General features: G+C 51.8%; 5 protein-coding genes across 8 annotated transcripts; all 5 read left to right on the top strand.

Moving 5' to 3' along the window:
* Positions 1 to 14920: 14920 nt before the first annotated feature.
* Positions 14921 to 26354, top strand: DISP2 (dispatched RND transporter family member 2). The gene is made up of 8 exons (XM_061182252.1): positions 14921 to 15033; positions 19821 to 20150; positions 20436 to 20465; positions 20615 to 20738; positions 21012 to 21127; positions 21241 to 21368; positions 21738 to 21835; positions 23088 to 26354. Exons 1-8 carry the CDS (start codon positions 14921 to 14923, stop codon positions 26352 to 26354), a joined length of 4206 nt encoding a protein of 1401 aa, XP_061038235.1.
* Positions 26355 to 34216: 7862 nt separating this feature from the next.
* Positions 34217 to 44808, top strand: KNSTRN (kinetochore localized astrin (SPAG5) binding protein). The gene is given in 10 exon segments (XM_061182251.1): positions 34217 to 34289; positions 34292 to 34424; positions 34587 to 34678; positions 37754 to 37883; positions 38765 to 38812; positions 41096 to 41201; positions 41368 to 41461; positions 42489 to 42544; positions 43319 to 43393; positions 44123 to 44808. Coding segments are annotated over 10 exon segments (939 nt in total). The 3' UTR covers positions 44255 to 44808.
* An 8067-nt stretch (positions 44809 to 52875) lies between these two features.
* On the top strand, positions 52876 to 66447 carry IVD (isovaleryl-CoA dehydrogenase). 2 transcript variants are annotated; one of them, XM_061180510.1, is made up of 13 exons: positions 52876 to 53077; positions 54891 to 54980; positions 55218 to 55269; positions 57331 to 57500; positions 58452 to 58545; positions 58750 to 58886; positions 60611 to 60707; positions 62028 to 62121; positions 62603 to 62684; positions 63376 to 63480; positions 63592 to 63664; positions 64074 to 64153; positions 64675 to 64756. In XM_061180510.1, the coding sequence occupies exons 1-12, from the start codon at positions 52925 to 52927 to the stop codon at positions 64112 to 64114; spliced, it is 1188 nt and encodes a 395-aa protein (XP_061036493.1). In that variant the 5' UTR covers positions 52876 to 52924; the 3' UTR covers positions 64115 to 64153; positions 64675 to 64756. The 2 variants fall into 2 exon arrangements, with proteins under 2 accessions (XP_061036493.1, XP_061036492.1); XM_061180509.1 differs by lacking the exon at positions 64074 to 64153 and having other exon boundaries at positions 64675 to 66447.
* A 17503-nt stretch (positions 66448 to 83950) lies between these two features.
* BAHD1 (bromo adjacent homology domain containing 1) lies at positions 83951 to 105258 on the top strand. 3 transcript variants are annotated; one of them, XM_061180507.1, is made up of 7 exons: positions 83951 to 84118; positions 98405 to 99847; positions 101611 to 101990; positions 102967 to 103126; positions 103530 to 103606; positions 104349 to 104449; positions 104929 to 105258. In XM_061180507.1, exons 2-7 carry the CDS (start codon positions 98419 to 98421, stop codon positions 105116 to 105118), a joined length of 2337 nt encoding a protein of 778 aa, XP_061036490.1. In that variant the 5' UTR covers positions 83951 to 84118; positions 98405 to 98418; the 3' UTR covers positions 105119 to 105258. The 3 variants fall into 3 exon arrangements, with proteins under 3 accessions (XP_061036490.1, XP_061036491.1, XP_061036488.1); XM_061180508.1 differs by having other exon boundaries at positions 101608 to 101990; positions 104358 to 104449; XM_061180505.1 differs by having other exon boundaries at positions 101608 to 101990.
* Positions 105259 to 109621: 4363 nt separating this feature from the next.
* Positions 109622 to 111716, top strand: CHST14 (carbohydrate sulfotransferase 14). The gene has a single exon (XM_061182248.1). It carries the CDS (start codon positions 109810 to 109812, stop codon positions 110938 to 110940), a length of 1131 nt encoding a protein of 376 aa, XP_061038231.1. The 5' UTR covers positions 109622 to 109809; the 3' UTR covers positions 110941 to 111716.
* Positions 111717 to 126473: the final 14757 nt, after the last annotated feature.

Raw genomic sequence — 126473 nt, 5'->3', positions numbered from 1 at the left:
TCCCCATCTTGAAGCTCATCACAGGGGCCTCTCATGGGGATGAGGTGTGGGTGGGGTCACACCCTCCAGGGATAGGGAAAAGGTCTGGCACAGTTTTCAGGGGCGGAGAGAAGGACAGAAGCCCAACAGAAGGCCGAGGGATTGCTGAGAGCTGGCCTTTGGAATGGCAGGGGGTGGATGCCCCCTCTCTTGAGGTGATATCACCCAGCCTAGAGGCTTCAAGGCAGAAGAGGGCAACCAGGGTGAGAGAGAGCACGCTGAAATGCCTGGGACACCACAGTCATCACAGGGAAGAGGAAGCAGCCTGGGGGTGGAAGGGAAGTAGGGTGACCAATTGTCCAGGTTTGCCTGAACCTGAGCCCATCTTAGCACTGAAAGTCCTGTGTCCAGAAGTCCCCCCATTCCTAGGCACACCTGAATGTCTGGTCACTTTATGGGGAAGGAGGCTGGGGCAGGGAGGGAAACTTCACCTGTGAGTGAAATACTCTGAGTGATGCCAGAGGCCAAAGATGCAGATGTGTCCCTCAGGAAGATCCCACTGTGAGCAAGGGGATGAACGATGAGGCCAGGAAGACAAATAGGTCATCAGTGCTAATACTGATAATCATAATAACACCTTGCACTTACATCTAACACTGCCAAAGCCCTCACACATGTGATGTCATTTGATCTCATCAAGCTTTGAAATCTGTGGATTAGCCAGGGCTAGTGTTATTCGATTCTCTTTAGCGATCAGGGTCAGTGACCTGCCCCGGAGTCTCGTGGTCGGGTGGGGGCCTCCCGCTGCACCGGCCGCATCCCTGCAGCACCCTGTCCAGCCCAGGTCAAGGCCGGCCACCTCTGCCCTCCTGTCAGGAGAAACCTGTCCCCTCAAACCCTGCAAAGGTGCCTGGCTGTCCCGCCTCCCTCCCCACCCCACCCCCCAGGACAGCCCAGGAGCAAGGGCCTTGCTGGCTCTGCTGACAGGGATTGGGGGTCACAGAGAGGGCCGACATCCTGCCTTTTGGCCTTCACCATCAGTCCACACGCTCCCTGAGGCCCCCCCACCCAGGGCCTCTACCGCTTCTGGAGATGCCCTCAGCCTCTCCTCTCCCTGAGCCCAGAAATGTCTCTCCTTCCTCCTAGAGTGCCTGTCTTCTCCACTTGATTGCCTTTCTGGTAGGGAAGGGCCACCTCTCTCTGCCAGGCAATAAACCCAAGCACTTGGTAAGCACTTACTATCTGTAAGGCACAGTGCCAGAGGGTAGAGGGGACCCACACGAGGTCGAGGTTCTGCTCACCCCCAACATCTTAGGATTGGGTAGAGGGATCCCACGGAACATCGTGCTCTGCTATAAATTGATTCCAGGACTTCCCTGGTGGCGCAGTGGTTACGAATCCTCCTGCCAACGCAGGGGACACGGGTTCGAGCCCTGGTCAGGGAGGATCCCACATGCCGCGGAGTAACTAAGCCAGTGCGCCACAACTACCGAGCCTGCGCTCTAGAGTCCATGTTCCGCAACAAGAGAAGCCACCGCAGTGAGAAGCCCGCGCGCCCAACAAAGAGTAGCCCCTGCTCGCCGCAATTAGAGAAAGCCAGCGCACAGCAACTAAGACCCAACGCAGCCAATAAATAAATAAATAAATAAGACATTATTAAGCAAGACTAATCCATTAAAAAAAAAAGAAAATTGACTCCAATGTGCCCACCCACTGCTGTGGACATCCTCCTCACCTCCCGAAGGCCTGCACCCCACCCAGACCACTCAGACTCTCCTCGCTTCTCTGTCCACCCCATCAAGATGGGTCTACCTCTAAATTGGGAGATTGGGATTGACATATACACACTACTATATATAAAATAGATAACTAATAAGGACCTACTGTATAGCACAGGGAACTCTACTCAATACTCTATAATGACCTATATGGGAAAAGAATCTTATAAAGAGTGGATATATGTATACGTATAACTGATTCACTTTGCTGTACACCTGAAACTAACACAACATTGTAGATCAACTTACTCCAATAAAAATTAAAAAAAAAAAATGATGGGTCTACCTCCTCGGCCCAAGGCCTCTGTACCTCCTACTGCCTGCCTGCAGTGATGCAGACCCGGAGCCCAGACCCTAACTCCAGAGATGCAGAGAACCAGGGTACTGAACCTTGAGCCCAGAGCATGAGGCCCCACTACCCTCCTCAGCCCTGCAGTCCCCTCTCCCCCTGGGGGGTCCATGAAGCCATAGGCCTCTCCTTTTAGCTTTCTGCCAAAGGCTGGGGCTGGGGGTGAACAGGTCATGACATCAGGGTCCCGGAAGGGGAAAAGGAGGATTCTTGGAAGAGGGGGGCTGGGAGGGCTGGGGAGGGCAGGGCGTGGTGGCCACAGGTAGTACCATTCAGGCAGCGTGGGCTGGAAGGTGTGAGCTCTGCAGACACCACGCCTTTGTAAACCTCCACCCGTCCTCCGTGCACTAGCTCCCCTAAGGCTCACAGCAAATATGTACATGACGGATTAATAACTCCCCATCTAGTCATAAACCAAAGTCCTTTGCCCACAGGGTTACCAAAGCAGGCTGTAATTTTTCAGAAATGCATTCCTGAAAAGAGAGACAACGTAATGTGGAGAAGGGGCCCAGGCTCTAGACTCAGATGGTCCTCGATTGGGACTAACTACACGCTGGCTGGGTGACCTCAGGCGAGTGTCTTAACTTCTCTGAATCCTGGCTTTTCCTAATCTATAAAAGAGAGGAAGATAATAACACCTATCCCCAAGAGCTGATGTGAGATAATTGGTATTTTAAAAGAAACTGACACACAACTACTTTCCTTTCCTGCCCACCATGGAAATAAAGGAGAGTCACTATTTTCCTCCTCTCCATTTTCCAGACTGTTTTCTGATGTGGTTATGTTGCTTCTGTTTTTACAGCTCTGATTGAGGCCAAAATGATATACCAGAAATGGCACAAAATGTACAATTTGATAAGTTTTGCCATGTGTTTACCCCATGAAATCATCCTCACGATCAAGGTAATGAACATATCCATGATACCCAAAACTTTCCTCATGTCCCTTTCTAATGTCTCCCTCCAGCCCCTCCCCCTCCCACCACGCTTTCCCCGGGCAACCACTGATCTGCTGTCGTTATCAACTGGTTCACATTTTCTAGAATTTTACACCATTCTAGAATTTTATAGACACTTATGTAGTATGGATTCTTTATGTCTTGCTTCCTTCACCAGCAGTTATTTTGAGGTTCACTTATGTTTTTGTGCGTATCAATAGTTCATTCCTTTTTACTGTCGTATCCCATGGAGTGCATGCACCATGATCCGTTTATTCATTCACATATTGATGGACATTTGAGAAGTTCCCCAGTTTTTAGCTATCCAAACAAAGTTACTACATTCAAGTATAAACCTTAGTGAGGCCCAGGTTTTCCCTTCTCTCCAGCAGGTCACTGTTTAAAAATGAATTTAAAGCAGTTCAGGTGCATCCAGTTCAACCAGGCTTTTTATAGGAGAACTTAGAGAGAGCAGCTGCTTTAACTTCTCTGCCTCCTCCTGCATGTTCTCGATTTCACATGGTCCTTATTCTCCTTGATCGAAACAGGGCCCCTCTGAGCCCCTTCGCCTAGTTGAGGGTGGGAGTGTCAGCTGGCCTCGGTTTCACCCATCACGGTGAGCCCAGGGGTGGGCAGCATGAGCTCAGGTCAGCCAGGGGACTGCCATCATGGGAGAGATCCTCCTCCTTCTCCTTTTTCCAGAAAATAAAAATTTTTTTTAATATGTAAAAAAGAGAGAAAAATAAACAAAATATAAACCACAGAAATGGAGACCAGTTACTACCCAACAGTAACTACACTCCAACCTTGCATTCATTCACCAGATTTTTATTGGGCACCTGCTGAGGGTCAGGAGAGCTGCTAAGGGCCAGTCCCTGGGGATACAAAGGTGAGCAGATAGTCCCACGGAGCAGGATACAGGAGAAGAAAGATGCAGGGAGAGAGGGGGTGCCTTGTAACAGGGGCATCTGGTCTGTCTGCAGGGGCCTAAGGGAAGCCAAGGGGTGTGGCACAAGCAAGAGGCCAGACGATTCAGCTAGGCCGGGCCACAGGGGCTTGCAGAGCATAGAGCAAGCTGGTGGTCTGGACTGCAAAACCCTAGGCTTGCTTCCCGCTTGTCGACATTCCAACCCCAAAGTCCCCTCTTCTTCTTTTCTTTTTTCTCTTTTTTCAGTGTCCTGGAAATTTATTAATCTTATCCCCAGTTCTATTTAAAAAACTTTTTTTTATTGAAGTATAGTTGATTTACAATATTGTGTTAGTTTCAGGTGTACAGCATAGTGCTTCAGTATTTTTGCAGATTATATTCCATTATAGGTTATTACAAGATAGAGTATAATTCCCGTGCTATACAGTATAGCCTTTTTCCTTATCTATTTTATATATAGTCGTTTTTAATCTGTTAATCCCATACCCCTAATTTGTCCCTCCCCACTTTAGTAACCACAAGTTTGTTTTTTTTCTGACTCACTCAATTTCCACTCCCAGGTGAGCCCCCTGAGCTGGGGCAGCACATGTAAGAACTCAGGCCTGGGGCTTGGTTCCCAGGGCACAGATTCCAGAGGCCCCTCCACTAGGCTCACTGTTTCCTCCTCCCCCCATGGAAGCAGGTGATAATCTCACTGTTTTGTATGGGTCAGTGGGTTAACCAAGTGTGTGAAGCACCTCGGGGCCTGGCATTTACTAGGAGCTCCATAAGTGTTTAGAGACGGCCATCTGAGTGCTAAACAGCCTCACCAGGGTATGGGCCCCCTGCCTTGGTTCTGTGGCATCTTGTTACCAGGCTGATGGGGTAACGGGTTCTTCCCTGCTCCTTCCCACCCACTCCACCCTTACACACACACCCCCCCCACACACACACCCTGTTTCCAGCTGCTCTTTGCCCAGTTAAAGATTAGCCCAGCCCCCCTCATTCCTCCACACCTTCAGCCCAGGAACCTCCCAGCACACCTGGCCCACCCCAGCCCCTCCCTATCCTTTACAAATATACCTGAGGACAAACAGAGCCTCAGACTGCCTCCTGCCCTCTGCTCTGCACTCCCAGGTAAGGGTCTGGCTCCGCTGGCTATGGGCTCTGTGAGTGCTGTGGGCCTGTGTGGTCATGGTCTCCCTGGGTATGTGTGTGTGTGTACTGAATTGGTACCTGTGCCTCTGTGTCTCTTTGTGTGGGTGTCATTCATGCACACGCACGCGCGCGCGTGTGTGTCTCTCATAAACGCAATGTGGGTCTGTGAGCTATGTGTCTAGGTGCCTGACCCCACTCCTGGGTCTGCGCTCTCTTCTTGAGTTAGAATTGCATTTACAGCCTCTGATGCGCCAGGCACAGGGGTTTAGCTGAGGGTCCAGGAGATTGTGTTAGTTCCCTTCCAGAGCCACCAACTCCTACCCCTCAAGCACCTTGGCCTGAACTGGAGAGAGACAGTCCAAGGCCTGTCTTTTTTTTTTTAATTGAGGTATAATTAACAATAAGGTTAGATTAGTGTCAGGTGTACAGCAGCTTGTACCTTTCGACCCCCTCCACCCATTTCACCCAGGCCCCACCCCCTGCCTCTGGCAACCACCCATCTGTTCTCAGTATCTGTGAGCTTGAGGGGTTTTTTTGTTTGTTTGGGGAATTTTTTTAGGTTCCACATGTAAGTGAGATTATATGATACTTGTCTTTCTCTGTCTGACTTATTTCACTCAACATAATGCCCTCAAGGTCCACCCATGTTGTCACAAACAGCAAGATTTCATTCTTTCTTATGGCTGAATAATATTCATTGTTTATAATATACATTTTATTTATCCATTCATCTGTTGATGGACACTTAAGCTGTTTTCATGTCTTGACTATTGTAAATAATGCTGCAATGAACATGGGGGTGCATATATCTTTTCAAATTAGTGTTTTCGTTTTCTTTGGATAAATATCCAGAAGTGGAATTACTGGATCATATGGCAGTCCTATTTTTAATTTTTTGAGGAACCAACATACTGTTTTTCATAGTGACTGCACCAATTTACATTCCCTTTTCTCCACATCCTCGCCAACACTTATTTTTTGTCTTTTGGATGATAGCCATTCTAACAGGTGTGAGGTGATATCTCGTTGTGGTTTTGGTTTTCATTTCCATGATGATTACTGATGTTGAGCACCTTTTCATGTACCTGCTGGCCATCTGTATGTCTTCTTTGGTAAAATGTCAGGTTCTCTGCCCATTTTTTTAAAATTAATTAATTTATTTCTTTATTTTTGGCTGCGTTGGGTCTTCATTGCTGCGCGCAGGCTTTCTCTACTTGTGGCGAGCAGGGGGTACTGTTCGTTGCCGTGCTTGGACTTCTCATTGCAGCGTCTTCTCTTGTCGTGGAGCACGGGCTCTAGGTGCGTGGGCTTCAGTAGTTGTGGTGCGTGGGCTCAGTAGTTGTGGCTCGCAGGCTCTAGAGCGCAGGCTCAGTAGTTGTGGTGAACGGGCTTAGTTGCTCCGCGGCATGTGGGATCTTCCCGGACCACGGCTCAAATCCGTGTCCCCTGCATTGGCAGGGAGATTCTTAACCACTGTGCCACCAGGGAAGCCCCTCTGCCCATTTTTTAATGGGATTGTTTTTTTTCCAAGGCCTGTCTTTTCTCTTTCTTCCAAGCCAGATCCTGGCTGGCCCTAAGGTTTTCTTTACCACTCCCTCCCCAAGCCTAGTCCCATGGATCTCTTCCATACTTATTACTCACTAAGGGGAAGAAGGAGGCGACAGGAAGGACAATGGCATAGCTCAGAGGCTGACCTCAGCTGAACATTTCTTGCATAAGTAAAAGCCAGCAAAAATGGGTGGCTCAAATCTTGAGAACGAAAAATGGAGCTGGAGGAATCAGGCTCCCTGACTTCGGACTATATTACAAAGCTACAGTAATCAAGACAGTTTGGTACTGGCACAAAAACAGAAATATAGATCAATGGAACAGGATAGAAAGCCCAGAGATAAGCCCACGCACATATGGTCACCTTATCTTTGATAAAGCATATACAGTGGAGAAAAGACAGCCTCTTCAGTAAGTGGTGCTGGGAAAATTGGACAGGTACATGTAAAAGTATGAAATTAGAACACTCCCTGACACCATACACAAAAATAAACTCAAAATGGATTAAAGACCTAAGTGTAAGGCCAGACACTATCAAACTCTTAGAGGAAAACATAGGCAGAACACTCTATGACATAAATCACAGCAAGATCCTTTTTGACCCAGGTCCTAGAGAAATGGAAATAAAAACACAAATAAACAAATGGGACCTAATGAAACTTAAAAGCTTTTGCACAGCAAAGGAAACCATAAACAAGACCAAAAGACAACCCTCAGAATGGGAGAAAATATTTGCAAATGAAGCAACTGACAAAGGATTAATCTCCAAGATTTACAAGCAGCTCATGCAGCTCAATAACAAAAAAACAAACAACCCAATCCAAAAATGGGCAGAAGACCTAAATAGACATTTCTCCAAAGAAGATATACAGATTGCCAACAGACACATGAAAGAATGCTCAACATCATTAATCATTACAGAAATGCAAATCAAAACTACAATGAGGTATCATCTCACACCGGTCAGAATGGCCATCATCAAAAAATCTAGAAACAATAAATGCTGGAGAGGGTGTGGAGAAAAGGGAACACTCTTGCACTGTTGGTGGGAATGTAAATTGATACAGCCACTATGGAGAACAGTATGGAGGTTCCTTAAAAAAAACTAAAAATAGAACTACCATACGACCCAGCAATCCCACTACTGGGCATATACCCTGAGAAAACCATAATTCAGAAAGAGTCATGTACCAAAATATTCATTGCAGCTCTGTTTACAATAGCCAGGACATGGAAGCAACCTAGGTGTCCATCATCGGATGAATGGATAAAGAAGATGTGGCACATATATACAATGGAATATTACTCAGCCATAAAAAGAAATGAAATGGAGGTGTTTGTAATGAGGTGGATGGAGTTAGAGTCTGTCATACAGAGTGAAGTAAGTCAGAAAGAGAAAAAGAAATACAGTATGCTAACACATATATATGGAATCTAAGGAAAAAAAAAAAAAGGTCATGAAGAACCTAGTGGCAAGATGGGAATAAAGACACAGACCTACTAGAGAATGGACTTGAGGATATGGGGAGGGGGAGGGGTGAGATGTGACAGGGTGAGAGAGTGTCATGGACATATATACACTACCAAATGTAAAACAGATAGCTAGTGGGAAGCAGCCGCATAGCACAGGGAGATCAGCTCGGTGCTTTGTGACCACCTAGAGGGGTGGGATAGGGAGGGTGGGAGGGAGGGAGATGCAAGAGGGAAGAGATATGGGAACATATGTATATGTATAACTGATTCACTTTGTTATAAAGCAGAAGCTAACACACCATTGTAAAGCAATTATACTTCAATAAAGATGTTTAAAAAAAAAAAAAAAATGGGTGGCTCAAAAGGTGCCAGGGGGACTTCCCTGGTGGTCCAGTGGTTAAGGCTCCGTGCTCCCAATGCAGGGGGCCTGGGTTCTATCCCTGGTCAGGGAACTAGATCCCACATGCTGCAACGAAGATCCAAATAAATAAATTAAAAAAAAAAAAAAAAGGTGCCAGGGGCCTGTCTTGCAAGGGGCTGGGGCTGTTGTAGTACAGAAGTGTGTGCGTGTCTGTGTGTGTGAACATTTGTGCCTCTATGTTCGGCAACCATATGATTACCAGAGTGCCCTCATGTCAAGTAGTTGGTCTGTATGTCACATATTATAATCTGATTTGTGGGTCAGAAAAAAAAATTAATTAATATACCACATTTGCACTGGGTCCATTCTGGAGTTGTCCATCATGACCTATGCGCCAGCCCCAAGCAAGACAAGACCAGCCTTGGCACCAGGGCACCTCAGAAGCTCCATCCTATGAGAGCACACTTATTGGCAAATGACAGATTGGCTCAGTCCCCAAGTCCCCTTCCAGTCCTGGTGGGAGGAGACAGGAACAAGCAGCTTGGATCAAGGAAGGTTTTCCATTCACTTGTGCCACGGGGGTAAAGGTCTTAGGATCCCCTGGATCCCCCAGAGGCCCCTACCCACCAACCCCATCCTCCCTGCTCTGAGTGCACTGATCTCTCCAAGCCTCCCTCCCCACCTTTATGCCAGGCGTCTACACAGGGACAAGAGTCCCTAGGGACTGAGTACTGTGACCTGACACATGGTAGGCATGCTACATGAATAAGTAACATGATTGAAATTGACCCAAGTAGAAATGAATTAATAGGGGACTTCCCTGGTGGCACAGTGGTTAAGAATCCGTCTGCCAATGCAGGGGACATGGGTTCGAGCCCTGGTCCGGGAAGTTCCCACATGACGCGGAGCAACTAAGCCCACGCGCCACAACTACTGAGCCCGCATACCACAACTACTGAAGCCCGCGCTCCTAGAGCCCGTGTTCTGCAACAAGAGAAGCCACCGCAATGAGAAGCCCACGCACTGCAACGAAGAGTAGCCCCTGCTCACCGCAACTAGAGAAAGCCCGCGCACAGCAACGAAGGCCCAATGCTGCCAAAAATAAATTTATTTTTTAAAAAATGAATTAATACAGGATTGTGAGTCTCGGGGTGGATCTGGTGGGTCACGTGTGAGGGTGTAGGGTTCAGGGGTGCATAATGCTTTCATGTCTCCGTCTACCTACCATATGAATGAACCCAGTGCATCCGCTCAACACCCTTGCCTGGCGCCTACTCAGTGTCCAGCTCCATAGTGAGTCCCAAGCTAAGCCACAGGGAGCAGTTTTATCCCTTTCATCCCTTGAAGGGTCTACGTGTGTACATCCCTGGGAGGAAGATGGAGAGACAGATTTAGATTACAGTAAACTAAACTTTACCTGTTGACTCACAGGTGTTCTTTTTGTCACTCCCTGTGCTTGCCCCATAAAGATGGAGCCAGGTAAGTACTGCAGCGGGAGGCTGTAGGGTGGAAGAAGGAAGAGAGAAGGAAGGGGAGGGTGGCGAAGGCAGGGGCAGTCAGTCAGTCACATCTACCACAAGCCAAGAGTGTGTATGTGTGTATGTATGTGTGTGTGTGGGGGTGGTGGGGGTGGTGGTAGGGTTCCAAAATGAAAACAAGCCCTTAAATTTTGTAGTACACTCTACAGTTTAAGAAGCATGCCCACACATCCTTCATTTCACTAGATCTTCAACCTCAGGAGTAAAACAGGCAGGGGCTCCCCCTGCGTACACATGAGCTCTGGGGAAGTTAGGGGTCACGCTCAGGGTGAGGCCCTGGAGGTGTGGCTGGGTCTGGAGCCCTGAACACAGCTCTTGGCAACTGTGACATTGGCTCCCCTCACAAGGAACAAAAGACCATGCTGGCCCTCAAGAAATATAAATCTCAGACTTCCCTGGTGGTCCGGTGGTTAAGATTTCGCACTACCCCTGCAGGCGGTGCGGGTTTCATCCCTGGTCAGGGAAGTTCCACATGCTGTGTGATGCGGCCAAAAGAAAAAGAAAAATGAAATATACATCTCATCAAGGAGGCGATTCTCACCAATGGAGCACTTCAGAACACCCAGGACCACACAAATTAGTTACTGCAAGAATGAGCCCTCTGGGCCAGCAGCTGGGCAGTGAGGGCAGGCAGGACGGCCCAATCTAAGTAGACTTCCTGCAGGAATGCAACACAGAGTCAAGCAAGAGAGAGTTCCAAGTGGCAGGAGACATGAGCAAAGGCTAAGAGCTGGGACCAGAAGGTCATAAGCAGGAGCCAAGAAACAGCTGAGGATCTGAGTAGAGATTGGGCTGAGAAAAGTGGGATCGGGGGGAGGAGGCAGAGGGGGAGACTGGGTGGGGCCCACCTGAAGGTGGAAGTAGAAGAAACAGGGTTTTCACTGCAGACGCCTCCCTTAGTGTTAGGGAGTTTGGCCGAGGTTGGGAGGGCAGACAGCTGACAGAGTGAGGACAAGAACCCACACTTCCTAACTAGCCCCATCCCACCCTGGAGAACTCACCTGGCTCTTGAGGCTTGTTGGAGGAGGTGGGTGGGAGGTGGGCACAAAATCAGCACCAGGAGGAAGACAGGATTCTCACTGCAGAACCAAATAACCAAAGCTATTTCTTTTTTTCCCTTCCTTTCCCACAGGTCCAAAGGATAGAAAATTCCCCAGCCGTCTCCCCTTTTTCCTCCCCGCTGCCACGTCCCCCAGACCTCCAGCCCCTTCCTAGACCCTCAGGGAGCAGCCACAATGTCCCCCAAATGCAGAATAGGGAGGCCTCAGCCCCAGCAGGGCATCACAGCGCAAGTTCACCCACTCCGGCGGCAGCCTTCTCCTCTGCTCCTCTCCTGTTTTCCCATCTGTCTCTCTCCTTTTCTCACGTCCCCTCCCTGCCCCAGCAGCCCATCCTCTCTCCTGCTGCTTCCCCTCCTGTTCCATGCTTCTCTGCATTCCTGGCTACTCACAGCCTCCCTGGATAGCTGGCTTGCTCCCAAATCCCAACCACACTGCAGGGCCCCAGTGACCTGCCTCTGCCAGAGAAGGGAGGCTGCCTGCCCTCCTCCCTGCTTCCCCCTCCCCCAGCCCCCACTGACTACCACCAGCAGACCCAGCTCCTAGGCCCGGAACTGGCCCCACCACAAAAACAGTCATAGAAGAGGCAAGCAGGGTGGCAAGTGGCAGTTTCCAGGCATCACTGAGCCTGGATGGGGCAGCGGCAGCCCTAACTTGGTCACAGGAAAGTCCCCTAACCATGGAGCCTGCCTCTTCCCCACTGGTTATAAGCCCTTTTCAGGCCCTAGGCGGCAGGAGCAGACTGGGGAGTTATCCACCCCCCAGAGTAGGGCCATAGCCCCAGCCCTGCTCCCCCAGGGCCCCAGGTCCCCTGTGCCCAGCACGAGAAGCAAGGTAGCGTCTCTACTCTTCCCTAGGCCTGTGGCAAGAGGCAAAGAGACTTCTCTGGCCTTGGGGCCTCAGGAGTGGTTCCAGCCAAGACAGAAGGTTAAACCACTTTTCCCAGGACTCTTCTGGCTCAGGCAATAAAGCCTTGATTTTACTTTCTATTCTTCCTGGTTTCTTGAGTCTGGCACCTTCTCAGGGACAGGCATGGGCTCACATGTACTCCCACAGTCACATACACACGACCAGGCACATGCACCCATACACATGTATCTGTGCACACAGCAGGCATGTATAGGCGCCCACCCATGCACATGTATACAGACATAGCTATCTGTATGTAAATGCAGCACATAGCCTTGTACCTGCATACACTACCTGCATAGAGAACAAACACATCCTTACCTTGTCACCTCCTACCTTTGTCTCCTCCCACCCTCCAGCTGCCTCTCCTTCTCCTTGGCTCCCGCAACTCCCCTCACCCTGCCTCCTGTCTTCTCCTTGCCCCTGGCCCTCACTGTGCTCCTCTGTAGCCTCCCCCAGCCCCACGTTCACTTCTAAGTAGTCAGCATAGCAAAACCTCTAATCACTCTGCATGGGTTCCTGGGTGAGGGAAGAGAGAAGATGAGATAATTCTGCTTCTTAGTTGCAGATAAAATGAACTGAGGTCCAGAGAGTGGGAGTCATATCTCAGCTCAAGGAATGGAACCCAATGAATCTAGATTCCTCCCCTTGTGTCTGCTCTGTGCTCTGGCTTCATCAAGGCAAAAGGCCCAGGGCTAGGAGCAGTCACTTGCTATCCCTGTCTCCCGACCTCCACAACGAGCCCCTGCTAGTGCCCAGGAATCCTGAGTTCCCTAGAGTAGGGGCTGGAGAGGGGGAAGGGGAAGGGAGAGGGAGAGTTGACTGCAGGTAAGATTGGCACTGACCTCTGACTCTAATATTGTTCATCCGGCTTTCCACAGGGGCCCTGCCATGGTGGCGGGCATGGTCACGGCCCTGGCTCTGGGCACTGCCATGGTGGTGGGCACCCCCCTGGCACGGCAACCATCCTCCAGGTTCCCACCCTGAACCAGGGCACTGTCCTATGGGGGGCCACCCCCCAGGGCCCTGTGGGCAACCCCCTGGTCCACATCACTGAGGAAGCAGAAGAAACAGGACATAAGAATGGAGAGCATGCCCTGGCATGGGGCCTGAACCAGAATCTTCTGTATCTAATAAACAGCCTCCTGGAGGCCATGTTCTACTCTTAAAAGAGCCTATCTTCCTTCACATCCAAACTGGCACTCAGGGGGCCCAGTGGTCTCTGAGTTCCCTAGTTGTGAAAATCGGCACCCAGTCAGGCATTCTCAGTAGTGTCCATAGCATATGGTTGAATAAGGTCACCCCTCCTTTTGTTTTCACTTCTGCCCCACCCCCCATCAAAGGGTCTCAAGTATGGTCTCATCACATCTATCCCATCATATATACCCAGACCTGGTGGGCCTTCCAAGGTTCCATCTTACATGCCTCACCCTACAGATCAGAAGCCTTCAATGGATCCCTAACTCTCCAGATGTTATTTCTCACTATCCCCTGAAAACACATAGAAATTTCCAGCCTCTTAAACTTTGCACAGTTTCCCCACCACCACCACCTCCACCTCACCCCCAGGTCAGGAATGCCTTCCTTCCAAGCCAGCTGAAGCTCCACCATCAACGTGAAGTCTTCCCTAAAGCCCATTAGGATGAGTGAGGTCCTCTCTGTCTTTGCACACTGCCCCCTCCTCTGCAGCTCCTATCGACCATCACATGGGCTCAACCACACCCTACCCAGTTGGCATCAATTAATCGGCTGGCTTTTTATCTCTCTAACCAAACTAAGCTACTCAGGGCAGGGCCACCACTTCTACAACTCTAGACTCTCCCACCCTCATGCCTACTGGTCTATGCCTCGCACACGGTTTGCACACAGTTTAGGGATACCCATAGTCCAAACACTCCTGGGTTCTGACTCTCTCCCCAGCCCCATGCTTCAGCCAAGGCACCTACCACACACACAGAGAGCCTGCTTACTGTAAAACCCCTTCTGCCCATCCAAATTCCACTTCTGGGATCCTCTCCGCTCCCCAACTCCCAGGCTTCTCACAGGGCCCATATCTGTTCTAGACCTGTGGTAACAGCCCTCTAGCCAGGCCTCTCCACTGCCCATCACACCTCCCCTCTCTCACAGCCATTCCCTGACAGGGGAAGCAGCAAGCGCCCTGGAATGAGTGACTATTGGGTACCTTCCAGGCTGAAGTGGGGTGGTTATAAGAGAGTTGGGGCTTCTCTGAGTGTCTCTCTTGTCCCTCTCCCCAGCCATACTCTGCACTTGAATAACAGAATCCAGGCTCCACAAATGAGGGGCGCAGACCCAGGTCCAGACCAACGTGAAGACCCAACTTGAGCAGGTGCCTAGCCTTACTGGGAAGGAAAGAGGGGACGCTGAGCGGAGCCGAGAGAAATGTGAGTCTAAAAGTAGCCCAACCTCTCAACCCCTCAGCGTCCGGAGCAGTGAAGTGCCGGCTTGGAGCTGCTCCCTCTTTGGGGCTGGAAGAGTCTGCGTTACAAGTTATGAGGCTCTTTACACGGTGCCTGGGGTCGCGTTTCCTGGTCCCTCACGGGAAGACGGATGCCCCCCAGGAAAGGCCGGTGTGCGAACTACTGCACAAACTCCTAACAGCAGCTCTCAGACCTGGCCTTAGTAGAAGGGCCCACAACTCCCGCCCGGGGGTCTTAAAGACAGCGAGCCTTCCGGCAGCGGCGCGGCGGGAAGCCTCTGTCCCCGCCCCCCGGTGCCGCGCCCATTGGCTGGGCTCCTCGTCGGCCCCGCCCAGCGATCGACCCGCTTGGCGTCGACGCGTGCGCAGAAGCCCGCCGCCGCCGCCGCCGCCGCCGCCGCCGCCGCCGCCGCCGCCGCCGCCGCCGCCGCCGCCGCCGCCGCCGCCGCTTCAGCACCAGCGCCCGGACAGCGGCGCCGCCCACGGGCATGGACGGCGGTAGCGGCAGCTGCAGCAACGATCCGGCTCCCGGCCCGGGTCCGGAAGGGGAGCAGCGGCCTGAGGGGGAGCCTTTGGCTCCAGACGGCAGCTCCCCGGACAGGTAGGGGCGGACTGCTCCGCAGACCCAGCTCGCAGACCTTCCCAGAATCCCCGCCCCAGGTATCCCCAGTAGCCGCCATATGTCGTCCCATGCAGTCTCCAGCCCCTTCCAGAGCCCCTTCTGGGGCCTCCAGACTCCCTGCCCCCTGGCCACGCCCTCATCCTGCCGGGTCAATTTTCTCTCTCCCGATACCCCCTACTGTCAGCCCCCTTAGCCCTCACCGCCCCCAGGACCTGCCCCACCCACTGTTCCTACCTTTCCTCTAAGGCCCCGGTATCCCCAGCCCCTCCGGCCTCCAGAGCCCCTCCCTCTAGGCCCTGCCCCTGCGTCTTCTCTGTAAGCCCCAAGCCTGCAGCAACCTCAGTCCGGGTTCCAGCGAGTCAATGTGGTCGAGGGTGCGCGTGTACTGTAGACGGGAGACTCGCTAAGGTGTGTCCTGGGGGGAGGGCAGACACTCGGCCTCCAAGCTAGGGTCTGTCTTTGTCCATCACCGTCTGTCTCCAGTCTGCCCCACATGGCCAGCTGCGCACGTGTAGGCTCGAGTCCCCACGTGTGGCAGCCACCTGCACTCTTTGGAGGCGCTGCGTGGGCAGGCTCTGAGGCTCAGGCTGCGGTCAGTACCGTCCCTGAAGGAGCACCAGGCTGGCGGGACAGAAGGAACATCTTCCCGCTGAGGGCCCAGATCTTGGTGCCTCTCCTCTCCCTTCCACCACCATATGTGTGAGGGAACAGCCCAGCCAGGTAGCAATATGGCGCAATTTCTGTGCCCTGCCTGGTCTGCCGCCCCCAGAATCCCTCACCTGACATGACACCGCCTCTCTCTCCTGCCTGGACTGAAATAGGAAGCGTTCTTTGGGGGCAAAAGCAGAGGTGGACACATTGTCTCCAGACTGCCCCAGTTAAAATGTGCATTCTGTACCTGAGTGAAGAGGAGACCCCACCGTGGAGGGAAATGTTTTCTTCCCTCTATGTTGACACATCAGCCTAGGTAGATTTAGCCACCTTTCAGTCTGAAAGCCACAGAACTTTCTTCAACGGGATGGTACACAGGATTAATGTGTTCCCCGGACCAGGGGGCTGCCTGGGACTATGGCTTGGCCAAAAAGCCAAGTATGGACAAGGCAGAGACAGTGACAGGACAGGCCAGGGGCCAGGAGCATCCCTAGAAGGGGCTGGAGAGTCATTTGCTGCCTTGCATATTTTGCCAAGGATCAGCCCTGTCTGGTCTGCTCACTTCCCTTGCATGTGGGGGTCATACTTGGGCACAGGAATCACTTGCTGTCTTCTAGCAACTCCCTGAGACCTCTGGTCCCTCTCTGCACTTCCCCAGAGACCCTGGACAAATCAGGCAAAGGGATTCATTTCAATCCAAGAAACAAAAATACATTCCTGCTGAACTAAGTAGCACTCTGGGGAGTGAATAAGATAGCGCGCGCGTGCACGCACACACACACACACACACATTTACTAATGCATTGACAACAGGGCAATTTGAAATAGTTCATTCTTTGTGTTTTTAAAATTTCCTTTTTATTTTCCTAGTGGCGTGAACTGCTCCCTTATCTGTCCTGGCCACTCCGCAGGATCACATGGATGTCCATATGGCTACGTGTCTGTGGACTTGGGGGCATGGTTAATACACATGTACATTTTCTGCTCACGGGGCTCCCAAGAGAGGTGTCTGGGGCACTATTAGCCAGGTCCTGACTGCTGTGACTTTGGCCATGAGTGAGGCCTGTGTCATCACTTTCCATTAACCTACCTGCCTGCCCCAATCACTTAGCTTACAGACCAGTGGGCCCAGGCAGGTGGCCCAGGAAATTGCTCATCCCAGTCAGAGCCATGGAACTGAGAGGGTGAGAATGAAAGCCCCCTGGGGAGGCAAGGCATGGGGTGCTTAACTCATACTATCACTAGGTCTCCTGAAAATAGAGGGCAGCAGGGGCTGGCAGGAGAAAGCTTTTATTCTGAGAACAGTTTGGCTCTTCTCCTTGGGAGGGTCAAGACAAACTCCCGGTTCTACAGCAGTCAGAATGTGGAAAGTTTCAAATTGTGCCACATTCACAATGATGGGCACAGTCATGAAGGGTGAGATTTGGGAGCAGCTGATTCTAGGTCCCTGGAGAGGAATAGAAGGGATTGAGAGGAAGGGGCTGGGGCCAGGGAAACCCCAGTAGAAGCAAACCAATGGTGGATGCTGGAATCCCCCTTGAACAGGAGCCTGCTAAGGAAGGGGGTGGCTTATGAGATTTGGTAGACTGGTTAAGGACAACTGGAGTTCCTGTTCTCTGCCAGCACGCCCTGGAGTGCTGGCTTCCCTTAATGAAAAAGAAACTGACACTCCAAGTGGGGGCCTGGCTCCTAGGATAAGCCCAAAGCTCAGTGAGTGCTCTAAGACCATGCGCAGCTGAAATAGGCACCCTGGCTGCCCCACCCTCCTGACTGCGGAAAGCAGGCCCTGCTCTAAAGAGGGAGACCAAGACTGATGGGTCACCTTCATGCCTTCAGGATCCAACCCAGACCAAGCACAGTGCCCAGCATGTGGCAGGTGCTCAAAAAAGACCTGCAGAATAAAAATCTTAAAGAAGTAGATGTCCATACTTATACACATGAACCCGGGTCATTTTTCCAGCTTCCCTTTGGCCCATGGTGATGGGCCCATAAGCTATTTTATCTGCAAGGACACTGGTTGCTGTGTCATTAACTTTATGGGGTCATCTGAGGTCTTGCTTGAGAACAAGTTTAGTCAAATTCCTATTTTTCTAAGTGTTGAGTTAGTAAGAAAAAAAAAATCAATGGTTTAAATCATGAAACAAATTCTGATGCTGCTTCTGAATAACAAAAAGAAAAGTACTTATAATTATATATGTAGTGAGATTCTCAAGGTGTGAGAAGTTCTCAAATGGAGATATATTATCTGAGGTGCCTAAAGAGGTCAAATTGTAAATATAAATATACTTCTTAAACTACACACTCCCTGCAGCACTGAGTGTGGGAAGAGGCAGGAAAGTAAATGTCTTCCACATGCCAGGCTCCACGCCAGGCACCTCACATGTGTTACCTCAGTTAATTCCCATACTAAACCTGAGAGGGAGGCGTTATCATCGTACCCTCACTCAGCAGACAAGGATGCCAATGCTCCAAGAATTGTGTGTCTTTCCCAAGACCCCAGAGTTAAAGGATGATGGAGCCAGGATCCCACCTCCACTGCTCCCCTATTTTAGTCCAAGCATGAGAATTATACCCCACCCCCCGACTGTCTGCCATCCAGCCTTCTGGGAGAAAGAGGAGGAGCTTGCCTATTCTTTCCAGTTCCTCTACTTGGTCTCTGGGCAGAACCCAGCCTCTGTGGGCAATGTCCACTTGCCACCACAGCCAGGACTCTGGCCCACAGCCCCTTCAGCAGTGCAGCAGGCAAGACTGGAAGCCAGGGTTTGCTCGGCGTAGACCTGGCTCTCCCATGGGAGAGCAGGTTGTAGCAGGCGGATGGAAGAAAGGAGACTCGCTGGAGGGCCCAGAACCCCTTGGGAACCCGCCATGGCCCTCAGGCAGTCTGTTCTGTGGCCATCTTCTCCTGTCCCAGGCCTGGCAATCCTGCCCCTGGGGTGGGACTCCACCTCTGCCTGCACCCAAGGAGTGGGGCTGGGTCCATGCACAGAGTGCTGCCCTCATGCGTAATTTGGAAAGAGGAATCTATTGCTGACTCCTCCCTGGCAAGTTCCTTGGGGGTCCCAACTCCCTCTCCCAACTGTGCACACCGTTGCAGAGCAAACCTCCTGCCCCAAGGCCCAGGGTTGGTGAAAAGGCAGTGGTTGCCTCTGCAAAGCTTTCCCTGACCACCCCCCCCCCACCCCTGTCAAAGTTGGGTCCTCCTCTGGGAGCCTTCAGCCCTGTGTGACTTCCCCTCTCACAGCACTCAACACGGTGGCCCCTGCATATCGCCCACCTACCATGAGTGCCTGGAGGACAAGGACCGGGCTTTATTCATCCTGGCACCACTATTAGCAGCCCGTCCAGCACTCAGCCTTCACTCAGCAAACATCCCTGGGGCACCTTCGGTGTGCAAGGTGCTGCTCAAGGCACTGGGGACACACAGATGAACAAATGCACCAGGCCCTGCTCTCCCGGAGCTCACGTTCCATAGGAGAGACAGGCAGTAAACATGGCAATATATAATACAATGTCCAGTTGTGGAAAATGCTAGGAAGAAATATAGAGTAGGTAGGGGGATAGGAGTTGGTGGATGATTATTTAGAGAGGGTAGTCAGGGAGGGCTTCTCTAAGAAGGTAATGGTGTGAGCCGTGCAATTATCTGGGGAGGAACATCCCAAGCAGAGGGCAAAGAAAGCTCAAAGGCTCTAAGGTGGGAACAAAAGTGCAGCAGGTGCTCAATAAACGTCTGACAAGAGGATGAAGAGACAACTACAGCAGAAAGAGCACACGGCTGCAAGTCAGAACTGCGTTCAAGGCCCAGCTCTTCAGGGCTCACTGAACCTCAGTTTTCAAATCTATAAAAGAAGGAAAGTACTTCCCCTGTATGGTTTTTAAAGGAGTAGATAAGATCATATGTGTTTTGAGGTGCATGGGCAGATGAGTGAATGAGACAGTGGACCCCAAGAAGTAGGCTGGGGGTGTAGACCCAGAGCCTCCACCCTCCTTGCCTCTCCCCAGGCCTAGGAATAGAACAGCCTGAGCCCCGTCGGTCTCAGCTCACTGAGCAAGGCTGCTGCACGGTGTGGACCACCGCTGTCTCCCACCCCCTTTTTCCCTGCCTCCTCTCTCCCCAGGTCCCAGAGCAAGGCTGTGGCCCCTGAGGCAAGCCCAGAGAGAAGCTGCGCCCTCCACAGCTGCCCCCTTGAGGACCCTTCCAGTTCTTCGGGACCCCCACCAGCAACTTCCATCCTCCATCCTGTGGGCCCATCCAGCCCCTTGGCCCCTGCCCACTTTACCTATCCCCGGGCACCACAGGAATACCGGGGGGGCAGCTCCCTTCCAGGGCTTGGGGACCGGGCAGCGCTGTGCTCCCATGGCTCCAGCCTCAGCCCTTCCCCAGCCCCCTCACAGCATGATGGGGCCTGGAAGCCAGCATCTGTGCAGCACCACGTGGTCAGCGTCAGGTAAGGAGGGGTCCAGCAGCCTGCCAGCTGCCCTGGAAGGTGGGGCAGGGCTTAAAAGTGGGGTCGACCGCCCCCGGGCTCTGGACTCCTTCACTAGGAGGCAGCCCAGGATGTCCCCTGCGTCTGATGGAGGAGGCAGCCTGGATGGAAGAGGAAGGAAGCGTTGGAGCTTGGGAGTGGGAAAGCCTAAAAGGGTTGATGCCATCTTCCTCTATCCTCCACCCCCACCCCAACCTCCCACCCTACAAGAGGACTCTAGCAAGCGTCTTTTCTTCTCTTCCACAGGCAGGTACGGGCCTTCCAGATGCCAAAGAGGTAGGCCTGGGCCTTCTCTGGAGCCCTAGGGGTGACCAGGCCAGTGCCCAGTTTAGCCCCACCATCCCTTGTTGGTGGCTTCTAAGCTCACGCACTCCCTGCCATCACACCCAACGCTAATTCATGTGGGATCTCTTCCTCTTTCCCAGCTATTCCCAGCTGATTGCTGAGTGGCCAGTGGCCGTGCTGCTGCTGTGTCTGGCTGTCATCCTCCTCTGCACCCTGGCTGGACTGCTGGGGGGCCAGCTACCCGATTTCTCCAAGCCCTTACTGGTGAGGGACCAAGGGGAGGGATGGGCCCCCAGGCCTGGCCACCTCAGCTCAGTCTGGGGCAGAAAATTGGAGTGGCCCAGCTGGGAGTGGGGTGGCAGCAGTGGGCTCTACAGAGAGAGCTGGGAGATGGTATAGAGGTGATCCTCGTGTCCAACAATCCAGGCAGGCAGGCCAGCCTTCCCTGCTCCAGGGACCCAAAGGGGCAGAGCCGAGAAGGGAGAAGGAGAACTCCCCCTCCTGCCGGCCTGATCTTCTCCGCCCTCCTCCCTGCAGGGCTTTGAGCCTCGGGACACGGATATTGGGCGCAAGCTAGTGGTCTGGAGAGCACTGCAGTCCGTCACAGGCCCCAAGAAGCTGCTTTCCCTTTCTCCAGACCTTGAGCTGAACAGGTAATGGGTTCCCATCTTTCCATTGTTGGGGGGAACCGGGGAAAGAACGAGGTCTCCAGAGAGCAGCCGAAGGCAGGTCAGAGGGCCTGGCACAGATTTTCTCTCTACCTCAGCTCAAACCCCCATACCACTCCGAGCCCCACACCCTGGAGCAGTGCCCAGGATGGCATGGTCCGGCCTCGGAGGATGGTGGAGCCCCTGGAGGCCAGAGGGCAGGAGAGCTTCTTCTGTGGCCCCCCTGGTAAGCTGCAGCCTGGCCAGTTCCTGGCTTTAATGGTGGTTACCCCCCTCCCCACCTACTAGAACAGGAGGGCCCAGGAGAACAAATTTGGGCAGACAGAAGGGGAAGGAGCCTGGCCAGTCACATTCAAGCCAAGGAAGTTGAGTTACAGCTGGGAGGATGAGGCAGGTCTCAGGTGCTCCAGACAGGTAGGGGCAAGCTGGATGGGGGTGTGCCACAGGGGAGGGATGCAGGCCCAGGATCAGGCAGCCAGGCACAGGTTTCAGGCTCCTGAGAATCTAAACCTCATATGGCCCTGGGTAAGCGTCTTCCCTTTGGTAGGCCCAGGACCTGGGGCCAAAGGGGTCAGCTCTGGGTGGTGTGTTGCAGAGAAGAGCTATGCACAGCTGGTGTTCATGTCCACCTCAGCGGGCAGCCTGTGGAACCTGCACGCCATCCATTCCATGTGTCGCATGGAACAGGATCAGGTGAGCTGGCTAGGGAGGTGCCAGGGGCTGGGGGGGAACCAGGGACACCAGGGACCTGAGCATAAGGAAATACAGCTGAGCCAGGACTCCCAGCCTGGACTAGGAGAGAGCATTCCCTGCTTAGAAAATTACTGCAACCCTGCTGAGAGGTTCTGGGTTGGCGGGGAGAGAAGAGTCAGCTGTTTCCAGAAGAGCCAAGACACAGGTGCTGGAAGACAGACTCTGCAAGAGCCTGGGGATTTTCGAAAGGTCCTGAAAAGGAGCCTCAAGAGCTGTTGAGGAGGCCCCAGCCCAAGGCCCCCAGCCCCCACCAACCCAAGCACTGCAGATCCAGTCATGCTAACTGGAGAACCATGTGCTATAACATCTGAAGAAAGTTTCACTACTAAAAACAGTGTGAACACCACTAGGCTTAAAGAACGTGTGCTCTGGAGTCAGATGCCTGAATTCAAGGCCAGCTCTAATACTCCTTGGCTGTGTGACCTCAGACATTTCTCAACCTCTCGGTGCCTCGGTCTTTGTATATATAAAATGGGAATAATGGTAGTTTCCTCATAGGGGTGTTGTGACAATGAAACAAGGTAGAATTTGTAAAAATTATAGCATAATGACTGACAATAGTGATCTCTCAATAAATGTTACTATTGTCACCATGATCTCAGGCCCAACGCCATACATCCAGTTGACGGCAGTACAGGGCCTCTGATTCCCAGGCTGGCATTCTCTGTAACTACACCAGCTATTGTAATGTCAGCATCAGGGTGGGAGAGAAAAACAGGCATGAGGTCAGAAAAAGAAACAGCCCTGTCCCTCACAAGGTTTAAGCAGACCAGTGGACAGAGATGGGGGGCTAGGGTTTGGCAGTGACCCTGATCCTGGAATGTTTTGGCCTCCACTTTTCCCACCTGTCCAGTTCCCTGGACACTTGGCCCCGTTCCATCTGCGGCTGCCACTTCCACTCCTACTCCTGTCTCAGGCAGTGCAGAGTTGGGGTGTGTGACCTACTGGGGACCTTAGGGCAAGACCTCTCAGGCTGAGGCCTGGGGCAGCATTCCTGAGGCTCCTCTTTGACGGAGTCAAGATGTAGCTGCTGGAACCTGGGCCTGACCAGTCAGGTTTTGCTGGGCAGTCAAGATACCTCTCTGCCTCTGCCCTGCAGCCTGAAAGGAAGTGAGAGGGCCTCGGACAGCGCTGGGGAAACCTGGGCCCCTGCACTGCCCCTGAGCTCTCTCCTGCTGTGTGTGTCCTATAGGTCCGCTCCCATACCAGCTTTGGGGCTCTGTGCCAGCGTACAGCAGCCAACGAGTGCTGCCCCAGTTGGTCCCTGGGCAACTATGTGGCCGTGCTCTCCAATCGCTCCTCCTGCCTGGACACTACTCAAGCCGACACAGCCCGCACGCTGGCCCTGCTGCGGGCCTGTGCCCTCTACTATCACCATGGTGCCCTGGTGCCCTCTTGTCTGGGACCCGGGAAGGACAAGCCCCCGCGCTGTGCCCAGGTTCCCACCAAGTGCTCCCGGAGCAGTGCTGTCTACCAACTCCTGCACTTCCTGCTGGACAGGGACTTTCTGAGTCCCCAGACGGCTGACTACCAGGTGCCCTCCCTCAAGTACAGCCTGCTCTTCCTGCCCACCCCGAAGGGTGCCTCCATGATGGGCATCTACCTGGACCGCCTAGCCGTGCCCTGGGGGCTCTCCGACAACTACACGTCCATCACTGGCATGGACCTGGGCCTCAAGCAGGAGCTGCTGAGGCACTACCTGGCCCAGGATACGGTGTACCCCTTGCTGGCCCTGGCCGCCATCTTCCTCAGCATCGCCCTCTACCTGCGCTCCCTCTTCCTCACACTCATGGTGCTACTGGGGGTGCTGGGCTCCCTGCTGCTTGCCTTTTTTCTTTACCGAGTGGCCTTCCGGATGGCCTACTTCCCCTTCGTCAATCTGGCGGCCCTTGTCCTGCTGAGCAGCGTCTGCGCCAACCACACCCTCATCTTCTTCGACCTCTGGCGCCTCAGCAAGAGCCAGCTGCCCTCCGGGGGGCTGGCGCAGCGCGTGGGCCGCACCATGCACCACTTCGGCTACCTGCTGCTCGTCTCGGGCCTCACCACGGGCGCGGCTTTCTACGCCAGCTACCTGAGCCGCCTCCCCGCCGTCCGCTGCTTCGCGCTCTACATGGGCACGGCTGTGCTGGCGCACCTGGCGCTCACGCTGGCCTGGCTGCCCTCCTCCGCGGTGCTCCACGAGCGCTACCTAGCGCGCGGCTGTGCGGCCCGGGCGCGCGGCCCGTGGGGCGGCAGCGCGCCCCGGCGACTGGCGCTGGCGCTGCACCGGCGGCTCCGCGGGCTTCGGAGGGCGGCCGCCAGCACCTCGCGCTTGCTCTTCCAGCGCCTCCTGCCCTGCGGCGTCATCAAGTTCCGCTACATCTGGATCTGCTGGTTCGCCGCGCTGGCGGCGGGGGGCGCCTACATCGCCGGCGTCAGCCCCCGCCTGCGGCTGCCCACGCTGCCGCCGCCCCGCGGCCAGGTCTTCCGGCCCAGCCACCCCTTCGAACGCTTCGACGCCGAGTACCGTCAGCAGTTTCTGTTCGAGCGGCTGCCTCAGGGCGAGGGCGGCCACATGCCTGTGGTTTTGGTGTGGGGCATCCTGCCGGTGGACACTGGCGACCCCCTGGACCCTCGCAGCAACAGCTCTCTGGTGAGTGACCCTGCCTTCTCGGCCAGCGGTCCTGAGGCCCAGCGCTGGCTGCTGGCACTCTGCCAGGGAGCTCGGAATCAGAGCTTCTTTGGGGCCCAGCCAGAGGGCTGGCCCACACTGTGCTTCGTGGAGGCCCTCCGGCGCTGGATGGAGAGCCCCGGTTGCGCCCGCCTGGGGCCTGGCCTCTGCTGTGGCCACTCGGGCTTTCCCTGGGCCCCCCAGCTTTTCCTGCACTGCCTCAAGATGATGGCTCTGGAGCAAGGCCCCGAGAGCACCCGGGACCTGGGAGCCCGCTTCAATACCCAGGGCGGCCTGGCCGCCCTGGTCCTGCAGTTCCAGACCAACTTCCAGTATAGTCCAGACTACAGCCAAGCCCACCACTTCTACACTGAGGTCAGCTACTGGCTGGCAGCAGAGCTGGGCAGGGCACCTCCCGGCCTGCGCCGGGGTTGGTTCACCAGCCGCCTGGAGCTGTACAGCCTGCAGCACAGCCTGAGCACCGAGCCTGCTGTGGTGCTGGGCCTGGCCCTGGCGCTGGCCTTTGCCACACTGCTGCTGGGCACCTGGAACGTTCCACTTAGCCTGTTCTCTGTGGCAGCCGTGGCAGGCACCGTGCTGCTCACGGTGGGGCTCCTGGTTCTACTCGAGTGGCAGCTCAACACTGCTGAGGCCCTCTTTCTCTCTGCCTCTGTGGGCCTCTCGGTCGACTTCACCGTCAACTACTGCATCTCCTATCACCTGTGCCCACACCCTGACCGCCTGAGCCGCGTGGCCTTCTCGCTGCGCCAGACCAGCTGCGCCACGGCAGTGGGGGCTGCAGCCCTGTTTGCAGCTGGTGTGCTCATGCTGCCTGCCTCGGTGCTGCTCTATCGCAAGCTGGGCATCGTCCTCATGATGGTAAAGTGCGTCAGCTGCGGCTTCGCCAGCTTCTTCTTCCAATCTCTCTGCTGTTTCTTTGGACCAGAGAAGAACTGTGGGCAAATCCTCTGGCCTTGTGCCCACCTGCCATGGGACGCCGGAACTGGGGAGCCTGGTGGGGAGAAGGCAGGCCGCCAACGACCAGGGCCAGTGGGAGGGGCGCCTGGGTCCTGCCCAGAGCAGTACGAGTTACAGCCCCTGGCACGACGTCGGAGTCCCAGCTTTGACACTAGTACAGCCACCAGCAAGCTGTCCCACCGGCCCTCAGTGCTCTCTGAGGATCTACAGCTGCATGACGGCCCCTGCTGCTCCCGGCTCCCACCTGCCCCTACCTCCCCAAGGGAGCTGTTCCTGGACCACCAGGCGCTCTTCAGCCAGTGCCCAGCCCTGCAGACCTCCTCCCCCTATAAGCAGGCTGGCCCCAGCCCCAAAACCCGGGCCAGGCAGGACTCCCAAGGGCAGAAGGCTGAGCCCGTGCAGGCATCACCGGAAGCCCCAGCCTGCTCCCCCAAGCCCAAGCCCCAGGTCGCAGAGCCTCCTGATTGCCTCTGCTCCTCAGCCAGCACCCTGGAGGGGCTCAGTGTCTCTGACGAGACCTGCCTAAGCACCTCTGAGCCCAGTGCCCGTGTGCCAGATTCCGTGGGTGCCTCTCCAGAAGACCTGGATGAAACTGAGCAAACAGTACCTGAGCGGGGCCAGCTGAATGGGAAGCGGGACACGCTGTGGCTGGCGCTGAGGGAGACCGTGTACGATCCATCACTGCCCGCCTCCCACCAGAGCAGCTCGTCCTGGAAGGGCCGTGGGGGGCCAGGGGATGGCAGCCCTGTGATGCTGCCCAACAGCCAGCCAGATCTGCCAGACGTTTGGGTGCGCAGGCCCAGCACCCACACTTCAGGCTACAGCAGCTGAGGGGGGCCCCGAGAGGCCGGACTGGGGCCCAGAGCCTGTCGGGGGTGACAAGGCAGGGGCAGCAGCAGGCTAGAGCCTGTTGGTGTTTCCTCACATCAGCGTGGAGGGGTCTCACTCTCCAGCTGCGGATTTTAAACCCTGCCAGATGATCCAGCCTTGGTAGGGGCTGCTGCTTCCTCCCCACATCTAGAGGATTCAGTGGGGGGGGGGGGGCGGGGGGTGGTCTTTGGAGCGAAACGCCAAGCTCTCCTTGTGACCTGCTAAGGGCGCATCTGCCCCACAGTGCCAACCAGGACCCACCCTCTGGAAGGGGGAAGGCCACAGGTGTAGCTCCATGTATCAGGGGAGGCTGACCTGGCCCCCATACCAAGTGACAAGAAGTTCAGTGGGACTAAGGGACCCAGTCCTTAGGACCCTGCCAGGGCACCTCACCAACCAAAAGAGCCCTGGGAAACCTCAGCAGCCTCCTGGACCTCACACCTTTCAGGGGCTTTTTATCAGGACACTTCCTTCTCTTTGGGGATCCTCTCTGGGCCAGAATTGGGCTGGGCCCTCTGTCCTTAACTACCTGTGCCCCTCACACTCCTCAGTCTGACCAGGAGTTTGTCAAGGCCAGGCAGAGATGGCTGCTGGAAGTGAAGCAGGAGGAGGAGGAATGGTTGGCCTCAGAGCATCCCTAAATTGCTGATGGTCCCTCATGGGAAGCTGCATTGACATGGAAGGGTCCTCTCCCCTGTTAACAACCATAAGAATCCTTTACGTCCTGCATCTTTTAGTTTGCAGAACACTTCCACACCCATCGTGTCCTGGGAATCTCACCACTTCTGTATGGGGTAGCCTACAGTTGGTCAGGTCCTTTTGCCGCCAGTTTACAGGTAAAGACATTGAGACTAGGTAAGGTTAAGTGATTTACACAAAGTCGCATAGCTAGTAAATGGCAGAACAGGCTTCCTGACTCATTCCACCACAACTGCCACTCTCCTCCTGTCTACCTGCCCCAGGGACGTTGGCCTGTGGCTGTCTTGATCTTTGGCCTCTGACACCCTCTAACAACCTGCCTTCGCAGGTGCCTCTCAGTAAACTCCCCTCCTTCCCCACTTTAGGCCTCCATCTCCAGAAAGAGCTACATTCTGAGCAAGCCTGGAGTTCCTCCCCATCTCCCCCGTGCTTCCCTCCAGCTCCAGCTGAGAGGCCTACCATCCATAAGGCATCCTGGCTGTTCTGATTCCCAGGTTCAGGGTCAAGAGGAGGAGGCCTCTTCAATGGCCACAATGTATGGAGAGTCCCTGCCAGGAGAGGCATTGAGGGCAGTAGAGGCTGAGAAGAGTTCAATTAAGGCAGGAACTCAGGGCTGCCCTCTTTAGAAGTGTGTAAGTCTGAAGCTGTTTCATAGGTCAAGGTCCCAGCTTCCTAAGGACAGGTCTCTCTAGGGGCACTCAGCAGACCAAAGGCTGACTGCCCCCTCCCCAAAGCAAAGGGTCTCTCTGGAAGGTTTTATCCCACATGAGAGCTCATGACACCTGGAGCTTCAGCAAGTTTACTGAACACCAACTCTGCGTATGGCACTACACAGGGACAGAGGCAAGGAGGGAAAATCAGACATCTGCCCTAAGGAGCTCACTCTCTAGCTGGGGAAACAGCTCACACACACATGCAGGCAGCGATGAGTCACTGATAGTAGCATGCAGCACATGCTGAGGGCCATAGGCCTGTCACCATGACTATTGCTGGAGCTCAAGTACCCAGGAATGGTAACCAGGAAGGCTTCCTGGAGGAGGAACGACTTGAGCTGGGCTTTAGAAGTCCAAGTATCTCAAACTGGAAGGGACCTTAACAATCATTTATTCCAGCAGTTTTCAAACTTCGGAGTCTCGGGATCCTTTCTTCAAAAAATCCTTGTGTGGAAACAGTATATAAAGCAGATAAAAAGCAGCCACTCTGGTGGGTGCTGGGGGTGGGGGAGTACAGAGCCAGGTCAGCCTCCCTTTCTACTGTGCCTCTCAGGGGACCCTGGGGAACCCCTCAAGCTCCTGGTGGCTCTGAAGAATGTGGTGCGAAACCACTGATGCAGGTCATTTTATGGATGAGTATCACAGAGGGGAAGGACTTTTCTAGGGCCAAAGAAACAGTGTGTGGCAGAGCTGGAGGCAAATCAGGGGGTGTTTTGGGGTTTTTTCCTATATTGTTGAGCCCTACCTCCCACTCCAAGTAACCCATAAGAAGTGAGGCCGGAACCCCAATGAAAATATGGGCGTTGTGGAAGAGACAGAAGACCGTGGGCAGAAATGACCGGTTATGTTGGCTCCTTTGCAAGATAATGATACCCATTTGACTCCTGACACCAGGAAGGAGAGACAGTGAGTAGGACTAACTTGGACCATCTCCCTGGAGGTCCGCTGGGACCTCTCTCTCTTCATGTCCGAGTAGAATTCAGCCTTTCTGGCCTGGCTTCTCTGCACCATGGACTATATCCTTCTGTTATCACACAGCCAGGCTGAGAGAGCTCTGGTCTCGTCCGGGACCATCAGCCAGAGGGAGGACAAGGTGAGCCCTTCTTACTGAGCATGAGCGGAAGTCTGGCCTTGACTCAAAAGTGAGTCCAGCATCTTAGAGGTCTCTCAGTGACTGACTGCGGCTCTTCTGCCCTGTGTTGTAGGAAGGCAGCAGGGCCCTGGACGAAAAGGACCGGCTCCTCCACGCCCTCTTTCGTGCCTTGCAGGGGGATACGTTGATGTCTGGGACTGGAGCTTCAGAAACTTGGCCTGAACACAACCAGTGAAATGTTCGAGAGAACATGAAGTGGTGGCTGGGGTGGGCATCAGGGATCTGGGCACAACTGAGGGCCCTCCGCAGGGACTTCTGGGTCCCCTTCTGGCAGGCTGTGGCCACACAACCCTTCAGGAAGGCAGATGAGTCAGAGCAGCCGAGGTACCCACTGGATTTGTTCTTTACACCAGCGGGCGCAAAGGACTGGAAGAACCCAGTGGTAATCCAAAAGAGCACCTCACACCCAGAGTGGCCCGAACAAAGAGCAGGCTTCCCACAGCAGTGGGTAATCCCGCCCACCTCTCTAGCCCCAACTTTGGAAAGCGGGATTTGACGCACTTTCTATTTCCTTTGAGTTTCAGCAGATCTATTATTATCATTATGGGTGGTTACAGTGAGTGTATGGCCCTGGACACATGTGGGGAGAGGCTTAGATGCATGCTGTGAGGCAAGGGAAAACCAGTCAAAGCATTCACGATGGCTCTGGAAAATTCAAGAAATGGTTTCTTAACACTGAGACACTGCATTAACACTCATTTGGGACTTGAGGTCATTTCTCCTATTTGTGCCACAGATCCTTGAACTCACACCCAGAGCATGAGTATGTGTACCGTATGTTTTAAAAATGTAACTTGGAATAGTTTGTCACTATGGGGAAACCCATCCTTCCATGGCTGTGGCACTTTGGTGACAATGTTAGAGATTGATTTGACCGGCAGAATCTTAGATTTTACGGGCATATCCCATACCGTGATATTTAGGCAATATCTCAGCTTGAGCCTGGTTCTGAAAGAGACATCTCACAGGAGATTTATAAGGCAAATGCCCTCAGCCCCCTCCAACTAACTCCTTCTCCCAGTGCATGACAAGACAGGGAGGCGGGTGAGGGGTACCAGGAAAGAGGACATATTGGAGAGTTTCTGATCTTTTCTTCTGTGGTGGCCTTATCTCGGCCTTTGATAATACACGTGGGCAATGACAAGCTCTCTGGCACCCATGCCATGCATCAAGATTTGCTTGGGGGTGGGGAAAGCAGACATTCCTTACACTTTCTAACCTCACCCTTGTTCACAGGGACAACAGTAACTCAAGGTGTAGTGGTGTTTATGCTTAAGGGAAGAAGCTGTAACTCAAGTCACTGGGAAGATGAGAAACAAAAGAAAGCCACTGTGTGCTATGTAAATGGCTGGCCGTCCCAAGCCGCCTTGCACTGAAGAGCCCTGGAAGGACCTTGATAAACTTGTTATCATGAGGCCTCTGTGTGGTTATTCATGTTAGACCTTAACATAGGGAAAAGATCAACATTTTACCAAGTTCACAAACATCAAACAGGAGCTTCAGGATTGCTAACGAATATCACTCAGCTGGGCAGACTGACGTAGATTTGAATCCATGACCACCAACCTCACCTGCAGTCTCAGCCCTGCCTAGCTAGCTTCCATTCCAGTTACTAGTTTCCATTCTTTGCAATGATCATTTCATACTTTCTCTACCTGCTTCAGACATCAGATGCCCTTCACCTCCCTGCACCCCAACTTTCAGTAGACAAAAAACTCTATTCATAAAGAAACCTGGAGGCATCAGAGCAAAATGTGCTCACCTTCAAGGCACCAAGTCCCCAACTCAACTACCGTGCTCCTACTGGCTTCTCAACCCATCCCTTCTGTTACAAAGAGAGAAGCAGTAATGGCCCCATCAATGGCTTCACACACTTTGCATCAGAGGCCTTCAACTAGGGCTTGTATTCCCACAGAGACATGAACACTTTCTAGAAGGTAGGTGGGCACAGATAGTTTTAAGGGAATCAGTTTCAAGAGCTTCCTTCTTCATAATTTTCCTCTCCTCATATTGATCAGCCTAAGAAGGAGCCTTAGGTCGGCAAGTTCGCCTCCCCAACCTCCGCTTTCCCAGTTGACCCTTCCTTCATTCTGACTCCTACTCTGGCACCTCCCTCTGTAGTATTTTCTGAAAAACAAATAAAAGGACTACTTGAGAATGCTCTGCTTGAGGAAGTCCTTGATAGAGCAAAGCCAAGAACATCCAAACATTATTATAACTGTATTCCATATGTTCACATAGCTAAGTAGAGACTTAGAAAAAATATATATATATATATTTTAAATACCCAAATTGAACTTGTAGAGATGAAAACTAAAATGTCTGATAAAAAAAAGAAAAATCCCTGGATGGAATCAACGGTTTAGACGTTTTAGAAAAAAAAAGGATTAGTGGACTTGAAGACATAGCAATAGATATTATCCAAAATGAAACACCAAGAGAAAAAAAAAAGTTTAGAAATGAATAAAGAGCATACACAATATACAACAAGCAGAAAATATGTCCTTTACAACTATTTAAAATTATGAAATAATTTAGGCATCAACTAAAAATGAAGAAGGTGCATTTTAAAAATATATATTTTGTGAGGGTACATGCACAAAGGAGTTTGAAGATGCTACTCTAGGTACCATCTCCCTTGCCCCTTTCTCTATGACTTTGCTCTTTTGATCATCCCATCTCCCTTCTGAAGCATCCTTTTCTTCCTCTCAGCTGGCTCACTCCCATAGGCACGTGTACCCACTATTATCTACATCTTCAAGAAAACCCTTCCTTGACCCCCACAACCCACCTCCAGTTATTGCCCAATTGTTCTAACTCCATTCACAGACAAACTCTTCTGCACCCGCCATCTCTGCTTCCTCGTCTCTCGTGTACTCTTCAATCTGTTCCAGTGTGGCTTCACTCCAGCCTCTCCACCAGAATTCCTCTTCCGATACTCAACAGTGACTTTTGTGTGTGTGTGAGAAAACATATGCATGAGTTTATTCATTGCAGGATTTTGTACACACCAGTGACTTCTCTGTTGCTAAATTAAATGGATTCTTTTAAATTCTCATCTTGCTTGCCCTTTCAGTTATTTTCAATAGTTTATCACTCCCTTTTTCAGCAGTTTACCACTTCCTTCTTCCTAGCTTCTAGGACACCACCCTTTCTTTATTTTCTTCTCACCTCTCTGGCACCTCTTTATCAGATTTCTTGGCTGGCACCTTCTAATCATTGCAGCTTCTAAGTACTGCCATCCCTGTCCTTGGTCCTAAGGCTCTCTGTACACTTCTTCCCTTGGTGATCTCATCCAATATCATAGCTTTAAATACATATGTATACCCATGACTCCCAAGAGTATATCTCCAACCCAGACTCTCCTCCGGGCTCAAGGCTTGTATTTCCAACTGCCTACTTGACAGCTCCACTTGAATGTCTCAAAGGCATTTCAGGTTTGCCGTGTTCAAAACTGAAATCTAAACCTCTCCCCAACACAAAATAATGACTCTATCCACACAATTATTCAAGCCTGGGAGTCATCCTTAAGATCTCCCTCCCCCTTACTCCTCCTTCCCCCACATCCAGTCTAGCACTGAGTCCTGAGATTCTGCCCTCAAAAGCTGTCTTAAATGTGTCTGCCTCTTTCCATCTCCACTACCACCACCACCATCCTGGCCAAGCCCCCATCATCTCTCACTTGAATGATGAGAGTAGCCTCCCAACTGTCTCTCTAATTCTGCTCTTGTTCCCCTTCAATCCATTCTCCATGGAGTAGCCAGAGTGAACTTTTTAAAATATAAATTGGGGAATTCCCTGGCAGTCCAGTGGTTAGGACTTGGCGCTCCCACTGCCAGGGGCTCGGGTTCGATCCCTGGTTGGGAACTAAGATCACACAAGCTGCGCAGCGCGGCCAAAATATATATATATATATATATATAAATTGAATGACACTCTCCTGCCCTAATACTTCAATGACTTCTAATTACCCTTAAGAAAAAAAATCTCAAAAAAAAAAAAAGAAAAAAATCTCTTTACCTTTGGCCTACAAAGACTGCCATTTGACTTCTTATCTCTCCAGCTTTATCAGTACCATTCGCTTCCCATCTTTCAGTCCATCTAGGAAAAGCCCATTCCTACTTTGGGATTTTGCATTGCTCTCCTCTTTCCCATTGTTCATCTGATTAACTCCTACTCATTTTTGTCAGTCAAACATCACTTAAGATGTCTTCCCTGGGACTTCTCTGGTGGCACAGTGGTTAAGAATCTGCCTGCCAATGCAGGGGACACGGGTTTGATCCCTGGGCCACATGTCTCGGAGCAACTAAGCCTGTGCGCCACAACTACTGAGCCTGCGTGCCATGACTACTGAAGCCTGCGCACCTAGAGCCCGTGCTCCGCAACACGAGAAGCCACCGCAATGAGAAGCCCGCACACCGCAAGGAAGAGTAGCCCCCGCTCGCCGCAACTAGAGAAAGCCCACATGCAGCAGCGAAGACCCAACGCAGCCAAAAAAAAAAAAAATAAAAGACTGCAATTTAAACTAGGTTTCCCTGCTTTTCTCTCACAGCACATTGTACTTTCCCTTCATAGTTTTACTATAGTTGATATATATATATATATATATATATTTTTTTTTTTTTTTTTTTTCCCCCAGCTTAACTGAGATATAGTTGACAAGTTCGTGTGATTGTTTGCTGTTTCCTGGATTGTAAACTCCAGGAGGGCAGACCCCAGGTTAGTGTTGCTATTTGCTGCCCTCATCCCATCCGCCCACTTAGAATTGTGGTCTGGCACATAGCAGGTGCTCAATAAATATTTGTTGAGAGAAATGAATTAGTGCACTGTTTGAGAACCCTGCCCTGTTTGCTAGGAGTAGCTTTGAATCTCCGCTTAAATTCTGGATAAGTGTTATTAAAGTTAGGACTGAGGGTAGGTGTTTCAGGTATTTCAGCTCACAGACCCTCTCCAAACCTCGCCTGCCACTCTCCACCCTGTAACGTGTAGTTTTCTGCCCATCCCTCTCTGTGCTCCTGGCTATCCGGTATCATGCACCATCCCTAACAATCACAGACCAAATAAAGAGGATTGTGACATGGACTCTAAACGTGACCGCGTTTGCGTCCCAGGGCCGGAATAAGACGCCAATGACTCATAGCTCCATTTAGGCCGGCAAAGCGCACCACTCCCCTCCCCCACCCAGACCTGGGGGCTGCCACATCCATCCATCGCCAGGAAGCTCACGCTCGTGCCTCGATTCGGATCTTCCGTACAGCATGGCAGCCCCCGAAGGCGTCGCCCACGGCAGTGCCTTCCGTACAACATGGCCGCCTACAGAGAGCACATCGCACCCCGCCCTCCCGGCCACCGGAAGTTTCCGTTTGAAACCCAGGCGGCAGACCCGGTCTGCGGTGCGGCAGTTATTGCCGAGCATCTTTTGAACCAGAGCAACGAGGCGTACGGGCAGGAGCAGCAGGCGCCTGGGTTCGGCTCTCCCGGGGCGGGAGACTGGGCTGGATGTGGGAGGCCGATGGGATGGGCTGGGAATGGAGGATTTTCTCTCTCCCGAGTCGCGCTCTTCTGGGCCCTCCGCCTGCTCGGGCCCCCTGGCCCACCCCTGGGTAACATTCACCTTGTACCTTCCAGGCCCCAGCCGTGCCGCCTCGTTACGATGGCCAGCGTGGTCAGGACAGTGTACCTGCAGCCCACCTCTGTGCTGAGCAGCGGCCTGCCCGCAGGTGGGTGTCCACGCCGCCCGACCCCGGGCGTTGCGAACTGGCCCCGGGTGGTCAGGCCAGGAGTATGGGGGATAAAATCGGTGGCTCGGAGTGGAGGGCTCCGGCAAGGGAGGGGGTTCTATCGGCTCTGACAACCTGCTAACTCCCCTAGAACCGGGCTGTCTAGGCTTATGATGGGAGTTAGGGGAAGGGCCACATGGTGGGAATTTAGACTTGCCCCGCACCCCTGCTCCCCCAAACCGAACTCTGCTGCATTCACCAATTAGATTTAAGTTGCTGATTATTCTACAATATTATTCCCATTAAGCTAGGAATCCCTTTTTAAACATTTACCTGTTTTATTTCCAGATGAGCTATCTGGAGGAACTGGGTTTGTTGTCAGGGAGGAGAGAAGAGAGTCATATGAAAAGCAGGATACTTAGGGAGCACTAGGGTTCACACTGTGTCTGGTTCACATTTGTAACGGCACAGTGTCTCTTATATAGTACATTCTCAGTAAGCATTTGTTGAGTGAAGTGAGAGAGAAGGGTCAGGCCTAACTAGTATTCGAGAATCTTGGGAGAAGAGAGATGGTTAAAAGTAATGTTTGGGACTTTCCTGGCGGTTCAGTGGCTAGGACTCTGCACCTTCACTGCCAAGGGCCTGGGTTCCATCCCTGGTCGGGGAATTAAGATCCCACAAGATGCCCTGCGTGGTCAAAAACTAAAAAATTAAATAAATAAAAATAAAATAAAAGCAATGTTTGATTGCTTTGCCATTTACTTTGTGTTACTCGGCTTGTGGTTGAAAGCCATCTCCTAAAGTCTGCAGTTGTTGAGCTGCCTAATCTAGAGATTATAGCACAGAATAGGCTTCAAACATTAGAACCTGTGATAGGAGATTTTGAAGCAGCTATTTAAGATCCCATCCCAGATGACTCCGTGCAGTTGACTGATGAGCAGTAGCAGGATTGACCTTTGAAGTAAATAGGCTTTACTTACTTCAAATGGTTCTGTTTGTTCCTTCAGAACACCTGAGTGGCAATTCTGGCATCAGAAGGACCTAGGAGTTGATGGAGGAAATGGAGTCGGTCTTATGCTGCCTTTCCCTTAGAAAGCAGTCTCTCATTCAGTGGGGAGTGACTGGCATCTCCCCAGCCAAGCTGGAAGTTTTCATCTCTTTGCTTTTTTCCTTGTCCCAGCTTTATGATCATATGTAACCTCAATAGTTTAACATTTTTAGGCTGCCTCTCAGGATTTTAGATTTTAGGCATGGGTTGGTTGTTCTTTAGTTTTTTGAATAGGTAACATTCAAAATAAATAAATATTCAAAGTGGGGAAACGATATACAGTGAAAAACAAGTCTTCCCTTCCTTGACACCAGCCATCCAATTCCCTCGTTTGCATCTCTCATTTTAAGGAGATAGTCTTTGTTAAATCCTGCTAAATTTTTCCTATGATGTAGTCCTTAGGATCTAACAAATATGGGTTATTGAAACCAATTCCAGTCAATGAAGAGTGTTAATTTTGATCAATTTGCTGTTGACACCTTTTTGCATGAGATAGATTTCTTATTGTGTGTAACTTATTAATACTTGAGAGAGGAGAAGGTAAATTCATGCACTCAAAGTTACCTTTTACTTCCAACAGAGACCTCAGAAAGGACCTTTTTAATACTTGTTTTGTGGGTAAGAGGGGAAAATAGGATGTAAGTGCCCATTGAGCGTACCTATAAATGAAATAATTTGTTAGCCTGAGAAATCATATTTATTCCAAACTGTTGTGCAGCTAGAGTCATCAAAATAAATCTTTATCAAACACAAAGTTTCCTAATCCCTGTGATCCAGTGCTTTATACCTCATTTCTTCAGCTTGATTTAATTGTTATGGCTCTTAATTTAGGTCAAGCTTAAAGGAGCCGTTTTACAGTGAACAAAGTGAAAGTTAGTATAAACTAGAAGAATCCTGTGCATGTGCTGGGGGTGTGTGCTTAACTCCAGAGCAAGTTACTTGAATTTGCTATGGAATGTAAGTGGTAGAAAGATGTGTGTGGTAGAGGGCTGGCATAAGGGCTAGCGGGGAAATGCTCTCCTCTGGGGAAGAAGAATGTCACGTCAGGGCCATTTCTCTGGTTATCTGGCAGTAGCCTAGCAGGATCAGAACAGAATACCAAACGGAACCTAACGAGCCTCTAAACTTAACAATGGATAAACAGATTAAAAGGGCTGATGGTAAAGGCAGTCAGCATGGAAGAGGGGAAGAAGAATAGAGGAGCTAGTTTAGAGATGGTCTGTGCATGAAACTGTGATGTGTTCCGTTTATCCAATAAGTAGGTTTTGGGCTTCCCTGGTGGCACAGTGGTTGGGAATGTGCCTGCTAATGCAGGGGACACGGGTTCGAGCCCTGGTCTGGGAGGATCCCACGTGCCACGGGGCGACTGGGCCCATGAGCCACAACTGCTGAGCCTGCGCGTCTGGAGCCTGTGCTCCGTAATGAGAGGCCGCGACGGTGGGAGGCCCGCGCACCGCGATGAAGGGTGGCCCCCACTTGCCGCAACTAGAGAAAGCCCTCGCACAGAAACGAAGACCCAACATAGCAATCAATCAATCAATCAATCTTTAAAAAAAAAAAGTAGGTTTTGAACCTCTGTTAATAAGCCAGATACTCTCCTAGATGCTGGGGCACAAAGATGTCAGTCTGGGAGCCAGTCTGGTCAAAACAACTAAGCAACTGCTGAAACTCGAAGCAGCTTGAGTGTAGCCTTAGGAGAGCGGGCAGAGTGCTTAGGAGCTTAATGACATGGTTCCTTTCAACTGCTGTGTGAGGAAGGACTCAGCTGTGTTCTGCCTTGCTGACGGCCACACTGCCTCTCATCCTCTTTGCTTGTGTGAATCTCCACTTTCACATCTATACCCTCTGGCCATTCAGTTTGCTGTATCAGCAAGCTTTTGGCTACCCTCAAACACACTGTGCTGTCACATTTAAAGAATTTTGGTTTCTATTCCCAATTGGTCTAGAAGTCTTATTCTTCTGAATTTATAGAGTTGCACTGTTGGGTCATGATGCATGGGATTCCACCCTCTTGTTTTCCTTTGCAGATGCACAAACTCGAGCCACTTCTAAGAGCCTATTACCTGTTAGGTCCAAAGAAGTCGATGTTTCCCGACCTCACTCAGGAGATTCAGAAAATGATGTTACAAAAATCATCAAACCAAGACGAGACAATGGGTGAGAGTCAGAGCATCGGTATCCAATTAGAACATTGGGCTAGAAATTGCTCAGTACCAAGAATTAGGGCTTTTGAGAGCACAGGGTATCTGAAGGATTGGCCTGTAGTCAGTGGCCTATAGCAGTGCAGCGTTGCTGACCTGTTTGTCAGAACCCTCTGTGTTGATCAGGTCAGAAGAGGCACAGCCAGGGTTGCAATAAGAGATATTCTTTGCTCTCTCAGCATTTGCTCTGAGTGTACAAATAGCAGCACTGCAGTCAAACGAGCCCTAAGTGGTATTCGTGGTGGGTGGGGCCTAGCTGTTAGCCTAGGTTGCTGCTCTGAGCAGTCCAGCCCAGTGTAGTGTGCATGTGTGTCCCTCTACCTGGTGTTCAGCTCCCGTGTGAGTGAGGATGACATGAAGTAGCCACACTATCTTGAGCAGAAGCAGGTCTGTCAGGTTGTTGAGGTGGTCAAGAGGGGAGCCCGAGCCCTATTCATAAGCTTTTTTCAGTAGTCTGGGCTGAAACAAAAGTGCATGGGCCCTCAGAGCTTCTCAAGCTTGTGCTGTCTGGGACTTCCCTGGCAGTCCAGTGGTTAAGACTCTGTGCTTCCACTGCAGGGGGCACGGGGTTCGATCCCCGGTCAGGGAACTAAAATCCCGCATGCTGCACACGGCCTGGACAAAAATACAAAAAAAAAAAAAAAAAAAAGTAATAACAGTACCGTGATTCTCTGATTGATTTCTTTGTTGTTGTTATTGTTTTAATTGAGGTATAGTTGACATACAACATTGTGTTAGTTTCAGGTGTACAACATAATGATTTGATATTTGTATATATTGCAAAATGATCACCACAGTAAGTCTAGTTAACATCCTGATTTGTTTTTGCTTCTCTAGGCAGCTGAAAGCTACAGACACCGCCACCAGGAGGAACATCAGGAAGAGGTGAGCGTCAGGGTAGATGAAACCTGGCCACCGTTTTAGGGTAGTGGAGCTCAATCCTGCTTGTACATCAGAATCACTCACAGGACTTGTTTTACTGTGTTGGAGTCTGGTGCCACCCCAGAAATCTAGATGGGATTTTCAGGGGTGAGGCACAGCCGGGTTTGCGAACCACTGTCAGGGCAAGAATCAGTGATGCTACTATCTTGAGTACCAGACAAGAGTTTGGGGGCTCCATGCCAGGACCACTGCCCCAACCTAGCTGTGGCCCATCAGCAGGAGCAGGAAGCCCTCAGGATGGCAGAGCCTGCGTGTGGTTAGTGATTTCGAGATGAGTGTCCTGCTGCTGCTGCTGCTGCTGCTGCTGGTGGAATTCTGGAGAAGGATCCATTTGCTTGGACATTTTGCAGTCCTGCAGACAGAAATAACATAAGCTGAAAAGTCTGTAGAAATAGGTTTTAATTCCACATCTGTTATTTGGGCATGACTTAAAAGTTCTGAAGACAAAATACTATCAAGAAGGACTCAGAATTTTGAAAAGGCTTAATATTGATGATGATAATGGCTATTACTTTTTGTTGATTGTTTGCATTTTATTTATTTTTTTATACAGCAGATTCTTATTAGTTATCTATTTTATATATATTAGTGTATATATGTCAAACCCAATCTCCCAATTCATCACACCACCACCACCACCACCACTTTTCCCCCTTTGTGTCCATACATTTGTTCTCTGCATCTGTGTCTCTATTTCTGCCCTGCAAACGGGTTCATCTGTACCATTTTTCTAGGTTCCACATATATGCGTTAATATACGATATTTGTTTCTCTCTTTCTGACTTAATTCACTCTGTATGACAGTCTCTAGATCCATCCATGTCTCAACAAATGACCCAAGTTCGTTCCTTTTTATGGCTAATATTCCATTGTATATATGTACCACATCTTCTTTATCCATTCGTCTGTTGATGGGCATTTAGGTTGCTTCCATGACCTGGCTATTGTAAATAGTGCTGCATTGAACACTGGGGTGCATGTGTCTTTTTGAATTATGGTTTTCTCTGGGTATACACCCAGTAGTGGGATTGCTGGGTCATACGGTAATTCTATTTTTAGTTTTGTAAGGAACCTCCATACTGTTCTCCATAGCGGCTCTATCAATTTACATTCCCACCAACAGTGCAAGAGGGTCCCCTTTTCTCCACACCCTCTCCAGCATTTGTTGTTTGTAGATTTTCTGATGATGCCCATTCTGACTGGTGTGAGGTGATACCTCGTAGTTTTGATTTGCATTTCTCTAATAATTAGTGATGTTGAGCAGCTTTTCATGTGCTTCTTGGCCATCTGTATGTCTTCTTTGGAGACATGTCTATTTAGGTCTTCTGCCCATTTTTTGATTGGGTTGTTTTTTTGATATTGAGCTGCATGAGCTGTTTATATATTTTGGAGATTAATCCTTTGTCCGTTGATTCGTTTGCACATATTTTCTCCCATTCTGAGGTTGTCTTTTCATCTTGTTTGTAGTTTCCTTTGCTTTGCAAAAGCTTTTAAGTTTCATTAGGTCCCATTTGTTTATTTTTGTTTTTATTGCCATTACTCTAGGAGGTGGATCAAAAAAGATCTTGCTGTGATTTATGTCAAAGAGTGTTCTTCCTATGTTTTCCTCTAAGAGTTTTATAGTGTCCAGTCTTACATTTAGGTCTCTAATACATTTTGAGTCTATTTTTGTGTATGGTGTTAGGGAGTGTTCTAATTTCATTTTACATGTAGCTGTCTAGTTTTCCCAGCACCACTTACTAAAGAGACTGTCTTTTCTCCATTGTATATCCTTGCCTCCTTTGTTGTAGATTAGTTGACCATAGGTACCTGGGTTTATCTCTGTGCTTTCTATCCTGTTCCATTGATCTGTATTTCTGTTTTTGTGCCGGTACCATATTGTCTTGATTACTGTAGCTTTGTATTATAGTCTGAAGTCAGGGAGTCTGATTCCTCCAGCTCCGTTTTTTTCCCTCAAGACTGCTTTGGCTATGGCTATTACTTATTAAAAGTTTTGTGTCAGTAGCTGTGCTAAGAATTGTATATGTATTCTCTCTTATCCTTCATGATAATAATATTATGAGATGTGGGTATTCTAGAAATGAGGAAACAGCCTCAGAGAGGTTACACAACTCCCTGAAGGTCATATACCACTATGTGGTGATGCCAGGATTCGAACCAACCCGACTCCATAGCCCATACTCGTAACCCCTCCACCACTTCATCTAAGTACGATTATCATTACAGCTGTAAGCCACTGAGTAAAGAGAAATCAGAGGAAGAGCTCAAGGATAAGAACCAGCTCTTAGAGGCCGTCAACAAGCAGTTGCACCAGAAGTTGATTGAAACTCAGGTAAGCAATCCACCAGACCTGCCATCAGCTGCACTGGGTGATGCTTGTGGAATCCTGAGGGACCACGCCAGGTGCCTGAGCACAGAAGGAGAAGATGCCAGGCTTGCACTGTGGCTGCCCCTGAGGAATGGGGCAGGCCTTACCTGTCTGTATGGCACCCCTACAGGGAGAGCTGAAGGACCTGACCCAAAAAGTGGAGCTGCTGGAGAAGTTTCAGGACAACTGTTTGGCAATTTTGGAGAGCAAGGGCCTCAACCCAGGTAAGAGATGGCACACAACTGCCTTCAAAGGAGTCAGTGCATGTGCCCCTTCCTGGGTGATTCTGGACTGTGCATCAGGGGTCTGGCATGGTGTCAGCTGACCCAGTCAGTGCAGGGGTTGCCTAGCAAAGCCCTGAAGATTTGGGGGAGCTCCTCTCTGTTCTGTTGTGATGTTGACTTTGCCTGCCCAGCGGAGTTTCAGATGGTTGTGCAGAGAGGATTCTCTCTTTCTTATCTGAACACTTTATACCATTAGTTTGGTGCTGACAGGTATGATCTTGCAAATAGATCAGAAATATTTTCTTTCTTTCAAGGGATATAGCATACAGGTAAGCTTCACAGGTGGAGAGAGAGATAATACTGTTGAAAGGGTTCCTAAAGCTGGCTAGTTAGCAGAATCACGGTGTTTAAAATGTGATTCCTGTTCTGACCCTGCCCCTAGAGGGCAGAGTCTGTCACAGAGAGGAAGCGGAAGAAGGGATTACCCCAGGACTGTAAGAGAGCCTGAATTGAGGAGCCTGAGAATGCCCAGGGAAGGAGCCCAGGCTTGTTTGAATTAAGGAGTGCTGACTTTGAATGCTGCCATTAACCTGTGCATTTTAGGATATATTCTTGATAGTCATCATATACGTTTTTGGATGATTTTAATTTCCTACGTGTATGCACTGTTTTTACCAAAAATAATAAAATTTTTTAAGGCCTGAAAAGCTTTTAAAAATAGTTTTGTGTATTGTAAACAAAACCAAAAAATACAACCTATACATTTCTTTTGGACAAATTTTCCGCTGAGCTGAGGAGAAAGCAGGATGAAGTTTTGGCCATATCCATACCTAGAGAGGAAGGGGAGATAAAATCCAGCTCTGGAGGGCAGGCGTGAGTGACCTTGCCAAGGTGAAAACTCAGGGGAGAGAGTTTTCAGATGCTTAGAGAAGTTTCCCTCATGAATACTCCTGTGGAGGGCTTTTAATTTTCTTTTCAGTTGCAGTTCCCTAGGCAGGGCTGACTTTGTTGTATTTACTGGTTTTAGGCAATGAGACCCTGGCGTCACGGCAAGACTCCACCACGGATCACATGGACTCGATGGTGAGGGTGTGGGTGTGAGTGGGCGAAGGCCCAGTGAGCGTGAGGCCCTGCACATCTAAGCAGGTCTCTGCCGTATGCTCGGCAAAGCCCGCGAAGCGGCCTTCGGTTATCCAGGGTAGTGGAAGAGGGTGGTGGATGTGTACTCAACATAGCATATTTTACTTGGAAGGTGACTTTGTGCTTACAGATATGAGTGAGTCTAAGTTGAAAATGTACTACTTTAAAACCCATAGTAGGGTGGACCAGTAGAGACAGCTTTCTGGTTTCTCTATTCTTCGCTTTACCAAATTTCTCCCCTTATTCCTTTGCTGAGAACTGTGTCTTACAAAGGTCCAGCCTGAATTAAATCTGTCTTCTCTTTGGTTCCTTCCCTGAAGTAGGAAGGCAATTGTTTGCAATTAAAGCCTTTTGAGCTTCTGTGATCTATTCCCCAGGAAGATCAGTTGTCGTCTTAGAATCCTAGAATACTAGGTATGGAAGCCTTCCTCAGCTCCCCCAGGCAATTTGTCACCCCTTTAGTGGCTACTGCCTTCCGTTCATATTACCTGTGTAGCACAGAGCACGTGGAGGTGGGGTTCTCTGTCCATCCTGTGGACTCAGTTCTTCTTCCAGGCCCACGAGAGAGCCCGGCACGTTTGTGGACACTCAGTCAGTGACTGAACAGATGGGATATTAGCGATCATCTGATTCAACTCCCATGAAGAGATTAGTTTATATGAAGAAAGTTCTCACATTTCAATAAAGATTTGTTATTACATTGTGCTTTTCTCTTAGCTGCTGTTAGAAACTTTGCAAGATGACCTGAGGCTTTTTAACGAAACAGCCAAAAAGCAGATGGAGGAGTTGCAGGTGAGAGGCAGACGTCTCCGCAAGGCAAAATTACCATTTCCTACCACAATAGGTGGATCTGTGGAGGGCTCTTTCTTATTTATCTATTTATTCATTTTTAATAAACTATTTTGTAATAAAAGAAAAGTTGTAAAGATAATGGAGAATTCAACTCCCCTAATATTAACATCTTACATTATCATGCTATATTTGCTATATTTGTCAAGACTAAGAAACCAATATTGATGCATTACTATTAACTAAATTCCAAGACTTTATTTGATTTCACCATTTTTTTCAACTAATTTTCTGTTCTAAAGACTCTTAGAAATGTTCACATCTGCAGGGCATGAGGCAATGTGCAACACGCTAGGTGGCTCCAGGTTGACAGTTGACACCTGTGTGAAATCCATGCTGTAGAAACTTGATATCTCAGGGAAACCTGTAATAGGAAACCCCGATTCTTGGGTCTGGACCGCTTTGGATTGCTTGGATGAACCATGGGATACTACACGGAATCCTAGAGGATTTCATTGCTCCAGTTGAGATAACAGACTCTGTAGTAGAGACAATTCCTAAAACCAACACAGATAAACAAACCTAAGATAGAAAAGACAATGTCTGTCAGTATCCCAGTGGTCTTCCTCAATGAAACAGAAGCATAATGTTCTGGTTATGGTATTGTCTTTCCTGTGAGTCAGAGTTTGGTGGTTTTTTGTTTTTTGTCTTTTTTAATGTCTTTCCATGCAGGCCTTAAAGGTAAAGTTGAAGATAAAAGAAGAAGAGAGGGCCCAGTTCCTAGAACAGCAGACCTTATGTAACAGTCAAGTAAATGATTTTACAACAGCCCTTGAGGAAATGGAGCAGCTATTAGAAATGTGATAAAAAGCAGGTGGCCACATGGCTCCCTCTTGGGGATAAACTCTCAGAGGAAGCCACTTAAGACATCTGCTTCTTGGCCATGATCTTCTAGGACTCACCATCCCCAGAATGAAAACAGTTTCTGCAGTAGGATTAAGGACAGTTTATGCTGGAATGGCAATTCCTCCTTTAAGCAAGCATTCCCAGCCTTCAGATTGGCCAGCTCTTCTGAACCTCACAATACGTAACTGAGGCCTACAAGAGAGGGGGCCTGAAAGCTTGGATCAACCTCCTAGGCAACAGAGCGGCACAGAATTAGTATCAGGAGACTAAACCAGCCACAGCCAGAGAAGCCAAAAGGTCACATTCAGACGTGCGGGAAGAAACAGTGGTGCGCAGGTGCTCCGCGGGAGACATCACTGAGGAGCCCTGCGGTCCCCTCCTCACTTGGAACACATTCTGTCCCATCCTGGTTGGGCTCTATAACCTCACTGTAAATTTATGAACTGGAAGTTACCTGAAATGGCTTAATAAATGGGGTGAAGGTATAAATAGCAATAACACCTATGAAACAATACACCTTGGAGCTTTTAATCTAAATCAGTTCTGTTTTTTTTTCATAAAGTGTTACTTTTAAAATAAATATTTCTGTAACTATTCAGACTGCAACACTGGCAAATGAAAATAGCCTTTTAACCTAAATACGTCCACTGAATACTATCGAACTAATCTAGATAACAAGTCCAAGCCTCCAGTTTCACCCAGAATATTTTTCTTCCACTCATTAAATGCTCTGTGGCTAGTGCCCCCCACACACACCCCCCAACCCCATCTTCCAGGAACATTAGCTAGTCTTCTGTGGTGTTCCCTGTTTGTAGCAGTGGGTGCCACACTCCATCCACCAGGTTTGTGTCACTAGCTGCCTGCATTCCTAAGTATGCGTGTATCTCTGCTATTGCTTTGCTCGGCCAATCCTGGACCTGGCCCCCTGGATCCTTAGTCAACTGAAGTCTGCAGCAGCCACCCCCAACCCCTGCAACCACCAGATCACCAAAAGCACCGCCATAGTTCATAGTCAAACTAGGCAGACTTTGGCTTTGGCCATCTCCCATTTTTTTCTGCACCTCTCCCAATTTCTTCAACTCCCCCTACTCTTGAGCATTATTGGGGCTGCCCAGAGCCACCCAATCAAGTCAAGTAACGTCCCACCCTAACTTATAGGGCTAAAATTCTTTTCCTTCATACACATACAACATTCACACAGTTGGTTATGTCCCAAATATTTTTGATAGGGAAACCCAGTTAAATAATTCTCACTGGTGAGAAGGGCTGAATATTTTCTTCTACCCATTTTCAGGATGTTTATAGTTTAAAAGATTGTTTACCCAAGTGAATTTGTAATTGGCATTTCTGGTCCCCCCAAAAGTTCTACTTCCTTCTTGGAAGGAAAGGGTGGGAAACTCAGCTGTGAGATCCTCACCTCCTTGTCATGCCTCCCTAGTTAACTCCTAAGAATGGAACTATCCCAACTCCTCCATTACTCATGTTGCCCAGTGTTGAGATCCTGTTTGCTCAAGGTCTGGCCTCACAGGGGCCTTCACCTCAAGACGCTGCTTTGCACCACCAGCCAGCATTTGTGCAGTCTTGCCTTTTCTTGTGTTCCCTCTGACCTCTGCTGCTCCATCTGCCTTTTGTACGTGTGGAGGTGTTGTGGTGCTTATTCTGATGTACAGCGTGAATAAGTTCATGCATTACATGAACCAGTGTGATCTGCACCCTCCACTTTGCTAGACGCTTATAGGAAACTTTAATGTAGCATGACGTTCTTAACCTCAGAAATGCTTACAGTACATGTGGTGAAACATTGCACAGGTGATACACAAGTTGAATAACAAAGGCAATAGTTAAACAGTGGGTTGTGTGATATAGTTGTGTGCTATAGTAGTTAACTCTGAGCTAGTTCGGTTGGGGGAGGCTTGATGGAAGCGGTAGACTGTGGTTGAAGGAAGAGTAATATTTAGAGCGGCTAGCTAGAGGGTTGAGAACTTTCCAGGTTGGTGAACACATGGAGATTTGGGGACAGTAGCGCACTCAGAGAGGGCATGGAAGCTTCACGCCCTTTCCCCATGCATCTCTTCCATCTGGCTCTTCCTGAGTTATATCTTTTTATAATAAACCAGATCTAGCAAATAAAATATTTCTCTGAGTCCGTGAGCCATTCTAGCAAATCAATCAAACCCAAGGAGGGGATCATTGGAACTTCCAAGGAGAAAATAAAATTATGAGAGACTGAAGAAAAAAAAAAAGTTGAGGGGATATCCAGATGAGTCTTGAGGAACTAAGTAAGAACACTGGGCTTCTTCAGAAGGTTCAAGATGAGAGGGGAGGAATTCCCTGGTGGTCCAGTGGTTAGGACTCTGTGCTTCCACTGCAGGGGACATGGGTTCGATCCCTGGTCGGGGAACTAAGATCCCGCAGGCCATGTGGCACGGCCAAGATATTAAAAAAAAAAAGATGAGAGGGGATTATAGCTGACGCTTAACCGAGCACTTGTAATATGCCATATGTGATGTTTATGTGTGTGCCTCCTTATGTTCATTCTCATGTAATCCTCATTACAGTCATACAAGGTAAGCACTATTAACCCTTTTTATAGCTAAAGAAAAAGGCTCAGAGAAATTAGATGAAATTAATCCATATAATTAATTAATGAAATTAGTTAATGAAATGAAGTTGATTTGCCCAAGGTCAAACAACAAGCAAGTACTGGAGAAAGATTTGAGCCAGGGAATAATGGGAGTGGAAAGATTTGAGCCAGGGAATAATGGGAGTGGAAATTAGTTAATGAAATGAAGTTGATTTGCCCAAGGTCAAACAACAAGCAAGTACTGGAGAAAGATTTGAGGCCAGGGAATAATGGGAGTGGAAAGTACATGGTGCTACTAGATGTTTTGAAGAAACTTAAATGCAGGCTAGAAGGTGTGGATTTTTATCATCCGGGCCGGAAGTTTACAAACTGTCTCAGTTCATGATGCTCCTAGTGTCTCAATATTTTATGACACACCAAAAGATATACCTAAAAGTTCTATTTTTAAGTAGTTAGATCCAAACGATAAGCACTTATGTCCTAACAACTTAGTAGGTATTTGAAAAAATAATACACATAAATCTAAAGAAAATATTTTTATTTTTAAATAACTACAATTATTTACTAATGGGATGTGGGGCACAGTTTAATTTCTCAAGCCTTGGAATCAAATTGGACACTACCACCTTCCTATCCTGTTTGAGAGGAACATAGCATGATCTAATGTTGAAACTGACCTACTTTGAGCCAGTACTTCACATGTGGTCTAACATGTCATGTATCACTGTGATTCCCCCAAAAGTTTATCCCGTGGCATCCCAGTGAGCTTGCTGCCTAGGGATGCCTTGGCTCACAGTCTGGGAACCATGAACCTAGGCAATAAGGAATCACTGACACATTTTGAGCAGATAATCACCATAATGAATGATTTAGAAAAAATGAATCTAGCACTGTGTGAAAGATGGATGGCTTGCAGGATCTTAGTTCCTGAGCCACTCCTTGGGCAGGCAGGAGGTCATGGGGCACTACCATAGCACCTTTTTTTCTTGCAGTTTTATTGGGATACAACTGACATAGCACTGTATAAGTTTAAGGTTTACAGCATAATGATTTGACTTACATACATCATGAAATGATTATCACAACAAGTTTCTTATTTTATGTTTTTGGCCATGCCACGTGGCTTGCAGGATCTTAGTTCCCCGACCAAGGATCAAACCTGGGCCCACAGCAGTGGAAATGCAAAGTCCTAGACACAGGACCACCAGGGAATTCCCATTAATTTATTGTTCTTTTTCTAGGTTCTTAAAATAGAAGATAAGGTAATTCCATTTCAATTTTTATCTTTTCCAGTATATGCATTAACAACAATAAATTGTCCCTGTAAGGGCCAGGTAGCAGCATCCCAAATTTTGCTATGTCCTATTTTCATTATTCGTCTTTCTGTTCAAAATATGTTCTAATTTCCATTGTGATTTCTTCTTTCACCTGTGGATAATCTGGCTTCCTGTTTCATTACTCTCCCAAAACAATTTTTGATAAGGTGTGTGAAATGAAATTCACATTTTATGGCAAGACAAGAAAAATTTAAATATAAAAAAATTTCCTCTGCCCTTTAGCCTCCTGTCTCCCCTCTACTGTGCATTGTGTATCTGCATTTTGCCTCCACAAAACCTTCCCCGCTGGCAGAAATACCTGCTCAACCATAAACAGCAACATCCTTCTAGCAGGAACAAGACAACTCCTTAAAAGACAACATTTCTTCTTGATCTTGTAAAGGGGTCACAATGACCCATCAGTTTGCACTTGCCGATCTGGATTGTGTAAACTGTCAATAATACGTCATCTAATGTACGGCTCTGTCTCAAAAAACTTACGTAACTGTGTTTTGACTTCTAACAGGCAGAACAGTTCTTGGAACACAAATTTGAGGGTTACAGTACTCAGATTTGGCTCAAATAAAATTTTCCATTTCTTTCATAGATTGGCTATTGATTAATTTTTCATCGACATATGCTTGGTGTAGTCAGCAGGATACCAGAGACCAGAGGACACCTGGAAGACGCCTCAAACCCGCACTCAGTACCAGCATGGGTACTTTGAGCCTCACCGGCTTCTCAGCATCTCTCAGGTGTTCTGGTGAGTTCTCCTAATACCCAGATCTCGTTGTTTTGGTGATGATCCTGAAAATTTTATTTGGGCTGGTTTTTACTTGTCTTAAGGGGCACGTAGGAATTTCCTAGGCAGGGTCCTAGGGGGATCTGGACAGCAAGTCCAGGGAAACACAGGTAGCTGGTTTTTGTTAAGTTCGGCTTAAATCAAGGGAAAAAAAGGGGTAAATTGATATCGGGTCTTAACAAAACTTTTTTGTTAGTGAAATGAGAGACTGAGTTATTCAGCTCTGAAGAATAAAGGGACATTTTGCTCCTTCTGGCCACAAGGCGTCCTCAGGTGACTGAGGACCTTGCAGAAGTGTCTGAGGATCAATCCTTACTATGTGCAGTGGTCCTACAAGAGAACCCCACTACGACCATTAAGTAAATACTGCTCATCTGGGGAGCGCAACAGAAGCTGATAACTTAGCACTCCCCGCACCCATGACAGTTTTAGACTGTCACAGGGAGAAACCGAGACACATAAGAGAGTCAAACCGACTCAAGGGTAATTCCTTGGGGAGCTAGACTCAGAAGCAGTGCACATCCAGCCCACCACACTGTCCTCAGAAAATTGTTCAGATCATATCTCATACCTGAACCAGACTACCAAATTAATAATGGGAAATCATGCCTCACGGGCCAAACAGCTCCCGGATGAATAGCCACCTATGGGAACCCCAGCTGGGTTTATGTATAACACCCATGAAACTGACGCTTGCAAGCATTTAACTTAATGGGAAGGTCTGACCAAAAATCATTTGTCCCTGAGATGGCCAAAATGGGGCACTTTCGATTTACCTAAGTTGGTAAATTTTATTTGCACACTAAATTAGAAAAAGCCAGCTTAAGATCAAACAGCTAGAATGGAGACATTTTAATTGGTACCTGGAAGCCTCAAAACGAGAGAATGATAAAATGGCTTCATTGTGAGAGACAAATCAGAAATTATCAGAAATGGTGACTAGATTAGAAAAGACCTCAGAAGTCATCACTGCTTCTCCTCCTTTCTCTCCTCCTTTGGCTCCTTTGTATCCTCTTCTTTCTGAGCTCCCCTATGCTGACCCCTCTGCTCTTCCACCTCTAATCTCAAAGGAAGAACTTGTTGAGTCTAAGGGAAAGGATAAAGACAGCCCTAAAGTAATAGCCACCCCCTTTAGGGAGAAACCTGCTCTTACCTGTACACCCTTGGACTAGGACAGAACTTAAGGCCTTAACTAAGGAATTTCCAGATTGTTCACAGGATCCCTTGGGGTTTGCTAAACAATTTCATCTTACAGTAAGAACTTATGAGCCTGGATATTCAAACTTGAACCAGCTTGTACATTTACTAGTCCCTGAAAGTAAAGCAAAGGAATGGCTCCAAGAGATAAATTGGAAGGTGCCTATGGAAGATTTTCGCAAACATGAGGCTGCAGATCATCAGAAATGTAGAGAACCTGCCCACAATCTATATCAGGTTATTCTGAAAATCTTCTCCACCTGGGGGTGGGGGGACCTTTGATATGAAAGGCAGTGAGCTGAAGAAGAAAGCATTTTGGTCTGGACAAACTGACAGAGCCTGGCTTTTGCCTTAGCTGTGTTTGAGACCTTGGACTAATGAATGGGGCACTGTAAGAAGGAACACAAAGTGTTGTCATTAAATATGTAATCTCCTTTATTCCTCATTGCAATGGGTGGTATTGTTTTCATTTAAAGATGATGAAAGGGGGGACTTCCCCTTGTGGTCCAGTGGTTAAGAATCTGCCTTCCAACGTAGGGGACTCGGGTTCGATCCCTGGTCGGGGAACTAAGATCCCACATCCCACAGGGCAACTAAGCCCGCGCGTGCCTCAACTAGAGAGCCCATGCGCCCTGGAGCCCGAGCGCTGCAACCAGGGAGAAGCCTGAAGGCCACAACGAAAGATCCCGCGGGCCGCAACAAAGATCCCACATGCCACAACTAAGACTTGACGCAGCCAAAAATAAAATAAAATAAATATTAAAAAAAAAAAAAATAAAGATGATGAAAGGGAATTCCCTGGCGGTCCAGTGGTTAGGACTGTGCGCTCTCACTGCTGAGGGCCCGATTCAATCCCTGGTGGCTTGGCCAAAAAAAAAAAGATGAAACAGAGTCTGAAAAGATCTAAGAAACTTGCCCGAGGGACTTCCCTGATGGTGCAGTGGTTAAGGATCCGCCTGCCAATGCAGGGAACACAGGTTCGAGCCCTGGTCTGGGAAGATCCCACATGCCGCGGAGCAACTAAGCCTGTGCACCACAACTACTGAGCCTGCACTCTAGAGCCCGTGAGCCACAACTACTGAGCCCACGTGCCACAACTACTGAAGCCCGCGTGCCTAGAGCCCGAGCTCCGCAACAAGAGAAACCAATGCAATGAGAAGCCTGCGCACCACAACAAAGAGTAGCCCCCGCTGGATGCAACTAGAGAAAGCCGGCGTGTAGCAATGAAGACCCAACGCAACCAAATAAATAAATAAAATTAAAATTTAATAAAAAAAAAAAGAAACTTGCCCGAACTTCCACATCTAAGTAGCAGGACTGCAATGGTGTCCCTGGATTCAGGGCGCTAAACTACCTGAGATGAGCTCTTCAAGGGCATTGACCGCCCCACAGAGAAGGAAATTAGCAAAGCAGGGAAGGGGATAGAAGCTGAATTCTGTCAGCTCTCCTCTTTCCACTCATACACCATTCTTCCTTTCCTGTCTCCCTGAAATGGAGCAGGACCCTGTGAGGCCCTTCTGTGTACAAATCCTTTCTGTGTCCCCGTTTCTTGTTTGTAGGAAAGAGGCCTCAGCCTCCTAGACCTTCCCTGAGTGCCAAAGGGCAGATTCAAACAGTTGCTAAATAGAAAAAAGAGGGAATGCAGAAACAAAGGAGGAGCAGTCAAGAAACTATAGTACAACAATAAAGCAGGGTCCTGGTTCCCCCAGAAACCAGGAATATACCTAACAATATCTTTGAGTTCTTCTGCTAGAACTAAGGCCCCACCCAGGTGGAAGATGGTAACTTCAGGCTGAGCACCAGATTCCTGAAACACCACCTTGTTACCCCACCACCAACCAATCAGAAGAAAGTCTGCACTTAGTGGAAGATAAGGAAGACTCTGATCCCCCCTCCCCAAATGATTAACTGCGAATGGCTTCCCCCCTTTCTCCCTTTAAAAACTTTCATGGTGGAGCAGACTCTTCAGAGTTGGTTCTTTGACGCGACTCTGCCTTCCCCCCAGGTTGCCTTCTGAATAAAGCAACCCGTCCTTTCCAGCCAACACTTGTCTTTCCAGCGGGGAGCAGCTGAACCCGAGCAGCTGAGTTCGGTCCACCATCACCCCACCCCTGTTAAAAATAAGTCCTGACTCTTGTTCTTAGGTACATTAAATAATTTGGAAGACAGCAACTCCTTAACAACCCCTTTCCCATAAAACTCGAAGTCAACAAACCTTGTTACATAATAAAGCAAATTCACTGAGTTATAACCAACGTGCACTCTAGAGCGAGCGCTCTTTTGCCAGATTTTCTTTAACAATGTATTGCCAAGCAAGGGGCATTCGGGGCTTTTCCGTTTGCTATTTTAACACTTGCTTTCCCACAGATGTCTGCAGTTAGGAACTGCTATTTTCAACACCGGGGGAATACTTATCCTCAACTCAAAAAAGAAGACACTCTTCCTACTCGTCCACTTTAAAAAGACCCAACCTTGACGTGACGCCTGCAGGACCAGCTCCCCCAGCAAGCACACCAGCCTCGCAGGGCGTCGGTCCGCGGGCGGTCACCGCTGATTGGCTGGTGCAGTGGCCGGGGAAAGCGCGGCCTTCCTCTGACAGTGGAGGGTGATTGGCTGCTGGAGACCCACCCCCTCGCCGATTGGGTGGCGGAAGCAAAGCCGGGGATTGGTGGAGCGCCGCAGGACTCACTCACAGCTGCTGGGGCTCAGGCTCCCAGGAGAAGGCCGAGATGGCGACTGTAGCTTGGCTACTGGGTCGGCGCGTGGCGAGCTGGAGGCCGCGGCCGCCACTGCAGCCTCTCGCCGGCCTGATTACCCAGCGGGCCAACTCGCTGTTGCCCGTGGACGATGCAATCAATGGGCTAAGGGAGGAGCAGAAGCAGGTAGGGAGCCTGACCCCCCTCCCGGCCCCTTTTCCGTGCTCGGTGGTCTCCCTGGCGCTCTTCTACCCAGCGCCCACCCAGCCGCGGCGTGTGATCCGGGGGCTGTAGGAGGGCCAGCGCGGGGGCGGCCGCGGGCCCCAGTCTTCCCTCTGTGGCGGCAGCAAGGCCTGGTTGCCGGAGTTACACGAGGAGTCGAGGATAGGAACGCTCCTGGGAGACCGGGGATGGTGGGGCGGGGGGTGTTTTGGTGGAGGATTGGCAGGACTACCCGCGTGTGGCAAAAGGGCCCTCAATCTGTCTGAAGTCTTCTTACACCTCAATACTGTCTACGGCTGTGGTTCTCAAACCTGGTTAATCATCACCACGGAATCTTTTTCAAATACACACCTTGGGGGTGGAGTTGAAATGCACAGTGTAGCCCGTGCTGTAATTCTTCAACCTATCGGGTCAAACCACAAAGTTGAAAAAAAACTTGAAAGATGTTGTTACAAATGGGGCTGAACCAGAGCCATTCCTGGAGGAAGGAGACTGTTCACTTGGACACTGGCTTGGAGTTCCTGGGGAATGTGATTCTCCTGTGGCTCTAAGCAAGTACCCGAGCTTGCCCAGAACCCCAAAGTCCACTTGCATTTACAGTCAGCAGACAGAGCTTTGAATCACCTCAGGCAGAAAGTGTTCAATCCTAGTTCTCAAACTTTCCTGCCAAAAGGAGTTTCTAATCTCTTTTGAATAATCCCTTTTACCCAAAGGCTCAGGGACAAAAAGGAGCCTGACACGTGCCAAGAACTGAAGGGGGCGTGGCTGGAGCACAGTGAGTGGGGGATGAGAAAGGTACTGGGGAATGCTGGATAGGCTGCAGGGGTCACCTCACACGGGGCCTTCTAGTCCTGGGTAAGGAGTTTGTCTTAATTTTTTTTTAATGGTTAAAAAAAAAAGAAGCGGGGCTTCCCTGGTGGCGCAGTGGTTGAGAATCTGCCTGCCAATGCAGGGGACATGGGTTCGAGCCCTGGTCTGGGAAGATCCCACATGCCACGGAGCAACTAGGCCCGTGAGCCACAACTACTGAGCCTGTGCGTCTGGAGCCTGTGCCCCACAACGAGAGGCCACGACAGTGAAAGGCCCGCGCACCGCGATGAAGAGTGGCCCCTGCTTGCCACAACTAGAGAAAGCCCTCGCATAGAAACGAAGACCCAACACAGCCAAAAAAATTAAAAGTAAATAAATAAATAAATAAGTCAGGAGCTCTTTAAAAAAAAAAAAAAGCAAGACTTGCTAGATCTTTAAAAAAAAAAAGAAGCATAGCTAATTTACAACGTTGTGTTAGTTTCAGGTGTACAGCAAAGTGATTCAGTTATACATATACATATATAAGGAGTTTGTCTTTTAAGGACCATGTAAAGCCATGGAATGATTTATGTAGGGGAGTGACATTTAAGAAATAATCTTCAGGGACTTCCCTGGTGGTCCAGTGGTTAGGACTCCACGCTCCCAATGCAGGGGACCCGGGTTCAATCCCTGGTCAGGGAACTAGATCCCACAGGCTACAACTAAAAAGTCCCCTATGCCGCAACTAAAGACCTGGCGCAGCCAAATAAATAAATAAATAAAAATAAATAAATAATCTTCAGAAAGAGAAGGGAAGATCATCTCTGAGGAAGCATAAACTGGTGGGGCCTCTAAGTTTCAGTTTGATGCTCTTTGGTGAGGTTAGTTGTGTCCCGTTTCCCTGAAGGTGTCCTCAGTAGTGGAGACGCTGTCCTCAGGGGCAACTATGTACCGTTTCAGCAGCATCTGTCCACCTCTCTCCCTCTAGCTTCGTCAGACCATGGCTAAATTCCTTCAGGAGCATCTGGCACCCCATGCCCAGGAGATTGATCGGAGCAATGAGTTCAAGAACCTGCGAGTGAGTCGTGGGGCACACTCTGAGGGGGATGGGGGGCAGACTGGGAGCTGGGCTGGGATGGTCTGGGAATTGCACTGCTGCCTGGCAGAGCTCTCACAGTCTTCTGGTAAATGAAAGCTCCCTAAGAATGCAGCCCCTTTCTCTGAAGCCCTTGGGTCTTGTTGTTCCAGATATGCCAGGCCCCTGTGACTGGCTGCTTTCTCACAACCCACTACACTCACTCTATTCTGTTGGCAGGAGTTTTGGAAGCAGCTGGGGAACCTGGGAGTCTTGGGTGTCACAGCCCCTGGTGAGTATGGTTTCTTTCCCTACAGAGAACTTTTCTTGCATGCCCTTTAAAACCATTCCCGAAAGAAGCAGGAAAGGAGAAGAAAGATCATACTCGGAGAAACCAGAGTCTCTTCCCACTTGGAGCTGAGAAAGTGCCCAGTGACTGTCAACCCAGAGAAGAGTAAACTCTTCTGTTTCTCTAGGCAGTGATGTTAACAAGGCAAAGGATTTAGGTCAGTGTGGTTCACTTGGGTCACCCAGACTCTTGAACTCTGCATGCTTAACAAGTTCCCCCAGGTGATCTGGGGAGTTTAGAAAACTCCAGATCAAGCAGTGGTCTTAGTACCTCAGTCTTACTGCCTCGCATAATCCCTAAGCTCTGCCCTACCAGTAGCATCGAGGCAGTACCACTCAGGACAGTGTGTTCCTGTGGGGGATACCTGTGTTCTCTGCCCACAGCTTGGCCCTAGAGCTCATTTGGAAGCAGACGGAGGTGTAGGGGAGAGGGATGCCTGTCTGAGCCTCCACAGTGAGGTGGCCAGATGATGTATTTAACAGGCTGTCCCTGGGCCTGTCCAGAGTCCCCTGTGGGTCTTACTACTTGTTTCCAGGGGGAGAGGGCAGGGAGCTGGTGGGCTTTGTTTCAGACGTTGGCCTCTAGAGCAAAGGCCAGGCCTGGCTTGCGGTGCCTTGTAAAGAGGTTAGCCTGTGGCCTCGCCAGCCAAAGCCTGGACAGCCCACCTTGCTTTGGCCTGTGTTCACTGGGCATTAGAGTAGTGGTGGACCACAGTATTCTCTCCTTACATCCTCCCCTCACCACTTGGAGACAGTTCCTGGGATTTAAGCTGATCGTACAAAGTTACATCATGAGTGATGATGTAACCACTTAAAAATTAATTTAGACTATCTTAACATACAATAGTAGGGGGAAGGTTGCTGGGAACTCTCAAACAAGACTCTTTCTCCCACCGTGTCTTGGGGGTTTATGAGCCCCCACAAAGAATATTCTTCTGAATCAGATGCTAGTTAATGGAAGAAAGAGGCAGTTAGGAATCAGATGAAAACCCTATCCAGGGAGAACCTTGAAAAGAAAGCCAGATATGAGTTCTGGTTTCCACATGGTGTCCTGGTAGCAGTTTCTAATGTTACCTGCCTGTGGGCTTTCCTTCCTGGAGTCGTGCGGGTTGGGCTAACCCTTCCCTAGAGCCAAGGACCAGCCTGACTTCTTGGTTAGAGTGAACATACACAGAGGGCCTTTCCAGGGTTTACCCAGACAGCAGGGCGGAGGGCGGGAAGGCTGGCACCAGGTAACCCAGCCTCTTTGATTTTGGATCTGCTGCCAAGGAAAACAACCACATTTTTTATGAGGAGTTCTGAAATTCCCTCCCAGCATCTCTTCTGCCCTCTCCAGACTTCCTCTCAGGCTGCAGCTCTCCTGTTCCATTACCAGCCCTGCTTCTTTAGGTCCAAACCTACGCTATGAAGCTCTCATCTTCCTCAGGGCTTCTGCATGCACATCCTCTGCTTTGTATCTCATCTTCGTGCTTTGACCTTCCCTCTTTGTGTTTCTCTGATAAACCCCAGGTCCTCTTGCTTCATTTGTTCATCAGCGTCGGCACTTCTATAGCTTTCCAAACAGTAGGTGCTCAGGTCTTCTTGTCTTCATTAAGAGGGCCATCTGGGATAGGGAATTCCCTGGCGGTCCAGTGGTTAGGACTCTGCGCTTTCACTGCCAAGGGCCTGGGTTCAATCCCTGGCTGGGGAGCTAAGATCCCAAAAGCTGCGTGGCGTGGCCAAATAAATAAATTTTTTTGGTAAAATGTTTGGGATAAAGCAGGAGTTGCAATGACTGTTTTCTGAACCATGCCTCAGCTGACCAGAGGCAGCAGCAGGCAAAACCAATTCTGTGAGCTTGCAAGCAGGGTCCACAGCATCCGCCTGTTGACCTTGCTAGAGGGAACTTGGAATAGGTGCTATAAGAGTGTTCCTCTACTGCAAATAAATGTAAGATTCCTCTCAGTGTCCTCATTTAACTGGGCTGCCTTTTCCACTCCCCTGCGCCCCCAACCCCAACCCCTAGTTCAGTATGGCGGCTCCGGCCTGGGCTACCTGGAACACGTGCTGGTGATGGAGGAGATATCCCGAGTCTCTGGAGCAGTGGGTCTCAGTTACGGTGCCCACTCCAACCTCTGCCTTAACCAAATTGTTCGTAATGGAAACGAGGCCCAGAAGGAGAAGTACCTCCCCAAGGTGAGGAAATGGGGATGGAGAAACACGCTGATTGCATGGTGCAACCACCAGCCATGAAGCTTCTCCCCCATTGGGGAGGGCTGGTCAGCCTTGCTTTCTGTAGCATGCTGCTACCCTGAAACTGATAGGGCTAGGAAGGGGTCAGGGATTTGTTTTAAAATACTTCAGTTAGGGCTTCCCTGGTGGTGCAGTGGTTAAGAATATGCCTGCCAATGCAGGGGACACGGGTTCGAGCCCTGGCCCGGGAAGCTCCCACGTGCCGTGGAGCAACTAAGCCCGTGTGCCACAACTACTGAGCCTGCACTCTAGAGCCCGCGAGCCACAACTACTGAAGCCCGTGTGCCTAGAGCCTGTGCCCCGCAACAAGAGAAGCCACCGCAATGAGAAGCCCGCGCACTGCAACGAAGAGTAGCCCCCGTTCTCCGCAACTAGAGAAATCCCGCGCAGCAATGAAGGCCCGATGCAGCCAAAAATAAATGAAAAATAAATTTAAAAAATAAAAAACTAAAATATGACACTAAAAACAAATAAAATACTTCAATCAAAAAAATTAAAAATAGGAACTTCCCTGGTGGTTCAGTGGTTAAGACTCCGTGCTTCCAATGCAAGGGGCGTGGGTTCGATCCCTGGTCGGGGACTAGCAAGCCACATGGCACAGCCAAAAAATAAATTAAAAATAGGGCCAGAACACCTGAGTCAGTCACTGGACAACATTTACTGAGCATTTTAAGAAATGAAAGCCTAGGACTAGCTTCCCTTGCAAAGGGAATGGGAATAGAAGAGAAAGCTTCAGGCTTGTGGGTATGGGGCTTCTCTTCTAGGACTTTACCTATGCCCGGATCTGAGAGAAGTTAGAAGGGGTGTCATGTGACCAGGCAAGACATGGTATCAGTGAGCCCCTGCAGGGTACTTCTGAAGTCATAACAAGGCCCTTTGGGGTTTTCCTTGCAGCTGATCAGTGGTGAATACGTCGGAGCCCTGGCCATGAGTGAGACAAATGCTGGCTCCGATGTTGTCTCCATGAAGCTGAAAGCAGAAAAGAAAGGTGAGGCTCCCCTTGATTTGAGAGCTGAAGTGGGCAGAGGTACAGACCTTCGGGGTAAGGGAGCAGTGATTGGAGGTGGCCTCTGCTGGGTTTCTAGAAGCACTTGCCAGCTGGACAGCTTTTTGCTCAACAGAAGGTCTGGAGAACTGACTGGTTGAGACAGGCCCATACAGCTTATGCAAGTAGCCAACTTCCTGTCCTTAGGAGATCACTATGTCCTGAATGGCAACAAATTCTGGATCACCAATGGCCCTGATGCTGATGTCCTTATTGTCTATGCCAAGACAGATCTGGCTGCTGTGCCAGCTTCTCGGGGCATCACAGCCTTCATTGTGGAGAAGGTGAGTGTAGGGGAGTGTATGGCGGGAGGCTTTTATCTCCTGAAAGTGGCACTGGAGATGACCTCCTTCAAGTGATTGCAAAGACCATCAGGGTTGTGTGCTCTGCCAAGGCTCCCTCCTGGGATGGGGCTGAGGTGGGAATGGAGACTGAAAGGAGGGTGGCCAAAAAGTGGAATTCAGGGAGGAGGGGTCAAGTCTGAGGACGGTGGAGCCATCCACAGAGCCAGGCTGTCTGGAGGTCCAGGAAGATGAGGACTGAAGGGAGGCCACCAGCTTTGACAATCAGGGTGTCACTGGTGGACTTGGAGAGAGCAGCCACGGGAGCCCAAGGTATGATTGAGGATGCAGGTGGAGACCGGAGACTGCACCTTCCAAGTCTTGTCAGTAAAAGCACAAGGGAGACAGCAGGAGTTAGAATGAAAAGTTGGGAGTTTCAGTTTGCTTTTAGGAATGGGAGAGAACTGAGCAAATTTTTTGGTAAAGAGAAAAGAAAATAGGAGAGGGAGAAAGTGAGATGTGTGAGAGAGAGTGAGCAAAGCACAATGGTGAGTTGAGGGAGAAGAGGCACGGGTGGGGGACGGTGATGGTGGAGGAACCATCTGCCTAATGGTCATGAAGTAGGAGGCCAGGGCCCCTGGGAGGGCGGGGGGACCATGGGGGCAGGGGAGTTGGTAGAGAGTTTCATGAATGAGTGTTTTAAAAATTTGCAGTACCCTCCATAGGGAGAGGGGGAGAGTATATCAGAATGGGACTGGAGGACAAGAAAAGTGAGTAGCCCAAAGGGCGTGGCTGAGATGGGAACTCTCCAGGTTGAGTCACACTGCTCTCGTCTCCTAGAGGAGAGGGAAGCAACACCTGGCAGTGCTCTGATGGGCATATGCCAACGCGGTCTGCATCTGATTAGTCCAGGTCAGAGCACACAGGTGGTTGAGTTGAACCCCGGGTGGGACTCCATTAGGTACAGGTGGCAGAGGAACAAGGGGGCAAAGGAATTGAGTGGACTGGGGAGAGTGTCTTAGAAGTGATTTCCCGGGCTTCCCTGGTGGCACAGTGGTTGAGAATCCGCCTGCCAACGCAGGGGACACGGGTTCGAGCCCTGGTCCGGGAAGATCCCACGTGCCGCGGAGCAACTAAGCCCGTGTGCCACAGCTACTGAGCCTGCGCTCTAGAGCCCGCGAGCCACAACTACTGAGCCCGCGTGCTGCAACTACTGAAGCCCATGCGCCTAGAGCCCTGCTCTGCAACAAGAGAAGCCACAGCAAGGAGAAACCCACGCACCGCAACGAAGAGTAGCCCCCCTCGCCGCAACTAGAGAAAGCCTGTGTGCAGCAACAAAGACCCAACACAGCCAATAAAAATAAATAAATTTTTTAAAAAATCTTAAAAAAATAAAAAAAAAGAAGTGATTTCCCCCAAGGAAAGGAACCAAAGCCAGGAAGGGTCAGAAGGGCCCCAGGGATCTGGCATTTCACTGGGAAAGAACCGGTCTCGCGAGAACTGGGGAGAATGCAGCCAGCAGCAGGGGAGGCTGGGGTGGAGTGTTAGGGGCAGTGCCTTCAGAAATGGGGTGGTCGCATACAGAGTGGGGGCCTGGTGAGTAGACGCTGGTGTATCAGGCAAATACAGGGACTTGATGGAAAGATGGTTACTTCCCAGGGGTTTCCCTTTTCTTGGCCCCCTTGGGGACTGCTCTGTAATCAGGGCCACCTTTTATTCCCATAAAGGGTATGCCAGGCTTCAGCACCTCCAAGAAGCTGGACAAGCTGGGGATGAGGGGCTCTAACACCTGTGAGCTAATCTTTGAGGACTGCGAGGTTCCTGGTGAGTCTCTGAGAATGAGGGAGCCCCTGTCCTGACCCCATCATGCGCTGAGAAAGCCCATCTCTGGCTTGGAGAGCCTCACCATTGTTAGCTCACCAATGGTATGTGGCCAGACAGTGGGCCTGCCACTGTGCCCTTGCCCACTGGCCCATAGGTGTTGGTCTCAGTCTGGACAGCTGTCCTTCCCGGCCAGAGCTCCTGCAGCTGTATGCCCTACTGTGGCTTCAGGGAAGGGTGGTGTTTCCTATGTGGACCACACACTGTGCCTGGGGCTGGTATTCCAGTATCTGGAGTAGAAAGGTAAGATCTGCCCTTACCCACTCACGTCCTTCAGACTTCCTTGTATGTACATTTGCCTGTACAGCCTGTATGAGGTATTCATTAACAATGCTAAAAAAACATCTAAATAAACTGATGGAAGCTGGACTCGGTGAAGGGAAGGCAGTTCAGTTTATAAGTATTTCTCCCCTGAAGTGTAAGTGAAAGTGTGCCACATCATGAGAGAGCCAGCATCCCTGTCATGCACTGATGAGACAGAGGGCACAGATTTGATCACCAGTTAGGATGGTTCTGTGCCTGAGACATAAACCATCCCTCTCCCCCACGATCCGCCACCGGAGAAAAGTGTGCTTTAGTTATAAGGAGCATCTAGGGAGGGATGATCAGTGCAGAGCCTTCTTTGTCGGCAAGGATAAAACTCCACTAGCATTAAAGACAGGTCAGTGGTGTCAACTCTTCGCACTCAGCTTCCTGCCCACACCTCCCCAGGCCATCCAGTGTCCTTGCTTTCGGGTTGGGGAGGTGTTCAGCAGTTTCTGTCACCAGCACCGAATGGCCCATCTCCTGGCCAGGCTCTTCCATGGACCACCCAGGGGAGGGTGGAGGGTAGTATTAACCAGAGCAGACTCAACCTGGGGGAAAGAGTAATTCTCTGGTTCCTTTGTGGACACAAGTGTGTTAAAAAAAAAAAAATTGGGAGAGGTTGGATGACTTCTAGACCAAACTAGCTTTTCTTCTTTCCCATCCAAGGCAGCTCAAGAAGAGAAGGGGAGGATCTAAGGATTGGGCCTGTGTGTCTGGTCTTGGGGATGGTGTGTGTGTTGGGGGCAGGGTGAGGAGAGCATGTCCCCACTAGCAAGCTCCACTTCTGACTGGAAGTGGTAAACTCCATCCCTTCCCTCACCTGGAGCCCTAGTTGAAGGTCAGGTAACATATTTTAATGCCTTGTGAGAGAGCCACGTTACTAAACCCAGCAACTTTTCTAAAAGTGAGGAGGCTGTGGACAGCCCCCTTGCCCCTGACCAGCACTTTTCCCTGCAGCTGCCAACATCCTGGGCCATCAAAGTAAGGGCGTCTACGTGCTGATGAGTGGGCTGGACCTGGAGCGGCTGGTGCTGGCCGGTGGGCCCCTCGGGTGAGTGTGAGGCTCGGGGGGGGAGCTGGGCTCTTGTAGCCTCCTCAGCAGGTGGTGCCACAGCCCTCCCCTTGGGGCCGATGGGAGCCTGTACCTTATCTCCTGGAGACAAAAAATTACCTTTCCTCTCACGTTTACTTTCTTTGCATTGAAGGCAAGTATCATTGGGTGACAGACAAAAGGCCTGAGGAGCCACCCTGCTTATTTACTCAGATGTGAAGCAAGACGCCTGAGCTCTAATCATCTACGAAGGGTCCCGCCACTCCACCTGGTCTCAGGGGAAGGGGCACTGACTGCTGGGCAGTCAGTGCGGTGACTGAGCAGGGCTGACAAGGGTCCTCACGCTCCTTTTCTCCTCCCTGGGATGCCAGCTCCTTGTCTTGCTGGGCTGCCCCCCAGGCCTTTCCACACTAGCATTTGCCCCCCAACCAGCAATGGGGCGACGGCGAGGCCCCTCGCCAGTGTTCTCTCCTTCCCGTAGGATCATGCAGGCCATCCTCGACCACGCTATTCCCTACCTGCACATGAGGGAAGCCTTTGGCCAGAAGATCGGCCACTTCCAGGTGAGTGGAATGGTTTTGTTAAGATGCACTCTTTTGTTGGGTTCAGGTTTTCTTTAACAAATGAACAAATAGGGCACTTGCTGTGGGCATTTACTATCCTTCGTCAAAAAAATGAGTTTGAGGGAATTCCCTGGTGGTCCAGTGGTTGGGACTCCGTGCCTCCACTGCAGGGGGCCCAGGCTCGATCCCTGGTTAGGGAACTAAGATCCCGCAAGCCTCGTGGCATGGCCAAAAAAACAAAAACAAACAAAAAAATGAGTTTGAATGCTTGGGGCGCGGGCTTCCTCAGCATGCTACCTGGCTCTGAAAGCGGTCAGGCAGTTCATCTCGCGTCACCTCCCTTCCTGTTTGAGATGAATGAATGAGGCATTGTAGGGTTGGAGGGTGAAGCGAGCAGATTGTGGGGAGGGAGTAGCATTTTGAGTCACGCTTTCTGGGCTGCGGGACGGTCGGTAATGAGGGTCGTGTGAGTGGAGGGCCAGGTCCACAATGCAGCAGCAGCTCTCTGGCCTTAACTCCAGACCCGCTACCATGTCTGTCATCCTAAGCAAGTCCCACCTCCTCTCTGTGCCCCGGGACCCCATTCCCAGCTGTCAGGTTGCTACTGCTGACCTGCTTTTGGTAACTAGGGAATGATTCCGAGAGGAGTGTGTCTCCAGCACACTGACCCGTGGGCTCCCTTTGTGTGCAGTTGATGCAGGGGAAGATGGCAGACATGTACACCCGCCTCATGGCCTGTCGGCAGTACGTCTACAATGTCGCCAAGGCCTGTGATGAGGGGTACTGCACCGCCAAGGTAAGGGCCGGGCCCAGAGGAGAGCACGCCGGGGCAGGGGTGGTTGCTGGGCCCCCTCCCCTCCGTGTGGCCCTGGCGGGGGCCCTGCTGACACGGAACCTCCTCCCACAGGACTGCGCTGGGGTGATTCTTTACTCAGCCGAGTGCGCCACACAGGTAGCCCTGGATGGCATCCAGTGTTTGGGTGAGTGGCCCCCACTCCCTACTCCCCACTCCTCACCTGTGCTTCAGCTGAGCTGCACCTTTAGGCTCCTCCTGCCCCAGTTACTGGGAGGACATGGGAAAGCAAAGAGGAAAACTGCCAGAGGCCACAAGTTGCTACTGTCTGCAGTAGTGCCCCCCTCTCACCCTCCCAGCCTGGTCCTATGGACACTGGGAAATGGGGAAGAGGAGACGCCTCAGAGGTGGAACAGCCTCACTTCAATGCCGCATAGTGGTTAAGAGCACAGGCTTGAGCCAGACGGCCTAGGTTCGAATCCTGGCTCTACCACTGACCAGCTTTGTGACTTGTGCAAGTTACTTCAGCTCTCTGGGCCTGGCACCCAGTAAGTGCTATGCAGTAGTTTCTTGTCCCCCTTCTCCATGTCTGCCAGTGGTTCTCCCCTACCTTTGCCTGGCATCCTCAGCACTCTGAGTGGACTTCCGGCCTCCTGTCCACCCTCCCCACAATTAGGTAATCCCCACCCCATCCCTCTCACCACCTTTTTTTTTTTTTTAATTTATTTTTGGCTATGTTGGGTCTTCATTGCTGCGCGTGGGCTTTCTCTAGTTGCAGCGAGCGGGAGCTACTCTTCGTTGAGGTGCGCGGGCTTCTCATTGCGGTGGCTTCTCTTGTTGCAGAACACGGGCTCTAGGCGCGTGGGCTTCAATAGTTGCAGCACGTGGGCTAAGTAGTTGTGGCTCACAGGCTCTAGAGCACAGGCTCAGTAGTTGTGGTGCACGGGCTTAGCTGCTCCGTGGCATGTGGATCTGCCCAGACCAGGGCTCGAACCCATGTCACCTGCATTGGCAGGCGGATTCTTAACCACTGCGCCACCAGGGATGCCTCTCACCACCTTTTGCTGCTTCTCTTCAATCAGTCTCTCCTCCTAGCCCATTTCTATGTATTTGATCTTCTGTTTGCTTTCCTTGCTTTGCCCACTGCCCATCACTTTTCCTGTTGTCCTTTCTTCTCTGCCCAAACCATGGCTGCAGGTGGCAATGGCTACATCAACGACTTTCCCATGGGCCGCTTTCTGAGAGATGCCAAGCTGTATGAGATCGGGGCTGGGACCAGCGAAGTGAGGCGGCTAATCATCGGCAGAGCCTTCAACGCAGAATTCCACTAACTCCAAGACCCTTCATCCCCTTTCCCAGCACCTAGAGGCCTTTCTCTGGAAGGAGAGACGCGGCAGCTCTTCTCCAGGCAGGCCCTGCCCACCGGCCCAGGAAAAGTGTGCAGTGGCTTAACATGGACTCCTCAGGAAGCATGCTGGCTTTTCTGGGGCTCAGTGGGAGGGCTTTGGTGACTCTGCGCCCTTGCTCTCTAACTTCAAGCCTGATGCCCCACCCCCGCTCCCAGGGTGGGCACCTTTTTTCCTGGTGAGCCTCTGCCAGGGAACCCTCTGCTCAAGTACACCAGAAGCATTGCCCCTCTCCTTAATCTGAACTTGGTAGCCTCTTTTCTTTCTGGGGAAAAATACCCCCCAAACCTAGCCTCTGTTTCTGTCAATTTCTAGAGGCATCAGCTCCCAGCAGCTTGTGAGTGGGCACCCCCTCTGCAGCAGCCCCTCCATCCCTCATTCTTTAAGCTGAAATCCTACCACTGGGGTAGAGCTCTCGGAATAGGCATCTCAGAACACCTGTGCCACCCAGAGTCCACGGTGGGGCAGAGGTCAGCGTGCTCGTGAAGGACGGGGCTCAATGCCTCCAGCACAACGCTGCCACCGCCACCGTCCAGTCCTGGCCATGTGACAGCCCACAGCTGACTGGGCAGCAGGCCTGGGTTGGCTGGCTCAACTCCAGCCAAGGCTGCCTGCATACATTTCTCTGGACACCCTATGGCTAATTTTGTTACAACTGCACAGTGGCTGCTGCCATTTTGTATTAAACATTTCATGAAGCAAACCCATCTGCTTCGAAACTGGTGTTTTTGGGGAGAAGCAGTCTACTTGCTACTGCCTTCTGTCTGGCTCCAGCCCTATGTCCTTGGAGAGTGGCTGGTCCAGGTCCTGCTTCTGGCCCTTCAGCCTGCTCATTGGTGATAGGGGACACAGGGGTGGAATCAGCCCTTAGGATAGAGGAGTTCTCAACCTCCCTTTTCCAGATCTCCCAGTGATTTTTTTAAAGAAAGGAGGGAGCGGTAAGAGTCTTGGAGCTAGAAGGAAGCTCGTAAGTTTCTGGAAACCATCCCCATGTTTTTTGAAAGATCAAGACAATTTGATTTTCCCAAGGTCAGAACTGGAGCTAGAATCCAGATCAGCAGAAATAGGGGTTCTGAGAATGCCAGCCTGGGGCCCTACTACATGGCCGCCTGGATGGATCACAGTCAGAGTGGGACAGTTTTGGGTTGTCCCACCCCATCTAATTCCCTAAAAGAGAACTGGTTTTCTTGGCCCTCAGCCCAGCGACGCCTGTTCTGACTTTTGGTCCTGGCCTATAGCCAAGAGCTGTTCCCAGCCTGATGCTTGTGACAGGTGGAGCTAGCTCCTTACCAACCCCAGCCCAGTCCTATCCTAAGGGGCTTGTGGCCCTATCCCTGCACTTCCCCACCCTGCTCCCTACTATGTTGAGATGAATGTGGCTAAAATGGTGGTCTTGCTGGTTATAAAGTGTAGCTGGAACGAACAGCCTGAAGACGTTCAGAATGGGATGTTTCATCCAGTCAGTGTGGGTAACGGAGCTCTGCCACCAACTTGGGGAGGAGGATTATTCTCCCAATGCTATATGTGAAATAGAAATGTTATAAAATAAAGCCAAAAAAGTGTAGCCTGAGTCATGAATGATGGGAGAGCAGGGGGCACTGGTTCTTGGAATTTGGGGTTGTTTATGTGCATTGTGCAACTCTGCAGTACCAGCTGCCAGCACTCCTTCCTGGGGCTGCCTCATTCCACTCCAATTTTAGGCAGGTCACTATCAGCCCAGCTCCCCTGTTGACTACCATCCCATTCTTTGTTTTCCTACTGCTTGCCCCGTCGGATGGCAACAGAAGCTAAGGGAATGGTTTTCCAAGTGTGGTCTGGGCACACCCTTTATCAGAATTTAGCAACCTGTAAAAAACCCAGATTCCTGGATGGGCCCCAGACCTAATCACATCCCCAGGGGTAATTATAAGGCACAGGCAACCTTTTAGAACAGCTGATCTGGGGCCTAGAGGACACGCCTGCAGAGGCCCGAGTCCTAATTCTAAACCCATATAACCTGGTAATGACAATCCCTCACCTATATAGACCTTTCAAGTCTCATACTGACATATTAGCTCCTTGATCCCGACAACCCGGTGCAGGAGACAAGGTTGCGCAGGGCCCGCTTCCCGAAGACCGGTGAGTTGCCCACGGTACCCGAAAAAACGCTAGGTGAACCGACCACGCCCAGACGTGGAGCCAGCGCTGGCGTCAGCTAGGCGTTGGGGCTGAGAAAGGGCGCCTCTTTTTTATTTGGGGGCGGACGCCCAGTCCACGCCCCGCCCGGCTAACCCAGGACCGTTAGTCGCGACCCCCAGCCTAGGACAGGTCCAGGGTCCAGGGTCCTCCCTCTGTCCCCCTCCCGCGAGGCGCCGCACCCGCGGCGGAGCCCTGCTCGGGCTCGGGCTCGGGCTCGGGCGCGGTTCCGTGGGCCCTGCGTGGAGCTCGCCTGACCCCTGCCGGCCGCCGGCCGCAAAGGCAAGGCGCTCTGGACTGGAGGCTCCCAGTCTCGTATTTCAGGATGCACAGGGCTCAGCGACGTTTTCTTCTGCCAAATGAGGACATTAAGGGGGGGAAAAGCCGGCTACTCTCTATCTGTATCGTTTCATACAAGAAAGGCCACTTTTAGCAATTTAAAAAGTAGAAAGGACAGAAATTCAGAACAAAGGCCAGTTTGTTTTTTGCTGGTGGGGGTGGTGTTTGTTTTATGTGCATGGGTTTTAAACTAGGATAGCTTAAAGGCTTATTTAAAAACAACAACAACAACAAAAACTGCAAACCCTCCCCTCCGCCCAGTTCCAGGATGAAACTCCTTTTGAATCTTTAAGAGATTTCGTTTGGTAATTCACTTCATGCCTTTAAGTGATATGCCGACTTACTGATTTAACTGCAGATGGATCTTTCAAGTGCGCACATTTAATTTATAAGAAGCCCACTACATGCCTCATTTCCACAGGCCAGCATCTGGGAGCCCTGGAATCAGAGAGTTCAGAGCCCCATCCACATTCCTGGCTGTCGCTGCCTCTGCCCACACTCCTCATACCCAGACCCAGAGCCACACTAGTTCCAGCGGGGAGCCCTGTGGGACACACCTGGTCACTCGGCAGGGAGCTGTTTGTGAAGCTGGCCTCTCCTACACCCACCCACTCTCAGACACAGCTAGCCTGTCAAAATAGTTCTTGGATACACAACAACCTGACAACTTGCCTGCCTCCTTCCAATCCACGCACCTCAACCCTTCCTCTATATTGAGCCAGAGTGAACTATCAAGCCCCTAAATACTTCTGTGGCTCCCAACACCTATAAGATCTAAGGTTTTGCAAGGCAAATATGACCCTGATCTGCCTTGGCCTTCCCCTCCGGCTGCTCCTCTCCCCACCCCTGCTGAGTACTTGTGTTCTGGTTGCAAACAGTCCTCGTGACACTGTTTCTTACCCTGCGCCTTTGCTGCAGCTGATCCCTCTGTGGAGGATGTCTTAGCCCTTCACCTTGTTCTTGCTTCCTCATCCCTAAAGCCTCAGTTCAGGGGCTGCTTCCTTCAGGAAGGCCTCCCTTCTCCAACCTTTCCCACTCATCTGTCCCCATCTCACCCATCCTGAGTGGGGCACCTTCCTGCTTCTCCCTGGGCATATTTGCATCAGTGGGCTTTCCCCACTGTTGTTTTTATCTCATCTGTGTCTGTTTCCCATGCACCAGGCTAAGAACGTAAGGGTCAGGATTGTGACTGAACTGCCTTTATATGCTCACCATCCAGCACAGTTTCTGGCACATAATAGGTGTTCAACAAATGTTTATTGAAAGTGCATATGGGAGGTCATGTGATATTTAGCTCACATTTTCCTGGTACCATAGTTATTTGTATACGTGATTACCTCTGTATACAGTACAGATCTTTGAGGTCAAAGACCATTTCTCACTTATCTGAACATTCGCAACAGCACCCAGTGCTCACAGTAAGTGCTCAGTGCCTAAGTTCATGCTGCATGAGTGAAACAACAGGTGGGCCAGAGCCCTGGCCTAATCCTCAGAGTTGGCAGAGACAGCAGAGCCAGCCGGCTTCGCCTGGCCCTGCTTCCCCCAGGCCTTCCCACTCTGGAGTAGCAGGGCCCAGCTGCAGAGGGGAGGCCCTCACCTCCCATAGTCCTCTGGCCCCCCTCAGAAACAGAAAGGAACTGTGATGAGGGACCCTGGCCCCCTCTCTGCCAGCTGAGGACAAGTGCAGGGATTGGATACAAAAAGAGGGCAGAGTCGGGGCACACACCATCCTTTTTTTTCTTGTATAAAGCATAGAGTATATTTAGAAAAGTATATACCATGCATGTATGCAGTGTGAAAAACAATAAAGCAAACTCCTGTGTACCCAGCACCCAGGCCAACGAAGAGAACATTCCAAGTACCGTAGAAGCCTGTGTGCCCCTCACTAACACATTCCCCCCAGAGGAACCATGATCCTGAATTTAGTGATAACCCTCTCCTCGCATTTCTTTATGGTTTCCTACCTCTGTGTGTCTCCCTAAACAATATTATTTCGATCACCTGTTTAAGCTTTGTGTAATGGTACTCATACTAAATATATTCTTCTGTGTCTTGCTTCTCTGGCTCATCATTGTATAGTTTTTAAAGATTCATTCACGTTAATGAGTGGAGCTTTAATCTGGTTACTCTTTTTTCTTGTATAGTATTCCATTCTGTGAAAATACTACAATTTAATTATCCATTCTTGTGCTGATGGACATTTGGGTTGGTTCCAGTTTGGGGCTACTCTAAAACATTCCATATGTGTCTCCCAGTTTATGTGTGCAAGTCTCCAGGTACACTCCCAGGAATGGGATTTCTGTGTTGTAGGGTATACATGATCAACTTTACTAGGTAATTCCAAACTGTTTTCCAAGGTTGTTGCGTGGCCTATATTTTTTAGAATGATGCCACCAGACGTGACCCAGGGCAGAGGTGGCACGCCAGCCCCAGGGCCAACCCCAGGAGCTTCTTTTCAGCAAGGGGGAAAAATCAGACAACAAAAGAGTGCACATCACTGCTTCCCTGCCCAGACCTATAAGCCACAGTCAACAAACCTTTATGGACAAGCAGAGACCCATGTGCTGGGCCAGCATTGAGTTAGTACAGACCAGCCTCAGAGAAGGACAGTTTTGTTTCCACTTACTCTGCCAGGCAGCCCAACACAACTTTGCCCTGGAAGACATGGAAGAGTATGGGCTAGACAGGTAAGGGGGAATTTTCTTGGAGAGAGGAACGATATTCCGAGCCAAGGGATATCTCAGCACAGGCAGTATCCTCCCCCCGCAGAGGACAGGGGATCAGTGGAGGAAGTACAGAGGGCTGCTCTTGCCAGCAATAGATGGAGGGAAGAACGAAGAGAAAACTAGGGCTATGCAGGGAACCACAGAGATAGGCACATCTCCATCCAAACACACCTGTGTCCTCTGCCCACTGGGCAAACACGGGTGCACACATACAGACACGCACACGGCTGCATGCACCAAGAGACAGGCTGTTAGACATGCCACAGGAGCGAAGGCAAGGAGCGTGAGCTTGCAGCTGCCAGAGGGAGATAAGCCCAGCACTGGGGGCCACCTGCCTGGCCCGCCTTGAGAGTCCCCCCTGCGCATCCGCCTGGGCTCCAAGAGGCAGCCTCTGCAAAGCTGAGTATTTTCACGGCAACGAAGGTCCCACCCCAAATGCTTGTTCTATTTATGGGAACGGAGTAGCAGAGTCTCAGTCCGTACCTGAGTACCTTGCCTGATGCTGCCAGGTTGGGCAAGGTTGGGTATACAGTAGGTCCCTTTACTTGCTGAAATAAAATTATTTACTTAAATTTATTATGAGATGAATTAAGATCTAAAATCGGAGGAGGAGGAATCTGAAATGAGAAGAGGCTAGGGAGGTGAGACCCGATGTCCTTCATAACTGGCCTGCAGCCTACCCAGCCCTTTCTTTCTTTCCAGACTCCTGCTGTTGGCCCAGAGTGGAAGGGTGGGGTTGCGGCCATTGCAAAGTTGTTCATTAAGACTGGAGGGATGGGAATTTTGTATGACTGCAGTTACCTGGGAGAGCAGGGATCTGCTCTCCAATGCTGAGACTACTTCCAAAGTCCAGAGCTAGCAACAGTGCAAGCTAAAGAATCACCACCTAAAAAAAGTATATTTTACTCTTTTCCACGAAGTTTGAATCCTGTTTTATCTCTGATTATAATTAAAACTTGTTTCTGCAAGATTAGCGAAATGATGACAATTGATGAAGTTCTGTAATGGGCACATGGATGTGTATTGCATTATTCTACTTTGTGTTCGAAAATTCTCATAATAAAAAGTTAAAAATAAAAAGATTTAAAAATAAAATAAAAAAAAGAATCACCACCCAGATATGCAGACCCAGCAAGTGCCGTCCCCTCTCACTACCTCTCTCCCTGCCCCCGCCTCCTGGGTGCCTCTGGGCAGAGTACACCTTGTGGTAGGTCCTGCAAGGCTGAGAAGAAGGCAGGTGGGAAGCAGGTTGGCCTTTGGGATCTTCATCTGCCCCGGGTACCCTCCTTTCCTGGGAGGCTGCCTGGCTCCAGAGTGAAGGAAGGTGAAGTCCACACTGGAAAGCAAGTGGGGCCCTGCCTTGTCTTCTCCTGTGCAGGATGCCCGGGTGCTTGGAACCCTGCCACACACACCCCTAAGCCCCATTCACCGACCCCCTAGGGGCCTTTTGAAGTTTCATGCTGCAGTTTTTCTGCTCTCCCCACCTGATCACCCAAACTTCCAAGTGGGCTAGAGACTCATGTCCTGGACTCCTCAGCCTGGGAGAGGCCCCGGAGGTGCCTCAGAGTATGTGGAGCCTGCTGTCAATAGGCAACAGGACAATCTGTAAGTAAGGCTGTGAGCCTTCCCCAAAGAAGGGTCAGAGAAACACAGGCTCCCCGGTGTTAGCTCTGAGGTATCTCCCTCACTAGTGGGTACCCTTTCCTACTTCCCTAGCCCATATTCTGCATTCCTTAAACTTCCACATTCCCCTCGGCCTTGAGGATGGGAGCCCCACGTGGCCACTCCTGCGGGCTCAGCCCTCTTTCTTCCCCACAAGGTTCTCTGAGCTGTCCCTTCCCTCCACTCCCTGCCGCCCCAGCCTGCCCCACTCGCCAGGAAAAAGCCACCCAACTTGTTTCCCTGCAGCCTCATAGAAACTTCATCACTCTGCACCTAGAGAGTATGCAAGGGTTTCCTGGGGTCCACCACCCAGTCACACCACCAGCCAATGGATGGACCTGCTTATCCAGCCTCCTGCCCCTCAGCTAGAGTACCCCAGACACAGCCCACTTGAGTGACCCACCTCTCCACCCCTCCCCCAATCCCCAGCTTGGTGAAGAACGACCGGCATTGAGGGGTGCCAGGATTCAAAGGCGAGGAACAGTTATGGGGCCAAAGGAGCTTACAGTCTAGTTGGGGAGATAGATGTGAAACACTGATAGACACTTAATCACGCCAGTCAGTTCTAATGTTATCCATTCTTTAAGACCCAGCATGAGCACCACTCATCCAAACACCCTCTGTCTGGTTTGCTGCTGAATCCCCAGCATTAAGCCTGGCTTAACGGAGGTACCCACCATTAAATACTTGCATAATGAATGCCTTCCCTGGGGGGCTACAAGAGGGGACCACCTGTCCTCCTGTCACCCTTCACCAAGCTTATTTAAATGAAATCAGATTTAACTAAAACATCCAGGGCCGACTTGCAGGGGGAGGGGCATAAGAGGACAGGAGAAATCCCAGGGCTTCACCTTGAACTAAATTCTCCGATCTTTTTAGTAGCAGCTAAAAGGGCAGGGTTCTGGGGCCACAGATTGTAGCTTCTTGGAGAAGCCATCTGGACTGCCAAAGCTAACACCGTAACTTTTATGTCTTCAGATTTCAAAGAGTCTGCCCTGTCGAACCCACAACTGTTGTAATCCAGTCACTGAATTAAAGTCAGAAAATTTTATAGTAAAAATAGCGGCAGGGCCTGGTAGGCAGCGTGGCAGCAGGAGGTAGTTTTCTAAGCGGATATGGAAGGTCCAGTGCTGTGCCCACCTGGCAAAGCTGGCAGACTGCAGAGCCGCTGCAGCACAGGCAAAGGCTTGCTTTCTTTGCCAGTCATTCATTTATTCATTCATCATTCAGTAGTTGCTACTGAGAACTACCGTGTGCAGGCGCCCTGCCAAGCTGTGGGGAAACGGCAGGACCCAGTGCAGGCACGGGTCTTCACCCCAGCCTCTCGGGTGTCAGGCCTTACCCTTGCTGGCCTGGCTTGGCTTGGGAGGGAGGGAGCATTGCCGGTTCAGGAGTGCAATTGGGGGCGGGGGGTAGGGATCAGGGAGCCTCCCAGCTAGGGCAGCCTCACTTGTCTGTCCCATATTTGGATTTTTATCCTGACAGCCAGCAGGAGCCATAGAAGGGTTTAAGCAGGAGAAGGTTGCAATGTGATCGGTTTTGGGAAGATCCCTCTGGCTGCTGAGTGGAGAACAGGCTGCAGAGTGGGGATGGGGGGATGGGGTGGGACAGGGCGGATGCAGGGGCCGGGGCTGCTGTGCTGGGGTGGGGAGGAGGTGTGAGGAGTGGAGGTAAATGACAGTCAGGCTGTGGTGATGGATTAGATATGGGTGGTGGCTGAGGAGGGAGAGGGAGGTGCCAAGGATGACTCGCAGTTTCCTGGCTTTGGAAAGTGGGTGAGGGCTGGTGCCTTTACCCCAAAATCGAAACACTGGGAGAGCGCTGGGTTTGCCTGTAGTTGGAAGTTGGTTGAAGTGTATGTGATGTCCCTGAAAGCACATTATTTCAGTGTCAACATGAGTGCAGAGGGCAAGCAAAGGGTACTTTTGATGAGGGTTTGCAAAAGGAACATTCTTTTTATAAAGAAATAGGAAAATACACTCAAAACATTTTGCTTCCCTGTCTAATAGTGAGATGAATGTTGCTCACAGCAACTTCATGTGTAAAATCCAAACTAGTTGCTAACAGACATTTGGAAAACACAGAAATGGAGAATTGTTTGGGGAAGCTCATTTAGGAACAAGAGGTGAAGGAACAATTAAAAGTGACAAGGCTGAGGGCTTCCCTGGTGGCACAGTGGTTGAGAATCCGCCTGCCAATGCAGGGCACACGGGTTCGAGCCCTGGTCCGGGAAGATCCCACATGCCGCAGAGCAACTAAGCCCGTGTGCCACAACTACTGAGCCTGCGCTCTAGAGCCCGCGAGCCACAACTACTGAAGCCTGCATGCCTAGAGCCCGTGCTCCGCAACAAGAGAAGCCACCGCAATGAGAAGCCCGTGCACTGAAAGGAAGAGTAGCCCCCACTCGCCGCAACTAGAGAAAGCCCGCGCGCAGCAACAAAGACCAAACTCAGCCAATAAATAAATAAATTTATATAAAAAAAAGTGACAAGGCTGGGATCTGAATCCTGGCTCCTCTACTTCTTAGCCGTGTGACTCTGGGTAAGCGATCGAACCTCTCTGTGCCTCAGTTTCTTCATCAGTAAAATGGGAATAATAACTACCTGTTTTATAAGACTGGCTGAAGATTAGAAGAGAGTGTGTAAAGAACTTAACCCAGTTCTGAGCTCATGGAATCTCTCCGGGAATGTTATCTATCACTACAGAACACACTCTGACAGAGAGAAACAAATGAAAAAGAAAATTGCTGACTTCCCCATATGCACTTCAGTAAAGAAGAAGCGTTGCCCATATAACCAATCATGATTTTTGCAAATCCCCTTGTAAGAATTTTTAAAATTAGGATAATATTCCCAAATCAGGGGAAATGTTTGTCAGACCTCACGCTTCAGTCTTGGTGTCACCTGACCAGCTATTTATTGTCTGACTCAGTCTTGCCTGGGTCATATACTCTTGGCTGGGTTCTTCAGTTTCAGAGGGGCTCTCCTCTGCTGGGTGGAGGGGAGGCTGTCCAGCTCAGACGCAACGTAATCAGCATCACCTTCCAGGTCCACTGGTGCCTGAACAGTGCCAAGTGTCAGTGGGGCTGTGGTTGGTTAGCATAGCACTTGCGGCCCAAACTTTAGTTTGGGGGCCTCTCCAGGGGGTATCTCTGCTGGGAAAAGCTGATCTTGGGCTCCTGTGCGTTCACTGAGGTTGAAGGAAGATGGCCAAAGAGCCACCAGTGTCTCTCTGCCTCTGCTCTTGGTTTCAGAAGACAGGGGAGGTCAGTGGCTATGGCTAGAAGCCTGTAGGAGATGGAGGCTTGGGGAATGTGATTAGCGATGCCACCGAAAATCTTTCCAAATGCAGGGGAAGATGGCTGGGGTCATGGAGACTGCCCCGGTGTTGGGAGGGTGAAGTGGGAAAGCCATGGGGAGAGAGGCTGGCTCCTCCCCCAGACGTAGCAAAGAGAGGCATCCAGCCTGACTGAGGCCAGAGGGGGACACACTGCAGCTGGGTGGACAGAATACAGCCACGTGCACCACATAGTAGGGGCTTCCAGTGTGAGACAGGGTGCAAACAGGGCTTGCAGGACTGGATTCCAATACCAATACAGAAACAGGGCAGACTGCAGGCATGGCAGGATGGGGGCGTGATAAAGTAGACTCATAACTGCTAATGCTTTGAGGGCATTTGCTGTGGGTCAGGCACTGTTCTAAGTACTTTGCATGTTTTAAGAAGCTATAGAGCCAGGACTCCAACTCGGGGAGTCTGGCTAGAGTTTGTATTCTTTAACCACTACGCTACGTGAAATGTGAAAAGAGCAAAGGTTTTAGACCTACAAAGGGTGAGACCTCTGTTAACCCTTTATGCTAAGTGCCATATTTATTTTTTTAAATTTTATTTATTTATTTATTATTTATTGGCTGCGTTGGGTCTTCGTTGCTGCACGCGGGCTTTCTCTAGTTGCGGCGAGCTGGGGCTACTCTTCATTGCGGTGCGCAGGCTTCTCATTGCAGCGGCTTCTCTTGTTGCGGAGCACCAGCTCTAGGCACACGGGCTTCAGTAGTTGTGGCACGCGGGCTCAAGAGCGCATGGCACACGGGCTCAGTTGCTCCTGGCGTGTGGGATCTTCCCAGACCAGGGCTTGAACCCGTGTCCCCTGCATTGGCAGGCCGATTCTTAATCACTGCGCCACCAGGGAAGCCCTAAGTGCCATATTTAAAAAAGCAAAGGTAGGAACCACTCCAAGCTTGTGTGATCTTGAGCAGTTACTTAGACTCTTCAGGTCTCAGTGTCCTTATTCATTTGTAAATTTGAGAATAATATTAACCTAAAAGGGTTGTTGAAGATTAAAGAAAGAAATGTGTGTTGAGTGCCTGCCCAGGCCTTCTGTAAGACCCCTGGCTTTGGAAGACACGGCCCATTCCAGATCTGGGTTTCCTCATGGTCCCAGGAGTCTGCAGGTCTGGGTTCAAGGAATCACAGTGGGTACACTCCTGAATTTCCAATCCATAGCCTCCCGGGTTCCTCAAAGGAGGGATCCCCTTAACATACTCCTATTTGATATCTGAGTGGACAAGTGTCTTGATAGCAGTGACCCTGAGGAAGCTGAGGTCCCAAGCGACCCACACCCAGATCATCACAGACATTTCGTGTTTCTTGGAACCATCCTCCCCACTCCATTAATTTATTTATTCAGTTGCCATTTACCATTTACTATTCAGCTCATCAAACATTATTAGGCACCTACTATTTGCCAAGCATTACACCATGTTCTTGGGAGTAGTCACCCAGAAGAGCCCACACACTCTGGACCACATTTAATTTCCCTTTTCATCTGCAGCCTGGGTCCGTGAATCTTGGAGCATGCTCAGTAAACAATAATAAAGGTATTATGAGAAATAGGCTGTGAGAATGTAATGAGGCTCTCCAAGTAAGGGCCAGGGAGGCAGACACTCCAAAGGCCTGGACCATGACACCCATCTGTGTCTCTGTAGCCACAGTGCAAGGATCACAAACCTGAAGACCTTCAGGGGTCAGACACACATAAATGGTGGAAGAGGGCAAGGTGGAACCACGGCACACTGGAGCATGCCTGCCATGTAAAGATGGCATTTGCTACTTGGCACCAGCCTACTGTTGCAAGTGGAAATAGGGGCCAAAGGTAGCCAGATCTTCTGATTTTTCAAGAGAAACTGTAAATCTGGATTTTTATTTTAAATCTCCAAACATTTCAGCATTGACTCCTGGTTTTAATCTTTTTTGAAAGCCCTGTGAGAAAAAAAGCTTGTCAAACAGAACTTGTCTGCCTGCTGAATTCTGCTCAAAGTTTGCCAAATTGGGACCCCTGAGTGGATCTGTTCAAGGGGAGAGGTAGAGGGCTATCCTGGAGCTAGGTTCTGAGGGACCTATAATGCCATCCTTCCTTGGATCCAAGGATGTGCGAGACACACAGGAAACCATAAAGAGGAAGTTGAAGCCACAGTCCTGCCTTCCAGGGGTTTGTAGACTCATCACAGAGACCCAGGCAAAGCAGGAGATGGTCAGGAAGGCATAGCAGTAGGCAGTGTGGGACCCCTGGGAGTCCAGAACATCAGGGAGTGAGGTGGACCTAAGCTTTGGGAGACCTTCACCTGAGCTTCAGAAGACCTTCCCAGGAAGTCAGGCTTGAGTCTCTGAGGATGAGGATTCTGGAGACAGAGAGCCCAGGGAGCTCCAGGAACAAACATGAATGGGTATGACCTGTGCTGGAGACCCCAAAGGAAAGCCCTGGAAAGTTTGCTTCCGGGTGTCTGGGAAAAGGCTAGGAAGTGCAGGGCGATAGTATGAGGCTTCACTGATACGTTCCCACCCTGTCCTACTTGACCTGGCAATACCAACAGTGTCGTGGTCCAAAGGGGCAGACAGCGGGGCATGGCTGTCCAGGCTCATAGAAATCAGGGCTGTGGGCTGGGGCCAGGGGATCCAACCCTGACATGAGAGTCAGGCAAGCTGGGGTATAAGTCTCACCTGTGTGACTTGGGACAGGCATTAACCGTTCTAAGCCTCAGTTTCCTAATCTGTGAAATGGCAACAGTGATCATGCCTGCCTCCTGGGATTGGGATGAAGACGAAACCAGCTCTATATGGTTTTTAATCATCAATGTTCACTGCCTGAGAATTCCAGTCCCAAGTGGAGCAGAGAAAGAGCACCTGGAGGGCAAAGCTGGTCCCCCTGCTTGCCGACTTCTTTCTTGCCACTGCTCCAGGAAATGGCAGGACTGCTTAGAAGGGGCGAGGGAGGAGATGGAGGAACTGGACCCTCCCCATCCCTTCCCCGGGGAGAGAGAAGGTAGAACCCGTGCTTGGCAGTGGGAGTCGCGCTGAGAGAGGACTCTTCCCCAAGGATAGACCCTTTCTGCCCAATCCACCTGGAAGGGAGGGCGGAGACCGGAGGTAAACCGTCCCTCCGAGAAGCCAGCGTTGGGTGGAAACCAAGGGGCAACATGCCCCCTGCATGAGCTATACCCCTCTGCTCCCCCAACTCGCCTCCCCAGATCTCTGTCACGCCCAGATCTGACCAGGACCTTCCTTCCCTTAAAAGCCTTCGGTGAGCGATGCCTTGGGATGAAGCCCCCTGGCAGGGCTTACAAACCCGGGTGGCTCCAGCCCCGCTCCAGCCTCAACTCCCGACTCACCGCCTACTTCACAGCTCTGCGCCTTTGCTCAAGCCAGGACCCCTGCCCGGGGCGTCCTTAACTTTGCCCCTACCGATGGCAGGTCTGCGTGGGGAATGCCTGCTCCTTCATAAAGACTTTGCTCACTGCTTAGCCCTTTCTCGAACGTTCTCGCACCTCACCCCAGCTCCACACCAGGGGCAGACCTTGGCACCCCTCCTTTGGCTTCCTCAGCAGCCATTGCGTGTTTCTGTCAAGAAGTTATGTTTGTCAAGCTGTTTTCTGTCTACTTGTCCTTCTACCCCAACACATCCCAGCCCCCGACTGGAAGCTTCTTGAGAGCAAAAAAAAAAAAAAAAAAACCACAACAAAAAAAAACCCAGTCTGGTTCCTCGTGGTAACCCAAGGTCTGGCCCTTTGGCCAGGGGCATTCTGGCCCCTCCAGAATCCCTCCGGGGATGGACAGCTGGGCGGGGGCAAGGGCGAGTGGGCGGCTGGATGGAAGAACTAGAGCGGCGGATGGGGCCGCTTTTGCAGAACCGGAGCGGGTGGGGGTGGGTGAGGTGAGTCCTCGACCTTCTGCAGTCGGCTCCCGCCGAACCCAGCCCACCCGGCCCCGCTCCCGCTCCTGGGGCCGGTGTCCACTGGGCCAGGTGATCTCGAACCTTCTCCCTCTCACACCCCAACAACAAACAACCCTCGCGCTCTCCCTCCGGAGAAAGGAGGTGGAGCCTGACCTCAGCCGGAGGCTGCAGCAGCTGCGGGAGGTGCGGGGGGAGGGCTCGGAGCTCCGGTCCTTGGGGGAGCCTCTCCTCCAGGGAGTGGCACGGGTGGGGGCCTTGGCGGGTTCCCAAGCGCTCGGGAAGCCCTCCGGCGGCAGCCTCGACCCTCCACGGGCGAAGGGAGGAGGGGCAGAAGGGGTGGCTTCATTGGAAGCCCGCTTCCGACTCTCCTTCTCGGTCTGGAGTGCCCTCGTAACCACCTCCACCCCTTCACACCCCCCCTCCTCGAACCCTGCGGCCCCAAGGGCCGGGTGGGACTGAGGTGCCGCGTTAGCAGGAGGGCGAGGATGCAGCTCCGCCGGGCTCCCGGGAGCCGAGGGTGCCCATCCCCCACCCTCTTGGCTGGGAGGGGGGTTGGAGGGCCCACGGGGGTGCGACGAACCCCGGGGACTCAACGACAAGGACAGGAAAGAGCCTGAAATGGGGTTTAGTCTGCAGTTGTTGGGGCCTCGGTGCAGGCAACTTGGGTAAGGGGCAGAGAGGGCACCCCAAGGGGAAGGCCTGAGGCCCTAAGAAGGGTGGGAGTTGGGAGTTGTGAGAAGGAAGGAGAACGCAGAAACAGCTTTTTCGGGGCGGGAGGGGGGGGCGGCAGGCAGCCTGCAAAGACTTCCCCTGGCCAGCAATCTGGAGGCTAGCACTGGACAGATGGGGGTTTTGGACACCGCGCCATGGACATGTGTTCCCCAAGGTCTGAGTACATGTAGCCCCCCTTGTTCCTTCTTATGCAGAGACTGGGCCCACACAGGCTCCTGCCTCACCTTGACCTCCCCCTCATCCTGTGGCAGTGGGTGCCATTAGAGGAGAGAGAGGTCCTGTTCCGTGCTGGGCGCTCAACAGCTGGCTCCTTGGCGGCAGGAGGGGGCTTTGCCCCTCCAGCTCAGAGTCACGGGGAGAGCACTTCTGCTTCCCCCATCCCTAGGGAAAGGGGCCCCAGCAGGTAAAGACCAAACAGACGGCTGCACTTGGATTTGCCTGGGGGCAAATAATTTCTGGAGATCCCTTTAAGCAGGGGGTTTCGATCCCTTTAAGAGGGAGTGGGTCAGATAAAAGGACTATAAAAGTCCAGCTTTCTTTATTCCCCAACACCCCCCCCTTCCTGCGACGGGGGAGGGGGGGGCAAGTGCTGCAGCCGCATTTAATTGGTGTCCTGGTATCCCTGCCCCAAGGCACCGTGACCTCCAGTTTGTCCAGTGGGGATGAGGGACTAGGTAGCTCAGTCAGTGATCCTGACACCTAGAGTTCAGGCACTCTTGGGGGGGGGGCGGGGGCAAGGGAACAGCTGCCCCACTCCCAGGAAAGACAGGACCAGGGCATGGAATGGAGGAAGGGGAAAGTGGTTATCGCCACCACGGCAAGGACTGCGCTGCCCCGCTGTGGTGCCCTGCCCTGTGCCAGGTGGCTGGACCCGAGGGCAGGCGGTCTGCAGGGACTGCGGCGGGCAGTGGGGGAGGTGCCTGGCGGCTGGACTGGAGATGACGGAGCAGCCAGTCTGTCCCGGCTGTCAGTCTGGTCGTACGTGGTGGGGGAGGGGTGTGCAGCGTGTTTTCTCTCAGCCCTGGATGTTTTCCTCTCCGCATCTCTCTCTCTCTGCTCTCCCGTTCTAAGGCAGTTAACCCTTCCTGATGGGTCTGGAGGCGACTGGGTAGAGAGAGCCCCCTGCCTGGAGGCAGAGAAGGGGTGGCTCTGGAGACCTGATGAATCCATTCCTCTCTCCAGATGAAGCAGCAAATCCTTTTCGGTGGGGGACCTCTGGGCTACTGGGTGTGCCAGGGTGAGGAAAGGTGAGGGGCCCCAGGCGTTGGCACAGCTGCCTTGGTGGAGTGGGGTGGGGGCAGCATTCATTCAGGAAAGGCTTAGAGGAAGAGGTGGAGCCCTTCCACACCTGGAAACGGCTCTGGACTGGAAAGGAAGGAAGCCCAGGTGAAGAGGTCCCCGGAAGTGGGGTGAAGAAGAGAGACCAAAAGGTCCCTTGGGGAACAGGCAGGGTGTGCAGCCCCTGGTCTCTTTGCTGGCTCGTTGACCAGCACTGACAAAATGGATGGGGAACAGAGGTAGATCAGTGGGCTGGCATAGGAGGAACATCAAGTGCCTTCAGCCAGCCTCTGTCTCCAAACCATAGTGAGACCTTCCTGGGGCAAAGGAGACAGCCACCCACATGGGGGAGGCTCTGAGAGTAGAATTCCTCCAGCTGCTGGCAGGCTGGGCAGGCTGGGTAGGCTGGAATGGGCTCTCAGGACCACTCTGCCTCCTCTCCAATCAATGTTCCCTTTTTTTCCTCGCACCGGGGCCCCAAATAAAGACAACTCTTTCCCCACTCCCCCAGCCTAGGGCCATTGGATCTTCACTCCTGGATGCTGGGGAGAAGTCCAGTCCTCCAACCTCACCCTGCAACCACTTCCTAGGCCGAGCACAGGCTTCCTGCCCTTTGGGTCTCCTTTTCCTGTGACTAGGTACATTTCTTTTCTGACCCTCTTGGCCTCAATCCCTGCCCATTAGTGGGCATGAAGCCAAGGTCACCATAGGCTGGGCTGCTGACAGGGGCCCCTTCCCCTCTTCTGCCTTGGCTCTAGTCTGCCAGATGGCATGGCTCAGCACCAGCAGCCACCTCTGCTGTTACCCTCTACCACCAGTCTCTTGATGAGGGGTGGGGGACATCAGCTCACGGGACAGACAGGTGGAGGGGGTATTTCGTGAGGTGGGGGTAGGGCTGGCCTGATGGTGGTGGGGTACTGCTAGGAATCTTTATCCTGGGAGGCTCAGGGAGGGGAGAAATCCTTTAGTGTTCTTTTATAGGTTTGGGGATTTTGCTTTCCCTAAGGGTGGGAGGTGGGAGAAGTAGGGGCAGTTGTCTTAGGAGAACCTGGCCCTTTGAGAAGTTGCTGTGCCACAGTCTTAGTTTTCAGCTTCCATTCACACCCTCCTGGGTGGCCCTCTCCTTTAAACATGTCCCCCAACACAGCTAAGACTGTCTGGGCCCCACTGACAGCTCCAGAGGCAGATGGCAAACCATCTTTTAGGGTTCTATTTCCCAGCCATAGGGGCTGGCAGCCCTGATTTTCTTAAAGTGCTGAGTCTCAAGGTCTAGGAAAGGCTAGGCATTATGTGTGGTGCAGGAGGAGTCCCTCAGCCACACTCCAAGGCTGGGTTTCTCCTCTTGCCTAGGCAGCCCCAGCACTGGGGGTGCTTCTCTCTGCCAGAGGTGTTCCTCCACTCAGCCCCTCCCTGGGCTGCTCCCAGGCTCTGGTGACTTGACACTACCCTTTTTGCCGCTCCTCCTTTTACTTCCCAAAGCTCCCCTCCCCCGCCTGAATTGGGAATGAGGCTTTGTTCTAGGGTGGACTCAGCATTTCTCAAGAACCTACTATGTGCGCATCCAGTGCTTGTTGAAGTGAAGCCCTTTGCCGGCTCTGGCGATACAAGGTGCCGAAGACACAGCCCCTTCCCGCACCTCACAGGGACCTCCCACACCTCCGTGTGACCTCAGCCTGCTGTGCCCACCCACCCCGCTGACCCCGCGAGCGTGCTCGGGCTTGGAAAGGCACGTCTGTGGGTGTGAGACGGAGCCACAGCATTCGGTGACTAGGGGGATGCCAGGTAAGTGTCCACACTTGGTCCCATCCTGGCTTGGGGACGCGAGAGAGGGAGTCCAGCCTGGGCTGTCAGGCTGCCCACCCCCTCCTCCCTCCCCCGGAGAGCTCTGATGTTCCCCGCGGTGGTGGAAGAGGGTGTGTGGGTGTCAAGGACTCACAGACCAGGCTCTGCTGTCGGCTGGAAATGGATGAGGGTTCCACACTCTGCTTCTGAGAAGGGTGAATTAGGAGCTGGAGTGGGGGGCGGTAGGTGAAGGGGAGAAAGAGGAAAAAGAGATGCGGGTGAGGGGTTACCGAGCCAGGACCGACCTTGCTTGAAAGGAAAGGAGACGTGGCAGGCAGGGAAGTCGGAAAGATGAGGCAAGGGCGGGAGGGGCTTCTCAGCAGTCGGGGCCCTTTCGTTGGAGTCTGGGGCCCTTTCTGCAGGAAAGGGGGGTTGTCCTCGCTTGATTTTCGGCTGGTCTTCCCGAAGCCTTGCCCTGGGGGCAGCAGCCGCTGGCGAGCGTGGGGGTGTTCCTTGGCTCGCAGTTCTCTCCACTGGGTGCTGGAGAGGAGAAGGGGGACGAGGGATGTAGAGAGGTGACGGCCAGGGCGGGGGTGAGATTAGATTTCTCGGGGGGGGGGGGCGGGTAGCAGCTAGGGGATTGGGGCTCCAGGGTCGGGTCACCATGGGATACGGGCTCATGTTCTGGAGACGAGGAGAAAATCCAAGAAGCCGGCAAAGAAAACCGCCCCCTCCACCATCCTTGGCACCGTACCCCTCCCCCCAGGCCCCACCACTCCCCGCACCGCCTCCCGCGGCCGCCTCGTGCTGCCCCCTGCGTTGGGACGACCGACCCACGGTTCTGATTGGTTGGAGACCGGGAGGGGGAGCCGAGGGCCGGATTGGCTGGCGGGGCCAGCGCAGGGCGGGGCGGCTGATTGGCGGAGCTGGCTGAGGGGCGCGCTGCTGATTGGCTGGGGACGAGGAAGCAGGAAGGAGGGCGGCGGAGGCTCCGCTCTCGGGGAGTTTGTGGGGGAACCGCGAGCGGCGTAGCGGATCCCGGAGCCCGGCCCCCGCCGCCCGCCCGTCCGGCTGCCTGCCCCGCCCGTCCGGCCCCCGCCGTCCGCCCGCCCCGGCCAGGCGCGCCCGCCCCCACGACGGCCCCGCCCGGCCGCGGCCCCCGCTCCGCCCGCCCGGCCCCGGCCCCCAGGAGGAGGCGCTGACGCAGCAGCGTGGAGCCCGGGAATTGAGCGCCCCCGGGGGGTTCCAGCCGCCGGATTCCAGCCCGGCCGGGGCCTGCGGGAGCCCAGAGCCGCGCCGTCCGCGCCGCCGTCCCGGTGAGCTAGGGGCCGCGGTCGAGGAGGGGGGAAGGGGCGAGCGAGCGGGAGGGAGCGAGCGAGGGAGGCAGACGAGTGAAGGGGAGAGGACCGGTCGCCCGTCAGCGCGCCCCACCGAGCGCGCCGCGCCGCCGCCCCCGCCAGCCCGGGAAGGGACGGACGAACGGACGGACGACGCGAAGCAGGTGCGGCCGCCCGCTCGCTCGTGCCGCCTCTCTCCCCCGGGTCCGGCGCCACGGTCCCGCCATCGGGGAGTGCGGAGCGCCTCGAGGTGACAGCCCCCGGGGGCCGCCCGCTTCGCAGGCCGGGGGCGGGGTGGGTGGGGGCCGCAGGGTGGCAGCTTGGCCGGGCGGCGGCGGCGCGGGCGTCCCGGGCGGCGGAGGGCGGGAGGACGCCGGTCGTTTCTCCGCCGAGGCAGAGCCGGCTCGCCTCCGAGTGCGCGGGCGGCGAGGCCCCCGCCCCCCCGTGCCCCCTCCCCCCATCGCGGTCCCCGAGGCAAGGGGCCGCGGCTGGGGGCGGCGCCGCGGGATCGCCAGCACAGGGTGGGGGGCGCCCTCCCGCGCAGGGAGCTGACCGGTTATTGCTGGATGGGGGGCAGGGGATGGGGGCCACGCCGGGGCGGGGGGTAGTGTAGACCGGACCCGATCGGACTGGAAGGAAGGGAGGCGCCGAAGAGGGAAGGGAACCGGTTCGAGAAGCGAGTGTGGGCCGCGGGAGGCCCGGCGGGGACCGTGCGGAGCAGCGGCCGAGTCCGAGGTGGGGCGGGGGGATCGAAGTTGTCAGACCGCCTCTAAGTGACAGCGGGACCCAGTGCTCGCGGCCGGGCCTAGCCCTGCCCGCCTCGTCGCCTCTCCTCTAGGGCCGGGGGCCGGGTCAGGTCGGGCCCGAGGGGCCCGCTTGGCGGCGAAGCGCCGGACAAAGGCGGCGCCGGAGCGGGCGCAGGTGGTGGCGTCGGGGAGGGGAGCGGGTCCGAGCCACCCACCCCGAGGGGAGGGCGACCGGGCCGGACTCTGCCCTGGGGATTGCGGGGGCCGGGACGACCGCCGGGAGGAGCTGCGGCACTGGTTCACGGCTCCAGTCTCGGATCACCTCGCTGTTCTGGGAAGAGTGGGGTCGACCCAGTGGGGCAGAGGGGCAGAGGTGGGGGTGTGCACATGGTGGGCCTGGCCGTTGGCAACCGGGTTGCTGGACTCACCAGGAGAGAGTCCGGTGAGCAGCTCTAGAGCCTGCCAGGACTGAGGGGTTTCAGCAAGAAGACTCTGTCCACAGGCAGAGGGTTAATCCCACCTGGGACATCTCCCAGTCGCCCATTGTCACTAGTCTTAAGAGGGCAGAAGACCAGTTGGATTGGGGACTAGGAAATATCTCCCAGAAGTGCTCCAGCAATCCATGGATAACTGCCTTCAGCACTTTTCTTTAGCGAAAGAAGGTACTCACATAGAGAAATGAGAAGCTGAGTTTATAAACCCAGGCAGGAATTTAATTATTAAATAAAAAACGTTTTCTTTCTATCACCTGAGAGACTTTCCTCCCACCTTTTCCACCCCCATGCCTTTTGCAAAAAGGAGAAAAGGGCCCCAGAGAGACCACATGTCCTGGAGGAACACCACTGTCCTTGGCCAAGTAGAGGACATTTGGGAACCAGGGGCTTAAGCCATGAGTGCCTCTGACCCCACCAGTTACCAGTTCTAAGCTGGATGCTGTTTTTGCATATGTAAAAACCCACTCAGAGCTCCTGTGCCCTCTCCTGTGATCCCATACTTAATTTTAGAGTTGGGACCACAAAAACAGGGAGACTTAGGGTGTTTAGAATGTAGATATTTGCTAAAATCTGGGTCCCACCCCAGGAAGGTTTTGGTTATGAGCTGCTTCCAGCTGTGGTTGACTGTAATCCCTCCTTGGGAAAACCGCCTGTCACCCTTGCTTAGTCTGAGCATGGAGTTAATTCATGGCCACCCTCCATCCCCCTCCCCAATAGGGTCTAGACCCCAGCCTGGGTGAAGTTGAGGCTTGTGGGAAAGGGAGGTGTTACCTCATGCAAGAGACTAAAGTTTTTTCTGAGAGAATTTAATTGTATGTCTAAGATCCAGAGGATGATGCAGCATCTCAAGGTCTTTGTGTCTCCTGAGGGGCTCTCCAGTATGTATGTGATTTCTTTTGGTGGCAGTCAGAAGGGGGTGACCTGTCTGGCCACCAGAACCTAAAGGAGAATGGCCAAAACAATGATTCCCTCTTTGACAGGCTCTTACCTGGCAGGAGACTCATGTCAGTCAGATCAAGTGTTTAAGGGGGTTTGCTCTGGAGAGTTTAGCCGGTGAAGAGTTTCTTTTTTATATCTCCCTCCCTTTCTTCCTTTCTGTTGCCCTGCTGTTCCCATGTCAGGCATATGTTGTTGTCATGACCTCCCTGTCCCTCCTGCTTCCTCTGGCCCTTCTGATCCATTCTGTACACAGCTGCTAGATCATTCTTTGTAAAGCACTCCTTTCCCCATGTCACTCCCCTACCCACAAACTTGCAGTGACTCCCCTCTTCCTGCAGTCTCATCCTAGACAGTGTCCCTTAAGGCTCTCCCCTAGCCATGCTGCGCTATGTATGTTTATCTCCCTGCATCTTTGCCCCTGCTGATTTCGCCAGTTGTCCCCACTTAGGAGCCCCTTGCCTTCTTCTTCTCCTGCCTGAACCCTACTCTCATCCTTCATCTCAGACCACTCCAGGCCAGCGTTGCTTGCCTCTGAGATTGTGACCCTGGATTTTATAACATGGTGTCTTCTTGAGTGCTTTTGTCAGTTGGAAGTTTCTTAAGGACAAGGACAGTGTGAGTATTAAACCTTTGTGTGTGTGTGAGTATTCTAGGATTTCTGGTATAGTGCTGTGCACATCGTTTTTATTGAATGAATAAATGCAGTTGGCTGCTTAGTTGAGTGGGAGCGGAAGGGAAACCTTCCCTTCTGTTTCCCTAGAAATGCTAGTATAGGAGTCCTTGGTGGTTTCTGACCTTTTCTAAGGCATATACCTAGGGTGTGTTTGGGGTGCTTTAGCATGGGGAGCAAATGATTGCTTCTGATATTCCAGCTGGTGAAGAGTCTGTCCTGTGGATTGCTCGCATGATACCATATAGACATGAATTGGAAAAGGACTGTAATCCTGTTTTCCTCCTACCTTACCAGGCCGTTCTTGCTACCCGGCTTTGCTGCTCTTATGCAATTTTCCTTGTTGTCCATGCTAAATGAGTCCATATGTTTTATCTTTTCTCAGTCCTGGGTATAAATGGGGGAGAAAACACGGTTCTGAGAACAGAAAAGGAAGATTCCTGGGTCTGGCGTGTGGACAGGGCTTTGGGGACTGATGTTGGAGGAGTTGTTTATAGAGGCATCACTGATATGGGAGGCACCATCAGTCCCACACTGCACCCATCAGAAAGGACAGCTTATGATCCCAGCTCTCTTGGAACTTCCGTTTTTGTTTACCACCAACCCTGGGCCATGGGAGGAATGGGAGAGAGGACTGGTGACTGGTTTGAGTCTAGACATTGAAAAAATAAATTCCGCATCCATCCCCTTTCCCCCAAACCTCCCTTTTGTGCCCCAGTTTGATGATTAATGGACCAGCATTTCCCTTCCAAGCAGGAATGCCACCCCTCACAGTTGCCATGGCAATGCAGACCGCTCCCCCGTCAATTAAAAAAAAAAATCCGCACTACTTCTCTCCTCCTTGCTTCTACAGTAGCAGGAGACAGGTTACCTCAGAATGCATCTCCTGGCCTCTCTTCTCAGCTGCTTGGGCTGTTTGTGCTGTGTGTCCTAGAACACGGCTCTTCCTCTCTTTCTGAGGATGGTCTGAGTTTCTCCACTCTAAGCAGATTGTGCCCCTCTTGGATCTAGCAGCCCCTGGAACACTTTTACAAAGAAGCAGAGAAAAATTCTGCTTTTTTTTATTCAGCCACAATGCAGATTAAAAACCAAAAAGAGCCTTTTTCTATCTTTTCCTTTGGGGTTAAAAAAAAAAAAGTCCCCTCCACACTGTCTCTGGTACATAGAGGTGTAAGTTGGGGAGCATTTTGACATCCATAAGGGAAGTTTCAGTAAACCTGGAAGGGATTAAACCTCCCAACATACATAGTTCACATTGGAGTTCTGTGGGGATTTTCGATTTCTTTATTTTCATTCCTCCCCACCTCTGTCCCAGCATTCAGGAGGACTTGTGTGTTTTCATTTTATCTGTTCTTACTCCTCTTGGCCTTGCTCCGGCAACATCTGGCCTCAGCGCCCTGTCGCAAGGTGTCATTAAAGAGAAAAAAAAAGCTTAAGGGGAAAAAGTCTCCAGAGTTGAGAAGTTGCCTGTGTTGAACTAAGGCCGCCAGTTGAAGCTGCTGGGTTTATGGAGCATTATACGAACAGCCCCAACATTAAAGGGCCTCCTTTTTATGAATGTGTTGTGAAGAATGTAAATAAAGCAGCATCTCTCAATGGGGAAGCATTTTACATAAGCAGTACTACCCCAGCCCGAGTATTTATGGGAATTTGCTAGCATAGTCTGGCAGGACTCACTTCCTTTGTGAACTTGCCATTGTGCTGGGGACTTTGGAGGGACAAGAAGAGTGTGCTTTGACACGGAGGGCAGCCCCAGCACTCCTGCTCTGCAGGTCCCCGGCCTTGCCGTGATGGGCCTCCTCATGGCTGGAAGTGCCTGCTAACCCTGAAAAGGTGGACAATACAGCATGTAGTCAAGAGCCTGTGATGATTAGAAGCATAGGCTCCTGGCACCTGGGGTCCTGAGATTCTGCAGCGCCTCACCCTTCAGCCTGCTTCGACCTCCCCGGAAAAGGGGGTAGGGAGGTCCTGGGTGATGAAATCCTGCCTGTTTTTAGGGGAGGCACCTAACTGGAGTAAAATAGACTGGTTTGAATTTCAGCTCCTTTATGTTTCCCCTGCTCACCTCCTGGTACTGCCACTAATGAGCAGTAAACCGGCTAATAGGGAGGAGGAGGAGCAGCAGTGGCCGTGAGGCTGAGGCTGCAGGCGACCTGCTCAGGGCCAGACAAGTGCCCTTGGCTCCACTGAGCTGGCTTTGCAGAGTGGCTGAGTACTAGCCTGGCCCTGGGGTTGCAGTGGAGGGATTGGTGTCCTGCCCTAGGCGACTTGCTCTAGCGGCTGGGGATCTGACTGTGGTGGGTTTGGTGAGCAGGCCTCAGGGCAAAGTCACATCCAGGACTTTGTGTGATGTCCCGGGAAGCATTTTCATCCAGATTCCATTTTTCCCAGTGGGAAACACCTGCAAAGATGGTTGGTTATTAACCTGTCTCAGCGTCCCACCAGTAATAATAACAATAATAATAACATTGCCCTCGAGATCCTCTGCAGGCACCAGGAATAAAAGAATGGGTTTGTGTCTCAGCCTCTCTGAGGTTTGAAATAGGAACTTATTTCTGAGGCACCATAACCAAGTTACCTGAATGAAAAAATGACAAGTGACTCGTCTTAGTTAACAGGATCAATGCCAGGCAGAAACTTGAGGTCTACATCTTTTTTCTTATGTTTCTTTTCCAGTAGGTTTGCGGGTTGGGGGTGGGGGCTTTAACACACCTGGTGTGTCTCTGCCTCTTGTGACCCCAGGGTCTCACCTGGAGTGGTACTGACCACCCCATACTTCCCTTCCATCTTCAGTGCCTGTTTGAGCCCCAGCCCTCCTTAGATGCAGCTCTTTCAGTTTCCTACCTGCAGAGGAGAGGGGTGGCCCTTCTCCAACGGCAGCTGCCTGTCTAAATGTTTGGGGAAAATTCAGTTTGTTAATCACATTCTCATCCAGCCAGGTGGTTTAGAGGTGAATTATTATTATTACTGTTTTTTTCGCTGTGTCTTGTAGCTTGTGGGATCTTAGTTGCCCTACCAGGGACTGAACCCGGGGCTCAGCAGTGAAAGCGCCAAGTCCTAACCACTGGACTGTCAGGGAATTCCCTAGAGGTGAATTATTAGCTTTTAGAGGATCTTTGCAGATATCACAGCAAAGGTATTAGGGTGTTGCTTGATGCCAGGATATCCTGACGTGTATGCCAGAGTGGAAGATGGAGTCACGATTCCACTATAGTCAGGGTCAGCAGGCCCTCCTCAGTAGTGAGGGGTGTCCCCTGCTCTGTGCCTGAAGGGGTTCACACAGTTCGGACAAAGTGTAGAAAAGAATTGTAAAACAGATGAAATGACTGTAAGAGATAATCGTCAGAGAAAATTGGAAGGACTTGGACTTATTATTCGGCCCAAAGAGGTAGCCAAGAGGTCAGGTAATATGTCTTCAAATATTAAGATGGCTGTTTGGAGTGTGATGACCAAATTTCAGTCTTCATTGCAGTCCATGATGGAGATTTCATCTGATTCGAGACGTGGTTAGATGCATGGGGTGGGGGGGCAGTCTGTAGACTCCTTTCCTGGATTGACTGTTAAAATCAAGAAAACACGTCTTTGTAGCCCTTACCCCTTTCGAGGATATAAAATGGGTTTGTTTCAGAAGTGCATCTAAGAGCATATTGGGAACTTTGAGCAGACTTTTCTGTAGAAACAGTTTGTAAAATTATGTTTATGTTCCCTGGCCAGTATACAGATGCCTTTTAATCGTAGTACATTTTCAATTCCTTTGTGGTGAAAAATCAGGAAAAACTAATAACGTGTTAATGCCAATAATTAAAACAGCACAGAGAAGCAGAATTGCACATGCAAGTTGATCTCGAATGTTGGTCTGTGACTCAGCAGCCGTCCTGTGTTGCGGTTTGGGGCGTGGGCTTGGGGACTGACACCAGCCGCCCCGCCTCTGCCCTCGATGGTGTGGGAGTGTGGGCAAGTTCTTCTGCCTCTCTGTGCCTCTGTTTTCTCCATGTTAGGGTGAGATGATACCAGCCACCGGGAGTGGGGGGTGGCAAGGATGAATGAGAGTGACGGTGAGTGTAAGAAGTAAGTGGAATGAGAGGAATATTCTCCTGAGATAGCTGGGCAGGTTGGGAGAGAGAAGAAAGAGGACAGTAGTGGAAGAAGGTTGTGCTGTGTAATATGAGAGAATTCCTAAAGTAGCCTATTGAACTGTGGATTATATTGAAGAAGCAAGGTGGACTCCTGGGGATGAGGGATAGTTTGGAGGTCAGAGTTTCTCTGGGCTGTAAGTTGTGCCATCAGTCTAGGATGGAAATGTTATATGGGATGGAGCAGGTGGGCACCCAGATCTTCATTTGTTCAATAAGCTCTTACTAAGCCCTGTGGATAAGATTTATTGGTAAGGAAGGCAGAGCCCGCCTGTCCCTGCAGAGCTTGCATAATGGGGGTGTTACTAAACAGTTAATTGGTTAGGCGTGAGATATTCAGGTTGGCTGCCTGTGTTTCTGTTCGCGCTGGGGGAGTATTGGAAAGCCCTGGTCTTGGGTCCTGTTCCTCGTGGCTGTTTCATTCAGGAGGTCGGCACTTTGCTGGGGAGGCTAAGGGCAGAGCTCCCATGTTGGCCTGGCTGGCCAGTTTCTTGTGCTCAGGACAAGAGATTGCACCTCCGGTCTCAGCAAGCCATCTTAGAAATCTAAGTTACTGGTTCCTGGAGTGTCCTGGTGGTTGAACCAGCACATATCCTGTGCCACTCCTGGGCAGGTGCCCGGAGCAGGCTGGTGAGCTGTTGTGTTTTTTGAAGAACGGTGCATCAGTACGCGAGCTTTCCTCCTGGTTGACTTGTTGCTGAGCCTTGAGGTTCCCTGTCCCTGTTCCTGCTTTATTTTTTCCACACTTTAACTGCCGGGAGCAAATGGGTCCTGCTCCAGGAGGAGATTTGCTTCTGGCCTGGTCTGTGCACTGTGGAGTCTGGGTGGGAGGGTCTGAGGGAGCCTTAGCCTGGCGCTCCCTGTCCCCCAGCCTGGAGTAATCCTGTATGGAGCCAATGGTGGTGAGTCTGGGGAAAGTTGGATTTGTCTCCCGCCCTTTCCAAATGTTTAGGAAGCACATTTCTCAAAGTGCTGCCCATTTCCCATTGGGCTTAGTACACCTGGCAAGAAGTAGACCGTAGAACCCTCAGCAAGAGTCTGAAAGTCCTGTCTCAAATGTGCCCTCTAGGAAGCTGCCATGGAGCCAAGCTCTCTGCACCGGGCTCCGAGCCCTCAGTCACAGCCCTGTCACACTGTCTTGTCCTCTGTCTTCCTACCAGCCCAAGCTCCAGTTCCTCAGTCTGCTTTGCATTTTTCTTCAGCACTTAGCCTGATACTTGACGTGTATGGGGAAAGAATGAGCTTGTGTTGAGCACCTGCTGTATACCAGGCACTCTGCTAGGCACTTGACACGCATTCTTATTTAACTTGATCCTCATAACAACCCTGCTGTGTAGGTAAGGAAACCAAGGCTCAGAGAAGTTCAAGCCATTGACCAAGCCCACTTCGGATTAGCAGTGGCACGAAGTGGCTTCCAGCCCCGTGTGGGTCTCGCCTTGCTGAGCTGTGGCGAGGGGCCAGCAAACGTTGGCTGAATGAGCAAAGGTCACAAGAGGTGCCGTGTGCCTGGGAGTGAGCGGCGGGTGCTCTGGCTTAGCTGGACCGACACCTGCACATGGAGGTCTGCCTCGTGCACACAGGAGCTGGGCACTGAGAAGAAGCTAGGGGAAGGTAGGTTGCCTTCAGTAGGGACATGTGCCTTTAAAGAAAGCCTCTACAGGCTAGTTTTGTATTGCACGTGATTACCTTCTAATTTGTCAGGTCTGAGTTTCTTAGAGCAGAGCACTGTGGTATGACTAAAATACAGTGTTCTCTGCCCACTGTCCTCACTCAGGGGTCTGTGTGTATATATTGACTTCTGGGTCCCAGGGGTAAGTCTTGTCTCCCTCACTCTCAGTCCCCTACCTGCACGAAGGGCCTTGCCCTGAGACTAGGGACTGGCTGTTTCCAGTGAGAAGGTGAAGGAGATTCCACCGACTCTACTGTTACTATATTCCTGTACTTAATTGCAATTCTAATGTAAAATGGAGAGGTCCATTTCATAGTCTGAGTTAAAGCTCTCCTCCCTCCCCACAGAGATTCATGTTGTTTTACAGTTACCAAGAGGTGTGATATCTGGCTTTGTGTCCAGAGCCAGCAGTACGTGGAGGTTCTAGACGCTCGGGTGTAGCTCTGGGCCTGTGTGTCTGGGCGCTCCTGCTGGGATGCTCAGCGTGGACAGGAGTAGCCAGAGTTAGGGCCCGGCTGTGGGGCTGGACTGGTGGCCGCACCGGACCCTGTCTGGGGTGGGGGTGGGCCTTCCCCCGCACTGCTGCTCCTGCCTCTCTGGGCTCCTGGGAGCCCCCAGTGTGAAGTGTGAGGAGCAGGTGGTCGACAGGCCAGAGATAGGCTTGGTGCCTCCGGGGCAGGCGGGCCCAGCTCCTCAGATGGCCACGACCCAAGGGCAGTCTATAAAACAAGCCGCATCCAGACGGGTCAGGCCAGTTCCCTTTGGTCAGGCGCCGTGCTTCCTGCCCAGGTGTTTGTAGGATCCCAGCCTGACTGCAGAGTGAATTGAGTACCCACAGCAAGTGAGGCTGAATGGGCACCAGGGAGGCCCTCTCTTCGGGGCAGTACCCTGGGGCTTGAGCTCTGAGCTGCTGGAGCCAAGGCTTCTGCTCTCTCTGGGAGCCTGCACTGAAGCTGCAGTCAGATGGCAGCAGCAGGCAGAGCGAGTGCCCTCTGACCCCATCCCCTGGGCCTTTGGCATCTGAAGATCTCGCCTTTCTTGTTTCTTGGAGGCGTGGAGCTGTTATTCAGGGTCTGTGGGATACAGTTTCTGCCCCTGCCCTCTTCGCTGCATTGTAAACTGAGCCCCCCAGAGTTCACCCCATACTGGGTCCCGAGTGGGATAGGGGTGGCACTGCTGCGTTTCCTGGGGTGGACACTCGGGCGTTTTCAATGGAACGGTAGCAGAGCAGGGGTCAGGTACAGGCTGCGTTTTCAGATTTCTCACCACCCCCGGTGGCTCTGGACTCCTAATGTGGGGATTCGAGGGCCGAGGGCAGGCTGCCTTCCTCTGTCTGTGGGTCTGAAAGAGGGGGATCCCCAGGATGTTGGCCTGCCCGGTTCCTACTCTGCTAGGCTTCTGCGTGGTCCCTAGTGTCATTCTCGCCACCACTCTTAAGTAAAGTTCTTTCTGATGTGTCTCTTTGAGATGAAGCATCTGAAGTTCAGCAAAGTTAGGTAAGTTGCTCATGAGGGCCAGTGCTGGGTCCAGGTCTGGCTGACTTAAAGCTTTGGTTGTTTCCATTTTACCAGCTCTGGGGGATTCAAGAGATACCAGCCACATCTTTATCTGGCTTTATCACAAGAATTTCAGCAGCTTCACCTCTCTGTTTTTCCATGAAGTAACATCAACTAAATTTAAAAGAACAGGAGCTTGCCTTCGTGCTCTTGCTGCTTTTCTTCTCTGATAGCAGATTCAAGAAACTCAGTGTTCGTGAAAAAGTATTATTCCGTTGAGGGGTGGCGGAGGGGGTTATTCCAAGAGAGATTGCAGAAGTGGGCATTGCTTACTCGGTGCCCACTGTGTGGCTTTAGGTGTAATTGGAGGGAGGTGGCTTGGGTCAGGGCCCTTCCTGACCCTCACCCAGGGGACCACCTGGTCTGCTCTTACCTAAGACCGCCTCCCCCACCCCAAGTACTCCCTCCCACTACAAATAAACCAAAAAGCCTGAAAAGCAAAATTTCAAGTGCAGTGGGTAAGAGAGGTTTCAGGAAGAGCAGTGGGGCAGAGCCCTGGGTCCTGAACGCCTAAGGATGGGGGTGTGGGTGTGGCCTAGAGCTGGGTAAGTTAGGGAGAGCCATGGCCAAGGCTGAGGGCCTCTTTCTGCCCCAGGGCAGCCTCTGCTTGGGGGAGTGATCTGGTCTCGACCTGCTCATCCAGGCCCCCACCCTTGCCCTCGTTTCCCCTCTGGTGCCCACAGCCCATCTCCTCCAGGCCTTTGAACTGCCCTTGCACACAGTACCTTGGGTGTCCTCCACCTGCCCTGGTGGGCCGTGGGGGCTACGTATAAGGTGCTGCTGCATCTTGAGGGCAAAAGACAAGGCCTCCCTCCTTTTTTGTTTCTGTGGAGATGACTTCTCCCAGCCCTGGTCAGGCTTGTGATTTTGGATTCAACTTGTGATTCATTGGGTCTTTGGCTCGGAAGACCACCGGCCGGCCACTGTGCTTCAGACTGGTTTTCTTCAGTGAGGGCTTGCTTGACATAGTCTAGGCGAGCTCTAAGACGCCCTGGGGAGTCCCTCCTAGGAACCTTCTCCCGAGGGTGCCTGAACTACCTGCCCCTGGGAGGACAGGGCTTCCCAGAGAAGAGGAGGGTGGTCTGAGAGAAGCAAGGCACCCTTGTCTGTTGGTAGTGGTAGAAAGTTCCTGGTTGAGCTGGTGTGTAAGTGGGAGGGACAGGACAGCAGGACGGTTAGCAGAGCTGGAATGGGAACCAAGCCTCCTGCTTTCCCGGGATCTTCTTCCCCCATTGAGCTGGGCCACCCCTGCAGGTTGGAGGGGCCCTGGCAGGCTGGGCGCCCCTCCACCCAGCCCCACCCCAGGGAAAAGCTGCTGCCGACGTTCTCACACATCCATCTGGCTTCAAAGCATGACTCACTGACTCTCTTCAGCCTGGAGTGCAGTGCGGTAGGCAGCAGAGTCCCCAGCCTCTCCTCAGGAGCGTGAGTGACGTTGCTGCCTTAGGCACCACGTGAAAGCTAGGAGTTCTGCGGGTGACGGGATTTGGCAAACTCAAGGGAGGCTAGCAGGAGGCCCAAATGCTTGATTTGAAAATGTGACTTGCACCCTGTGGTTTAGAAGCTTCCTGGGATCATCAGCCTCAGGGACAGTGGGTGTCCCTGACGGACTAAGAGGGAGGTGAAAGAGTGAGATACTCTGCCAGGAACAAATTCCCAGGTTCTGGGGACAGGCTCTCGAAAGTGGAAGGCTTTCCTCCTAATCTTTTTCACATTGCAAGGGAAAGACTGAGTGGGACCAAGTATCCCAGAATCCCTGGGCCATCCATCCATGTAGCAAGTCTACCAGCAAATTGAGGGTGGGGGGAAGCGAGGGCAGACCAAGGACCATGGTCCGCTAAGAGCTCTTCATTGGCCAGGCTTGGAAACACCTCCCTGTGTTCGCTTTCTCTTTCCCATCCACCCCTCCTTACTCTGCTTGGTGTCCATGTCCTTAAAGGCCATAAGCCCAGGTGACCTCAGCCTTGGCCACCGGCCATTCCCAGGCGTGACTCCTCTGGTAACTTGGGGCCTGCTGAGGGGCTTGGCCCCTGCTCAGCTGTGTGGTCTATGCACTGTCCTCCTTCTCCAGGCCCTTTGGGGGTGGGGGAGGGCTGGGCGCAGGCTTCCCTAGGAAATACAGATGTGCTTCTCCTTGTTCCTGCTCCCTCACCTCTGGCACAGGGGTGCCCTGCCCTTGAGGAAAGGGCCTGGGGTTATAAGCAACTGGGATTCTTTTGAGGGTGAAAAAAGGCATTGCTAATAAGTGTGCTGAGCAATCAGGGATGGGTGGACACCCTGATTAGAAGAAAGAAAGAGTCTTAGGTAGCCTAGCAGATGCCTGGGGTTTTTCAGGAGCACTCCAGTCTGTGCTTCAGGAATGAATGGATTTGCCTCTGTGACTCTCTGTCCTGCCTGGGGCCTGGTCTCTGGGTATGCAGGTCCCCGCATGTGGCCAGAGCAATGCCTGGCACCCCGCCTCCCTTTTCCAGTTTTCCAAGTTCTTTCTCAGGGGTGAGGGACACCCCCGCTGCCCTCAGCCTGGTTTTTGGAGCACTCTTTCTCAACTCGTGTGGCATGTCTCTGGAGAGAGGGTAGAGGGCACCCAGTGACCCCAGCCACTGGCCCAAGGCCACAGGAGCTCCTGGAAGGGCTCTGGATTCCCTGGGAGTCCTCAGGCTTGGGACTTTCAGGGTTAAATCCTGGCCCTGCAGGGACTGCTCCCAGCTCCTCTGGTGGAGCGAGTGTGAATAACAATAGCAGCGGAGAAATCAAGCTGAAAAGCTTGCTGGGCAGGAGGGGTCGCAGAGTGCTGGGGAGGGCAGAGCTCCCTCTGACACCTTACTCGGCAGCATCTTGCTTTGTTGGGGTGTAGGTAGGGAGTGAACAGCATAGTAGTCTCTGACCACCGATGCCGGCAGTATCCGTCCCCCCCACCCTGCCCCTCAGCTCTCCATTGCCTGGGCTGTGCCAGCTTCCTGCACACAGCCTGCTGCCTTTTTCATTTAGGGGGGTACCCGGGGGGCCCAGGTATGTTGGAGGTGGGGGGGTGTCTGCTAAGCAAAGTTAAGGGATGGATGATGCCTGGTCGCGGGCATTTTCTGTCTGGGGCGCTCTGGGTTTCCTGTGACTCACCCCCATCCTGCCCCCTGCCTGGCATCTTGCCTACAAGGAGGGAGTCCTGAGGAATAAGGCAGGACTAACAAGGCTGCCTGGGTTTGTCGCCTGAGTTAGTTCTTCTATTTGGTACTTTCTTTTCCCAGCTCTTAGTGGCTGGTGGGCCTTTAAAGCTGTACCACAGGTCTAGAGTGTGGTCCCTGGGTTTCCTACCTGGGAATGCTGGCCCCAGCCTTACTGAAATCCCTCCCCCAGGCACTGGCACTGGGCTGTTTGGAATCTGAGCTAAGGTGGGGCTGGCTCCACGGGCTGGCTGAGACCTCCCCCCACAGGCTCCTCACAGCCAGGCCTTCACTCTGAGGGGGCTTTCCAGCAATACCCAGGTTATGGCTGTCCTGCTGTATGTGCCAGGCAGGTGTCCTCACAGGCTGGACTTTGCCTCCTCCACGGTCCAGCAGGCAGTTCCTCATCTCAGCTCCTCACTGTCCATCTCCTTATCCTCCTGTGGCCAATCTCAGAAGCCTCAAGAAGGGGGAGGGGGCTGATAATGTCTTTGAAGGAATTGGTGGGCTCCCACCGCCCAAGCCCCTATCCTGGCTCCGTGTCCTCAGGGCAGTCTCCTCCTGTCTTGCGATGAGTATCTAGTGGGAGAAGAACAGGTGGAGACAACTGAGAGCTTTGCCCCCAGCTTCTTCTGTCTTCCAGCTCTGGGGTTTGCATTGCTCCATAGGGTCCCCAGGGGCTTGGTTCAGAGGAGAGTGGGGCAGCCAGTCCTTGCACAGCTGCTGGTAGCCTGACCCCGCTAGACCTTTGCACTCTGGAAGGGGGGGTCCCGGGAACATCCAAGCTGGAGCTGGGGTGAGGGTAGGCCAGAGTTACTGCAGGGGACGCGGGATGGGCTGCAGTGGGGGAGAAAGCAGGCCAGGGCAGGCTTCTCTCATTGCCTGCCTTATGTCCTGCAGCTTGGAGGTACTCCATGACACACACTCGGAGGAAGTCTCTTCCCATGCTGAGTTCGGGCCCCACGGGCCGCCAGGAGCCCCTGCAGATGGAAGGCAGCAGTATGGAGCAGGGGGCAGAGGGTGTGGAACCAGGTCCTCCTGAGAGCCCGGGGCACCTCACGGGGCGCCGCAAGAACTACCCACTGCGGAAGCGCCCATTAATTCCCGAGAAGCCCAAGGCCTGCAAAGTGCTGCTGACCCGCCTGGAGAATGTGGCTGGTCCACGGAGCGCAGATGAGGCTGATGAGCTGCCCCCCGACCTGCCCAAGCCCCCTAGCCCGGCCCCATCCAGTGAGGACACTGGCCTCCCCCAGCCCCGCAAGCGGCGCCTGGCCTCCCTCAACGCCGAGGCCCTCAATAACCTGCTGCTGGAGCGGGAAGAGACCAGCAGCCTGATGGGCACCCGCCGCAGCCGAGGGGGAGACCCCCACCGCAGCCGGGACCGTGACCGGGCCACTGGAGGCTGGGCCTCCTCCAAGAAGCGGCCCCGGCTGGGGGACCTCGGAGGAGGAAGTCGGGACCTGTCCCCAGAGCCAGCACCGGATGAAGGGGCCCGCCGAGATGGTGATCCAGCTCCCAAGAGACTGGCCAGCCTGAATGCAGCTGCCTTCCTAAAGCTGAGCCAGGAGCGGGAGCTACCCCTGCGGCCGCCTCGTGCCCACCCAGAAGCAGATGGGCACTCCACTGAGCCACCAGCACTGAGGGCCCCGAGGCCAAAGTGGGCCAAGGTCAATGGCAAGAACTATCCCAAGGCCCGGCAGGGGGCTGGCTCTGGGGAGGCTGCGGGCCCACCCGGCTGGCAAGGACACCCCGAGGAGCCATGGCCGTCTGCCACCCCTCGTGGGCCGTCCAGCCAGCCACCTTACCAGCCCCTGAGCGAGGCTCTGGAGAGCCCCTTGGGGCTGCGCCCTCACCTGCCCCTGCTGATGGGTGGGCAAGCAGCCTTGAAGCCGGAGCCTGGGCGCCCAGGCGAGGAGTCACCTGCCCCCAAGCAGGAACTGCACCAGCCCTCTTTCCCTGCACCCCAGCTCTCCCCGCTACCGATGCCTGGCAACCCCGCCGACTACAGTGGCCTGTGTGGTGGGCCTGAGCTCACCGCGCTAGGCAGCTTCTACCTGTACTGCAGCCAGGCCGGGCTGCGGTGTGGGGGCTACTCCTCCTGCACCGTGCTCCCCGAGGGCAAGCTGTCCCCAGTGGCTGCAGCTAACACGGGGCTCCTCTTGGCCCCGAGCTCAGTGCCCGCCGCAGGCACCCACTTCCAGCACCCTCCGTGGGGTTCTCGCTACTGCTCCAGTGAGGACACTGGAGTGAATGGCTACAGCATCTGTGAAATGTTGCCCCCGTCTCTTACCCACATTGGCACTACCTGTGGCGGCTGCCCCTACAAAATGCCTTTTGCAGCAGGTATGCCTTCCTGGAGGTGGGGTACACCAGGGAGTCTCTGAGAAGCAGTGTCCCAAGAGGGTGGGGCGCACTGGCATCTGTCTACCGCGTGGGAGAGTCGGGGGTTTTGAGAAGGGAGGATTCCTCTAGTTTTGTGCCCCCAGCCTAGGAGATTCCCAGGAAAGAGGCCCGTGTTTAGCTCTTAGCAGCCCTGCTCCGTCCCCACTGTCTATGGAGGTTTCTCGGCATGGCAGTTAGGTAGCACTGTGGTGGTGAAGTGGGCAGGGAGTGTCTCTCCTCCCTCTCCACTGGGATGCCCATTCTTAGACTCTGAGTAGCAAGTTAGATGCTGAAATTAGCACTTTTGCCAAGTTGTTCCCATGTCCTTCTGCCTTCCTCGAGGAAAGCTAGAATTCCTTACTTCCCGGGAACCCAGACCATCTGCATGCCAACCGAGTTCAGCATTCACGGGAGGGGTGGTGGGCACCAGGCCTGATAGGTGGTACCAGCTGCAATAGGACAGCTTCGTCCTGGCCATACAGGCCTTGAAAGAGAAGTAATGCTCAGACTTAGAATCACCTTGCTAGGTGCAGACTAGGTGGGCACACTCTGGGAACAGACAGGCTGCCATCAGGGCCTGGGCTTTGGTGTCTACCTTCTTGGCAAGATCCAGACACCTGAGAGTCTCGTGCCGTAGTTGATGAGACACCCCTAAGTGATCTCTCTTTCCCCAAACTGGCAGGAGTGTCCTCACATGCCTCTCCAGGCTCCCTTCCTGGCTCCTGGGTGGAAATGAGGTGACCAGAGCCATGCTAGCCAGCAGGTCTGCCCTGCTGCTGGTGAAGTGAGGGGCCAGGCCTTCTCAGGGCTCTCCCCTCCCCTGCACAGCCCTTCTTGAAGGGGTCTATAAAACAACTTTATAGACTGGCTGACTCTGGCCAGACTGGTTGTTTCAGGTTCTCGCATGAGTTGGAGCTCTAAGAAATGAGAGCAAGCTTCTTTTTAGGCTTTTCTTTTTCTTCCGTACCACTCTCTAAGTCTAGTCACTTAACCTGTGGGACCCAAGACCCTTAGCCCCTTGCCCTGGGACACCAGTACGCACCATGTGCCAGGCGCTTGTTCTTAGTGCTTTATATATGGGAGGCCATATGGCATGTTAATTGAGCACAGACTCTGCAGCCAGACTGAAATGTTCTCCCCACTTCCTCAGCCACGTGACTGTGGGACAAACCAATAACCACCCTGTGTCTCAGTTTCCTTAATTGTAAAATGGGGGTAATGGTACCTACCTCATAGGGTTGTTGTAAGGATGTGAAGAGTTAATACGTTGATAGGAAAACACCTAGGACACACTATATGATACTCATAACTACTACTTCTGTTGCTAGGCACAGAAAGGTAAAGTGACTTGCCTGAAGTCACACAGCTGGTAAGTGGCAGATCTGGGACTCATATCCTGGTCTCACTCCAGATCCCCTGCTCCTAAGTACAGTGGAAGCTTTACAGAAGGAAGATTAAGTCAGAGCTTAGAGATGCCATTCCCATTACTTCCCCTTCTCTCAGGCTAGAAGAGGAGATGGAGATGTCTGTGGGCCAGTCTCCAAGGTCAAGAAAAACCCTTGGCCTGTCACTGATCATCTACCTTAACAGCCTCTGACCCCACCTGCCACCTCAGTGGCCTTTGGGTTCACGCTTAGAATTAAAAGAAGCAGGCTCTGAAAGCAGAGGGGCTGGGGGTTCCCTGCTTTACCTTCCCTGACCCCCTTCTCTCCTTCTCCCAGAAGGCTGCAGGTCCCTGGGCCAGCTGGAATTTCCTCTCCCGGAAGCTGGCCACCCTGCCTCACCTGCCCACCCCCTCTTGGGATGCCCTGTGCCCAGCGTGCCACCTGCAGCAGAGCCTGTCCCCCATCTTCAGACACCCACCTCGGAGCCCCAGACGGTAGCTCGTGCATGCCCTCAGAGCGCCAAGCCTCCTAGCGGCTCCAAGTCAGGTCTGCGCACGGGCTCCAGCTGTAGGCACACTGCGCGGAGCAAGGCTGCCCGCAGGCCCAGCCACCCCAAGCAGCCTCGCGTCCAGCGCCCACGCCCCCGCCGCCGCCGCCGCCGCCGCACTAACGGCTGGGTGCCCGTTGGGGCTGCCTGTGAGAAAGCCGTCTATGTCTTGGTGAGTGCCAGCTCAGCTGATGGGGAGAAGGGAGGGTGGCGGTACGGACATAGGACCTGCAGTGAGTTGGGTCCCAGGCACCCCTGGCTCTAGCCACTCTGAGAAGTGACAAGGGGTTCCAGCTCAGTTGTACCCCAGGAACTGATCACACTGGCCCGGCCTGCTCCCCCAGCCCCTACTGATCCTGTGCCCTGTGCCTTGGGGAGTCACGGAATGCACAGTCACAGCTGGTGGCTGCCATCTCTGTCACCGACACTTAGGGAAGCCTCCTGAAGTGTCTTCACCTCTCATCCTGGATTATAAAGTGGAGGACTTCCCTGGAGGCTTTTTGGATAAGTATGTATAGGGGAAATTGGGATAGGCAGAGAAAATTGGTGATACAGGAACATCTGGGATGGTGAAAAGAATGTAGACTGAAATGTATTGAGCACTTCTTAGGTGCCAGAACCGAGCTAAGCACTTTACATGCATTATCCGCTTTCATCGTCACCACTGCCCCGTGAGGTACGCACACACCCCGTGGTCTTAGAACTACCCTCATTTCACAGACGAGGAAACAGGCTTAGCAGTAGATTAAGTCATTTGCCCGTGATAAGGCTTTGCCGCTTATACCATGGTGGTTTAAGAGTCAAACCCAGACTGTCCATTAGGAAGCTTGAGGACCTACCCGGTGCTGGGGGCTTGGAGCACGAGAGCCGGCTGTCATGGGTGTGGTGGTCAGAGTGCAGCCCCAGAAGTTTCAAGCCACTTTCTTACCCCTGTTCCCATTTCTCTTCCTTTCTCCGACTGTGAGGATTCCCTTTCCTGCCCCTGAAAGCCAGGCTCAGGGAGGAGGGGCCAGAGTGCAAACCACTTTGGCAGTCTCCCATCCTCAGTGGTTTGACTGCCCTGAGGAGAGCACAGAGAGGATGTCACTCCCTCCCCATGCTGAGTGCGGCCCCACAAGCCTTGTTTGTGTCATTGGTTTGTTGCTCAGGATGAACCGGAACCAGCCATCCGAAAGAGCTACCAGGCGGTGGAGCGGCATGGAGAGACGATCCGAGTCCGGGACACTGTCCTGCTCAAGTCAGGCCCTCGAAAGACGTCCACACCTTATGTGGCCAAGATCTCTGCCCTCTGGGAGAACCCGGAATCAGGTACCTCTTGTCTAGAGTTCGGCCTGGCACTAGTGTCCTGCGTCCTTGGCAGAATCTGCCTTCCACTAAGCCAGCGTCTGTCTGGTGCTCAGGGCTGCAGACGGCCTTGTGCTTGGGTTGGATCAGCTCATTAACCGTTCCAGCCATTGGGGCCTGGGCGCCTGTCATCCTGCCTCACCTGTCAGTGCCTTTTCCTCCTCCTTCCTCCATACCTAACAGCATTCTAGGCCACTGAATTGCCAGACTTGGCCCAAGGCAGGGGATAGGGGTGGCCGGAGCCTGCAGAATTGGCCTAGGCTTTGAAGTTGGATGAGCCCCCAGGGCAGGTGGCCAGCCCACCTGCCTATCTAAGTAACTCTGGAGTTGCCAGCTCAAGCCCTGATTGCTTCTCTTTCCCCCCTAGGAGAGCTGATGATGAGCCTCTTGTGGTATTACAGACCAGAGCACTTACAGGGAGGCCGCAGTCCCAGCATGCACGAGGTGAGCTGCCTGCCGGGGGAGAGGCTGGGGCACTGAGAACGTGGTATGGGGTGGCAGCCTGGGCATTCAGGTCCCTGGACTCATCACCTTGGACACCAGAGAACCTGGGGAAAGGCCTGAGTTTTAGCCTCTTTTCCCAACACTGCCCCAATTCATGTTTTGAAGGGAATAGTAACCTTTGTCTTGAAAGGTGGGGCAGAAGGGGAGCCCCCAAGAGCAGGGGTGCCAGAATGGGAGCAAGTAGTTGTGTCTTCCTGGCGACAGGAAAGGGGAGGTGGAGCTGCACACCTTTACTGTCTGCAGCAGGAGAGGGAGGGGAGAAAAGACTCTACTGACACCCCTTGGTATCTACCAAGCCGTGTGTGGGTTGCTCCACCCCCGGTCTGGGCTCCCTTTTACTTTTTTTTCCCTCGCTGGGACTTTTCATCTAAATGGGAGAATGCACACCAATTCCCCTCTCCTCCCCTGGGCTGGGGTGGGGGTCGGGAGGCTGATGTCAGTCAGAGGCTGGAGCAGGCACTTGGCTGCTCCTGAGTAGGACAGGACCTGGGAGGAATGCCTTGGGCTGCTTGATGCGGAGCAGTTAGGCTGAAATTCCAGGGAAGCCCCCTAGCTTTCTGGGCACTAGCTGGAGTTGTCTATCTCAGGTCAGGAGTCCCAGCAGAGTGGTTAATGTCTGCCTTGCTCCTGGAGCTAGGTGCTTCCCACCCTGGTAGCCAACCTCCTCCTCCCTCCCCTTGAGCCTTTGCAGAATGAAGTCTTTGCATCGAGACATCAGGACCAGAATAGTGTGGCCTGCATTGAAGAGAAGTGCTACGTGTTGACGTTTGCTGAGTACTGCAGGTGGGTGGTGCCCTGTACCTCTGGCTAGCCTCTCCCTTCAGACTTCCCAGGGCTATTTGGGGGCAGCCTGTGATCCCCAAGGGGATCTGACTCACTGGGCCTGCCCTCCTAGAACTTTCTTCCCACAGTCTGCTTCCATCATCTAATTTTTATGGGAAAAAAAAAGAAAAATTGTTCCCCTTCTGACGCAGAGTGATTGGGGCAGAGTTGCAGAGGCGGGGATGGTTACAGTACTGCTCTCAGAAAAAATCAAGGAGAATTGACAGGTGATTGGGAGGGAGGCCCCGGTAGGTGTGGTTCCCCAGTGACAGAGAAGATGGTTGGCAGAGAGGGCATAGGCCCCAGGACAGGGATGGAGGCAGCACCTGCCCTTGTGGAGGTGGGAGGGGGTGTCCCAGCCCTCTGGGCAGGGTGGGGAAGGAATTGGTCTTCCCGCTAAGATAGCTGTGGTAAAGACAGCGAATGGTGTGTCACTGCAGATTCTGTGCCATGGCCAAGCGTCGAGGTGAGGGTCTCCCCAGCCGAAAGACAGCACTGGTGCCCCCCTCTGCGGACTACTCCACCCCGCCACACCGCACAGTGCCCGAGGACACAGACCCTGAGCTGGTGTTTCTTTGCCGCCATGTCTATGACTTCCGCCATGGCCGCATCCTCAAGAACCCTCAGTAGCCTCCTCACGCCCACACTGGGGCTGCCCACGGGCAAGTGGGGCTCAGGGCAGGGGGCACTGCTTGAAGCACAGCACTTGGTTAAGGGGCCACAGGAGCCTGAGGTGGCTGGCCTGTGGTTCTCTTGTGGGGGGAGGGCAGGGGCCCCTATGGGTTTGGGCCCCATGGGAGGGAAGGGGAGGCCAGGGTATAAGAAAAGCATCAGAGCCCTCAGCTTGGCCCAGGGCGCCTTTCTGTGGTCCCCTGGGCAGAGGCTTCTGAAGAAGCAGTCTTCCCTGAGGCTGGGCGAAGCCTCAGGGGCATGGCCCCTGGGGGGGTTGGGGGAAGGTCCTTCAGGAACCAGGCCCTTCTTTATCCTCCCCTGGGCCCTTCAGGGGGGAGTGGGAGCCAGCTTTACCTCACCCACTGTGACCCGCTGCTTCCCCATTAGCCTGGGACCAGGCTCTCCCAGATTCTAGCACAGCTCCGAGCTCATTCCTTTGAGGCCTAGGGAGCCAAAGTCTGGCTCCCAGAGCATTGACTTTCTCTTCCTGGACTTGGGGCCTTTCTCTGGCATTCCTCCTTTGCCCCTGCAGCAGCCCCTGGTGCTGGGACAAGTTACCAGCCCTCACAGTCATGGGTGTGGCCCCCTTGTGGGAGTCAGCTTCCTGTCCCCCTCCTGGTGAAGGCCACCCAGCAGGTCTGGGCTCCCAGAAATTAACTGATCAACATGGGGTTTGTCATGTCTGGGAGAGCAGAAGGGAGCTGGGAGGGGGTAGGGGCAGGGGGCAAGGAAAATTGCTACCTGATTTATTGAAGACTTTTCCTCTTGCCTTACACTTGGAGGTTTAGGAAACCTCTTGCAGAACTTCACACATGACTTTTCAAGCCACACCCACCTGAAATCAAACCAAAGGAGTGCTGTGGCTCCCCTTGCCCTGCCACCTCTTACCCTAGTCTTTTGTAGATTGCACTAATTTACATCCCAGCGAGAATCAACACTGTATCAGTCCACAGACCTGCTGAGCTGCAGCCACTCACTCTAGGAGCTAAGGACCTGCATTTTCAGTTTGTTCCTGTTGCCCAGGGGCCCTGTTCTCACCTCATGCTGCTCCCCAGAGTAGATTAGGAGACTCAGCCCCCTGCTATCCTTGCCAGAACTAGGCCCTGGCCCTGGGGCACTCCGTGTGGCGGCTGGAGCAGTCTCGTTCTTTCCTATTTGTACCAAAGAGGAGCCTGGTGGGGAGAGGGAGTGTGGCTTGGGCCCGGCGCTGGGCACATGCTCGTGAGTGATTCCACAGGCCACAACCCTGGGGACAGGAGCCAAGGAGGGCAGCACTGGGTCCCCCTCCCCTAGGGAGGGGCAGACACGGACCCTGCAGGCTGAGGAGGTGGCACTGGGTGAGGACAGTTGGGCGGGAGGTGGAAGCGAATCCTGAGGGCACTCCCAGCGATCCCCCAGCCCTGTGCTGTCCCTGAGCAGATGGCTGCTCCTGATTGGTTATTGGGCTGGGTGAGGCCTGGACCATTCAGAGGTGAATTTACATATGGGAAGCCCAACCCCAAACCTGAAGGGAAGGAACTTGGGTCCCCTTGTATTAAATAAACTGTTTGGAGGAAGGCATCATCAGTCCAGGAGGGCGGGGCAGTAAGAGAGGTTGGCAGGGTGGCCGTGGGGTGGGGCCGTGGCGGCTCTGGAGACCCAGCCTTGGAGCCTGCTCTTTCCCAGGGCGCTGGGCCCTTGCTGCCAAGGAGCCCAGCCTCACCCAGCAGGAGATCAGGCCCCTCGTCTCCCAGGAGGCAGGGTCCGCTGCCCACAACTTAAATGCTTTTGAAATCTCTTAGATGTGGAAATATTTTTTCGAACCTGAAAATGCAGCTGGTAGAATTTCAATGGAAGCATAATTCATGTAAAATATATTTTAGTTGATATTTTGTAAAATGCACTTTTTGTGTGTGTCGACCCTGGTTTCTCAGATCTGTATTTCAGTGTTTACAAGGGAGGGAGGACCTTTCCTCACCTCCCTTTTGACAGAGATTAGAAGTACTTCTTTAAGAAAAAAAAAATAAATTTGAGAAATTGTATTGATTTAGAAAAGGACCATTTCCTGTGTGTCGTGTCATCTTTTTGTGTGTGGGTGCAGAGGGGCTCACCACCCTTAACCATTGCAGTGCAGGGGCTCACTGAGGTCAGTAAGCAAAGAGCACAGGAATGTGCGGGGAAACAGCGGGAGGAGAGGAGACAGAGGAAATGGGAACTTGGAGGTGACTTCTTCGCATCGTGGTGGGCTGAGTGAAATCCTTGGGAACTGGTCTCCAAGTGGTTGCATGGTGAAGATACCGCCTCATCACCTTGGATCATGCCCCTGGAGAAATGGCCAGCAGAAACTGTTCGAGGGCCTTGGTATCTTGCAACTGGCACTCCTTGCTGAGGAAATGAAGGCTACATCATGAGGCCGAGGGCTCAGACCGCCTGGACGCTTGGTTCAGTCAACCTAGCCCTAGCCCCAAAGCCTCAGTGTTGACTGTGTTCAAGGTGGGGTGGACCTAAGGCTGTCGGGGTTCCTAGGAGGCAGATATGCTGCTCAACCCGCTCCTGCATTTTGTAAGGACATCTGGGCAGCTGCACTTCCATAGAGCTTGTTAGTGGCACAGACACCATTGTGGACATACTGCAGCACTGCCATCAGTGTGCTGCCCACAAGAGTCCCTTGAGATGGGCAGTATCCCATCATTTTACAGACGAGAAACTGGTGTGGAGACCAGTACTTTGTCTAAGGACTCCCCCAGAGTAAGTGGCTATTCCTGTATTCAGACTGCCTCACTGTGACTGCTAACACAGAAAACTGCTCAGAGAAATGAGCACATGTGACGCAGTTACCAAAATCTTTCTCAAAGTTTTTTCCTCTCCTAGTGTAGAAGACATATTTACCGTTTAAAAGAAAAGAAATAAAAGATTTCAGTAGAAATAATCCCACAACCAGAAATCTACCTTCAGTGCTATTGGAAGCAAGGGCTTCCAGCCCAGTGAGGGCTAAACCCTGATGCAGACTTCTAAATCAGTGAATGGTGCATCCTGAGATGCACCCCAGCATTCAGACAGTGAGTAGGGAGCCTATCCTGAGGAGCTGGAAGGCCACCAGGTTTCCCATTCTTTACCCTTGCGCATCTGCTGTGCTCACACTGCTAGGATTGGGCGGGCCATGCGTGCGTCTTTTAGCTTCATCTCATCCTTCAGGAGTCCTCATCCTCTGAATTCCTCTTATCAGTGGTAACTCCATTCTCACTAAAAGCCTGTGGCATCTTCTCCTGTTCCATCACCCCCTCAGTACAGTGTGTTCTGGGGTCAGCTGCTTTCTCCCTCCGTGTTTGTGCTCCATTCATCTCTGAAGGATCGTGATTAGGAATTTAGGATTTAGAATCAGACCAACCCACACAGAGTCTCAGCTTCTCTGAGCCTGTTTCCTCAGCTGTGCAGCGGGGATGCGCATAGTACCTACCACCCCGGGTGGCTGTGACCACTAAAGAAGGTAATGAATACAACAGATGACACCTGCCTCAATAATGTGGACACTCTGTTTCAGAGCCTCACGGGCTCCCCACATGTAACAGGGTGAAGTCTGGATACTTAGCTAGGTGCCCAGTTCAGATCAGTAAAGGCTGGCTCCTGACTTCCCAGGCATTCCCCATGTCTGCCTCTAGTCCACGGGGCCAGCCCGGTGCCCCTGGGCACGTCTGACTCCAGGCAAGGAGGCTGCTGCTCTGTGCCCCCAGCTCCTCACCCTTCAAAATGTGTGCTGACCACACCAGTGGTCACGAGGCACCAACTTGTCACTGGCCCCTCACCAGAGAGTGTCCCACCTCTTCAGGTCTGGAAGAGGGAAGACAGAGGAGAGAAGATTCCATTTCCAGACATTTCAGCATTCGCCAGTGGATAAACACTGTAACCACTAGGTACTGTCTTAAATCTAAGGGTCACCATAGAGCTGAGCCATTGTCAGTGCCTGACCATCTAGTTCCTCTTTGTTGGAGTGGCCAGGACACGGCGGGTAGGGGGAGCACACTGGGGACTCTGCTTCCAGCAATTAAGACCTCCAGAAATTTGGGACTCAAATTTGGGAGTCGGTGGAGAGCACTGCGGAAGCCCCTTGCCTCCAGACCCGCTGTTGGAGTAAGGGCTCGGCCGGGCCAGAGTGTGCGGCAGGGCGTTGCGTGCAGGTCCTCTCCTTCCAGCTCCCTGAGGGCACGCGCTGCACGGGAGAGGGAACTGCGGCCTGGGTCTTTCCTGCCTTCAGGGCCTCGGCAGCTTTTGAACCCGAAGCCCGGAAGACCAGGACGGCCCTGGCTCAGGCGCCCTCTCCAGGGTGGGGGTCCGCACGCGCCCTCCCAGCCCACTCGCTGCAGGGGCGTCCGCCCCTCTCCACGCCCCCGGCCTGGGCCCGCCCCCGCGCCTGTGTCACGGCGGGGCCGGGGGCGGAGAGCGGCCGGGCGGGACATCCGGCCCAGGTCCCTCGCCGCGCCCGCCCGCTCCGGCGCCGCAGCCCGGGAGTCGGCCACCCCCGCGCGCGCCGGGGCCTCCCGCCAGCGCTCCGCTCCCCTACCCCCTCCCGGCTCCGCGGGCCCAAGCCCTCGGGCCCGCCCCCAGCCCGAGCCCGCCTCCCGGGCAGCCTTCGGATCGGCCGGACCCGCGCGGGCCCCCGCCCCGGGAGCACGATGTTCCCCCGCCCGCTGACCCCGCTGGCGGCCCCAAATGGCGCCGAGCCCCTGGGCCGGGCGCTGAGGCGGGCCCCCCTGGTCAGGGCCCGGGCCGGGCTGGGCGGGCCGCCCTTGCTGCTGCCGTCCATGCTGATGTTCGCGGTTATCGTGGCCTCCAGCGGGCTGCTGCTTATGATCGAGCGTGGCATCCTGGCCGAGATGAAGCCCCTTCCCCTGCACCCTCCCAACCGCGAGGACGCGGTCTGGCGTGGGACGGTCCCCAGGCCTGGGAGGCTGTCCCTGGATGCGGGGGACTCGGACTTACAGGTGAGACAGGACGTCCGTAACCGGACCTTGCGGGCAGTGTGCGGACAACCAGGCATGCCCCGGGACCCCTGGGACTTGCCGGTGGGGCAGCGGCGCACCCTGCTGCGCCACATCCTCGTGAATGACCGCTACCGCTTCCTCTACTGCTACGTGCCCAAGGTGGCCTGCTCGAACTGGAAGCGGGTGCTGAAGGTGCTGGCGGGCGTCCTGGACAACGTGGACGTTCGCCTGAAGATGGACCACCGCAGCGACCTGGTGTTCCTGGCAGACCTAAGGCCTGATGAGATTCGCTACCGCCTGCAGCATTACTTCAAGTTCCTGTTTGTGCGGGACCCCTTGGAACGCCTTCTCTCTGCTTACCGCAACAAGTTTGGCGAGATCCGAGAGTACCAGCAGCGCTATGGGGCTGAGATAGTGAGGCGGTACAGGGCTGGAGCGGGGCCCAGCCCTGCGGGGGACGATGTCACCTTCCCTGAGTTCCTGAGATACCTGGTGGACGAGGACCCTGAGCGCATGAACGAGCATTGGATGCCCGTGTACCACTTGTGCCAGCCTTGTGCCGTGCGCTACGACTTTGTGGGCTCCTATGAGAGACTGGAGGCAGATGCCAACCAGGTGCTGGAGTGGGTGCGGGCACCGCCCCATGTCCGATTCCCAGCTCGCCAGGCCTGGTACCGGCCGGCCAGCCCCGAAAGCCTGCACTACCACCTGTGCAGTGCCCCACGGGCCCTGCTGCAGGACGTGCTGCCTAAGTATATCCTGGACTTCTCCCTCTTTGCCTACCCACTGCCTAACGTCACCAGGGAGGCCTGTCATAAGTGACCATGGGTGTGAGCCAGCAGTTGTTGGGGACTGGTTTTGACAGTGCCCCCTTCTGTGTTGCCATACAAAGAAACCCTGGCTCTGGGGCCTGGGGCTTCTCCAGATGCCTAGGTGGAAAGAATTGCCCTTGGAAGTTCCTCATCCAGGGTGGGTGCACACAGTGATTCAGAGGCCAGGGTTGGACAGGTGGCCTGGTGCTCTCCATAGGGGGATTTCTTGGGAGCCAGTGTGATCCTTCTTGCCCTGGTAGGGCTAGATACCAGTTTGCTAGTGTAGCAACACATCTCTTCTCAAGACTGGCTCCACGGCCCTGCCTGCAGGGATTGTGCAGTCCACTTGAGCCACCTTAACTTAACCTGTAGCCAAACCCAGAGGAGGCACCAATCAGGAGATGACCACAGCGGGGGGGCCCTGTGGATCTGATCACCCATTCATCCACTCCATGTGCCTCAGGGCTGGAGTCAGCAGTCGTGCCTTATAAATGACTTTTGTATCTTTCCGCTTCAGACTTAGAATTTCCTACACTTGCCAGGTTCTTTCCCTTTTTTCCAAGGAAAGGAAAACTGAAAGGGCCCTTCCAGGACCTGGCCCTGCAGCATCCAAAGACCCCTGTGCCCAGCCTCTTCTTGGGACTCTGGGCACTCTCTCCCGTCCCCCAGGATTGTGACTGTGGCTTGTGTATCTGGCTGCCACTTTTCTGATGCATTTATTTAAAATTTGTACTTTTTGATAGAACCTTTGAGAAGGCTTTGTTTTCCTAATAGCTGAATTTTTAATAAAGCCATTTTGTATACAAAGTCAACATCTCTGATTCTCCCTCTGAGCTCCTGTGTGTCCACCAAGTCCCCCTGATGTCTCTTTCCCCAGGTCAGGAGAGGGAGCTTGAAGGTAGAGAAAGTAAGACAAGCTGTAACTTGCTAGGGCTAGTGCAGTGGGCCATCGTCATACCATGGAGCCTTTGGGAGCTTCCCATAAGCCATACCGGATCACTGACTCAGCTTCTGGGATGCCACCAAACGGCAAGCCCCGTTAGGAATGGCTCCAGGTCTAGAGCACGTCTACACGATTATTCCCTGAAGCTAAGTAAGAGATATTCCTTCTAGGCAGGAATACTTCTTGACTGAGGAGGCCCTCAGATGAAAAGGGGAATCATTGTGTGAACAAGGGGAGGTTATTCCTGGCATTGAGAATTATAAGGAAGGCAAGGAGGTTGAGTGAGGGGCGGGCTTTTGCTGACTTAGATTCAGAGGAAGTTGTGGGCAATGTGGGAGGAATACAGTCAGGGTAGTAGAGGACAGGCCTCAGTGTGACCCGTTCCGCACTGCTCTCCAGAGATCCCAGACCCACCAGGGGATGGAGAATAGGAGGCTGGGCCAGCCATGCCCATGGGAGAGATTCAAGGTCAGAGCTGGCTTTTCTCTGTTAGTCCTATTTCACACATCCCCAGTGGGAACTGCTGTACTTCAGGGACCTGGGGCTGTGGTGAGAAGTGGTGCCCAAGGGGGTGAGGGACGGAGGCGGGAAGAGCCTCCTTGCCAATGTCACTTATACCTAGCCTTGCTATTGGCCTGACCTTGGAGGAGTAAACCAACCATATTCCCCAAATTTGGGGGAGGGGGCTCCTACAGGCACTCGTGTTTCTCTGCCATGACTCCCCAGGGGGCCTTAACTGATCCCCTGTACAGGACCTGATCCTCAGGTCCTGGGATTTCACATTTGGCCCTGGGGATTTCACCTCAGATAGCACCTACCATGCGCTGCTGTATCTGTCCAGTTACTTGTCAGTCTCTCCCACCAAGCATGTGAATTGTGAGAAGTTGAGACCGTGTCTGTCCTGTTCACGTGACATTCCCAGAACCTAGCCCAAGGGGCTGGCAGGAGGTCGATGACCCAACAGAACCAAGGTGTACATCTTGCTGCAGGACAGACGGCACTGTGCTTGGAGTCATCTGGACCGATCAAGTCCCACCTCTACTCCTCACCAGCTGCCTATCTCTCGGAGCCTCCATGTGTTCCTCTGTATCGTGGGAATAATAATGCCTATCTTATGTAGATCGCTGTGACAATGAAGACAAAATGAGTTAAAGGGCCCATCCCAGCAGCTGGCTCAATAGATGTTCTCTGAAGTGCTAGTTGAACACCTGATCCCTCAGAGACCTGTGGGGACAAGGGAGAAGCCAGGACACTGCGTCCACCCAGCATTGGAGACCGGAGCTGCCTCTGGGCAGGGCTCCTCTGACCCATGACCCACTTCCTCTGACCCATGACCCACTTCCTCTGCTAACCAGTCAGATCTTCTCTTAGCTTCTGGCCCCTCAGGAGCCTCCCACCCCCAGCTTCTTCCTCCTTGGCTGGGAACTGCCACTCCGGACCCATAGCAGCTACTCAGTCCCCCTCCCAAGGCCCTGCAGCCTGGAGCCCAGCTGCTGTGTCTGCTTCATCTCCTTTCAACCTCACAACAGCCCGGTTCCACAGGTGCTATCCTGTTTTACAGACGTGGAAACTGGCACAGAGAGAGTTAAGTATCCTGCCCGAAGTCCCACCCAGGTCTGTGTGCCTCCCAATTATGGGAGCAGGTGCAACCCAGGTCCATGCGCCTCCCAAATTATGGGGATGGGGGGGGTGTGGAGAGTGACCAAGAGAGAGAGAGGAGAGAGAGAGAGAGAGAGAGAGAGATTATGGAAGGTGGGGGGAGAGAGAAGAGGGGATGGGAAGGTTAAGGAGATGAAGGGTGAGAAGGGTGAATGGGGGTGGATTTAGGGGTGTTTGCACACATTCTCCCTCTGTAGTTCTTTCATTCCTTCATTTGCAGAGAACCCAATTCAGCTCAGCTGACATTTACCAGTCCCTGCCCTGGAGGAGTGGGAGACAGATTAAGTCCTTGATGTGGTTAGCTTCTTGGCTACTCTCTGCCAGGCGGAAAAGGGTGCCAGGCCACAGAGCATCCTGACAGCCAGAACCAGACATCTGTGGTGTGGGGAGGAAGGTCTGAGATAAGAGGGAGAGGGCCTCCTGAGGTGAACTGCCACCTACTGTCATTCTTCTCCCTCGAATCAGCCCCTGAGGAACTTAATTTGTCATCTACCTTTCCTTTCAGGAAAACGGACTTCTTAAAAGAAGCTGCCACGGAGGTGGCAGAGAGTTGTGCGGGTCCAGCTAGCCCTAGTGGGGCTTGCCTTATACTGGGCACCCGGGCCAGAGCTGGGGGTGTGTGACAGGCTCTTGGTCACCAGGAGCGGGGCAAGGGCATTCTCGGGACTAGACGCCTGGGCTGTGTCTTCTTGGGATTCTCCCTTTCACTGGGTCTGCCCTCATCCCCACATGGAGCCAAGCCCTACGCCACTGCCTGGTGACTCTGAAGAAGAAGTCCCCATACAACTGAGTCCTCCTGGGCAAGGGGGATGAGGCTAGCAGCTTAACTTCTCTCAGCTGGGGGTGATGAACAAGGAGAGGGGAGGAGCCCAGAAGGGCCCGGCCCTCCAGGTCTGGGTCCTGACTCCACCTCCAGGCTCCACTTCTGGTCCATCTTTCATGGTGTCTGAAGCTACTGCCCAGAGACCACCTCCCCTTAGATTCTAAGGTCCTTTCCCCTCCCCTTCCCCCTCCCACCTCTGTCCCACATCCACCGCACGGACCCTCTGCAGGAAGCAACAAGGTCCAAGTGGAGTCGCTGACCTGCCCTCTGGGCAAATACAGAGCCCTCCCCTTTCCCAGAGGCTGAAAGGGGACCAAGCCTGCGGGCCCCCTCCCAGGATGGATCCAGTGCTTTTATTTATCGAACGAGTCCCTGCCTGGCTTCAAACACGAGGAAAGACATTCTTTCTCTTCCTAAAGGGAAATAAGAATTAACGATAGGTACTCTGAATTGAGAGCACCTGTGCCAGCCGTGCTGTGAAGTACTTTACATGCATCATTCTCTTCCTTCTTACAACAACCCAGCAAGGTAAGTAAAAGTATTCCCATTTTATAGATGAAGAAAGTAATCCTAAATGACTTGCCCAAAGAGGTGGTGGCGTTGAGGTGAAGATCCAGCTCCGTCGAATGCATCACGAATTATCCAGCTCATTGCATTTGATGATAAGCATTGTGTTCATTTTCTCTAATTTTTGCATCCTTCTCCAACCCTCTTTCCCAACACTCCACAGACCTCTCCAGCTATTATAAAATTCTCCAGATTTGCCCACCCTGAGAATCTACTTTCCAGTAGATCCAGACCATGAATATAGTATTTCTGTTTCTTTTTTTTTTTTTTTTTTTTATTTATTTTTGGCTGTGTTGGGTCTTTGTTGCTGCGCATTGGCTTTCTCTAGTTGCGGCGAGCGGGGGCCACTCTTTGTTGTAGTGCGCGGGCTTCTTATTGCGGTGGCTTCTCTCGTTGTGGAGCACGGGCTCTAGGTGCGCAGGCTTCAGTATTTGCGGCTTGCGGGCTCAGTAGTTGTGGCTCACGGGCTCTAGAGCACAGGCTCAGTAGTTGTGGCTCACGGGCTTCGTTGCTCCGCGGCATGTGGGATCTTCCCGGACCAGGGATCGAACCTGTGTCCCCTGCATTGGCAGGCGGATTCTCGACCACTGTGCCACCAGGGAAGCCCTAGACCATGAATATAGTAGATGTTCAGTTCGGGTCTTCCAAGAAGCAGGTGCCAAGGCAGAATTAGACGTGCAAGAGATTTACAGGAGAGGGGCTTCCCTGGTGGCGCAGGGGACACAGGTTCAAGCCCTGGTCCGGGAAGATCCCACATGCTACGGAGCAACTAAGCCCGTGCGCCACAACTACTGAGCCTGAGCTCTAGAGCCCATGAGCCACAAGTACTGAGCCCGTGTGCCACAACTACTGAAGCCCATGCAGCCTAGAGGTGGTGCTCCACAACGAAGAGTAGCCCCCGCTCGCCACAACTAGAGAAAGCCCCTGCGCAGCAACGAAGACCCAACGCAGCCAAAAATAAAATAAAATAAAAGAGATTTATAGGAGAAAACAGCTGTGAAGGATAAAGGGGGAAGGGAGCAGGAATAGGCAGGAAGTGTCTCCTGACACTTGTGAAAGGAGAGCGGGAAGGAAGAATTGGGTTGGAAGAGTCCCAGATTACAGTGCAGCTCTAGGAAAATCTCAGCAAGGCTAGTGGCAAAGCTTGCCTATTGGAGGAGTCCTCCACTGGGCAGAAATGGGGGGACATGAACATTGAAGCAGACTGAAAGGTGCAACGGCTGGGGACTATCAGCCAATTACACTTCTCACAGCAGGTTCTCTTGAAAGGAGGTGTGAGCAGGGCACCTCCCCGGCTGCCTCACAGACCCAATTTGGCTACTCCAGCTTACGGGCACTGGTCCCCATAGGTTCTGTTGGCATAACGACCTTTTCAACAAACAGAAAACAGCTGTTGGCCTAGCAAGAGCCTCTAGATGTCTGGGGGATCTTGAACTAAACTCTTCCCCATGGCCATTCCTTGGCTTTATAGCAGGACTGCTGGCCCTGCTTTTCTTTTAGGCTTTGGAAGACATGTGCCATCATCATGCCCAAATGCCCATACTGTAATTTTCAGGATGTTTTCTTTGCAGTTTACCCAACTCACTGCAGGTTTTGATTATCTTTGGTTTGTGTCACTGTCATTAATTGGGTGGATATTGATGATCACCTTAGCTTAGCTCCCATCTCTCATAGGCTCACATCCTTTCAGCTGAGAGCAGATTCACCCAAAAATTGAGTCTGGCTGCTGGAGCCCCAGACTTCCCAGAGGATACAGTCTAGGCTTCCTCCCAACATGATCATCCAGCTGGACTTAAATGCCAGGGGCAGCCTGAGAGGGAAGCAAAATTCCCCTAAAGGGAGCTTCTAGGGATCTTCATGCCCAGGAGCACCAGGTGTTCTGCGGAATCCCCCTGCTGAGCTCTTCATACTGCCTGGTCCCGGACCCCTCTGCACAGGAGTCCCCACAGAAACAAGGAGAATCACAGCATTAGTCCTGATTGTGCCATTGTGAGGAGATAAGGAGGACCAAGGTCACGCCAGGTCTTCTTCTGCCCCTCAACCCTCCAGCAGGAAAGCTTTGCCAGCCTCAGCCTTTGGGTGGGGCTTGGGGGACAGAAAGACATGAGGGGCTTGAGGAGCTCAGGAAGGAGAAACCTGTTGTATTACTCCTACCACTGGCCCTGCAGTGCCCCCAGACCTGCTGCGCCACTACTTCAGTGGCTGTTTGCAGATAAAGGGAGCCAGGTTTCAATCTCACAGCAGCCCAGGGGGCAGGAAGCCATCAAGTATCCACTGGATCATTTCTCCGTCTGCAGCCCTGGAGAGCTGAGCTGCCCCTGAGACCCCCACCAGAGCCCCAGCAGAGTCCCAAGAGTCCAGGCACTGTGGCCAGAGGGGCCATCAGAACAGAGGAGTCCATGGGAGCCGGGGTTCAGGCTGACCCCTGAGTGCTGCTGAGGGCCACAGGCTCCCTGGAGGAAGGCCCAAGAACAGTGGGTTTGGCTAGGCAGGGGTGGGGGGAATGTGGCAAGGCTTTCCGGTTGAGGAGCTAAGCCAAACTGGGCGCCAGCTGATCCCTGGAAATCCAGGCATGCCTCCCTCACACACACACCCCTCCCTGCCTCCCAGTGAGAGGAGCTATAATGAGCCTCTTCTACAGAAACGGCTGGATTCAGTGGCAACCTCGTCCCTGGAAGGTGGTGGGGGGGGTGTCTCCTGCTGCCTGGGTGCAAGTGTCCAGCGATCAAAAGAGACCTGCTCTGATAGATGAAACGGAAGACTGGCCTAACTAAAGCAGGAAAGCCAGGAGGGAAAAGCCAGCACCTGTGCAACTTTGGGGAAGGAGTCTTCGATTTTTTTCCACTGAGACTGCCCTCAGCCCAAGCACATACAGATAACAAAATGAATAGATGGAGGACTGGGGGAACGATGGGCACAGTGGAGGAACAGAACAAAGAAGGGGACTCAGAGTCACAGCTCAGATGCCTGGCCCTGCCTGAGGCTTTTCTCAGCCACTGGCCAGTTAGCCCCTTCCTCCTCTGAAGTCCCATGGTCCCTAGTACATACTTCTAGGAGAGCTTTCAACCCATGGTGATACTTGTCTACCCCTGCCCTATAGGCCGGGAGTTTCCCAAAGACAAGGGCCAGACTTTGTTTCTCTTTGTATTTGTAGCACGTAGTAGGTGGTCAATAAAGGTTGAATAGGTGGAAGGTCAGATGATTAGATGGATGAATACATAGATGGATGAATACATGGATGTATGAATGGATGGATGGATGGATGGAGGGATGGATGGATGGATAGATGTGTGAGTAAGTGTGTGTGTGTGTGTACATATATGAATGGAAGGATGAATGGCTAAATGGATAAGTAGTTGGATGGATGGATGAGGAAGTACATGGATGGATAGATGGGCAGCAAGGGGAATAGAGGAAAAAGAACTTCTGTAGGAAGAGAAATCAAGAATCACAGTGAACATCTATCTGGTGGTTAGCATATTGCTTCTTAAAAGGAGAAGCCTGGAAGGAAGGAGAGATGTTCCACTAAGGAAGCAATAGCACAGGTTTGGGAGATGGAGGAAGCAGCTGAGGCAGGACTAGGTCCTGGGCTTGCTGAGATATAGGAGGGAAGAGGTGCCACCCAGACTGGCAGGAACATAGGTGAGAGACAGATGTCATGAAAAGTAAAACCAAGAGAGGAGCCTGGGAGTCAAAGCGTGACCATGTGAATTCCCCAAAGGGAGGAACTTTCGACAGTCAAATGGCTTCCCTAAAGCAGAGGTGAAAGGGGGCCGTGTTCATTTGTTCCTAACCCATTTAGGCTTCCAGAGGAGGTGGGTCACAGCCTCCAATGGTTATTTGGGAGGGAGTCCCTTAAGGACACAGAGTGACCCGATTCCTACATTCCAGACTGTGTCACATGCCTCTGATGATCTGGAGCAAGTCCCTTCTCTCTCAGTTTCCTCACTTGTTACCTTCTCTACTTTGTGGAGTTATGGGGACTTGCAGACCACACGAGGAAAGGAGTTCGGCATGGCATAAAACTCTGCCCAAACGGAAGGCTGGAGAGCGGCAGTGGGATGAGAGCTCAGTAGTCCTAGATTCAGATACTTGCTCTCTTGCTCAGACACTTACTAGCTGGGCCAATCGAACAAGCCTCTGAGCTTTTTCCCCCCACAATTGAAATGAGCAAAATAACATCTTTCCTGAAGAGTTGTGAGGTTTCAAAATAAGTCACAGAACATGCCTGGCATTCAATTAATGGAAGCTAATATTACATACACGGGATTAATCAGGGCTGCTGTGTGCGACTGGACGGCCAGTGCCTGGACACGGGCTGGGTCTCCCAGAGGAAGGAGCACCTGCTTCTCATTCTCACAAAGGTACCGTCTGCTCTCCAAGTTCCTCACCTGGGAGGCTGCAGCCATCAAGCCTGGGATTAAAAGTGTCCTTTCCAGCTCTAATCTCTTACCTTCCACAGAGAAGTCTCAAGGCCAGGCTGTGAACACAGCCGATGGCCTGGGCTGGGCCAGCCAGGATGTCCTCCTCCCAGAGGTGAGAGGAGGAGCTCTCGCTCTGTGTCAGGGACACTGTCATCACCCCCTGAGGGGCAGGCAGAGCAGGGAGGCCCCAGCACACGGAGTCCTGCCACCATCCCGTGCCAGAGCCTGTCATTCCATTTTCTATAGTCATTCTTTTGGTTTATGAAATCATCCCTTTGTAGATGCAAAGGTCAAACAATCATAGTTGATTAACTATTTCCTTGTGCCAGGCCCTCTGTGAAGAGATGTCTGTATACCTCTTCTCCTATCTTTTATTTTGAAAATGTTCAAACCTACATAAAAGTTGTAAAAATTCGTACAGTTAGCACTCATAGACCTAGATCCATCATTTCACATTTTGCCACATTTGCTTTGTCTCTCTGTGTATATAAGTTTTGCTGAATCATTTCAGGATAGACTACAGACATCGTAATACTACACTCTCAAAATATTTCAGCATGTATCTCCTAAGGAAAAGGGCATTCTGCTATGTAACCCAATACCACAATCAAACCTAAGCCGTTTTACATTAATACAACAGTATTAAATCCATATTCAAATTTTCCCAATTGTCTGGATAATGCCTTTTGACTTTTTCTTTTTTGAACCAAATCAAGGATCATGCCCTGTATTTAGTTGTCATGACTTCTTAGTCTGCTTTCATCTAAAACAGTCTCCCACCTTTTTTCCCCCTCTTTGGTCTTTCATGCCATTGACATTTCGAAGCATTTGAATCAGTCATTTGCAGAATGTCCCTCAATTTGGATTTTCGGATGGTCTCCTCCTGGTTAGATTCAGGTTGGCCTGCATGCTTGATGCTCCTAGTGACTCTCTGATGGATTTTACTGCTCCATTTTACAGAAATGGAGGCTGAGGCTCAGAGAGGGCTGTCACGACACAGCTACTGAGAGGCTGAGCCGGGGTTGACGCAGAGAGCTTGGTTTTCAGTCTGTGCTCATTCTCCACACTGCAGGGAGCAGCTGGGAAGTCTTATCACTTGGGTTCTTATGATGGATTTGTTTACCAGTCCCTTTTAGCACCTTGACCATGAATGGAGAGCAGATTTTGACAGGAAGTCAGAATAGTACGGGAAGAAGAGGGACACCCCAGGGGAGGGACGCCTTCAACATACTGTGGTGAACCCTAGCCTTCATAGCCTGGCTGGAACCCCCAAAAGCCCCTTTAAGCTGTTTTAGAAATTTGACTTTTTCTGCCCACTTCTAGACCTCCAGGGGAAGTGATGGGGCACATCATACACACACTTACCACATGCCACCAACTACCAAGGGTGTAACAGTCTTCTGGGTACCATCATCAGTGAATTCTTTCCTGTTGCCTAGCAATCCTAGGGCATTTCAGCCCTTCCCAGCCAGAGGGTGGGTAGAGAGGGCAACCACGTGACTGGTTGGGTGTCTCTTGCTCAGGAGGTCTCCTGGCCCTACTTCCTCTTGACCAGTTGCCTAACGACTAAGGAGGTCCTTGTGCTCTGTGTGGTTACTCCCTTCCTCATAGGAGATTAGCAGAGTCTCTTTAGGGCCTTTCCTCCTGACTTGGGAGCCACACAAGTGCACTATAGAATGTGTGGCTCCTCCCAGGGAGGAGTTCCTGAGAGCTAAGGGGAGGATACACATCTCACCCTGCAGTGAATCTTTGAAGAGAAGAGGGTGAAAGGAGAAGATCCAGGTAAGAACATCATGCCAGGACACTCCAGCTTCTCATGGTATGGTGCCACAGAGGTTCAGAGGTCTGCTGGGTTTGGGTCCCGGCCAGTTGCTCTGTGAAGGGAGAGAGATGGATAATCCATGTACCTGGGCAGCTCCTTAATCATCTAAGCCTGCAGTGAATCTTGAATACGTGTGCATAATTTTAACCATTTTATTTGGGTAAGATTTAGAGTAAGGGTCCTTGTCTGGGGTCCTTGGGACCCCTTAGAGGTCTGTGGACAGAATTCAAGAACTTGGGGAAAAGTTACATCTTTATTTTCTCTAACTTCTTCTGAAATATATAAAATATTATAAATTCATAGTCTTATGAAATATTAGTAAAATTGGTGACTTTGTCATTTATAGAAATCACAGATATTTTTAATACCACTTTTTTTTTTAACTCTCCAAGAGGTCTCATTTTATTTTATTTTTTAAAAATCTTTATTGGAGTATAATTGCTTTACAATGGTGTGTTAGTTTCTGCTTTATAACAAAGTGAATCAGCTATACATATACATATATCCCCATATCTCCTCCCTCTTTCATCTCCCTCCCATATTCCCTATCCCACCCCTCTAGGTGGTCACAAAACACCGAGCTGATCTCCCTGTGCTATGCGGCTGCTTCCCACTAGCTATCTATTTTACATTTGGTAGTGTATATAGCACTTTTTAATACCACTTTACTGTTATTGAAGATATCACAAACTATCAATTACATTTTTCACCACCTAGAAATTATGAGTTACCAGATCTGCCACTAGATCCTATGAGTAATATATTCATAAAGAAGCATATATCAATACCACATTTTCATTTTTTAATATGTTGATAACCAAATTTCAATATAATTGGTTTCCTTTGCAATCCTATCATTTTTTATGCAAAATATTATTCTGAGGCTTCACCAGATCACCAAAGGGAAAAAACAAAAAAGTTAAGAGCCTCAGGTTTAGGCTTTGGAAGTTTTTGTCAAAATATTTAAGACCCAAGGATGTATTCTGGGACATCTTCTAATTTTGAATGTTCAGCTTTGATGCTAACCTAAACGAATTATCGTATAACATTCCTGATGGTTTGAACGACTACCTTATAATCCAGTACTGCCATGTCATCTCAGCTTCCAAGTTTGCGTTTACAGCAGAGGTGATGCAAGCAGCTCCACCAGAACTGTTCCCTGATGATAGTACAAAAAAAAAGAAAAAAGAAAAAAAATGGTGTGGAAGTTGGTAGAAGGAAGTAAGGTGAACTCAAAGAACCTGTGTCCTTGCGGTCGGCACCATAGTCAGGTGGGCAGAATTCAGTGTAGCAACACAATATCATTTATCACATAAAATTAATGACTTTAATTTGAATGGTTTTTAGTTGCGATTTTGTTTGAACTTGTAATTTTGTTTTGTTTTTTACAGCAGTATAATAAGTATTAGCATCAGTCTCCTCAGCTTCAGGTTTTGTACTTACTTGAGTAACAAGTGGAAGCCAGAGAGCTGGGCAATTTTTCTTCTCCTTTAAGGGGGGTACGTTCCTCAAGGGTGGGAAATGCTGGGCTCCGGCACTTACTGGTAACTCTTCATGTTTCCCTCTCTAGCTTACCCCTTTTTCTTTTGAAGAATAACTGAGTTAGGGTCTCAAGTATTAGAGTGACTCTATTTCAAAGGCTTCCCAGATACAGGATTAAACAGCAAATTATCTAGTAATTTCTAGAAATATCAAGTGTATGATTCCTTGATTTGTCCAAAGTCACTTTCCCATATTGTGAGGACTGAAGTGTGTGGATGGTGTTATTCTGGTGAGGACTTTGGACAGTTTGACTTTCCCAAGATATGGCTTCCTCGTGATGTAAGCACTAATCATGGGTGGCAGCTGGGGGTGCCCTCCTGTCATGGAGTCAAGGGGGTAGGCCGGGCTGAGCATCTGGTATACATGAAATATTCCTCCTTTCCCAATCTACTGTGGAAGGCATTTAAGTCATGTTTTCTATAGTGCCATAGTTTAAAAATTATATATAATATATATGTATATATATGCTACAGAAAAAAGTGTGTGTGTATATATATATATATATATATATATATACTTTTTTTTTTTTTTTTCCCTGTAGTAAGACCTAAAAATTTGAAAACCTACAAAGTGTCAAAGGGTTCAACTTTAAGGTCTGTCTCAAAGGAGTCAAAAATGGTGATTAACTTTGACCCTCTTGAGGATTAAATATCAAGCAATTTACCAGTGTTGGCATTTTAAAATGGTGTGTAGCCCTTGTTGGACTCTTGAGTCCCATTCATTCTAGCAGTGTCATTCCCAGAACTAAAGGCTCCCTCTCTAAGAGTCCCAGCTGTTCACATTGCCTTTCCTCTGCTGCGGGGGCTTTTCCAGTTGTCCTGGTGACCTTCCTCTGCTTCCAGGCTGCACACCAGTCTGTAGAGTGGCTCTTGGCCCCAGCTCTGCCCCTCCTCAGGGCAGCTTGCTCTCGGCACCAACTCCTCCCCACCCCACCAGTGTGTACTCTAGGCTGTTGTGTCCATACTTGCAAATACAGCTCCCCGTACTGCCCTGCCTGACTCCTTGAGGTCAGGATGGTTTCTCTTCCATCATTCTGGCTCTTGAAGTACCCAGAAAACTCAGTTTTACATTCCTTTTCTAGAAGAAACTTGGAAAATAAGTCTCCCGGGTCCTGGCTGGAGGATACTGCTTGAGGAATATTACTCAGAGCGGCATCCGAGGAAGTTCCTAGACAAGGCGTTTTTTTTGTTTGTGTGTGGGTAAAAACCACATAACATAAACTTACCCTCTTATTTTTTAGGTGTACAATACAATCTTGTCAAATAAATGCACATTGTTGTACAATAGATCTCTACAGCTTTTTCATCTTGCATGACTGAAACTATGCTGATTAAACTACTCCCTGTTTCCCTTCCCCCCAGCCCCTGGTAACCACCATTCTACTTTCTGTTTCTATGAATTTGACTACTTTAGATAACTCATATAAGTGGAATCATGCAGCATTTGTGTTTTTGTGGTTGGCTTATTTACATAACATAATATCCTCAAGGTAGGCTGTGTTGTAGCATATGCCAGAATTTCCTTCTTTTGTAAGGTGGAATAATATTCCATAGTATGTATATACCATATTTTGTTTATCCGTTCATCTATTGGTGGACATTTAGGTTGCTTCCACATTTTGGTTATTGTGAATAATACTGAAATGGATGTGGGTGTGCAAATAGCTCTTCAAGATTCTGGGGGGGTTTTGTTGATTTTTTTAAAAAATATTTATTTATTTGTTTATTTGGCTGCGTCAGGTCTTAGTTGTGGCATGCAGGATCTTTAGTTGCGGCGTGTGAACTCTTAGTTGTGGCATGTGGGATCTAGTTCCCTGACCAGGGATGGAACCCAGGCCCCCTGCATTGGGAGCACGGAGTCTTAGCCCCTGGACCACCAGGGAAGTCCCAAGATTCTGTTTTAAATTATTTTGGATATATATCTAGAAGTGGGATTGCTGAATCATGTGGTAGTTCTATTTTTATTCTTTTGTGGAACCTCCATACTGTTTCCTAGAGCAGCTGCACCATTTTACAATCCCAATAACAGTGTGCAAGCGTTCCAGTATCTCCACATCCTTGCCAACACTTGTTATTTTCTGTTTGTTTGTTTGAGTTTCCTTTTTCATAGTGGCCATCCTAATGGATGTGAGATGATATCTCATAGTGGTTTTGACTTGCTTTCTCTGATGATTAGTGATGTTGAGCATCTTTTCGTGTGCTTGTTGACCATTTGTATATCATCTTTGAAGAAACATCTATTCAAGTCCTTTCCCCATTTTAAAGGGTCATTTGTTTTTTTGTTTGTTTGTTTGTTTTTTGGTTGTTGAGTTGTATGAGTTCTTTATATATTCTGGATATTAACCCTTTATCAGGTATATGCTTGGCAAATATTTTCTCACATTCTGTAAGTTGCCTTTTTACTCTACTGATTGCTTCCTTTGCTGCACAGAAGTTTTTAAGTTTGCTGTAGTCCCATTTGTCTATTTTTGCTTTTGCTTTTGTTGCATAATGGGACAACAAAGTTTTGTACAATAATTGCTAATGCAATCATTGCTAATGAGACTGCTATAGACTGAATGTTTGTACTCCCCTCAAAATTCATGTGTTGAAGCACTAATCCCCAATGTAATAGTATTAGGAAGTGGGGCCTTTGGGAGGTAATTAGGTTTAGATGAGGTCATGAGGATGGATCCCCCATGATGGGATGGAGACCAGAGTTTTCTCTCTCTCTCTCTGCCACATGAGCACACAGTGAGATGGTGGCCATCTGCAAACCAGGAAAAGGGCCCTCAGCAGACACCAAATCTGCCAGCACTTGGACTTCCCAGCCTCCAGAACTGTGAGGAATGAAAGTTTGTTGTTTAAGCCTGTGGTCTATTGTTTTCTGTTATAGTAGCCTGAACTAAGACAGAGACTCTTACCGGTTAAAACACAAGTCAAATAACAGGATCTTATGCTTTATTTTTCATAGGCCTCCTGGAAACCACCACCTAAATTGCAAACTTGAAGGTAATGTTGCCTTGGAGCAGCAAAGCAAATTTGCTCATCTTGTGCTGGCTCCCGTCTCTGCCCATCTCCTTGACTAGAGTGGCTATGACTTTGTTCCCATTCCCCACTCCCTCCTGAACCTCTACTTTTCTCAGGAGTCTAGAGGTATTTGACCATTCAGACTGTGCTCTCATCAGCATCACTGGTCAGGAAAGCTTCCATTCATGCCCCTGTCACCAGTGGGCACCTGTGCTGGCATTTCCCCAGGGGAACACAAGTTGCATTCAGGTGGTAACAGGCCTCCTGAAAAGTTTTGGTGGTCAAATATGTTGGGGAAATCCAGTGTTACACAGAATTTAAAAGGTTACTACAGGGCTTTTTTTCCTGATATGTTAATGTGTCCCTTGTAGATCTGAGTGGAAGGTGGAGACAGGGGAATATGCTCTGCTCTTCCAAACTTATTTGACTATAGAATCCCTTTTTTCACAGGTCTGGGGTTCCTCTGAATCCACTTTGGGAAAGACAAGTCTCTAGGTGGTTCAGACCAGCTCTTAAACCAGCTTTGCAATTTTGACTCTCTCCTGCAGATAAACACATGTACTAAATGTTTCCATCTACTTCTAATTTCCAGAAGTAGTAGAAATTAGTAGATATAATTCAGGTAGAAAGATGCGTCCATGAGTGTTTATTTTATTACTCTTTGAACTGTACGTATATTTTATGTATGCTCTTTTGTATATATATTTTGTCAAAAATTATTTTTCTCTTGCTTTAATTCTAAGTATCATAGCTTT

Source organism: Eubalaena glacialis, chromosome 2, assembly GCF_028564815.1.
Source record: "Eubalaena glacialis isolate mEubGla1 chromosome 2, mEubGla1.1.hap2.+ XY, whole genome shotgun sequence".
Taxonomy (NCBI): Eukaryota; Metazoa; Chordata; class Mammalia; order Artiodactyla; family Balaenidae; genus Eubalaena; species Eubalaena glacialis.
The sequence above is the reverse complement of the archived record's forward strand: the minus strand, read 5'-3'. Positions and strand labels throughout refer to the sequence as shown.

Excerpts from the sequence above, each read along its gene's own strand:
- DISP2 (XM_061182252.1), top strand. The coding sequence starts at position 14,921 with ATGGACGGCGGTAGCGGCAGCTGCAGCAACGATCCGGCTCCCGGCCCG. Across the intron at positions 20,151-20,435 it reads CACCACGTGGTCAGCGTCAG|GCAGGTACGGGCCTTCCAGA; the intron begins GTAAGGAGGGGT and ends TCTCTTCCACAG. Across the intron at positions 20,466-20,614 it reads GCCTTCCAGATGCCAAAGAG|CTATTCCCAGCTGATTGCTG; the intron begins GTAGGCCTGGGC and ends CCTCTTTCCCAG.
- IVD (XM_061180509.1), top strand. The coding sequence starts at position 52,925 with ATGGCGACTGTAGCTTGGCTACTGGGTCGGCGCGTGGCGAGCTGGAGG. Across the intron at positions 63,481-63,591 it reads AGGGGTACTGCACCGCCAAG|GACTGCGCTGGGGTGATTCT; the intron begins GTAAGGGCCGGG and ends CTCCTCCCACAG. Across the intron at positions 63,665-64,674 it reads GGATGGCATCCAGTGTTTGG|GTGGCAATGGCTACATCAAC; the intron begins GTGAGTGGCCCC and ends CCATGGCTGCAG.
- BAHD1 (XM_061180505.1), top strand. The coding sequence starts at position 98,419 with ATGACACACACTCGGAGGAAGTCTCTTCCCATGCTGAGTTCGGGCCCC. Across the intron at positions 103,127-103,529 it reads CTGGGAGAACCCGGAATCAG|GAGAGCTGATGATGAGCCTC; the intron begins GTACCTCTTGTC and ends TTTCCCCCCTAG. Across the intron at positions 103,607-104,348 it reads GCAGTCCCAGCATGCACGAG|CCTTTGCAGAATGAAGTCTT; the intron begins GTGAGCTGCCTG and ends CCTCCCCTTGAG.
- CHST14 (XM_061182248.1), top strand. The coding sequence starts at position 109,810 with ATGTTCCCCCGCCCGCTGACCCCGCTGGCGGCCCCAAATGGCGCCGAG.